This window comes from Erpetoichthys calabaricus, chromosome 14 (assembly GCF_900747795.2).
Source record: "Erpetoichthys calabaricus chromosome 14, fErpCal1.3, whole genome shotgun sequence".
Lineage (NCBI taxonomy): Eukaryota > Metazoa > Chordata > Cladistia > Polypteriformes > Polypteridae > Erpetoichthys > Erpetoichthys calabaricus.
Window position 1 is genome coordinate 17,263,322 of NC_041407.2, and position 144,179 is coordinate 17,407,500.

General features: G+C 42.7%; 3 protein-coding genes across 5 annotated transcripts; all 3 read left to right on the forward strand.

Moving 5' to 3' along the window:
* The first annotated feature begins 8,091 nt into the window (after positions 1–8,091).
* On the forward strand, positions 8,092–27,334 carry fads6 (fatty acid desaturase 6). The gene is made up of 6 exons (XM_028792886.2): positions 8,092–8,768; positions 9,072–9,238; positions 11,492–11,672; positions 15,719–15,906; positions 26,439–26,618; positions 26,720–27,334. The coding sequence occupies exons 1-6, from the start codon at positions 8,444–8,446 to the stop codon at positions 26,867–26,869; spliced, it is 1,191 nt and encodes a 396-aa protein (XP_028648719.1). The 5' UTR covers positions 8,092–8,443; the 3' UTR covers positions 26,870–27,334.
* Positions 27,335–29,585: 2,251 nt separating this feature from the next.
* On the forward strand, positions 29,586–49,954 carry trim16 (tripartite motif containing 16). Of its 2 annotated transcripts, XM_028792889.2 has the most exons (7): positions 29,587–29,847; positions 29,878–30,249; positions 35,142–35,237; positions 36,694–36,927; positions 38,277–38,448; positions 41,713–41,808; positions 46,157–49,954. In XM_028792889.2, exons 1-7 carry the CDS (start codon positions 29,638–29,640, stop codon positions 46,738–46,740), a joined length of 1,764 nt encoding a protein of 587 aa, XP_028648722.2. In that variant the 5' UTR covers positions 29,587–29,637; the 3' UTR covers positions 46,741–49,954. The 2 variants fall into 2 exon arrangements, with proteins under 2 accessions (XP_028648721.2, XP_028648722.2); XM_028792888.2 differs by having other exon boundaries at positions 29,586–30,249.
* Positions 49,955–65,014: 15,060 nt separating this feature from the next.
* On the forward strand, positions 65,015–88,914 carry tvp23b (trans-golgi network vesicle protein 23 homolog B (S. cerevisiae)). Of its 2 annotated transcripts, none has more exons than XM_028792887.2 (7): positions 65,015–65,257; positions 75,133–75,212; positions 77,301–77,445; positions 80,089–80,178; positions 80,393–80,524; positions 85,879–86,007; positions 88,774–88,914. In XM_028792887.2, the coding sequence occupies exons 1-7, from the start codon at positions 65,246–65,248 to the stop codon at positions 88,798–88,800; spliced, it is 615 nt and encodes a 204-aa protein (XP_028648720.1). In that variant the 5' UTR covers positions 65,015–65,245; the 3' UTR covers positions 88,801–88,914. The 2 variants fall into 2 exon arrangements, with proteins under 2 accessions (XP_028648720.1, XP_051774939.1); XM_051918979.1 differs by having other exon boundaries at positions 65,046–65,067.
* The last annotated feature ends 55,265 nt before the right edge of the window (positions 88,915–144,179 follow it).

Here is a 144,179-nt window from a genome sequence, read left to right on the forward strand (position 1 = left end):
AACTGTGCCTGTGGCCTTCCATTTCCTGATTCCATTCCTTACAGTTGAAACTGACAGTTTAAACATCTGAGAGAGCTTTTTGTAGCCTTCCCCTAAACCAGGAGACTCAACAATCTTTGTTTTCAGATCTTTTGAGAGTTGCTTTGAAGATCCCATGCTGTCACTCTTCAGAGGAGAGTCAAAGGGAAGGAAGCACAACTTGCAATTGACCACCTTAAATACCTTTATATCTCATGATGGGACACTCCTGTCTATGAAGTTCAAGGCGTAACAAGATAATCCAACCAATTTGGTGTTACAAGTAATTAGCATTGAGCAGTGACAGGCATTCAAATCAGCAAAATTACAAGAAGACCCACATTTTTGCACAGCCAGTTTTTCACATTTGATTTAATTTCATACAACTAAATTCCGCTTCACTAAAAATCTTTGTTCGGAAAACACCGCAGTACTCACACGTTCCTAGGAGATGAAAGACATACCACTGTTATCTTTTTTGTTGAAAGGAGAGTCAATTATTATGCAGGCTGAGAGGGGTTCCCAAACTTTTTCATATGACTGTATCAGCAAGGACACTGGCTGGAATTAAAACCCATAGCCACTGCAGCCCTCCAGGAATATCAAGAAGAAGAAAACTATTCGGACGTGAGCGTCAGTAGGCAACCCTAGGAACCAAGTTACTTGAACTCTTTTCTAACATCCATCCATCCATTATCCAACCGTTTATATTCTAACACAGGGTCACAGGGGTCTGCTGGAGCCAATCCCAGCCAACACAGGGCACAAGTCAGGAAACAAACCCTGGGCAGGGCACCAGCCCACCGCAGGGCGCACACACCCACACACACCAAGCACACACTAGGGACAATTTAGGATCGCCTAAACCTGCATGTCTTTGGACTGTGGGAGGAAACCCACACAGACACGGGGAGAACATGCAAACTCCACGCAGTGATAACCCGGAAAGCGAACCCGAGTCTCGTAACTGCGAGGCAGCAGTGCTACCCACTGTGCCACCATGCTGCCCCTTCTCCAACATTTCAATAATTATTTACCACCCTGATGCTGATCTTTCTGATCATAATTGACAATCACAATTGACAAATTCATAATGAATTGCTGAATGATGGTATTTGAGGGTTCCACTAGAGGGCCACTTTCTCTTTCACGACTTGGCTCAAAAACTAATTGGCCTAACAGGCTTAAGTTTCGAGTTTGGTATTTTTCCATCCAGCCATTTTAGCTCAAGACTGTGACACACACCCATCATTGAGATATCAATGTTTACGGCATCAGGGGACCCTAAAACATTGAAAACCGGAGATCGAAATTTTTTGTCAAATCTAACGCTTTTGTTCCTCCCCCATAAACAAGAGGTTATGGTGGGGGAGGCTGCAAACCAAAAACACACTGATGAGCTCAGTGATCGTAAAGAGACCGGTAGGCCAGCGAAGATGACCGAAGAATCCTCACTATGGGAAGGATAAACATCATCACTGCTTTTATAAATTCCATACCAAATGGCGCCTAACAGAGACATAGAAGCTGGACGAACACACAGATACACAGACCTTTTATTAAGGTGTGTAGAAAAGGCGCTATACAGGCACCTGACCCGGCACAGAAGGACACAGAGGCAAAAACCAAGCAGAGAATTTGCATACGCCAGGGTATGAGGTACCGTGGAAATGTGTGTGACTTTACGCCAAGTTTACGTTTTATACATTGTGATTTGAACGTGGAAACATTCTTACGCAACATTTTTGTGCGTACGCACTTATACATGAGGCCCTGGGTGTTCCTCTCTGGACTCTCATTTTATTTTTGGACCCTGATTTCATTTTTTCCTGCTTCTTTACCAGCTTATCACTTACGTGGTCCAAGCCTTTCCCAACCTCTTCTACCTAAGCTTTATTGGGTATAATATCAGCTGTCCCTTTGATGTCGTGTAGAGGAAGTTTTACTGGCAAAGTATATATGGAGATACCAGAATATTGCTGTCATCCTGATTTAGACCACTGTTGAAGAGACTGGCAGCAGTGAACGCTCTCCACCTCTGCAGCCCTCTGTCCCTGAGAAATGCCCAGCCCTGTGGTGGTCACATGTGGCTGGTGGGGGCAGACTAAACGTCCAGGCATTATGGGAGAGCAGTGGGAGTTCCACACCAGCCAGTGGTTGCCAAGTGCTACAGGAAAACATGAATTTCATTATATGGTCCTCTCGGCTTGGCTGTAGAACTTTATGAGTTGGCAGAGTTTCAACGAAACATGTGGGAACTTGAAAACAAAAAATAAGCTGAGGTTGCAGGATTTTCTTTTCTAAGGAACAGTTTGTCTTCAAGAAGGAGCTGAAAATGTGCATTTTTGAAAAATGGTGTATTATTTCATGGGTTTGGTTTGTTTTAATCTAGGTCACCATTCTGGTTTATAACTCTCAGATGCACAGTCCACTTCTCTTTCAAATGTAGAGACAGACAACATTTCTAGACAGAAGCCTCATAAATACAAACCTCCACCCAAACAGAAGTTTGGTCCATAAGGAGAGTGCCAGTCCCTTGTAGCCCAGTATCCCAGAATGACTTTTTGACCAGACCAAAATTCTAGAGAAAAACACCAAGTGTCCATCAGGCCAGAACTGAAAAACCTAAATTACATAAGTACCTTGTCACACATCCAACAGACCCCCATCTCCAGCAGACCAGAGCACCACCAGACCACAAAACCTTACAGAAGCGAAACCCACCTCCACCAGGCCAGAATGCAAGAGGACCAGACCATAGAGCTCAACATCAGACGCCCAACTCCCTTCTTAGGCAGGCCTGGAAGCCAAAAGAACTGCTGCCAGTCTACCTGGACGACAGGAAAATGGACCCCAGAATGGGCAGAAAGGTGGTCAGAATGGTGGACAAAAATCCAAGGACAACTGCCAAAGAGATACAAGCTGAACTCCAAGGTGAAGGTCCATCAGTGTCTGACTTTTTGAGTGATAGTGGGCTCAATGGAAGAAGACCCAGGAGGACTCCACATAAAAAAAAGGCCAGAGCAGAATTTGCTTAAATGCATATTGATGAGCCTCAATGCTTCTGGGAGAACAGCCTTAGGACAGATGAGACACAACTGGAGTTTTATGGCAAGTCACGTCAGCTTGATGTCCACCGATGAGAAAATGAAGCTTCCAAAGAAAAGAATACCAGAGTTACTGTGAAACATGGAGAAGGCTCGGTTATGTTTTGGGGCTGCTTTGGGTTCCATTGAGTCTGTGCGGGAAACAATGAAATCTCAAGACCATCAAGACATTCTGGAGCTAAACGTACAACCCTCTGTTTGTCACAGGTTATGGATCCTCTGACAGGATAAGGAGCCAAAACTCACAGCTAAAAGCACCCAAGAATAGCTAAGAACAAAACATGGGACTCTTCTGAAGTGGCCCTCTCTGAGTCCTGATTTGACTCCAAACCAACATCTATGGAAAGAACTGAAACACACAGTCTGGAGAAGGCAGGTCCCCCTTATTCATACAAATGATGCAGGTTGCTGAAGACAAATAGGCCAAACTACCTGTGGACGGGTGCAGATGTTTCATGGAGAGCTCCAGGAATTGCTTGTCTGCAGTGATGGCCTCTAAAGGTTGTGCAACAAAATATTAGGTTAAGGGTCCCATCAGTTTTGTCCATCCCATTTTCTACTGCGTTATTATCTGAAATATTCTGGTTGAATCAAAACTCAAAAACAAAATATGATTTGTGTTAAATATGCAATAAACGATGATGGCTGCCAGTTAACTTTGGTCAGTTTCAAGTTAGTTCAGAGACAATTGGGGGTTCTTCTTTTATCATGGAGGGGTACCAACAAATGTGCCCTCATATGAGTGGAAAAATATACAGTGCGACACTAGAGGGCACTGTCGCTCCTCTAACCCGACAGACAGACACTCAGGATACCAGGTCAAAGTACTAAGAAGTATTTTAATTCTTTTCTTCTTTTATAAATAGTGCCCCTAAGCACCACAGCCACCATACACAGGCGAGCAAATACAATGATCACACACAAATCTCTCTCTGTCTCCTCCACACCTCCCAGTAAGCGTTGCGTACTACCTCCCGACTCCGGCTCGCTTGCTGGGTTCACAGCAGTCCTTTATATAGACTTTGACCCGGAAGTGCTTCTGTCCTTCCATCCTATAGACCTTGACCCGGAAGTGCTTCTGTCCTTCCATCCTATAGACCTTGACCCGGAAGCGCTTCTGTCCTTCCATCCTATAGACCTTGACCCGGAAGTGCTTCTGTCCTTCCATCCACGTGACTTCAGATGAAGAACTTGAATTTTCTTCAGCCCAGAAGTACTCCGGGGCTTCTCATCCTCATGACTTGGGTGTGATATGACTCCTCTGATTCTCTTGCAGCATCCCCTGGTGGCACCCACAGTACCTAGCAGGGCTGTGTTGCCAAACTCCATGTCCCATAGTGCCCTCCGGGATTTGGAGCACCGATACACTGCAGGGAAGCTGCTATCCAACGTGTCTCAAAGAGGTTGCCTTCCACTCTGTGGGTGTCCCGGCCAAGTTGAGCTGCCGGCCTTCTATCGCAACAGGGTGAGTCAAAATTATGTTAACATTAATGGTACTGCTGTGTATATACAACCCCAATTCCAATGAAGTTGGGACGTTGTGTAAAACGTTTGCAAATCCTTTTCAACCTATATTCAATGGAATACACTACGAAGACAAGATATCGAATGTTCAAACTGATAAACTTTATTGTTGTTTTGCAAATCTTCACTCATTTTGAATTTGATGCCAGCAACACGTTCCAAAAAAGCTGGGACAGGGGCAGCATGTTTACCACTGTGTTATATCCATCCATCCATCCATTTTCCAACCCGCTGAATCCGAACACAGGGTCACGGGGGTCTGCTGGAGCCAATCCCAGCCAGCACAGGGCACAAGGCAGGAACCAATCCTGGGCAGGGTGCCAACCCACCGCAGTGTGTTATATCACCTTTCCTTTTAACAACACTCAATAAGCGTTTGGGAACTGAGGACACTAATGGTTGAAGCTGTGGAGGTGGAATTCTTTCCCATTCTTGCTTGATGTACAACTTCAGATGCTCAACAGTCCGGGGTCTCCGTTGTCGTATTTTGCGCTTCATAATGCGCCACACATTTTCAATGGGAGACAGGTGTGGACTGCAGGCAGGCCAGTCTAGTACCCGCACTCTTTTACTACGAAGCCACGCTGTTGTAACACATGCAGAATGTGGCTTCGCATTGTCCTGCTGAAATAAGCAGGGGCGTCGCTTGGATGGCAGCATATGTTGCTCCAAAACCTGTATGTACCTTTCAGCATTAATGGTGCCTTCACAGATGTGCAAGTTACCCATGCCATGGGCACTAACACACCCCCATACCATCACAGATGCTGGCTTTTGAACTTTGCGCTGATAACAATCTGGATGGTCCTTTTCCTCTTTGGCCCAGAGGTCACGACGTCCATGATTTCCAAAAACAATTTGAAATGTGGACTCGTCAGACCACAGCACACTTTTCCACTTTGCGTCAGTCCATCTCAGATGGGCAGCGTTTCTGGGTGTTGTTGATATTTGGCTTTTGCTTTGCATGGTAGAGTTTTAACTTGCACTTGTAGATGTAGCGACGAACTGTGTTAACTGACAATGGTTTTCTGAAGTATTCCTGAGCCCACGTGGTAATATCCTTTACAGAATGATGTCGGTTTTTAGTGCAGTGCCGCCTGAGGGATCGAAGGTCACGGGCATCCAGTGTTGGTATTCGGCCTTGCCGCTTACGTGCAGAGATTTCTCCAGATTCTCTGAATCTTTTGATGATATTATGGACAGTAGATGATGAAGTCTCTAGATTCCTTGCAATTGTACGTTGAGAAACGTTGTTCTTAAACTGCTGGACTATTTGCCCACACAGTTGTTCACAAAGTGGTGAACCTCGCCCCATCCTTGCTTGTGAACGACTGAGCCTTTTGGGGATGCTCCTTTTATACCCGATCATGACAAACACTTGTTTCCAATTAACCTGTTCACCTGTGGAATGTTCACAACAGGTGTTTTTTGAACATTCCTCAACTTTCCCAGTCTTTTGCTGCCCCTGTCCCAGCTTTTTTGGAACGTGTCGCAGGCATCAAATTCAAAATGAGTGAAGATTTGCAAAACAACAATAAAGTTTATCAGTTTGAACATTCGATATCTTGTCTCCGTAGTGTGTTCAATTGAATATAGGTTGAAAAGGATTTGCAGATCATTGTATTCTGTTTTTATTTACGTTTTACACAACGTCCCAACTTCATTGGAATTGGGGTTGCACTTACATACAATTTTTGTGGACAATTTATGTGCCACATATGGTTCATGTGTTGAACGTGATGGCGAACAGGTTGAGACATTCCTGTAAATCATCTTGCACTTATGACGTATGTTGTGTGAATAAATTGTTTCCGTCATTCAAATGTTAACGTCATTTTGACTCATCCTGTATTGGGCCAGAGTTGGAGCAGATTTGGAGATGATCATCTTAAAGAGCAGAATTCCATCCATCCATTTTCCAACCTGCTGAATCCAAACACAGGGTCATGGGGGTCTGCTGGAGCCAATCCCAGCCAACACAGGGCACAAGGCAGGAACCAATCCCGGGCAGGCAGGGCCGGATTTATATGAAAAGAGGCCCTAGGCTATTCCACTTATGAGGCCCTTTCACCTTCCATTTTTAAGTTTGTAAATTACATGAGAGATAATAAAATTTTGCTAACAATTTGAATGTAGGCCCCTCTTGATCTTGAGGCCCTAGGCTGAAGCCTAGTTAGCCTATAGGAAAATCCAGCCCTGCGGGCAGGGTGCCAACCCACCGCAGAACACACACAAACACACCAAGCACACACACTAGGGCCAATTTAGAATCGCCAATCCACCTAACCTGCATGTCTTTGGACTGTGGGAGGAAACCGGAGCGCCTGGAGGAAACCCACACAGACACGGGGAGAACATGCAGACTCCACGCAGGGTGGACCCGGGAAGCGAACCCAGCAGCACTACAAACTGCGCCACCATGCCGCCCATTATTATTATTATTATTATCATTATCATCTTTCCTTAAAGTCCGCTCGTATTAATGAAATGCGACAGATTCACATTTAACAGAGAGAGAGAGGAAGATTTTCCCACCTTCAAGTAAGAACTTGTTAGAAACCCTACCAGAAATTCCAGAGGAAACCCACACAGACACGGGGAGAACATGCAGACTCCACGCAGGGAGGACCCGGGAAGCGAACCCAGCAGCGCTACAAAATGCGCCACTGTGCCGCCCATTATTATTATTATTATTATTATCATTATCATCTTTCCTTAAAGTCCTGCTCGTATTAATGAAATGCGACAGATTCACATTTAACAGAGAGAGAGAGGAAGAATTTCCCACCTTCAAGTAAGAACTTGTTAGAAACCCTACCAGAAATTCCGTAATGGCGTCTCTAACAGACACCCAGAGGAAACCCACACAGACACGGGGAGAACATGCAAACTCCACGCAGGGAGGACCCGGGAAGCGAACCCAGGTCCCCAGGTCTCCTAACTGCGAGGCAGCATCGCTACCCACTGCGCCACCGTGCCACCCAAGAGCAGAATTGAGATGGAATAATTAAGAGTAAAAGAACCCGGAGACTCCAAAATGTCAAAGACCCCTAAAGTCTAAGCAGATTTGCCACTGCTGTAGCGTTTGCTCCCAGTCACGTAATAAAGCAATGAGAAGCATCGTCCTGGCAGGCTTCAGGACAGGCTCAGCACAGACACTGCTGTGACTTTGCAGTAAAATAGCAGAACCCCCACAGCCCCCCCCCCTCCTCTGGCCCCCAACAGTCATGTGACCCCCAGCTTGACATCCTCTCCATTTCCCCAAAGAGCCGTATTCATCCTAAGAATATGCAAGCCGTCCTTTCCTTTCTGTGCTACTAAAAGCTGAGTCGGCTGATCGAATGCCCTGCTCACTTTCTCATGCACACACACACACACACGCGCACACACACACACACACACACACACACACACACACACACGCACACACACGCGGAAGGAGAGTGGAGCATAAAAAGAGTGAGACCGCAGCAGGGCCAGCAGTGAGATGGAGGGGCTTATTTGCCAATAAGCTTTGGAGGCTGTGCCAGCTGGACAGCTGCTGGTCTGCTTTGTCACTTGTGAATTTTCCAGACTGGTCAATCAGATGTTTCTCAACCGGGCAGCTGACTAGAGTTAATTTAAAGATACGAGGAGGAGGGGGAGTAGAATAAGGAAAGCTTCAGTGTTAAGTTCAGCCAGGGACTGCCCAGAATCAGGTAGACACTAACTGTGCTCAAACAAGAAAACCTGCTCCTCCACTCTGCAGTGAGTTTCCAGGGACACGGTTGGCTCGTTCCCAGTCTGCCCACTTAATGACCGTCTCTGCCCACCTTGAACATATGACCTTGCAGTTCTCAGCCGACATGCAGAACCAGAAAGCGAACACTGCATCTGATATGGGAGTGCTGAAACAAAAGAGCAGGGATGGAGCAGGTAAGACCACCCAGATGGATCAGGCAGCACTCGGAGGGATGGTGTTCAGGAGAGCAAAGAGCATCAGAGCAGAGGAGAGTGACGAGAGGCTGATGATGGAGCTGACGGAGCTCGTCCAAAGAGCTGTGAAGGACAGCAGCTGGTGGGAGAAGCAAGGTATCGACTGTGCCATCGTAGCTGGCGCCTTCCTCTGTCTGCCAGCCGGTGAGTGACTATGATTGACCCTCATTTTAAATTAAGAAAGTGTCATCTAAAAAAAAAAGATGTGCATGCGTGAAGAGAATAATTTGGACCTTGGACAATCTGCCTTGTGAAGTCATTGATATAAATTGGTGTAGTCCGTACCTCTCTGCCTTGTGTGCGCCGTACGGAGTGTGCAAGGGGACGGCGCAGGCAGGCGGGAGCTGAGATTACCCAGATTAGATAACCCTAACAGGCAGAGGTAATCCAAAGTTGTCCTTAACAGTTCCGTTGATTTCTTCTCTGTCTGCACTAAAACTCCTCCAGGTTTCCTACTTTTGGGTACTGCCAGTCCCTTCTGTTTACTGACGGGTCTCTTGCTGATGGGAACCATCCATGCGATCATCACAGTGAAGGGGAGTCACCTTGCAAGTCACCGGGCCCTCAGCAATTCTAAGGCTTGGACTGAGTTCTGGAATATTTTCTTTACTGAGGTAGGTAATAATAATAATAATAATAATAAAAATTAAAGAATTAATGTAGAGGTGGAGATTAGTGGTTGTAAATGTTCAGTTCTGGGGATCTCCTGTGTTTGTCCCAACCCAGTTCTTCTCTTAATTGGACTCCTACCTTAACAATGTAAGCCATTATTTCCCAGGTTTCTATGTTTTTTGTAACCATCTGGAACTTGCAAACTGGTTCTGCTCTATTTTTACTGAATGAAACAGGAACTTCTAAGTGTTAGGCTGATAGGAATTAATTTTTTTTTCTTTTCAGATGTTCTGGTTATTTGGACCATTAATTACTGATAAGTACACCGAAGTAGCTGCTCCTTTCAGAGTCATGTGTGCTGGTATCTGCTGTGCTCGAAATTGTCGATATTCAGATACAATTAAGAAGAGGGTAGGGTAGGTTATGTAGGACATATGAGAACATGTGGGGACCATAAGAAGGATTTTAGGGAGTGTCACACATGCACGATTAGGGGATAACTAAAGGGTTTGAATAAACGTAATTCCACACCTGACCAGGGGGCAGCGAAGTGCACCGATTCTCTCTCTCAATTCCTTGCAGACCATTCTCGGGAAGTCCTGCCCGGTTCTGGGGCAACCAATCATGTCACTTCCGGTTCCGGTTCTGCCGACTACGCCACTGTCACAAGAACGACAAAGAGTCATTGGAAAGGTTTGGGGCAGCCACCCGTATAATATTTCCCGACTGCAAAATCGATCAAAAAGAACAGACATGTTCACACGACTGAGTCCAAAACAGAACTGACTGCTGCCTTTAAATGCAAGTAGAGGAAGTGATATCATCAGGGCAAGAACCGGAAGTGACATCGTCAGGCAGCACTGGAACTGGAAGTGACGATGACAGAAGAGACATTCTGTCTATCTTGACTTTCAAAAAGAATTTGATAAGGTGCCACACTAGAGGATGGGCATCAAACTAAAAGAAGTGGGAGTTCAGGGTGCAAATGGGTGTAGAATGGGCTCAGACACAGGAAGCACAGGGTGATGGTGTGAAGAGCCTCATTAAAATTGGCTGATGTTAAGAGTGGTGCCCAGCAGGGGTCAGTGTAGGGCCACTGTTATTTTTAATAAATGTTAATGATTTGGATAGGAGGGTCCTCCCTGTGTGGAGTTTGCATGTTCTCCCCGTGTCTGCGTGGGTTTCCTCCCACAGTCCAAAGACGTGCAGGTTAGGTGCATTGGCGATTCTAAATTGTCCCTAGTGTGTGCTTAGTGTGTGTGTGTGTGTATGTGTGTGCGTGCCCTGCGGTGGACTGGCGCCCTGCCCGGGGTTTGTTTCTTGCCTTGCGCCCTGTGTTGGCTGGGATTGACTCCAACAGACCCCCGTGACCCTGTGGTTAGGATATGGCGGGTTGGATAATGGATGGATGGATGGATTTGAATAGGAATATAAATAACAAGCTGGATGAGTTTGCAAATGTTACCAAGCTTGGTGGACTAGCAGATGATCTTGATTCCATTGAATCATTACAGAGGGGCCAGGGATGAATTCGTACAGGCTTGGGCAGATTTGTGGCAGGTGAAATTTAATGTCAATGTAAAGTATGGCACAAAATGTAAGATTTCATCTTAAGTGCCCACCCTAGATGGCATGGAGGTCAGAAGGAGGAGTAAACAAGTAAAGTCATAGAGAACATTTGTGAAAATAGAAGTGACCAGAGATATCTGGTGTAGTCCACATCTTGTGTAACAGGGTGTAAGTGATTAGAAAGACCACAATAAAGAGTTGGGGCAGCACCCAATGACCCCATATAATTGAAAACCAAAAACAATCAGCAATTGAAAAAGAAGGTCTTTGCGGACTGGAGTTCCACAGTGAACTCGTTTCAAAATGGCCGAACTTCCAGTCATAAGTCCTTCTGGCAGGGAGAGGCAGGTCCAGGTGGTTGGACACCAGCAGTGACTCCAGAGATGTTACAACTGTCAGCCATCTGGTTTGCAGAGAGAGGAAGAGAAAGGGCATCAGAATACAACACCACCACCCGGAGCGGTGGGTAATTACAATCACCAGATCCCTTAAACTGTCCCCTATGCACATGCGCGCAGTAGCGTAGCGTGGGTGTCAGCTACGCCACTGCATGCGCGTGACAAGGGACAGTCCATGTCTGACATTGCCCACGTGTTGCGTGTTGCTCAGACATGCAAATAAGAATTTCGCTCATTGTGTGCAAGTGGAAACAGACTTTAACATGAACTTCAATTCTTTCATCGCAGGTGTGTGGCTCGTTCTCCGCCAAAGCTGGAGTCGATGCTCACGTGAAGCTCCACCATGCTCACACCAACATTATCGGCCTCGGAGACTCCAGCACCTGGAAGCTGCCATTTCTTCCACGCTACATCTACCTGTTTATGGCTCCTCTTGCTGTCCCCATCATCACGCCAATTGTGGCAGTAGGTAAGGAAACTCACACTCTACCCGGCCTGACACCACACATTTGCTTGTAATAAGGTGTACACCCACTAGGTGGCTTTCTTATAGCGACACCCCCCCTCCCCAAGGAGTCACCTCATTTTTTAATCTGCTCTTTTACTTTCTCACCTTGCCAGTTTGACGCGGTTTTCTTAGTCACACACTTGCACACTTCCCGAGTCACTGAGTCCCAGCTTATGTTTGCTCATCCTTTTGCTCACCTTGCAGAAGTACACAGATATCCACATTTTCTCATATGTGAATGTCCTCAGTTCTCCTCCTTAGTTACACAGCATGGGTGCACAGGTGGTCTCCTTCATTTCACATACTCACGTGCCAACACAAATGTCCTTTTTACTCATAGAGATCTGGTGTAGGAACCCTATTCTGACTACCGAGTGCAAAATCATCACCTGAATCAGAAAGTCAGGCCCTCATGCACTGCTGAATCCCACTCATATACAAACACACCCCAACACTGCAATATTCGTTTACAGCACCCTCCATGTTTGGGGGAAAGAACGCACCACCTCCCCCTGTTCCACAGTTTAAAATTACAAACCAAGTCATTCAGACGTCGTGATTAAAGTGCACTTTGCAGACTTTCCATACATTTCAATCACACAACACTTTTTCTACAGGGTCCCCCCATGTCAGGACACAGCAATGGCAGGTCTATTAAAGCCATTGCCATATTTGGGACTTTGTCACATACCCCTCACTTGCGATGAATGCTTGAAGTCTGTGATTCATTGACATCACCAGGTTGCTGAAGGTCTTCTCTGGTGATGCTTTGCCAAGCCTCTAATGTAGCCATCTTCAGCTCCCGCTCATTTCGGGGGGCCTCTCCCCTTAAGTTTTCTCTTCAGTATATGGAAGGCCTGCTCAGTTGGATTGACATCGGGTGACTGGCTTGGCCATTCAAGAAATTTCCATTTCTTAGCTTTGAAAAACTCCTTTGATTCCTCAGTTGTGTGTTTGGGGTCTTCACTTTGTTGGAGGATGAAGCCTCGTCCAGTGAGTTTAGAGGCCTTTACTGGACCTTCAGCAGATGAGATGTTTCTACAGCACCTCAGAATTCATTGTGCAGCTGCTGTCAACAGTGAAGAGAAGTGTGCCAGTCACTGGGGCAACCAAGCCATAACATCCCCAGCAGCATGTTTAACAGATGAGGTGATCTACTTTGGATCTTGGGAAGTTCCTGTTTGTCTCCACACTTTGCTCTTACCATCACTCTGATCGGGTCCATCTTTGTCTCGTCTGCCCACAAGACCTTTTCCTAGAATTCTGCAGGCTCTTTGAAGTCCTTCTTTACAAACTGTAATCTGGTCATCCTATTTTAGTGGCCTCCATCTTACAGTGTGTCCACTGTGTTTCTGTTCATGAGGTCTTCCTCAGATAGTCATCTCTGACACACATCGGCCCCCTGAAGACTGTGTCTATCTGTTGGACAGGCGTGTGGGACTTTGTGTTTACCACAGTGAGGATTCGTCTGTCATCAGCAATGGAGGTCTTCCTTGGCCTACCAGCCACTTTGTGATTAATGAGCTCACCAGTGTGCTCTTTCTTCTTCATGAAAATCCAGACATTTGATTTTGGTCATCCTAAGGTCTTATTGATGTCTCAGATAGTTTTAGATAGATAGATAGATAGATAGATAGATAGATAGATAGATAGATAGATAGATAGATAGATAGATAGATAGATAGATAGATAGATAGATAGATAGATAGATAGATAGATAGATAGATAGATAGATAGATAGATAGATAGATAGATAGATAGATAGATAGATAGATAGATAGATAGATAGATACTTTTTTAATCCCAAGGGGAAATTCACATACTCCAGCAGCAGCATACTAATAAAAAAACAAAATTAAATTAAAGAGTGATAACAATGCAGGTATAACAGACAATAACTTTGTATGATGTTAACGTTTAACCCCCCGGATGGAACTGAAGAGTCACATAGTGTGGTGGAGGAACGATCTCCTCAGTCTGTCAGTGGAGCAGGACGGTGACAGCAGTCTGTCGCTGAAGCTGCTCCTCTGTCTGAAGATGATCCTGTTCAGTGGATGCAGTGGATTCTCCATGATTGATAGGAGTCTGCTCAGCGCCCATCGCTCTGCCACAGATGTCAAACTGTCCAGCTCTGTGCCTACAATAGAGCCTGCCTTCCTCACCAGTTTGTCCAGGCGTGAGGCGTCCCTCTTCTTTATGCTGCCTCCCCAGCACATCACTGCGTAGAAGAGGGCGCTTGCCACAACTGTGTGATAGAACATCTGCAGCATCTTATTACAGATGTTGAAGGACGCCAGCCTTCTAAGGAAGTATAGTCGGCTCTGTCCTCTCTTACACATAGCATCAGTATTGGAAGTCCAGTCCATTTTTTCATCCAGCTGCACTCCCAGGTATTTATAGGTCTGTACCCTCTGCACACAGTCACCTCTGATGATCACGGGGTCCATGAGGGGTCTGGGCCTCCTAAAATCCACCACCAGGTCCTTGGTTTTGCTGGTGTTCAGGTGTAGGTGGTTTCAGTCGCACCATTTAACAAAGTCCTTGATTAGGTCCCTATACTCCTCCTCCTCCTGCCCACTGCTGATGCAGCCCACGATCGAAGTGTCGTCAGTGAACTTTTGCACGTGGCAGGACTCCAAGTTGTATTGGAAGTCCGATGTATATAGGCTGAACAGGACCAGAGAAAGTACAGTTCCCTGTGGCGCTCCTGTGTTGCTGACCACAATGTCAGATCTGCAGTTCCCGAGACGCACATACTGAGGTCTGTCTGTAAGATAGTCCACGATCCATGCCACCAGGTATGAATCAACTCCCATCTCTGCCAGCTTGTCCCTAAGGAGCAGAGGTTGGATTGTATTGAAGGCGCTAGAAAAGTCCAGAAACATAATTCTTACAGCACCACTGCCTCTGTCCAAGTGGGAGAGTGATTGGTGTAGCATGTAGATGATGGCATCCTCCGCTCCCACCTTCTCCTGGTAAGCGAACTGTAGATGGTCGAGGGCGTGATGGACCTGTGGCCTCAGGTGGTGAAGCAGCAGCCGCTCCATGGTCTTCATCACATGTGAATATTTTAATAAATAATCACATGTTTATTCTTGCTTTTCATCCTCATAATGGCATATTTGACTTCCATGGGCAAAGCTCTTGTCATGATATTGAACAACGGCAACCGCAGACTCCAAAGCACAGAAGCAAGCTGAGGTCTCTTATGAAGCAATGAAACCCACCTGAGGAATCACAAACTCCTGTGACACCAAACATTACGGTGCCCTGAAATGAGGAGACCACAAATTCCATTCCTACACGGTGAAGTCGCAATGTATACAAACACCCGTAAAATGAAAGCCTGCAATTTGCTCTTTTATCACGGCGTCCGAATTGTTTGGTTTGTAATTTTAAACTGTGGAGCAGAGAGGGGAATAAAAAAAAAATGTATCTTTGTCCCAAACATTATGGAGGGCACTGTATATGACTCACCCAGAGCCTGGCAACAACCTCAAGTTGTGAAACCACCAGTTGAAACAGAAAGTCCTGCCATATGCACTATTGAATCACGTTGACTTACAGGCAAGCACATTCATGTAGTCAGCGACTGATAAGATAATAAAGTGTGCTTCACAGGTAACTTCCCAGTAGCCTGGCACCAACCACTAAATACAATGGAAAGAGAAAGTGAAGCTCTCGTGCCCAACTGAATGACGCTCACTTAAACACACACAATAATCCATGTTAGAGAGTCACACTCACTCAAACACTAACACATCAAAACTAACTTATATAGCGTGACTCACGCCGTGCCTTACAACAACATTGAATTATGAAACCACCCGCTGACGCAGAAGGTCAAGGCCAATGCACTCGGTTATTCAAGCTGCCCTCTGCACTCCAGCACATGAACACACACACAGGCACTGTCATAAACACACACACCCTACGCTCTTTCATTTGTTCATCTGTGCCAGTGCCATCTCTCCGTGCCCTGACTTTGAGATGCTCTGTCCTTGCAGGTCTCCTTAAGGATTACTCTCCGGGTCTGGCTCTGCGGACAATCTGCACAATTCTGCTTGGCCTCGGTGCTCACTACTGGCTGCTGGTCCACGTGTCGGGATTCCAGAGCGTCTCGTCCACGCTGCTCTGTATGATGTTGTGTCGGGCCGTCTTCTCCCTTCCGTACATACACGTCAACATCTTCCAGGTTAGAGCTGTTGCTTAACCCAAATTATCGGGATCGGAGGTGACGGCGTTAGGGGAGCGTCTGTTTCATAGGTTTTACAAATCAGTGGGCCTCAAGTGTCCCCTTACTTTGAGTTTTACATTGGATATGGACCATCTGTAACTAAAAGCCATCTCGGTGTCTGCTTTGGTCATGGAGCAGAGGTTGTGCAGATTCTTTTTCCTAGATTATATACAGGGTGACACAGAATAACGGGAATTTTTGAAATGCGTATTGGTAGCCATTAGCAGGTGGTAGCACTGCGGGTTAGTGACATTTAGCAAGTAAACACTCTGCCATTTTAGTAATCATGGATCAGTGGAACGGGCAACAGCGTGCCTTAGCCATAAAAATGTTTTATAAAAACAATGATAGTTTGGAAGCTGCGCAGAGGGAGTTTCGACGTTTTTATAATTTAGGACGTCATGGTGTCGTTCCGTCAAAACACGCGATAAAAGGTTGGATTAATAAGTTTGAAGAGACTGGATCTGCCCTAAAGAAAAAACCAACAGGACGACCAAGAAGTGCTCGTATGGTGTGATGTTTCATCACATGGGATTATCGGACCGCATTTTTTCGAAAATGAACAGGGAAACACAATAACTGTCAATGCGGATCGTTACGTGGAGATGTTACAAACTTTCGTTACACCTGAATTGAACAACTTTCCACACGTTCAAGAAACCTGGTTTCAACAGGATGGAGCGACATCACACACTGCACGGCAATCAATGGAAGCTGTGCGAGAATTGTTCGGTTAACCGTGTGATCTCAAGATTCGGTAACATTCCCTGGCCCCCTAGATCGCCAGATTTATCCGTTTGTGATTTTTTCTTGTGGGGCTACCTCAAGAGTAAAGTGTACACGACTCGACCAAGAACCCTGGATGAGTTAAAACAGAGAATTCGGGATGAAATTCACAGTATCCCAGCTGAGATGTTGCAGCGGTCAATGAAGAATCTCAACAGCAGATTTCAAGAATGTATTCGTACAGGAGGACGCCATCTAAAAGACGTAATTTTTAAAAAATGATAAATTCTATCAATTTTTCGTAAATGGCAAATTTTAAGGTTTCAATTACTATGAATAAAATTTATTTCTTTTATCACTTCAAGTTTTATTGGATTGTAAAAAAGTTCCCGTTTTTTTGTGTCACCCTGTAGTAGCTCTCATTCCACCATTTTGAAAATGCACTTATTCTAGTAGAGGGTTGCATCATGTGCAGCACAAGTTCCAACTCTTGGTGGTGGTGGTCCTTCACAAGGCCCACTCATACACACGTCCAACAACATAAGAGTGAGATGAGTACTTATGTGGATTCGTGGACAACATGCAGGCTCAACAGGGATGGTGACCAAGATGGAGTTTTAACCCGGAGCTGTGAGATGGCACCACTGTCACCCAATTTCTTTTCCAAAGTAGTTTGGAATTTTACATTACAAGATGCTTTATGGTAAGGTTTTCTGCGAAATTCACTATATAGTACTTACAAAAAGTATTCACCATCTTGGATGTAGTGACATCTTGTTGTTATAAAAAATTGAATCCAGAAAGAAAAGCAGAAATTAGATCTGTGCAAATGGGTCTAAATTAATTACAAATATAAAACACAGAATAATTGATCTCATAAACATTTAACTGCTTTAATATGACAACCCCCAAATTAACACCCCATTGGTGTTACAAGTCCCAGAATGAGTTCACTGGAGGTCACCTGTCTAGGGTTTCACTTGATTGTGTCCCCAAATGAGGACAGGCTAAACCACAAGGCGCCAGTGCTGGACCTGCCAATTCCGGTATTCTATGGCAAATGCCAATTAAGCTCTATGGTGCCCACTAGAGGACGTCGGGCCCTCAGGCCACCCTCATGAGGTCTGTTTCTGATTGTCTGGTCAGAGACATTTTGTAGGCTGTGGCAGTGCTCGTCCTGTTCCTCCTTGCCCAGAGGAGAAGATACCGGTCAGTCCTATTGATGGGTTAAGGACCATCTATGAGGGGCGCTGTCCAGCTCTCCTAGAGGAACTACCTGTCTGTCTCCTGGAATCTGCTCCATGCCCTGGAGACTGTGCTGGGAGACACAGCACACCTTCTGGCAATGGGAGGCATGTATTGATGTGCCATCCTGGAGACGCTGGTCTACCTGTGCCACCTCTGTATGGTCTAGGTATGGCCTCATGCTTCCAGTAGTGACACTGACCGCAGCCAAATGCAAAACGAGTGACAAAACAGATGAGGAGGGGAACATTTCAGTGGCCTCCACCTGTTAAACCATTTATTCCTGTTTTGGGGGTCGTCTCATTGTTGCCCCTCTAGTGCACCAAAGCAGCTGAAACTGATTAACAACCCCCTCTGCTACTTAACTGAGCAGATCAATAGCCCACAAGTTTCATTGACTTGATGCTATACTCTCATTCAAAAGTGGTCCTTTCATTTTTTTGATTTTATATACTGTGTATATATAGCATGTGAAAGATTCATAGTTCATAAGCTGGCTATTTCTAGGAGTGTAAAGCTTATTAAATACAGAGGACGCAGCAATGCACTGCATATTATTAATCTTCACTGCTGCCATTCGCACACATCTCTTTGGATGAAGTCCATGAAATATGAGAGCGTGTAAGCCGAACTCGAGGAGCTCGGTGTGCGTGCGGGACATGGTTCAACGCCCCACATCTTCTTTGGCTTCCGGTCTCACAGCGCTGTGATGGACGTGCGCAGGAGGCCCAGTCTGCCAGATCCATCTCGTTCTTTTTCTCAAAGGCTGAAAGGACCCACCTGTTTCGGCCTACATTCAGGCTTCAAGGCGGCCTGGGAATCTGCAGTCCAGAACCCCCTTAGAGGGCCCCATGCGGACCCTGACAAGCCCCTCTCTGTGAAGAGCCTTGTTCCTCACCGAGGCGTGTTTCATTTTATTGGCTTGACTTGTAGGCCCCTAAATGTATTGTCCCTTGGCGTGCACTCATTATTCACAAATGTCAACATCACAATCTGAAAGCATACTTATCCATAATTTAAAACAAAGATTTAAAAAATTAATTTCTGTTAACATTTCTCACAAACTTTTAAAACACCCAAGGTGATAAATATGGGCAAAGAATTTCTGTTAATATCCCATTCAAGCTTTTACAAATGCTTCATGTGAAAAGGAATTTCTGGTCATGTCTGTAACAAGCTTTCTAAAACGCAAATACAGGACTTTGTTAAGTGTGTCTGTTAGAGACGCCATTACGGAATTTCTGGTAGGGTTTCTGACAAGTTCTTACTTGAAGGTGGGAAATTCTTCCAGTCTCTCTCTCTTTCTCTCTGTTAAATGTGAATCTGTCACATTTCTTTAATACGAGCAGGACTTTAAGGAAAGATAATAATAATAATAATAATAATAATAATAATAATAATAATAATAATAATAATAATAATGGGCGGCACGGTGGCACAGTGGGTAGCGCTGCTGCCTTGCAGTTGGGAGACCTGGGTTCACTTCCCGGGCCCTCCCTGCGTGGAGTTTGCATGTTCTCCCCGTGTCTGCATGGGTTTCCTCCCACAGTCTATAGACATGCAGGTTAGGTGGATTGGCAATTCTACATTAGCCCTAGTGTGTGCTTGGTGTGTGGGTGTGTTTGTGTGTGTCCTGCGGTGGGTTGGCACCCTGCCTGGGATTGGTTCCTGCCTTGTGCCCTGTGCTGGCTGGGATTGGCTCCAGCAGACCCCCGTGACCCTGTGTTCGGATTCAGCGGGTTGGAAAATGGATGGATGGATAATAATAATAATAATAATAATAATGGGCGGCACGGTGGTGCAGTGGGTAGTGCTGCTGCCTCGCAGTTGGGAGATCTGGGGACCCAGGTTCACTTCCCGGGTCCTCCCTGCGTGGAGTTTGCATGTTCTCCCCGTGTCTGCGTGGGTTTCCTCCCACAGTCTATAGACATGCAGGTTAGGTGGATTGGCAATTCTACATTAGCCCTAGTGTGTGCTTGGTGTGTGGGTGTGTTTGTGTGTGTCCTGCGGTGGGTTGGCACCCTGCCTGGGATTGGTTCCTGCCTTGTGCCCTGTGCTGGCTGGGATTGGCTCCAGCAGACCCCCGTGACCCTGTGTTCAGATTCAGCGGGTTGGAAAATGGATGGATGGATAATAATAATAATAATAATAATAATGGGCGGCATGGTGGTGCAGTGGGTAGTGCTGCTGCCTCGCAGTTGGGAGACCTGGGTTCACTTCCCGGGTCCTCCCTGTGTGGAGTTTGCATGTTCTCCCCGTGTCTGCGTGGGTTTCCTCCGGGCGCTCCGGTTTCCTCCCACAGTCCAAAGACATGCAGATTAGGTGGATTGGCGATTCTAAATTGGCCCTAGTGTGTGCTTGGTGTGTGCTTGGTGTTTGTGTGTGTCCTGTGGTAGGTTGGCACCCTGCCCGAGATTGGTTCCTGCCTTGTGCCCTATGTTGGCTGGGATTGGCTCCAGCAGACCCCCATGACCCTGTGTTCGGATTCAGCGGGTTGGATAATGGATGGATGGATAATAATAATATACTCTTTTTTGAATTCTGACAATAAATAAAATTTCAGCAATAAATAAAAAAAATTGTACAATCACACACAATACAATCCGATCCAATCCAATCCAATCCAATCCAATCCAATCCAATACAATACAATAAAATGTATTTTTGTAAAGCCCAAAATTACTCAACAAGTGATGCAGTTGGCTTTAACAGGCCCTGCCTTTTGACAGCCCCCCAGCCTTGAGTCTCTAAGAAGACAAGGAAAAACTCCCAAAAAATCCCTTGTAGGGGAAAAAATTGAAGAAACCATTGGGAAAGGCAGTTCAAGAAGGGACCCCTTTCCAGGTATGTTGCAGTGGGTGTGAAAAAAATGGGGTAAATACAATACACAGAACAGAACACAAATAATCATCAATACAATATAATATAGAAATAGAAATATATAGCAATAGAAATATTACAAGTACAGAACAGAATTCAACAGTAGATGATATCACATGATACAATTTGGATTTGCTCAGAGTCCTGGAGACCTCGGCCATCAAGCTGCCTCTCCCTATTGGCCATTCCACAGCTGAATCAGCGCTGGGCCAGCCAATCCGATGAATGTTCCCCTCTACCTGATGATTCTTGCGATGCTTCATCAGAGATGACTTTACCTTAGGCAGGAAAAACAACTTGGCAGGTGGGCAGTGGCATCAAGTGCCACATTTGAGTACAGAGAAGAGAAACAGAATAGGTGAGGGCTAGTAACAACTAATTCTAACTATCATATTACTTATGTTTTAGTGCTAATGACCAACAACAGAGATATGCATTATGTACAGTTAATCAGCAGCTCTAGTAAGGGTGTGCTAAACTGAAGTAGTGAGTCTTCAGCCGGGATTTGAAAGCTGAGACTAAAGGGGCATCTCTTATAGTAGCAGGCAGACCACTTCACAGTTTAGGGGCCCTGTAACTAAAAGCTCAACCTCCCATTGTTGGTTTATTAATCTTTGAAATCATAAGCAGACCGGCATTTTGAGATCTCAATGTATGTTCTAGTTTGTGAGTCATGATAAGTTCAGATGAGTAAGCCGAACCTCAGCCATTTAAGATTTTATATGTTAATAGGAGGATTTTGAAATCTGCCCTAAACTTAACCGGGAGCCAGTGTAAGGACATGAGAACTGAAGTTATGTGCTTGTGTTTTCTTGTTCTTGTAACAATTGTTGCAGCAGCATTTTGGATTAACTGGAAGCTGTATAATACTACTACTACTACTACTACCACTAATAATAATAATAATAATAAAAATAATAGTAATAATCCTCTTTATTGAATTGTGACAATAAATACAATTTCATCAATAAATAGATAAAAACAAACCACCTTCACCTAGTGCACACAGTCTCCCACACATATATCATCAGTGAACTGAACTGAGATTCAATGTACCGCAAGTCTCTTGTCTGCAGTCCGTTCCTCGGTTCTGTATGTGAACGGATTCTTTCGGCGAATTAGTTCAGTGTAGTGTACTGTGAGTCTCTTGTCTGTAGTTCGTGAATGAACTTGCAGTGACTCTCCATACCAGTAGGGGGCATGCTGGTTCATTCAGTCAGTCACTGCGACGTACTGCGAAGGTCAGAGTCACTCAGTCAGAGCGAACCTATCAGTGTGGAGGTGCTTGGTGTCGTCTACCAAGTCAGTCATTGGCTAGTTGTCGTCTTGACAGTTTTGCTGAAACAGTTTACTGATAGGCTATTTCCCCAAGGACGTCAGCCATTTAAGTGAAGTTAAGATGATAGTGCCGGACAGTCATGGAATGCTATATTAAACGTAGCATGAACTGCGCATGCCTCGAAAAGAGTCGTTCTTTAATGTCATTGTAGCTGTACGTTCGTTCAGAGACCAAGACAAGTACAAAAGAGCTCAGTCGTTCGTTCATCAATCCGAGCTCCGAGTTGTGTCTTTTCACCTTCCCACTTCAGCACATTCACAAGCGTTTCCGGTTGGACTTTTCAGAAAAATGTGATGCCACTGCTAATTTGTTACTTGGTATGCAAAAAATTAAATTAAGTTAAAGATTAACTGCAACTTTCTGTGGAAAGCAATTGCAAAATGTAGGTATTTAATAGTGTATTACTTTGCTCCAGATGCATTTTGACCAAAAAACAGCATTCCGGGTTGACCAGGTTTTATGTTTTATTTAATACTATTGCCTAAGGTGAAAGGTCAGGATTCGGGTAGCTTTGTTTTGTCCAAATTGTCCGAGTTGTAATTCCGAGTTCTTTGAGCGCTCATTACTGTACTTGAGTATGTTCTGAGATTTTTTTTTAACTTTACCTGAGTTTGAAAGTTTCTGTTGTGGCCACCAGAGGGCACTCCAGCTCCCCAAACACCGGACACTACAGGCACAGCCACAAGACCAGAAACACACAAGGCTTTTATTGCGGTGTGGGAAACTGTTTCTCTTCGTTTTCCACACAGCACCAAAGCACTGTTAAATAAATGGCACTTTGTCTTCTTTCTTCGTTTCTCTGTCTGATGTCTGATTGCTGATGGCTCCATTTCTTAAGGAAAAGGCCAACTCCCAGTGTTATGGGAGATTCTAATCAGCTCCCTATAGGCATTTTCCCAACTCCAGCCCTTTTCTCAGGAACCATTTTAGAACCTCAGGAACTTGTGAAGAATTCCTACTGTAGGACCTTGGACCATTTGCACTTCCTGGTAGGTAGTTGCTGTTACTTTTTGTTAGCTCCAACTCCAGGGTGTGTATTTTTTTGGTCAACCAGGAACTATCATGGGGTGACAAATTGTGCTGATTGGTTGACCAGAAGCATGTCTGATGTTCACTCAGAGTGACGAGGGTAGACAGAATTCGGAATGAGTCTATTAGAGTGATAACACAGGTACAAAAGTATGGTGACCAAGTGGGAAAGGCTTGACTGAGATGGTAGTAGGCACATGTGGAGGAGAGATGAGGGGTACAACGCGAACAGAATGTTCAGGGTGGAACCGCAAGGCAAGAGGAAAAGAGGATGTGGTAAGGGAGGACATGAAGGTTGTGGAGACCCCTAAATAGGAGTAGCCAAAAGAAGAAGGTAGAAGAAGAAGACACCATTAAGCTTTATGGAGTGGTGGTAGTGATAACACCTTTAACCTTTTCATTGCAACGTCAGGTAGCCAAGTGTGTTAATAATAAACACCACTACACAGTCACTGTGGGGACCGCCACCATTGTGGAAGAAATTTAACGGGTGTCCCATATAAGCAGTAAACACAGGCAGGAGAAAGCGTTGACCATTCTTCTTTACTATCTAAGTCTTCCAAGAGGTAACACCTACAGCACATGCAACTTCTCAGCAAGTGTTACAAAGGAGGGGAGCGTGTCTAGCTCTGTTTTTAAACACTTCATTGATTAGATCACAATTCCAAGGAATTCATTCCATAATAAGAAAACTTTTAACATGATTGGTTGCCACCTGCATACCTATAAGTTATGCCATCAGACCATTAGATGGGCTTGTGTCACCCACAGCCTGCTGAACGACCAATCAGATCCTACAACAATCTGCCTTGACCCCTACTGATTCTGATCAAAAGTCGATCACGTGGAACTTCAAGTTTGCTTAATCTGATTTTTGCTGTTTCTATTTTTTTTTAATGGTGGGCTTGTATGTTTCTCTCCTTGTCCCATTCTGACACTCCCCTTGGTGATTATCTGCATGGTTACAGGGAGTTGGTTGGATTAAACCCTGACTTTGAGATCATTAACTGTATGCCACACTCATGGATGAACAGATTTAGAGTTAATCGGCTTTTAATAAGGGTCAGGTTAGGGTGGCTACACACATGAAGAGTATTATTGGCTGATTCAGGAGGTCAAGTGGATCCATTTCTGTGCTCCCGTCTCTCCGCTCCATTGATTGTTTGTTATCAGTTGACCACCTACAGAATTTACCCAGACAATAAATGTCTATTGAGACAACTGAGAACAAGTGTCCACCAGGTACCACCAGGGTGTGAAAACCATCCAGTCAGGCAAAAGATGAAGGAGCAGAGAGCAGTGCATTTTTATTGTCCAACATCTAGAGGTGAAGAGAGGGGAAGCACGGTAGTGTCATCTGTCCTTTTTTGATAAGGTGCCACATGAGAGGTTGGGCATCAAACTAAAAGAAGTGGGAGTTCATGGTGATGCTTTTAGATGGGTGCAGAATTGGCTCAGACACAGGAAGTAGATGGTGATGGTGCGAGGAACCTCCTCAGAATTGGTCCGATGTTAAGAGTGGTGATCAGCAGGGGTCAGTGTAGGGCCGCTGCTATTTTTAATATATAGAAATGATTTAGATAGGAATATAAGTAACAAGCTGGTTAAGTTTGCAGATGATACCAAGATTGGTGGGTTAGCAGATAGTTTAGAATCCGTTATATCGTTACAAAAGGACTTGGATAGCAGACAGGCTTGGGCAGATTTGTGGCAGATGAAATTTAATGTCTAGTAAATGTAAAGTATTACACATAGGAAGTAAAAATGTTTGGTTTGAATACACAATGGGCGGTCAGAAAAATCGAGAGTACGCCTTATAAGAAGGATTTAGGAGTCGTACTGGACTCTAAGCTATCGACTTCCAGAAAGTGAACATTAGAACACTAGAACACTCTAGACGAGAACAGGCCATTCAGCCCAACAAAGCTCGCCAGTCCTATCCACTAAAATAACATCAAGTCGAGTTTTGAAAGTCCCTAAAGTCCTACTGTCTACCACACTACTTGGTTGCTTATTTCAAGTGTTTATCGTTCTTTGTGTAAAGAGAAACTTCCTAATGTTTGTGCGAAATTTACCCTTAACAAGTTTCCAACTGCGCCCCCGTGTTCTTGATGAACTAATTTTAAAATAACAGTCTCGATCCACTGGACTAATTCCCTTCATAATTTTAAACACTTCAATCAGCTCTTTTAATCTTTCCTCATAATTCAACCCCTGTAGCCCTGGAATCAGCCTAGTCACTCTTGTCTGGACCTTTTCTAGTGCTGCTATGTCCTTTTTGTAGCCTGGAGACCAAAACTGCATGCAGTACTCAAGATGAGGCCTCACCAGTGTGTTATAAAGGTTGAGCAGAACCTCCTGTGACGTGTCCTCCACACATCAAGGCGCTATATAACCTGACATTCTGTTAGCCTTCTTAATGTCTTCTGAACACTGTCGGGAAGTCAATAGCTTAGAGTCCACTATGACTCCTAAATCCTTCTCATAAGGTGTACTCTCGATTTTCAGATGTTCAGAAGCCATTTAGAAGGCTAACAGAATATCAGGTTATATAGCGCCTTGATGTGTGGAGTACAAGTCCAAAGAGGCTCTTCTCAAGCTTTATAACACACTGGTGAGGCCTCATCTGGAGTCCTGTGTGCAGGTTTGGTCTCCAGGCTACAAAAAGGACATAGCAGCACTAGAAAAGGTCCAGAGAAGGGCGACTAGACTGATTAGAGGGCTACAGGGGAAGAGTTATGAGGAAAGATTAAAAGAGCTGAGCCTTCAGGAGATGAAGAGGAGACCTGACTGAAGTGTTTAAAATTATGAAGGAAATTAGTCCAGTGGATCGAGACTGTTATTTTAAAATGAGTTCATCAAGAACACTGGGACAGTGTTGAAAACTTGTTAAGGGTAAATTTCACACAAACATTAGGAAGTTTTTCTTTACACAAAGAAATGTGGTGGACAGGAGGACCTTAAGGACTTTCAAAACTTGACTTGATGTTTTTTTGGAAGAAATAAGTGGACAGGACTGGCGAGCTTTGTTGGGCTGAATGGCCTGTTCTCGTCCAGAGTGTTCTAATGTTCTAATGTTCTAATATCCCCGAGACCTCAAGACCTTCCTAGGGTCTTTTCCACCATTACACATATGTACATGTGGGTGTGTAAAGCACAAAGCCCTTCATCCATGTTGCATTCTAACTCTAGGCTTGTTCTTTTGAAGGTCCCATCCAGATGGTGCAGCGTGGCAGCTCAATCTAACTGCTTCTCATCTATGCCTTTTCAGCACATCGGTCTGGCCATGTTCTCCCCTCTGCAGCGACCAAAGAGAATATACCAGATGACCCATGGGGTGTTAAACCTGCCTAGAAACCCTGTGCTTAACTGGACATTTGGTCATTCACTGATCAGTTGCCACGTGGAGCATCACCTCTTCCCTTACCTGTCTGATCACATGTGTCTCAAGGTGGGTTGAGGCAGACATGTGTGTGTGTGTGTGTTGGGGTTGGGGGGGTGACATGGCCTTCCAAGCTTGCACTCACCATCGTCCCTCTTTCTCTTCTCCAGGTCAAGCCCATCGTTTCACGGTTCCTCAAAGACAATGGCCTGCCCTATCAGGAGGACGCCTATCTCTCACGCCTGCGGCTCTTCATTCAAAAGTATGAGGAGCTGATGGTGTTTGCTCCACCCATCACCGAGCTGGTGGGCATCCAGTGATGAGAGACAGAAGGAGAGAGAAATAGAGATTGACCAAATACCATTCTAACACCAAAAACGTTTTCAGTTAAGAGACTGCAGAGGTCAAGATGAGCGAAAGACTGGAGCGGACGAACAAGACGCTTGGATTTGTACTTTCACCTCACTTAGCTGTGAGGCTACTTCCACTCGGGCGCATGCAAAATCCTGGCTCAAGTGTTAATCCAGTTTGGAAATCACTTCTCTTATCTGAGATAGAGTGTAGTGGGAAGTCAAGCAAAATGACCCTTTTAATTGGCTAACTAAACAGAGTACAATATGGTCACATCTTGCCTGAAGTTTGCATATTGAAATCTTCGTAGTTAGCCAATAAATAGGGTCATTTTGCTTGACTTCTCACTACATTCATAATGGCTAACACGGTACAACACCCTCGTACTACTGAGATAGAGTGAAATGCACATGCCAGGACCGGACATACATTCAACTGGGACAATGCACAAGTAAGATTTAAGGCCAGTACTAAAAGTGCCAGAGAGTTGGCCGAATCTTGGCTATCAAACGAAAACGCCATTAACAGTGTGAGGGATGGCCGGCCAAATATTCCGGTCCACACCTCCAGGCCGCCAGATGGAGCCCTCCCAGCAGCATGGAAGGTCCCCAAATTCCAGCAGGGCATTATGGACATTGTAGTTGTTATAAACAACCTTGCTGGATACCATGGGGACCACCAGGAGCCGCTGTAGGGAGGCTTACATCTGGCGGCCTGGAGGTGTGGACCGAAATATTTGGCCGGCTATCCCTCACAACAGACATTTGAACATAAACCCAGCATATACAAACTTAAGAAGAACATGTTCATCATAAATAAAATTTATGACCAATAATCCTCCCAACCCCTACCTCACCCCCCCCCCCCCCACTCACACACTGACCTAAGACCACCCCCCCCACCACTTAATTTTGCTATATATCGCCATTGATTCTTGTATGTCTAAGCATTACCCTCTGATAACGGCTCCTGGCAGGGGCTGAAAGCTCAGGAATAAAAACTACTTTATGATACGTGATTCATCTTCTCCCTTTGTGGATCTCCAGCTGCATATATATATATATATATATATATATATATATATATATATATATATATATATATATAGTGTCGCAATAACGAGACATCACACAGATATCTATCTATCTATCTATCTAAAGGTTTGGGGCAGCCACCCGTATCATGAGGTATCCTGGCTGCAAAGTCGAAAATGCAAAATATAGAGCACTGATGTGCTTACAAGAGAGTCCACAACAAGACTGACACATAGGGGAAACGGTTAGACTTTTAAAGGGGAAGACAGGAAGTGAGGTCATATGGGTCTGGCTCAGGATCATCTGCCATTGGTTCAAGCCCGGAGGTGACATCACAGGGGCCGGAGCCGGTAAGGTCTTCTTCCATTGGCTCGGTCCCGGAAGTGATGTCATGAGAGCCAGGTGAGATCTCCCGGGAATGGCCTACAGGCAAGGGAAATTATATATATATGTGTGTGTGTGTGTGTGTGTGTTTGTGTGTGTATGTGTGCATGCCAGGGATGGGTTATTTTGCACCCTAGGCTAAGTTTATTAGTGCGCCAAGTGACTGTTGGGTAGCTAACCCATGTGGCTTGACCGCCCCTGCATGCCTCCCACCTCCCCTGAAAAGTTCAATACGTGCAGCAGGCAGCAGGTGGCACTCCCTAATTTCTCTCATATCCCAAGGAGGTTAGTTGGGGGGCTATGGGTATGTGATTGTGCCTTGAGCACACAGCTGGCACCACCCAGACTTCGATTTGGTGGGGATGACGACGTTATGTCATAAGCACAATGACAGAAATCAGTTTTTACTTTACATTGGTCCTTCAATGGAAACTTTACATAACATTTGATCAACCTTTATTTTTTTTTTTTATGGTGCATTTACAATACCCAGAATGCTCTGCTTTGCATGAAATGACTGCAGATCCACCAGAAGGAAACAGCCAGGCTAGTTTTGGATAAGAATTTAGATGAACATTAACATTGTATAGTTGAATATTCAGGTCTGGGGTCATCACCACTGACCATGAAGTGCAGTGAGGCTGTGGGACCACAAAAAAACAATCTGAGGAGTTAATGAGGTGTTGCGTGGTGGCGCAGTGGTTAGTGCAGCTTCTGAATCCAAACCAGCCACTGTCTCTGTGGAATCTGCATGTTCTCCCTGTGTGTGAGTGGGAACATCCCAAAGGTCGACAGCTGAGATCTGTTCTTCAATAGACTGGCATCCCAGCTGGCATCGACTTCTACCTTGTGTTCATTGTTGCCAGAATAGTCACCCAGTCCTGCAAAAGCCTGAACTGGGCACAGAAGATGGGCAAACTGGATGAATGCAGATTAAGCATTCGGCTCTTGGGACTGACACCAGAAGCGGCAAGAAAACCGGGATTACCTGCCCACGTTGTGCCCAGCTTGGTGTACTGACTGACCTCTCATGACACATTCAGTCCAGGTGAGAGGAGGAGAAGAAGGCAACTGCAGCTACTCGTGTGCCTGAGACAGAGGTGGGACCATTGAATTCTTAAGGTGAACTTTAAGCAAGTGACTCCATGACTGGTTTTGACTTCCACTCCTGGTTTTATACTCAGCCCACGACTACCTTGCACACCTCCTCCTCCTCCTCCTCTCACCAGCTCTGATAGGGCAACAGTCACATTCCAGAAGCCTCAAAGCCTCGGTGTTTAGGGTGTGGTGTTCTGGCCTGGTGCTTTGGCACAGGTGACATGGAGGAAATATCACCCGAAACAGCTGCCCTCCACTCTGAGGAATTTCCAGAGCTGCTGGCACCATTAGGTGACGACAACTCCTGCCATAATTCTGTGGCCGATGAAGCACAATGTCAAGAAGGATCCTTAATTCCACAAGAATCAGAGAAGATAGAACCTGAAGTGACAGAGGATGAAGACCTTCAGAAGGAGAAGGACCAGGAGCAGGTGCAGGAGCAGGAGCAGGAGCAGGAGCAGGAGCAGGAGAAGATTATTCCCATGACCAGTAACCCCACCTTCTCACAACAGAAGGATGAGATTCTGGGTCCGGAAACTGTGGCCTGTGACTTTTGCATCGAAACCCAGAGGAAAGCCCACAAATCCTGTCTCACCTGCCTGGTCTCCTATTGTGGTGACCACTTGCGGTCACATCTGGAAAAGAGCAAGTTCCAGAACCACAGGCTGGTGGAGCCACTCCAGGATATCGAGCAGCATGCCTGTGAGGGCCACAAGAGACCCCTGGAGCTCTTCTGCCTGAATGACAGCTGCTGCGTCTGCCAGGACTGCGTTGTTGAAGAGCACAGAGGACACAGGACGGCTACACTGGGGGACGCCAGAGGAGAAGTGGAGGTGAGTGAGGGGCTAGGTGGGGGCAGCAGACGAGGCTAGACGAGGGCGGGCTATACTCTGGGGTAACGTGTCTTTGCAGTGCTTGAAAAGTATACACCGTTGGCAGCCATGACAGCCTTGAGTCTGATTGCTCGGGGTATCTCTCTATCAGCTCTGCACGTCTGGGACCCTGACATTGTTCTCATTCACTCAGTCAGGCTGCATAGAGATGTTGAGTGATCAGCCTTTGTCAAGTCCAGCCACACGATTCGGACTCGGGACATTCACATTGTTGTTCTGAAGCCATTCCTGTTCAGATCAATTGGAAGTTCTCACATTTCTCACAAATCTCCCAGTGGATTTCATTTGGCCTTTTTTGACACTGAGCAGCAGAAAAAAGACTCTTTAATATCAAAGTGATGCCAGATCTCTGCCATCTGATCTGAATTAATCACAAATATCAAACACCACAGAACTGATTAACTGATATGGCACCCCTAAGTCATTGCTGGTTCAGCCAGCTGGTGTTAGACGTCCCAGAATTGGTTCAGTGGAGGTCACCTCCCTGGGGTTTCACTTGATTGTTGTCTAAATGCACCTGAATGAGGAAGGCATAACCTGGGGGGTTGGGTGTGGGGGAGGTCTAAACACAATGAAGAGTCAGAACAACTCCATGAAAAGCAACGGAGACAAGAAAATAGCCAAGTGAAATTCGATCAGTGATCAACCAATGAAATCTAATGGAGTGATCACACAAAATGAAGGCTGGTGAGGGGGGTCAACAAGAAACCTGGGAGAACTCTGAAGGAATTACAAGCTATGGTGGGTGAGATTAGAGAGAAAGTGCAGACAACAACTGTGCCTGGCTGCTTCACCAGCTTTATACGAGGAATTAAAATAAAAAAAACACATAGGGCGTCTCGGCAGAAGGCACATGAGGGACTCTGGAGTCAGCTGGAGGAAAGCTCTGTGATCTGATGAGACCAAATTTGAGCACTGTTTGAACACTGCATGCTATCTGTTTTGTCTTGGTGGAGTTCTCTATTACTCTGCTTTCCCCTTTTGTATTATTAATGTGTAGCCTCTGTCAGAACGCCTCAAATCTCACAGACTTACCACTCTTTATGAGGTATTGTACCATACAACTTCTCCCCACCTTCCCTTCTATATTTATAACCTCAGGCAATTAGGTGTAGTAAAAGACAAGCAGGAGTTAAGTTACAATTTAAAGAATATATTATTGATAATATTCATAAATAGCAACCATACAACCTGATAAATGTTGATGTGTAGTTTCAGGCGGCACACACATGTTAATTACTTAAAAATGTCTCTGGTTAAGGCATCATTGGTGGTCAGCTTTCTTCAGAACAGGCCTGTCTCAATATGGCTGCCTGCCGAGCTGTGCTCTTCATTGTATTGTCCTTTTCAGTTCATGGTGTGAGATGCTCCAACGAGAGGGGTAAAGTAGGCAAATTTATAGATTTTCTGTCCAACCCCTACAGCCAATAGGGCATCATGGTACTTAAAGGCTTTTGATACAAGCCAATTCCACAAATGCAATACTCCAAACCAATGGGGCAAAGAATACCTTCACACCTGCCCTCCAAAACCATTTGTTAAGGTGAAGCTTGCCAGCTAGGCAGTGTGGCTTTCCTGTGAGAGCTGATTGAGAGAAACTTGTTTGAGGCACTTCCCTTAACCCTGTCGTAAAATTCACTAATCTGACTTAGTCCTAGGGGGCAAACATGGATGCTTCTCACTAATGAAATACTAATATTACATTACTTGGCCTAAATTACAAATATTTATCAACTTGTATGCAAAATTTCACACCACAACACTATCTAAAACACACCATTCCCCTCCGTGAAGCATTGAGGTGGCAGCATCCATGGGGAATGCTCTGGAGGGCTTGTGAGAGAAAAAAAAGGAAAGTGAGGATCTGATCCCATCAGCAAAAAACCTGCACCTCTTGGGACAGCATTTCTCAACCTTTGAGACACGAGTTTTCATAACAGTTTTAATCGCGCCTCCCTAATACCTATTTGTTCTTTCTTAATTAATGATATATCATGCATGATTTATTATACCTACTTAACTTTTATCGACATTTATTTAACTCTATATTTATTTTTCTAGTATCAGAATGTAGTTTAAGTTAATTTGTTTTGGTTTCAATAGATGTATTTTTCATATTTTCGATTCTTGTTTTCTTTTTTTTTTCACATCTTCGCCCCCCCTTTTTGTTACTTCACGCCCCCCTAGGGGGGCCTCTCCCACAGTTTGAGAACCACTGTCTTGGGAGAAGATGTTAAGTCAATGACCTCAAGCATGACGCTGAAGCTACACTGGAATGGCCTCAAAATAGCAATATGAATGTCCTGGAGTTGGCCGAGTCTGAGTCCAGAACTCAATCCAATTGAGAATTATTGGTGGGTGGACTTGACAGAAGCACTTCAGTCACGATCATCAGAGCTGATGGAGTTGGGTAAAGCAGAACATGGAAGAGTGGCAGTGCCCAGATGTGCAAAGCAGACTCAAAGCTGTCCTGGCCAGGATCTTGAAAAGTTGCCCCCCACCACACCCTGCCTACATGTCGCCCCTGATACATTTTCATATGTCTTTTGTTAACCTTAAAATTCCAGGTATATTTTTAAGTTTAATTGCATTTCACGTATTTGGTTAATATTTTGGCAATTTTAACATGTGCATTTATTAAACCAAAATAAATTAGAAGATATTAAAAAAATTAGGTGCATTATTTACATTTCTGTAACCTATTCATTATGTTCTTCTTCTTTCAGCTACTACCGTTAGGGGTTGCCACAGGGGATCATCTTCTTCCATATCTTCCTGTCCTCTGCATCTTGTTCTGTTACACCCATCACCTGCATGTCTTCTCTCACCACATCCATAAACCTCCTCTTAGGCCTTCCACTTTTCCTCTTCCCTGGCAGATGTATCCTTAGCATCCTTCTCCAAATATACCCCTCATCTCTCCTCTGCACATGTCCAAACCATCGCAATCTCGCCTCTCTGACTTTGTCTCCCAACCGTCCAACTTGAGCTGACCCTCTAATGTCCTCATTTCTAATCCTGTCCATCCTCTTCACACCCAATGCAAATCTTACCATCTCTAACTCTGCTACCTCCAGCTCTGTCTCCTGCTTTCTGGTCAGTGCCATCGTTGTGGAAGGCGAAATGTGAGGGGCTAAGTGTGGGAGGCAAATTGTTGGAGGTGAAATGTGAGGGGCGACTTTTCTGTAAACCGTCATGGCCGCCAAATTATGGCCAGCACAAGCTGTAGCGTAGTGAGAGAAGAGTAATTAGTATGGGTATTTAGAGGGAGGAACAGAGGTCTTGTCATTGGCTTCTGGGATGCACATAAGCCCTTCCTCTTGGTTGAGCACTGGTGCAAAGTTCTGTCCATCAGTGTAAGTCATTCTGGATTTATGGTTCCATTTGGTACCTTAGACTAGGCTGTTACATGGTCTGGTATGGACCATCTTATCAGATTAGGCTGAAGATGCTGCATTGGGAAGGGAGGCCCATTGAGGCAAACAAGGAATTTTAGCTGGCGATGAGCGTGTCTGGCAGGATTTGGATTCTAACCTGGCAAAAATGAATGAATAATGACAGCCTGTCTTACACCACCATGTGTCTGCATTTTTATCCTTTCTAGAATTCCCTAACCCTAAACCTACCCCTAACCTAAATGAGACAGAAGTGGCAGAGTCCAACCCAGTGGCATCTCCTGTATCCTACCATGATTTAGTTAAAAGTGTAACCTAATGCCAAGTGTACTGAAAGCATGTTGAACTCAGAAGCAGATTGTGTGTTGCCTCAGGGTACATGTCTTGTCATTCCAGATTCAGAAAATGAATCCATTTTAGGAAAACAAAAATGAGCTTTAGCTTTCTGGGTGAAAAGTTGGAATTTTAAAACTGCTAGGTATGTCTGGGCATGCAAAGATGGCACTGCTCATGGAGCCGAGTGTGTCGCACCAACATTAGAGATGATCCACATCAGCAGTCGAGTATGTCATGTGTCTCTTTATTTATTTATTTCATTTTTAATTTCTCCAGTGAGGTTAATCACGTGCTTTGCCAGCAACTCAGATCAGGGTTGTGCCACACGTCTAAAACTGGTGTATGCAGTGCCACCATCACCACTGCCACTTCTCTATTCACAATTTTTAAAAGACTAGACAACCAGGAAACAAGCTAATGCTGCAGGACACGAGCGCCTGCCCATGGAGACCCTCGACTCATCTAGAAAGGTGATCAGAGATTGAGGCTGGTGGGTTGTCATTTCCACAGCACCCCCTGTGTAGTCCGTTACCTTCTTAGAAATTCATTTCTGTGGCACCACACACACTACTTCTATGAAGAGACACTCCTGCTATCAGTTTCACTTCTTCTCCCTGATTCTTTCCTAAGCCACTTGTCTCTCTAATGCCCATTTTTGTTCCCCAGTTTCCATTTGTGTTGGTGTAGAATTGCGCACGAGGGTCAAAGACAGGGTCTTCATTCTTGAGAATATTGTGTTGTGTGGTTCCAACTTCTATGAATTGCCACACATTTTGATCCTTCCGGCTGCCTATTTTCTGAGTCCCTCACTAAAAGTCAGGTATGCAGGGAGCCTCAGCCTGTCCCAGCAACATTCAACACAAGGTCAACTATTTAATAATAAAGAGAAGTCAACCATCATGGAGCAGGAAGTGCGAACCTTGCTGATGCAAATGAACCACAGCAGAAGGAATGTAACTGATAAAGTCAAACGTGTCTGAGCACCAGCCGACTCGTGCGGTTTAGTTTGCATTATTATAAACAGATACAAACAAAACAAAAAAAACAGGTTCTTTTGTAAAGAGGTGCCTTCATTTTAATGTAGTTTATTTATATTTCAAGACTGAACTGCAGAAGGTGAATGCAGACTTGGAAAAGAAACTGACAGCAGCAGAGAGTGCCATCGGCAAACCCCAGATCAACACCACCTCCATTGAGGTACGTAAGTGTGTCCTGAACACCGTAAACACCGTCAGTGGGATAGGTCTGGGATCAGCTGAACTCCGCTTATCTACATCACTCACGAGAGATGGTGGGCAGACAGATGTGCTGGGAGTCCTCATGGACTGTGAGAAGCTGATCTGAGGGCTGTGCTCAGTGCAGGGGGTCTGAAAGGCTGCCTTCTGTGAATAGATACATATGAAAGGTGATAGATAGATAGATAGATAGATAGATAGATAGATAGATAGATAGATAGATAGATAGATAGATAGATAGATAGATAGATAGATAGATAGATAGATAGATAGATAAGAATTTAGGGTAGTTGGCAGGATTAGATAGATAGATAGATAGATAGATAGATAGATAGATAGATAGATAGATAGATAGATAGATAGATAGATAGATAGATAGATAGATAGATAGATAAGAATTTAGGGTAGTTGGCAGGATTAGATAGATAGATAGATAGATAGATAGATAGATAGATAGATAGATAGATAGATAGATAGATAGATAGATAGATAGATAGATAAGAATTTAGGGTAGTTGGCAGGATTAGATAGATAGATAGATAGATAGATAGATAGATAGATAGATAGATAGATAGATAGATAGATAGATAGATAGATAGATAGATAAGAATTTAGGGTAGTTGGCAGGATTAGATAGATAGATAGATAGATAGATAGATAGATAGATAGATAGATAGATAGATAGATAGATAGATAGATAGATAGATAGATAGATAGATAAGAATTTAGGGTAGTTGGCAGGATTAGATAGATAGATAGATAGATAGATAGATAGATAGATAGATAGATAGATAGATAGATAGATAGATAGATAGATAGATAGATAAGAATTTAGGGTAGTTGGCAGGATTAGATAGATAGATAGATAGATAGATAGATAGATAGATAGATAGATAGATAGATAGATAGATAGATAGATAGATAGATAGATAGATAGATAGATAGATAGATAAGAATTTAGGGTAGTTGGCAGGATTAGATAGATAGATAGATAGATAGATAGATAGATAGATAGATAGATAGATAGATAGATAGATAGATAGATAGATAGATAGATAGATAGATAGATAGATAGATAGATAGATAAGAATTTAGGGTAGTTGGCAGGATTAGATAGATAGATAGATAGATATCTCTGATTGGTATTTTTAATATTTGTACAAGTCTTCTTTGGGCCTTTCTCCCCTCACAGTCTGTGTAATTTATCAAGGCTGATATCGGTTTATAGGCCTCAGAGAAGCCTAACTCTCGATTTTGTAGGCTCAGGCTCTATTAGCGGTTTGGAGCTTACCAGATTCGAAACACTAATAGTGACATTTGTAGGTAGCTTCAGAGCATAAAACCCTTCAGAGCTTCTGTTGAAGTAGAGATGCTGCCCAATGGCAAGTTGTCTGATAGCAGATTCCCTTTTTGTCCAGAACTCCGTCAAGGAGTCCAAGATGGCCATCGAGGAGCAGTTCTCAGATCTCCTGGAGGCCGTCAGAAAGGCAAAGAGGGATGTCTTTGATTTTCTGGAGGCTGAGGAGAATGCCGCTATGAACCAGGCCGATGGTATCAAGGCTCACCTGGAGCAGAAATGTGCAGAGCTGAAGAAGACCCAGAGCCAAATCAAGAATCTGGCCAAAATCAAGAACGATGTGCAATTCCTGCAGGTATCAAATGTGAACTGTCTGTGATTGTATGAAAATGAGAGAGAGATTGAGCTCCACAGCCTTTACCATGAGATAAGCTTCATATTAGTTTATTCACTCATATTCTAATTAGTCAAAGACAGGTACTAGAATAATTTTAATATATGTGCTATCTCTTGCTCTATGGGTACTTTCAGCGCTTTTCCACCACATTCATTTATATCTGAACATCTCTTCGCCGGAGCTCCATCTCTCTAGTGCTTCTCAGACTCTGTCATTATTTTAAAGTCGCCTCACTCTTTGAAGGAGACTCTCTCAGAGGGGCTCCTGTGCTGTTTCTCCTCCATGTGTCTAACACTCACCCTTCCTCGTGTAATCGCATCAACAATTCCAAACTGACCAATCAGATTGCTTTGAGGGTCTGGACTCACAGGCCTTAGCGTTTTATCATATAGTAGATGTACAATCATAGAAACAGGGAAAATGGCAGGAACCTTCCATGGTTGGTTCCTGCCTTGTGTGCAGTCACTGGCAAGAAACATCTCACCTCTGTTTCATGCTGTTACACAGGAAGGTGGGCCACAATCTAGGAGATGGATGAGGCAGGGCCTTGAGCAATGTGTTGCCAGTGGCTTGTGTCCATCAGAGGGTACCCCTACAAGCACATGAACAGTGTGCCAATGCAGAGTTGTAAGTCAGCCCATCTTGATTTGGACATTGGCAAAAAATCCCAGGGAGTATGTGTACTGTATGTTCCATATGGAGAGGACTTTGTACACAGGACTGTGTAGCAGTGAAGTGGCAGTGCTAAGCACCCTACCAAACTGGGCCACAGATCCCTAGCAATATGTGTAACACCACAGGGAGACTTAGTAGTTAGGGGAGCTACAAATGTATAAATTAAAACAGCATCCCTATGTTCTGCTGCAACTGATATTTAAAAATCCACAGGCCCAGGGTTTCACTGTGCAAAGCACTTTGTAAAGGTGGGCAGTTAGTGGGGCCCTCTAGTGGCCAAGCGACTGTAATGTTGCAAGTCCAAACCACCACTGGCTCCATATCAGAACTCAACCTGACATTGGTCATTAGGGGAATATGGAATCGGGTGGGCATTGGAATTCATTATGGAGAAACAAGACATATTGTGAGCGATGTAGAACAAGATATAAAGTTAATTCAACAGGCAGAATGGTCTTGGAAATTATAAGGACCCCATTTCAACCCCTTGTAATTGACTGCGAGTGTTCAATTTATACAAATTTGGCAAAAAACAAAGGGGAATTGTATGTCATTTTAAAAAAAAATCTGTAAATGTTAAATGAGGAAGGCAGATGTTTCTCTTTTCTCATGGCGCTTCCTGTAAATTTCAGGATTACGGGGAGTGGAAAAAGCACGCGTCTGACGACAGCCTGCCCAGCGTTTACATCGGCCTTAAGGACAGACTGAACAGCTACATGCAAGTTGTAACCGAATCTTCACAAAACATCCAAGGACTGCTGCACTCCAGCTACAAAGATAAAATCAAAGCGCTCAGCAAAGCAGGTGAGAGGAAGTGGGGTGGTCTGGAAAACACACGCGGTTTGTTATGATTTGTTCTCTAGTCAGCTAGAGACGGTCCATATTGTCACGTGTACAGAGAAATTCTTACTTGCAGCATGTCACCACTCTCCAGTGCCATGACTAGTGAGCAGACATGCCGCAAAACGTCTGTCCTCCTTACCTGAAAAATCTCAGAGCACATTTGTCATAACCTAGCAGCAACAAATTACTGTATATAACAAGTATGGCAATGCATTCTATTCTATCTGTTGATCTTCTATTCAGTTCTATCCTCACTCTGACACACCAATACTGAGGATTTCCAGACAATGAATCATTCAGAGGTGTGTTAAGAAACACAACGGGGGTTCCTTTATACCAGCAGTAATACGCCTGCCTCACTGGGACTGGGACTGTCAAGTCAAAAGTTTTCTTTTCTTTCTTTTTAAAATTTTCTTCCTCTTTTAGTAGTACTAGGGTGTTGTACCGTGTTAGCCATTATGAATGTAGAGAAAAGCCAAGCAAAATGACACCTTTTATTGGCTAACTAGAAAGATTACAATATGCAAGCTTTCGAGGCAACTCAGGCCCCTTCTTCAGGCAAGATGTAATCATGTTTACATCTTGCCTGAAGAAGGGGCCTGAGTTTCCTCGAAAGCTTGCATATTGTAATCTTTCTAGTTAGCCAATAAAAGGTGTCATTTTGCTTGGCTTTTCTCTACTTCCTCTTTTAGTAATTTTAGAGTGTATTCATACCATAGTGTGTGTGTTTGTGTGTGTATATATATATATATATAGTGAAAGATAGGGGGCGCTGTCGTGCCCTTGAACCCTCAGACTCCACGTCAGACACCAGATAAAAGTCCAAAGATGAATATTTATTATAATAATGTGCACAAAGCACCCTCCACTTCACAATCCTCAATAAACAATACAATTCTCAATAATCAATAATCCGATACACTATCCTCCACTCCCAGCAGCTCAGTCACCCTTCCTCCCAACTCGGCTCATTGCTGGTATCTCCCAGGGTCCTTTTATAGTCCCTGACCCGGAAGTGCTTCCGATCCCCCAGTCCATGTGATTCTTATCACTTCCGGGTCAGATTAAAAACTCTTTTCGTCAGCCCGGAAGTATTTTATCTCTCCGTCCTCGTGACTACGGAGTACTTCCGGGCTATATCGAACATACGAGTCCTTGATCCTCCCTGCAGCGTCCTCTGGTGGCCCCCATGGTATCCAGCAGGGCTGTGAAGGAAAACTCCAAGGTCCAAGATGCCCTGCTGGAATTTGGGGCCTCTCCACGTCACAGGGAGGGCTCCATCTGGTGGTGTGGGGGTATTGGCCGGGATAAATGGCCGGCCATATGCCACAATATATATATATATAGAATACACATCCATCCATTATCCCCGTGGTAGTCAACCTGGTCACTACCGCCCACTAGTGAGCTTTCCAGTTTTCATGGTTGGCGGTAGTGGAGCAACCAAACGGCGCTGCAATTACATACTAATTGACTAATTTAACTATAGAAAGTTATTTTATAAAGATTTATTCTGCCAAACTTAGCGAAAATCCGACATAAAGTACTTGGTAAGTAATTATTATTATTTGCTTTAACTTGCTGTAACTCTTGCTTTATAAATTTTATAAAGTATAGTTACTTCCCTACTTTATAAATCACCATTACTGTGGAACCAGTGGGCGGTTACAAAATTTTACTACTAACAGAGATACAAAAGTGGGTGGTAGGTATAAAAAGGTTGACTACCCCTGCATTATCCAACCCGTATATCCTAACTACAGGGTCACGGGGGTCTGCTGGAGGCAATCCCAACCAACACAGGGAGCAAGGCAGGAAACAAACCCCGGGCAGGGCGCCAGCCCACCGTAGTATAGAATACATATATATCCTGTAAATATATATATATATATATATATATATATATATATATATATATATATATATATATATATATAATATAAAATACATATATACATATAAATATAAAATACATATATATATATATATATATATATATATATATATATATATATATATATATATATATATATATATATATATATATATATATTGTGGCGGACAGCCAGGGTTCATGCTCAGCCTGGACGCCCCTTCGCTATATGTTAAGGGGGAGCAGTCATGGACTGTGCAATACCTCCCCCTGGACGCTAGATGGCCACCCCCTTGGGTTGGAGCGGTGCCTCGGTTTCCTGCAGGGCTTAATGGGAATTGGGAATTGGAGTTGGGTGCAGCCCTGTTGGGTCCCGCAGGTGCTGCCAGGGAATGCTGCAGCTGGGACTCCTGAGCCCGTATGGGCTGTATATTTGCCTCACCCAGAAGTGCAGCCGGAACTTGGCAGTCAACCACCTGGAGACACTTCTGGGTGGATTATAAAAGGGGCCAGCAGCCACCACTCAAGGAGCCTGAGTCGGGAGGAGGAGGATGAAGCTTGACAGAGAGGAGTGGTGGTGCCAGAGAAGAGTGCTTGTGCTTGTCTACTTGTGGGACTGTGTCATACCTGTGGGGATCATGGGGAAGACGTGCCCCACAGGTGAAGAAAAATAAAAAGTTTCTTTGTTTTATACATGCCTCCGGTGTAAGACTGTGTCAGGTCAGGTGCCTATATAGCGCCTTTTACAATATATACATATATAATATATAGATAATATATTATATATATATATATAATATATATGTTATAAATATAATATACACACAATTATTTAAAGAGCTGATTTTCTATCTATCTATCTATCTATCTATCTATCTATCTATCTATCTATCTATCTATCTATCGATAGTCATGATAGTCATTTCATTCATACAAATACAGAGAAATAAGATATTATACAATTACAGCAGATAGATAGATAGATAGATAGATAGATAGATAGATAGATAGATAGATAGATAGATAGATAGATAGATAGATAGATAGATATCTCTGATTGGTATTTTTAATATTTGTACAAGTCTTCTTTGGGCCATTCTCCCCTCACAGTCTGTGTAATTTATCAAGGCTGATATTGGTTTATAGGCCTCAGAGAAGCCTAACTCTCGATTTTGTAGGCTCAGGCTCTATTAGTGGTTTGGAGCCTACCAGATTATTCTGTACCTGGATGCTCAGGTGGTGAAGGTCATTGTAGACTTTTAACCACTTTAAGAGTGACTACGCTGTATGGTAGATGCTCAGGTGGTGAAGTTAAGGAAAAAAAAAATGTTTTCTTTGTTATTTGTCCTCAGAGAAATTTGGGATTAAAACCACAGTGGCTGCCATTGTGCCCCCAAAACACCACATAACAGCACCAGAACCGAAATGCAGAGAGGATTTTCTTCAGTGTGAGTATATATACTGTACTCTAAAATGTTTGCTTTGTGCAGTGCCTGTAAGAAACTTAACATCTGTTTTGAAATGACCTGCATGGCGCAGGTGCGTGAAGTCCTTTTTACAATCGTGATTTTATCAAAGGCGGCGAAGCTGCAGTTGTTTGTCTCATATTTCATGTAATGTATCTCCATCCACACATTAACTTTAGGACTCGCTTTTCCACTACACAAATATGCAAAGCATTTTATTACAAAAGTGATATTATCAAGTGTGGTTAATCTGAATGTTGTCTCCTGTTTCATGTAATGCACCTCCAGTCATCTGCTCCAGGAGCGTACTTTTCCTTCACAACCTCTTCCAGCAGTAACAAGCGCAAAGCTGGACGCAGTTCTAAACGGGAAGCCAAAGCACATGCCAAGACACCAGCTAATCTAACACAGACATCTGAGGGAACTTGAGCGCCGTTAGCTAAACCTTCATAACACCGAGGGCAGTGCTCTAGGCGAAGAGCAACAGGATGTCAATTAAACCCAGAGCTGTGAGGCAACAGCACTAACTACTATGCCTCCATTTTTAAAAAGACAAACCTTCTTTCAAAATAATAGGCATCTGAGCTGGCAGAGAGTAACATCGCAACAAGTTAGATAGATAGATAGATAGATAGATAGATAGATAGATAGATAGATAGATAGATAGATAGATAGATAGATAGATAGATAGATGTTTGGTTAATGTAATAGTCAGTCTTGTCCTGTTCACAAGATCTCCATTGTTTAGATGCATCAGGATGTTTGGCCTCATTCTTAAACTCCACTAAATTCTGTCGTAGCTAAAACACCACAGCAAGGATTAGCGTGCCTGGTGCCCTCTACCTGCCTAATCTCTAAACTGGACTTTGTATTATCGTGGGAATTCACCTGTTCATTATATCAGATCACCTACACCATATAGTTAGAGGGCTGCTGAAGGACACAGCTCCTGAAATTTATAATTAGTATTATTATACGAGAGATTAAAAATCATTCACTGTAATTTACGTCTATTAATAATACACAGTGGAATCAATGTATTTATAATTCTTCATGTTCTTCACACTTTGAAATGGATAAATGTGCCATTTTTTCCCATCAACCTACACTCAATAACCCACAATGAACAAATAAAAATACTTTTTCAGAAAGATTTGCTAATTAATTCTCACGTTCATATGTTAGTATTCAGACGCCTTTGGAGAAACCCCTTAGGCAGCAATTTCAGCTTCAGGTCTTCTTGGGTAAGGCTTTATAAGCTTTGCACACCTGGATTTAGGCAGTTTACCCCACTCTTCCTGGCAGGTCCTCTCATGCTTCGTTAGATTGGGTGGGAAGCTTCTGTAAACTGCCATCTTCAGGTCTCCCCACAGATGTTCCATGGAGTTTACATCTGGGCTTTGGTTGGGCCACTCAGAGAATTGTCCCTAAGCCACTCCAGCATTGTCATGGCTGTAAGCTTCAGGTTATTGTCATGCTGAAAGCTGAACCGTCATTCCAGTCTGAGGTCACGTGCACTCTGGTGCAGGTTTTGTTCAAAGTCCTCTCCGTATTTTGGCTGCATTAATCCTCCCCTCAACTCTGATTAGTCTCGCTATCCGTCTTGCTAAGAATCACCCCCATAGCACGGTGCTGCCACCACTGTACTTCACCTCAGGGATGGCATTAGGCTAGTGAAGAGCAGTGGCTAGAGTTCTTGGAGTTCTGCCCAAAATCTTTAACTTCTGTCCCATCAGACCAGACAACCATTACCTTCAAGCTCTCAGAATCCTCTAAACTGTCATATGCCTTTTCCTCAATAGTGGCTTCTGTCTATCCACTCTATCATAAATACGTGATTGAAGGAGTGCTGCTGAGATGGACCTTCTGACAGATTCCCCCATCTCAGTGGAGAACTTCTGACGCTCTGTTAGAATTACCACCAGGGCCGTCTTAACAGCATTACAGGCCCCCGGGCAAAGCAGTGAAGTGGGACCCCTACCTACACAACCACTCAGCAAATCACAACACACATAGATTAGCATGGGGCCCCGGGCAACTGTCCAGCTTGCCCATGCATTAAGACAGCCCTGATTACCACTTGGGTTTTTGATCACCCCCCCCCCCCCCCCATCCCCCAACCAAACACCTTACTCAGTTTTCTGGACAGCCAACTCTTCTCAGAATCCTGCTGGTTCCAAACATCTTTAAATTTCACAAGCATTGAATGGTGTGTGAGTGTGCTCTTCCCGGGATTTGTTCCTGCCTTGCGCCCTGTGCTGGCTGGGATTGGCTCCAGCAGACCCCCGTGACCCTGTGTTAGGATATAGCGGGTTGGAAAATGACTGCCTGACTGACTGAGACCACTGCTCTCCTGGGAACACTTAAAGCAATCCGATGGTAAACATGACTCACAATTCAAAGGGAAATCCAGGGAACAAAGTATGAAATCCAAAAAAAAAATTACCAGAGAGATGTTATAAAAAGAGTTCAATGATGGATTACCGAGATCCTCACTCTTGACTCAATAAATAGCCAGAGGGAGGTCCCAGCAGGTGTGATGTCATGGTGGCCACGCCTCCCGGACCTCCCCCCTCAAAGCACATGGAATGGCAGCACACAGCAGTGCGTAGTTAGCAAATAATAAATTAAACTAATAGAAATAACATGAAAACATGAATTATAATAATTCATCCCTAACAACAACATCAAAAAGACAAGAAATAATTATAAGCCAGATAAAAAAATAAACAAAACAAAAAAAAACAAAGAAAAAGTGGAGCCCATAAAGGAAACAGGCAGTGCACCTAAATATCTGTCTTATTATCAAAGGAAATCCTGAGACAAGACTTTTTCAAAGAGATAATTTCAAGTCCCGCGAGACGAGACTTTGGCCATGAGATGTTTTCAAGTGGGCAGCACGGTGGCGCAGTGGTAGCGCTGCTGCCTGGCAGTAAGGAGACCTGGGTTCGCTTCCCGGGTCCTCCCTGCGTGGAGTTTGCATGTGCTCCCCGTGTCTGTGTGGGTTTCCTCCCACAGTCCTAAGACATGCAGGTTAGGTGCGTTGGCGATTCTAAATTGTCCCGGGTGTGTGTGCCCTTCTGTGGGCTGGTGCCCTGCCCGGGGTTTGTTTCCTGCCTTGCGCCCTGTGTTGGCTGGGATTGGCTCCAGCAGACCCACGTGACCCTGTAGTTAGGATATAGCGGGTTGGATAATGGATGGATGGATGGATGTTTTCAAGTCCCGCCCTCCTCTCAAACATATTCGCCCACACCCATGGCCCTCTCATTCATGTCAATGCTTTTGACAGACACAGTTCCTGCACTCTCAACTCTTATAAATTTTAATGTTTTCCAAGCTTTAAGTTCCCAATAAAAGAAGACATATTATGTCCAAATCTTATTTGAAATTTCATCATGAAGGGTTATCAATCCTAGCACCGAGAAATGATAAAATCAAACGAATTAACGTGAAAATCGTCAATCGGTTACACGGCAAATTGGTTAAATGCGTATCAACAGACTATGCTGAAACAGTTGGTGTTGATCGTGCAGAAGATGAAAACATCAGCTTACAACATCACAAAGAATATCTACAACCGTTAACACCGTCCGGTCTTCCACAGCACAAATTACTGTAGAAAGGAGGATGTATCCAAGAAACATCCTCAGGGCATAACATTACACAACAAAAGAGATCTTGGTATGCCATTCATATTAAAATGTTAACAGTTTCCCGTTAGAATAGCTTTCGCAAAGACAATTAACAAATCACAGAGACAAACATTCGAAAAAGTCGGTTTATTTAATAGAGAGAAAGAAACAAAATGCAATCACGGGCAGTTATACGTTACGTTGTCATGATGAAAGTCCAAACACAGAATCAAAATTCAATGCGATATTGACGAAAAAAATGTAAAAAATTGTTTTTAGTGAAGTTTTACAGTTGGAAGTGAGGTGAGGGCAAGGCCCCCTAGTATTTATTAAAATAAAACCAGCCATTTATCAATTTTCAGAACCTCATTGTACCACTTTGAGGTCAATGGACACAGGGCAATTTGGCATGCCGGCCCACTGAAGGGTATAACGACACACAATTTTTGGGGAACAGACATAGACACCATATAAGCTTCCCACGCTCTACAGACAGCAGGTCGCCAAGATTTGAATGGAGGTCTCTAGTGTTGTCAGGCCACTTTGTCCATTTTGCCATCTGGTAAATTAGATAACAAAGCCAAGCGTGAGGACAACAGTATGTCAGAAATGATAACAGAAATCCTACTCTTGTTTTAGCACTGGTTCTGCTACAGTATCTGTCCTTTTTCGCACTGACGGTTCCATTTCCTCAGCAGATGCCTCCCTCGTGACGTTTGACCCTGACACGACTCACAAGTTCCTGCGGCTGACCGAAGACAATCGCAAAGTGACCAACACCAGCCCCTGGCAGCACCCGTATCCCGAGAGGCCCGAGCGATTTGAGCACTGGCGGCAATTGATGGGGGCCGAGAGCTTCTATCTGAGTCGCCACTACTTTGAGGTGGAACTTCGGGGAGAGGCTTCACACGTCGGCCTTACATACAAGAGCATCAACCGCAAGGGGACAGAGAGCAACAGCTGCATCACCGGCAATGACTTCTCCTGGTGTCTGGCGTGGACTGGCAAAGACTTCTCCTACTGGCATTGCGATGTGGAGAAGCCCCTCAACGTGGGAAATTTCTCCAGGATAGGCATCTACGTCGACTTTCCCCGAGGCTCCCTGGCTTTTTATGGCATCACTGAATCCATGAAGCTTCTTCACAAAGTGAATGCCAACTTCTCTGAGCCGCTCTATGTGGTCTGTTGGCTCCCCAGGAAAGAGAATACAGTGCTGCTGGTGAATCTCGGAGCTAAACCCTCACCGGGGAGCGAGCTGACGCAATTGCGAGAGGAGCCCTGAGGGGGCAGATGATTCCTGATTGACCATCTAAACAAAAAAAAAAAAAAATAACAGTGGTGCAAACTCAACTATTAAAGTGTTACCAGGAAGGGAGTGAAGCAGTAGGACAGAAAATGTAGAAAGGATAAGGAACACATAATCACTGAAAATTGAAAAGAGCAGTCAAACTGTTCATCTGCTTTCTAATCTGGACACCCACTTCAGGGTTGCAGGGAAACTCTGCTTATTCTGGTAGGACCATTTCACAAAATATTTTGATTCTGTGTATTGCAAAGTACTCAACATGACAGGCCCGTCCATCCCTCCCTGTTCTGAGCCTGCTTTGTTCATTACCAGACATTGGGTGCAAGGCAGGAACCGATCCTGGATGGGAGGCCAATCCAACACTGAGCACAATGGACACACTCGTGGTCCATTTTAAAAAGCCAACGACTCTAAAGGCCAGGTCATGTAGATGACTTGTCAGTCAGAACCTTCACTTACATAATCTTAGCAAGTTGGAGGCACTTGGCAGCACACTCCAGTCAAACCAGCAGCCTATTGTCACTGGGATGGTCTGGGCTGGCTCCTAAATTCATAAACACCAATAGTCATGAACTGTCCGAGATGAGCCAGGGCAAAGCAGGACACACACACACACAGTCAAGAGGTAGGTGAAAGTGCTTAGTGCAAGTATTCACATCAATCAGAAGTGCAATGCGCCATCAATAAATAGGTAATTCATACCACATGCACTTCACAACAGGTCACCCGCCTGAAGCTAAGCAGTTTCTGGACTTGGATGGGAGACCATCTAGGAAAAGATTGGGTTACTGCAGGAAGAGATGTTGGTGAGGTAAGCAGAGGGCACCTACCCTGTGGTCAGTGTGTGTAGTGATGGGGACACTGTGTTGAAAAAATGGCGTCCTTCCGATGAGACGTAAAACCGAGGTCCTGACTCTCTGTGGTCATAAAGATCCCTGGGCATCCTTTGTAAAGAGGCTAAATTGCCCACCATGACCTAGTCATTCAAACCCCCCCCCCCCCCAATCAACCCCTGTCTCTAATTGGCTATCTCTCTCACCACTTCACTACCTAACAGCTCCTGTGTGGTGAATGGACTGGCACAATAATGGCTGCCATTGCATCATCCAGGTGGGTGCTGTACATTAGTGGTGGTTGAAGTGGCTCCCCATTCGCTGAAGCACTTTGAGTAGTGAGAAAAGCACATTATAAATGTAAAGAATCATTACTATTATTAATCCAATAAAAAACAATGAGATTAAAATCTAATAATAATAAATTAGCGATAAACAATCCATTAACAGAAGGTTAAACCTCCATAGTGAGTAGTCACTACTATTAGACTTGAATGGCCTGTGTTGTTCCCTTTGCCATCTGGAGTGTTCGCCCCTTCAGTAGCACAAATGGTGCCCCTCTGTGTATATATCACAGACTTTAAGCAGCGCCTGCCCCTGGGTGCCCCTTTAACTTTCCCAAGTGGCGCCCAGTGAGTAACAGGGCCCACTCAGTATTATCAGAGTTTGGCAACCGGGTTGGGTCCAGTGTGCGTGCCCCTTAACATTCATAAATAGCGCCCCTCGCAGCCATCTGTGTCAACTGGTGGATTGACCGGCTCTGCATAGATGACCAGAGAATTGGAGGTGAGGGATACCGCCGCCACGTAATTGGGCTTCTGCTCTCCTTCTCATGGATAGAGACAGCATAGCCACGGAAACATGGCTAACATGAAAAGAAGAGCGGTGTGGGCCCGTAGTATTAACTGACAGGCAAAGAACTGCAGTGACATCTGCTGACAGTGAAGCACATTGCGCTGGATGACTGATCGTGTTCACTGTAAATGCAAGTCATATATTCTGAAGGCCAAAGACAGTTGTACACACCATTAAGGATGGCGGTAACCTCAACACAGTGACCTGAGGTGCTGTGTTATTCGTAAGAAATGCCCGAACCACCATTTTTTAAGGGGTCCAAGTGTTTCCTAGTAACAAGAAATCCTAGTTACCTTAATAATTTAAATGACAGATTTTTTTTATACACAAGATTAGAAGGTTTTGCACACACACGTGTGAATCACATAGAAAGTGTCTTTTTTAGTGCTCTTTCGTGCACCTCTTGGTTTATAATATGAGAGGCTCTGTCTAAAGCTAACTGGTTGAACTGTCCTGCAAGAAAAGAAAACCCAACAGTATCAGATCATCTCAGGTCCAATATGCCACCCCACTAGGAAAGGTGCCATTCAGATTACAGACTGACTAGTCTAGGAGAGACATCATTCTTTATTAGAAGACCTCAAGGTGTCAAAAACCAAGGTTTTAATTTGACAGTATTAAATTAAAGTGCTGTTCCCAGTGTCACAAGAGCAAGACCAAGAAGTCATAAAAAAGGTCTGGGGCAGCCACCTGTATATTCTCCCTGGCTCAGAGTCCCATACAGAACTGATTCTGTGGTTGTAAGATGGCAGCTTTAAAGGCCAAAACAGGATATGACATCATCAAAGGGGCCGGAACTGGAAGGATCTTCTTCCATAGGCTCAGACCTGGACGTGATGTCATCAAAAGGGCCAGAACTGGAAGGTCCCTCCTCCATGGGTTTGGGGCCGGAAGTGACATCATCAAAGGGGCAGGAACCAGAAGGATCTTCTTCCATAGGCTCAGACCCGGACGTGATGTCATCAAAATTCCAGAACTGGAAGGTCCCTCCTCCATGGGTTTGGGACCGGAAGTGAGTCATCAAAGAGGCCGGAACCTGGAAGTGAGGTTGTCAAAAGGGCTAGAAATGACATCATCAGGGCCAGGCAGAATTTCCCGTGAACAGTCTGCAGGAAAGTGAGAAAATGAGTCAGTGCACTCCACCGCCCTCAGGTCTGGCGTGGAATTACTCTCTTTCAGGCCCTTTAGCTGCCTCCCATGCGCACTTGTGTGACACCAGTCAGGGTTCAGCACCCAAGTAGACAATACCTCAGAATGGCGTGGACCTCTGTGAACTGTGGTGCTTTCACACATAAAACTGAGCTGCTGAACTCCATCAGGGTACCTGTGTGGGCAATGCACTGCGTCACTTTACCAAGACAAGTCGGGATGAGGGTTAGGGTTACAGTTAGAACATGGCTGGAGATTTCAGTATTTGCCTAACAGTTAATTCAATTTGAGGAACAACACGAATATAAGAGGAGAACTTGAATTTTGACAAATAAATGCATTCATGAAATGAACTGATGGGAGATGTATTCATTTGTATCGACAGCGGTTTACCCTTAATGCACAATGAAAGTTCCAGAAAAAGCCACTCAAATAAGGTTCATGTATATTACTGGAGCACCCTAGGGTTTGGTTCTTGGAGACACATGTTCCTCAGGTGGCCAGGGACACTCAGTGAATGGGTACCTGGAGAAACCAGCCATATAAGCAGACACAGTTGGCGCAGACACACCTTTATGTGACTCCCTGATACTAAAGTTCACCAGCCTGGGTGTGAGGCTGCTGGAGAGCCTTAGATTTGCACCTTGACATTGGGATGGCTCATGTAGTCAAGAAAAAAAAAAATGGGGTGGGCAGAGTGGGGCAAGGCTGGTGGTGAAGTAGCCACAGGAGAGCTGTGCAGCAGATGAAGATATTACTAGGTTCAGCCACTTTTTCAGTGCTAAATCCATTTGTCCATCTCTAGCACCACCAGGCTGTTACAATCCAATATTGCACAATAAAGTTAGGGGTTACCATCTGACTGACCAAGGGGCAGGTTAGTGAGACCATCTAACATCAGAGAAACATTTGCTGTTTGAATTTTTACAACGACACGCTTTGTGATAAATGAGCAAATGAAAGAGACAATTCAAACCAGAATGAGCTCCCTTCTCTCACCCAACATGCATTCCTCACATTGTAACTGAGGGATCTTCACATGCTGTTGCAACTCCTATGGTTCTTTTTACAGTAGATGAACCTAAATACATTCATTTTGAACCGTAATTGTTATTCACGTCACTCTTTGCTTCTGTTCTGGCATGCCATTCAACCCACTGGCACATCTATATAGAGAATGCCCTGTGAGCCAGACCTGCGGGTCACTGTCAGGTGTTTACGGGCCAATGGTAGCTGATGAGCATGAGAGTAGGAATCTAGCTGCTTGGGGGGAGCTGGGAAGCAAACGCTCATCTTTAAATATGTTTCCAAAGCAAAGATCAATTGATCAGCATGGCATGGGTCAGCTTATGGTTTTGGGTGTCACAAAAGCAGACCACAGACATCGTAAAGGTTTGGGGCAGCCACCCGCATATTGTGCCTTGGCTGCAAATGGGTTGACTTGGTTGTGATGTTCACAGGTTTGAGTCCAAAACAGAACTGATTGTAAAATGGAAAGATGGGGACTTTAAAGGCCAAGACAGGAAGTGACGTCATCGGGACCGGAACCAGAAGTGATGTCTTTATGGCCAGAAGTGACATCATCACTGGTGCTGGGACCGAAAGTGATGTCATCACTGGCGTTGGCACTTAGCAGGATTTCCCGTGGATGGTCTGCAGATGACTAAGAAAGAGAGTTAGTGCAGCTTGCCACTCCCTGGTCTGGCATGGTATTGCTATTCTTAAGGCCTTTCAGTTGTCTCCCAATCGCATGTGTGTGACAGGGTAAAAAGGGTAGACAAATCATCCTGTCACTGACTCACGGGGGCCTCATTTATAAAGTTGGCTTGAAATGTGTGTTTGCAACTTCCCATGCAAACCTCGGGATGAGGGAATATGCATATACAGTGGTGTGAAAAACTATTTGCCCCCTTCCTGATTTCTTATTCTTTTGCATGTTTGTCACACAAAATGTTTCTGATCATCAAACACATTTAACCATTAGTCAAATATAACACAAGTAAACACAAAATGCAGTTTATAAATGATGGTTTTTATTATTTAGGGAGAAAAAAAATCCAAACCTACATGGCCCTGTGTGAAAAAGTAATTGCCCCCTTGTTAAAAAATAACCTAACTGTGGTGTATCACACCTGAGTTCAATTTCCGTAGCCACCCCCAGGCCTGATTACTGCCACACCTGTTTCAATCAAGAAATCACTTAAATAGGAGCTGCCTGACACAGAGAAGTAGACCAAAAGCACCTCAAAAGCTAGACATCATGCCAAGATCCAAAGAAATTCAGGAACAAATGAGAACAGAAGTAATTGAGATCTATCAGTCTGGTAAAGGTTATAAAGCCATTTCTAAAGCTTTGGGACTCCAGCGAACCACAGTGAGAGCCATTATCCACAAATGGCAAAAACATGGAACAGTGGTGAACCTTCCCAGGAGTGGCCGGCCGACCAAAATTACCCCAAGAGCGCAGAGACGACTCATCCGAGAGGTCACAAAAGACCCCAGGACAACGTCTAAAGAACTGCAGGCCTCACTTGCCTCAATTAAGGTCAGTGTTCACGACTCCACCATAAGAAAGAGACTGGGCAAAAACGGCCTGCATGGCAGATTTCCAAGACGCAAACCACTGTTAAGCAAAAAGAACATTAGGGCTCATCTCAATTTTGCTAAGAAACATCTCAATGATTGCCAAGACTTTTGGGAAAATACCTTGTGGACTGATGAGTCAAAAGTTGAACTTTTGGAAGGCAAATGTCCCGTTACATCTGGCGTAAAAGGAACACAGCATTTCAGAAAAAGAACATCATACCAACAGTAAAATATGGTGGTGGTAGTGTGATGGTCTGGGGTTGTTTTGCTGCTTCAGGACCTGGAAGGCTTGCTGTGATAGATGGAACCATGAATTCTACTGTCTACCAAAAAATCCTGAAGGAGAATGTCCGGCCATCTGTTCGTCAACTCAAGCTGAAGCGATCTTGGGTGCTGCAACAGGACAATGACCCAAAACACACCAGCAAATCCACCTCTGAATGGCTGAAGAAAAACAAAATGAAGACTTTGGAGTGGCCTAGTCAAAGTCCTGACCTGAATCTAATTGAGATGCTATGGCATGACCTTAAAAAGGCGGTTCATGCTAGAAAACCCTCAAATAAAGCTGAATTACAACAATTTTGCAAAGATGAGTGGGCCAAAATTCCTCCAGAGCGCTGTAAAAGACTCATTGCAAGTTATCACAAACGCTTGATTGCAGTTATTGCTGCTAAGGGTGGCCCAACCAGTTATTAGGTTCAGGGGGCAATTACTTTTTCACACAGGGCCATGTAGGTTTGGATTTTTTTTTCTCCCTAAATAATAAAAACCACCATTTACAAACTGCATTTTGTGTTTACTTGTGTTATATTTGACTAATGGTTAAATGTGTTTGATGATCAGAAACATTTTGTGTGACAAACATGCAAAAGAATAAGAAATCAGGAAGGGGGCAAATAGTTTTTCACACCATTGTATTGTACTTACGGCAACTCTGACCCAAGTGTAGGTGGCATTTTGGAGAAACTGGGAAATGATGACACCTTTGGTCAAGCTGGGAAATGCAGGCAAACGTTGCTCAACACCAGGAAAGGGTTAATTTACCTCTGGGTTCAAGCTCTTTACAGTAAATGTGGCCATTAACTCTTAAACAAGACAGCATGTGAAGTGATCCCAAAGCCATACACTCCTAAATGGTCTCTTCCTGCTGGTGCAACGAGAGAGCCAGATATGTATCTTTGGGATCGCATGCATGCAGGGATGACTGGCTTCAAAATAAAACCAATCTCGTCATCCCCAGGGTTTTGTGGGCACTTCCAGTCTCCATAAAATAAAAACAGAATCTTGTGTTTCAAGTCTCACGGCAGTTATTGTTGTAGAGTCTTCAGAAAGGCAGACAGAGCACAGAGGAGAGATGCTATCATGCCATACATGATCTTTCGCTCTCAGTTGTGGAGTACAGCCAGATACTCTTGAATACAGAGGGCGGGGTCTTGATGTGTCAGGTAGGAGGTTCCTCTACCAGCCAATGAGTGTCTGCAGCATCATCATTGCACAAGAATGAGGTTGATTAGCATGCTCCAGATTTAGATGTTTCAGGGCACATTCACATACAAACATTATTTTGAGGGGGGGGGGGGGGGGGGGGAAGGTTTGTGGGGGTTATTTGGTACACTGTATTAATCCCAGAAGGGGAAATTGTCTTTTTGCAGGGCCTTTGGAGGTTAGAGGGCAGGGTCAGCCATTGTACAGCTTGTACAGCACCCGTGGATCAATTTTCAGGTTAAGGGCCCAATGGAGTAGGATCTCAAATTGGATGGGAACCAGTAACCTTCCAGATACCAGCGCAGATCCTTAGCCTCAGACCCACCACTCCACCTTACAAAGGATAAATTCTGTAGAAATGTGTAGACGCCAGGTTTTATAAATCACATTTGTTTTTGGCCTACGTATTGTCCTGTTCTTTTTTGGGTGGGTGTGCATATTTTCACAGTCAAATCCACACAAAGTCTTATAAATGGGGCCCCCATGGACAGCACGGTTATCATCCTTTAGGTAGGAAGGGAGACTTTCAACTGGCAGTCTCATATGATGGTCGAGGAAAGCTGAAATAGGAGTAGTGGGACAGTTGCATTCAGAAGCAGTAAAGGGTCCAGGATTGTCCAATTTGTGGATTTTGGGGCAAAAGTTAAACAGATACAGTGGTGTGAAAAACTATTTGCCCCCTTCCTGATTTCTTATTCTTTTGCATGTTTGTCACACAAAATGTTTCTGATCATCAAACACATTTAACCATTAGTCAAATATAACACAAGTAAACACAAAATGCAGTTTTTAAATGAGGGTTTTTATTATTTAGGGAGAAAAAAAATCCAAACCTACATGGCCCTGTGTGAAAAAGTAATTGCCCCCTTGTTAAAAAATAACCTAACTGTGGTGTATCACACCTGAGTTCAATTTCCGTAGCCAACCCCAGGCCTGATTACTGCCACACCTGTTTCAATCAAGAAATCACTTAAATAGGAGCTGCCTGACACAGAGAAGTAGACCAAAAGCACCTCAAAAGCTAGACATCATGCCAAGATCCAAAGAAATTCAGGAACAAATGAGAACAGAAGGAATTGAGATCTATCAGTCTGGTAAAGGTTATAAAGCCATTTGTAAAGCTTTGGGACTCCAGCGAACCACAGTGAGAGCCATTATCCACAAATGGCAAAAACATGGAACAGTGGTGAACCTTCCCAGGAGTGGCCGGCCGACCAAAATTACCCCAAGAGCGCAGAGACGACTCATCCGAGAGGTCACAAAAGACCCCAGGACAACGTCTAAAGAACTGCAGGCCTCACTTGCCTCAATTAAGGTCAGTGTTCACGACTCCACCATAAGAAAGAGACTGGGCAAAAACGGCCTGCATGGCAGATGTCCAAGACGCAAACCACTGTTAAGCAAAAAGAACATTAGGGCTCGTCTCAATTTTGCTAAGAAACATCTCAATGATTGCCAAGACTTTTGGGAAAATACCTTGTGGACTGATGAGACAAAAGTTGAACTTTTTGGAAGGCAAATGTCCCGTTACATCTGGCGTAAAAGGAACACAGCATTTCAGAAAAAGAACATCATACCAACAGTAAAATATGGTGGTGGTAGTGTGATGGTCTGGGGTTGTTTTGCTGCTTCAGGACCTGGAAGGCTTGCTGTGATAGATGGAACCATGAATTCTACTGTCTACCAAAAAATCCTGAAGGAGAATGTCCGGCCATCTGTTCGTCAACTCAAGCTGAAGCGATCTTGGGTGCTGCAACAGGACAATGACCCAAAACACACCAGCAAATCCACCTCTGAATGGCTGAAGAAAAACAAAATGAAGACTTTGGAGTGGCCTAGTCAAAGTCCTGACCTGAATCCAATTGAGATGCTATGGCATGACCTTAAAAAGGCGGTTCATGCTAGAAAACCCTCAAATAAAGCTGAATTACAACAATTTTGCAAAGATGAGTGGGCCAAAATTCCTCCAGAGCGCTGTAAAAAGACTCATTGCAAGTTATCACAAACGCTTGATTGCAGTTATTGCTGCTAAGGGTGGCCCAACCAGTTATTAGGTTCAGGGGGCAATTACTTTTTCACACAGGGCCATGTAGGTTTGGATTTTTTTTTCTCCCTAAATAATAAAAACCACCATTTACAAACTGCATTTTGTGTTTACTTGTGTTATATTTGACTAATGGTTAAATGTGTTTGATGATCAGAAACATTTTGTGTGACAAACATGCAAAAGAATAAGAAATCAGGAAGGGGGCAAATAGTTTTTCACACCATTGTATTGTACTTACGGCAACTCTGACCCAAGTGTAGGTGGCATTTTGGAGAAACTGGGAAATGATGACACCTTTGGTCAAGCTGGGAAATGCAGGCAAACGTTGCTCAACACCAGGAAAGGGTTAATTTACCTCTGGGTTCAAGCTCTTTACAGTAAATGTGGCCATTAACTCTTAAACAAGACAGCATGTGAAGTGATCCCAAAGCCATACACTCCTAAATGGTCTCTTCCTGCTGGTGCAACGAGAGAGCCAGATATGTATCTTTGGGATCGCATGCATGCAGGGATGACTGGCTTCAAAATAAAACCAATCTCGTCATCCCCAGGGTTTTGTGGGCACTTCCAGTCTCCATAAAATAAAAACAGAATCTTGTGTTTCAAGTCTCACGGCAGTTATTGTTGTAGAGTCTTCAGAAAGGCAGACAGAGCACAGAGGAGAGATGCTATCATGCCATACATGATCTTTCGCTCTCAGTTGTGGAGTACAGCCAGATACTCTTGAATACAGAGGGCGGGGTCTTGATGTGTCAGGTAGGAGGTTCCTCTACCAGCCAATGAGTGTCTGCAGCATCATCATTGCACAAGAATGAGGTTGATTAGCATGCTCCAGATTTAGATGTTTCAGGGCACATTCACATACAAACATTATTTTGAGGGGGGGGGGGGGGGGGGGGGGGGGGAAGGTTTGTGGGGGTTATTTGGTACACTGTATTAATCCCAGAAGGGGAAATTGTCTTTTTGCAGGGCCTTTGGAGGTTAGAGGGCAGGGTCAGCCATTGTACAGCTTGTACAGCACCCGTGGATCAATTTTCAGGTTAAGGGCCCAATGGAGTAGGATCTCAAATTGGATGGGAACCAGTAACCTTCCAGATACCAGCGCAGATCCTTAGCCTCAGACCCACCACTCCACCTTACAAAGGATAAATTCTGTAGAAATGTGTAGACGCCAGGTTTTATAAATCACATTTGTTTTTGGCCTACGTATTGTCCTGTTCTTTTTTGGGTGGGTGTGCATATTTTCACAGTCAAATCCACACAAAGTCTTATAAATGGGGCCCCCATGGACAGCACGGTTATCATCCTTTAGGTAGGAAGGGAGACTTTCAACTGGCAGTCTCATATGATGGTCGAGGAAAGCTGAAATAGGAGTAGTGGGACAGTTGCATTCAGAAGCAGTAAAGGGTCCAGGATTGTCCAATTTGTGGATTTTGGGGCAAAAGTTAAAACAGATACAGTGGTGTGAAAAACTATTTGCCCCCTTCCTGATTTCTTATTCTTTTGCATGTTTGTCACACAAAATGTTTCTGATCATCAAACACATTTAACCATTAGTCAAATATAACACAAGTAAACACAAAATGCAGTTTTTAAATGAGGGTTTTTATTATTTAGGGAGAAAAAAAATCCAAACCTACATGGCCCTGTGTGAAAAAGTAATTGCCCCCTTGTTAAAAAATAACCTAACTGTGGTGTATCACACCTGAGTTCAATTTCCGTAGCCAACCCCAGGCCTGATTACTGCCACACCTGTTTCAATCAAGAAATCACTTAAATAGGAGCTGCCTGACACAGAGAAGTAGACCAAAAGCACCTCAAAAGCTAGACATCATGCCAAGATCCAAAGAAATTCAGGAACAAATGAGAACAGAAGGAATTGAGATCTATCAGTCTGGTAAAGGTTATAAAGCCATTTGTAAAGCTTTGGGACTCCAGCGAACCACAGTGAGAGCCATTATCCACAAATGGCAAAAACATGGAACAGTGGTGAACCTTCCCAGGAGTGGCCAGCCGACCAAAATTACCCCAAGAGCGCAGAGACGACTCATCCGAGAGGTCACAAAAGACCCCAGGACAACGTCTAAAGAACTGCAGGCCTCACTTGCCTCAATTAAGGTCAGTGTTCACGACTCCACCATAAGAAAGAGACTGGGCAAAAACGGCCTGCATGGCAGATGTCCAAGACGCAAACCACTGTTAAGCAAAAAGAACATTAGGGCTCGTCTCAATTTTGCTAAGAAACATCTCAATGATTGCCAAGACTTTTGGGAAAATACCTTGTGGACTGATGAGACAAAAGTTGAACTTTTTGGAAGGCAAATGTCCCGTTACATCTGGCGTAAAAGGAACACAGCATTTCAGAAAAAGAACATCATACCAACAGTAAAATATGGTGGTGGTAGTGTGATGGTCTGGGGTTGTTTTGCTGCTTCAGGACCTGGAAGGCTTGCTGTGATAGATGGAACCATGAATTCTACTGTCTACCAAAAAATCCTGAAGGAGAATGTCCGGCCATCTGTTCGTCAACTCAAGCTGAAGCGATCTTGGGTGCTGCAACAGGACAATGACCCAAAACACACCAGCAAATCCACCTCTGAATGGCTGAAGAAAAACAAAATGAAGACTTTGGAGTGGCCTAGTCAAAGTCCTGACCTGAATCCAATTGAGATGCTATGGCATGACCTTAAAAAGGCGGTTCATGCTAGAAAACCCTCAAATAAAGCTGAATTACAACAATTTTGCAAAGATGAGTGGGCCAAAATTCCTCCAGAGCGCTGTAAAAGACTCATTGCAAGTTATCACAAACGCTTGATTGCAGTTATTGCTGCTAAGGGTGGCCCAACCAGTTATTAGGTTCAGGGGGCAATTACTTTTTCACACAGGGCCATGTAGGTTTGGATTTTTTTTTTCTCCCTAAATAATAAAAACCACCATTTACAAACTGCATTTTGTGTTTACTTGTGTTATATTTGACTAATGGTTAAATGTGTTTGATGATCAGAAACATTTTGTGTGACAAACATGCAAAAGAATAAGAAATCAGGAAGGGGGCAAATAGTTTTTCACACCACTGTACATCTGTGGGTTTTCAAGAATGAGTTGGTTAGTATCAGGAGGCAATTCCGTTCTGCTGATGAGAAAAGAAATTGAAGGAACGGTTTTAAAAATAAAGATGGTTAGTCAGAGAATGTAGTCTAGTGCCACTAAGCCTGTTTTACTGGGTGATGCTGAGTCCAGCCTTCAAATTGCAGAAATATGCTAACAATGTGTTGCCCCTGTAAAAAAAATGTTATTACTTATTATGGCAAGGCTCTGTATAACAAGCAAGTATGTCACTGTACTCTGCACACATGGCAATACTATTACTACTACTATATTGCATTCAGTTTAATTCCGTTTATTTTTTGTATGTCTCTCTACACTGAGTGCAGACTCACAGCAATGTAACAAGGTCACTGAGAAAATACTATTATTAGTTTTTTTTAAATTACCAATGACATAAAGCAGATATGATTACTAAAAACATACAGTAAAGCACTGCAATGACTTTCTCATTCTAAACTGGTGATTTGTTTAACTCTAGCGCCATCTGCTGGTTTCACCTTATATTACACATCTAATAGACACGGAGAAGATACCTGGGGATGTGAGGTCAAATTTATCTACACCAGGGGTGTCCAACTCCGGTTCTGGTGGGCCGTGGTGGCTGCAGGTTTTCATTCTAACCATCTTCTTAATTAGTGAGTTGATTAACTTGTTTTGCCTCAGTTTTAATTAACATGACTCAGACCCCCTCGTTGTTTCTGAGCAGACAAACAATAATGAGACACCAAACAAGCCACCACATGACCAGCTTACCTGAAAATAAAAAAGGGTGAAGGTCTTGGTAAGGTTGGTCTGCTCAGGTCACCAAAACATCTTGATGGCGGTCTTGGAAAAAACAAGTCCTGATATTCAGTAATGGCTTTAATTAATATCAAGACTCTCATTAAGAAACTGGTTGGAGTGAAATGGACTGGAGTTTGACGTCCCAGTTTAGCTGGACATCTGTTGGCTCATTTGACATCTCATTTCTGTTTGGCTGCCATTTAATGAAGAAACGAATCAATTCAGAGGATGGAATCCTTAAAAACAGGGCTATTAAAATGAAGGTGAAAGGAGTTAATTAGCAGTGAAAACTGGTCACTGATAAGGAAAAGGGTTAGAATGAAAACCTGCAGCCACTGAGGCCCACCAGGACACCCCTGTTATGAACATTTATCCACTTTTTCAGAACAAATACTTGGTTGCAGCTTACCCTGGCAGGAGTCAACTATGCCTATTGCTAGGCACACTCACTTATACAGGTTTGGTATTGAGAACTGCCAAGGAATCTAACCTTTGAGATGTGGGAGTAAAACAATATAAACACTGTCACACACGTGCAAGTTGGGGGCAGTCAAAGAGCCTAAAGGTGAGTGAAGTATCGCAAGACAGAGGGTCATCACGTGGTACTTACCTGAATCTCTTTCCCGCTACAGAAAATCAGAAGAAAAATAAAGATCTCCATTTCCGGGCTCAAAATGGCTGCCATGACGTCACTTCCGGTTCCCACAATCCTTCACTTCCGTCGACTTCTGATGACTGTGGTTCCGCTTCCTGTCTCCACTTGTCACATCCTGCCAACCATTTCCTGTCCCATCATTCCTTGTACTATTTAAAGGCCATTTTGTGTTCAGTAAAATGTTCTACGTCCTGAAAAAGTCTATAGAATCAGTTTCTTATTATTGTCTGACGACAATATACGGGAACGGTCCCCAAATCTTTATCTGCTTCGTTTGAAGTTATTTTCATCAAGACTGGTTTCTCACAACACCACACAAAATGTGTATACTCAGTTACAGTGGCTGTGCCCTAACCTTGAACTCAGTATTCTGGGTGTGTGTCCAGGGGCCTTTTCATCACTCACAATCTTCTCACTGTGTGCAAAATTAGCAAGGGTGATCCCACTCCTTCACTGTATGATGAAACAATCAACTGTCCGCACAACGAAATCTCCAAGATTGGGGGACCCTGCTTACCCACTCGATGAAACACTCAAATGTCTGTGTGTGCTGAAATCATCAAGGGGAGCCCATCCTCCCGAAAGTTTAAACAATTGAGTGTTCACACGATGGAATGATCAAAGGAGGACCTTCCTGCCCCTCTTCATCACCCAAGTCTCCATGTGCATTAAATGGCAGGGTGTCCATGTGCTGCATTGTTTAAAGTATGCTCAACTATCTCCTAAGGAGCTCTATTCACCAAGTCACCCAGGGGAACATGTGGGGGTCTTAATCCAGCTTTGAATTCAACAGAATTACACTTCCAAATCAAGTGTTCTGTACACATTTATAAACCCGAAATCAAAATGCTAAACAAATGAACAGCACACCAGTATATACAGTGGGTACGGAAAGTATTCAGACCCCCTTCAATTTTTCACTCTTTGTTATATTGCAGCCATTTGCTAAAATCATTTAAATTAATTTTTTTTCTTCATTAATGTACACACAGCACCCCATATTGACAGACAAAAAAAAGAATTTTTGAAATTGTTGCAGATTTCTTAAAAAAGAAAAACTGAAATATCACATGGTCCTAAGTATTCAGACCCTTTGCTCAGTATTTAGTAGAAGCACCCTTTTGAGCTAATACAGCCATGAGTCTTCTTGGGAAAGATGCAACAAGTTTTTCACACCTGGATTTGGGGATCCTCTGCCATTCCTCCTTGCAGATCCTCTCCAGTTCTGTCAGGTTGGATGGTAAACGTTGGTGGACAGCCATTTTTAGGTCTCTCCAGTGATGAGCAGTGCCTGGTTGTCTCCACACATATCTCAGTGCAAGACACATGACAGCCCGCATGGAGTTTGCTAAAAGACACCTGAAGGACTCTGAGATGGTGAGAAATAAGATTCTCTGGTCTGATGAGACCAAGATAGAACTTTTTGGCCTTAATTCTAAGTGGTATGTGTGGAGACAACCAGGCACTGCTCATCACTTGTCCAATACAGTCCCCACAGTGAAGCATGGCGGTGGCAGCATCATGCTGTGGGGGTGTTTTTCAGCTGCAGGGACAGGACGACTGGTTGCAATTGAGGGAAGATGAATGCGGCCAAGTACAGGGATATCCTAGACAAAAACCTTCTCCAGAGTGCTAAGGACCTCAGACTGGGCCGAAGGTTTACCTTCCAACAAGACAATGACCCTAAGCACACAGCTAAAATAACGAAGGAGTAGCTTCACAACAACTCTGTGACTGTTCTTGAATGGCCCAGCCAGAGCCCTGACTTAAACCCAACTGATCATCTCTGGAGAGACCTAAAAATGGCTGTCCACCAACGTTTACCATCCAACCTGACAGAACTGGAGAGGATCTGCAAGGAGGAATGGCAGAGGATCCCCAAATCCAGGTGTGAAAAACTTGTTGCATCTTTCCCAAGAAGACTCATGGCTGTATTAGCTCAAAAGGGTGCTTCTACTAAATACTGAGCAAAGGGTCTGAATACTTAGGACCATGTGATATTTCAGTTTTTCTTTTTTAAGAAATCTGCAACAATTTCAAAAATTCTTTTTTTTGTCCGTCAGTATGGGATGCTGTGTGTACATTAATGAGGGAAAAAAATTAATTTAAATGATTTTAGCAAATGGCTGCAATATAACAAAGAGTGAAAAATTGAAGGGGGTCTGAATACTTTCCGTACCCACTGTAATACAGGATCATGGAGGCTAGAGAATGTTCCAACACAAGTCGGCGTAAGGCCAGAACCTGCCTTTCTACCTGCAAGGGGGTCAGGTTGGAATCACCACATAAGCAAACAGGCAAGTCATTTGGGATTAAAACCTGACAATGATGTGTGAACTCTACACAGACCAAGGCAGAGTTGGGAACTGAACCTGGGATTCCGTATCTGGGAGACACCACTGGGTTATTGTGCCACCCCTGTTTTTGAATGACTTTAATTAAAAAAATACTAACAAAATAGCATGCGGTTTCTATTATCGATAGTTAAAGCCAAGTCCTCTGTTTCAGTCCTGTGGTGCTCAAAGTGAGCCCGACCTCCATTGAGAGTGTGTGGAGGAGTAGAGGAGCACTGTTTAGGTTTCCCTCACACAGGGATTGGCTTCACGTTTTCGGAAAGTTCATTTTCTTTCGATTTTCATTAATAACACTGAGCAACAAAATTAAACTTTTTTATCACAGGAATCAATGAAGCTTACTGTATTTTTTGCGCTGAATTCAAATATCGAATCTGACTTTCTCTAGCACGCAAGGAAAATTAAGTGTCATTTAATTTCGTTTCTTTCTCTCTATTAAATAAAACGACTTTTTCAAAAGTTTGGCACTGAGATCTGTTAATTGGCTTTGCAAAATCTATTCTAACCAGAAACTGTTAAAGTTTTAATACGAATGGCATATCAAGATCTCCTTTGTTGTGTAATGTTATCTGCGGAAAATGTACTACATTACCTTTCTTCGATACATCCTTCTTTCTACAGTAATTCATGCGGAGGAAGACTGAACGGTGTTAACGGTTGTAGATATTCTTCTAGATATTGTAAGTTGATGTTTTCATCTTCCGCACCATCACCACCAACTGTTTCAGCATAGTCTATTGATATGCATTTAAGCAATTTACCGTGTAACCAATCGACATTTTTGGACGCATTTAACCAATTTGTTGTGTAACCGATCGACATTTTAGTCGTTAATTCGTTTGACTTCCTCGTTTCTCGAATTACACGTGTACTCTTTTTTTTTTATCTTGATAACCCTTTGTGATGAAATTCTTCAGTAAGATTTGGACATAATATGTCTTCTTTAATTGGGAACTTAAAGTGAGGAAAACATTAAAATGTATAAGAGCTGAGAGTGCAGGAAGTGTGTCTGACAACAGCATTCACATGAATGAAAGTTGAGAGGACCGTGGTCTTGTTTGAAAATGGTGGCGAGGAGGGCGTGACTTGAAAAAATCTCAAGACAAAAGTGTCGTCTCGCAAGACTTGCACAAAATCTCTCTTCAAAAAAGACTTGTCGCATCAAAGGATTTTTTTATATAACAGAGAGACATACTGTATTTACATATGCTGGGCGTCTCATCTAAAAGGTAGAAGCGTATAATTTTCGGCTCTGGACTATCCCTCTTAAGGGTCCAGCAGCAGTCAGCACACATACTGGGTTTTCACTTGCCTTGGAGTCGCTTTTCCATCTATGCTCTTCGTTGCTTCCAGATTTCCTGGGAAAAGATCCAGATTGAAATCCATGAAATGAATTTTTAAAAGATGTTACATCCTGTGCCTTTGTGTGACTTCCAAAGATCATCCACTATTTCGGGGTGATTGCCTTATAATTCCCTCATGAGATTCTCCTAAAGGACTGCCATGCAGCTTTTTCAACTTGGTTCAACCGGCCCTTGAAATTCCCATCTTGAATTGATTCCCCAATATGAGGTCCTACAAAAATTCCTTCTTTGATCTTGGCATCACTAATCCTACAAAATGTCTTTCTTATATTTGTGAACCTGAGTTAATTTTGATCCACTGCCTTAACACAGTTCTTTGGAATTCTGAACGAAGGTTATAAAATGTTCACAAACACCAATAGATTTTTTAATCTTGAATTTAACTTTAAAAAACTCATGCACATTAATAAGAGGTTATATACTAAATATAAAGCCCTAAAAAGAAATAATTCGCAAACTATGGGTGATAGAAAAAGTACATTTCTGAAATCAGAATAAAGAAAGTAATTGTACTTCTACTGTGATAAAATCGTTATTGTTCAGTGTGATAAAATGTACTTAAAAATCTCTGTTACGAATATAATAATAAAGATATCTCCATTAACCTGGGGAAAGAAGGCCAAAGCTTTCCTCGGAAAGTCAACTTTTCCGGGTTACTTTTCGAAAACTCTTTAAGGAAACATCTGTTTTTATTTCTCTCCCATGTCCCCACGCTGGCTCCGTATTACGGAAATACCGTGTCCGTCTCTAAAGAGATATCCGCTTACCCGGATGCGAGTTCCGTTTACCACTCTAGCCTGCGACTCAGATTTGTGGTTATTGTGATGTAAGCAATTTCTCCAAAAGAAATACATCATCTTACCTAGAAGACCGTTTAAATGAGGCAGGGTTTGGCACCCCGATCCTAGAATGGACAAATCAGATCCGCAAATTCTAAGCAACAAATTATGAGTTTCAAATTACCTTTAAAATATGGCCGCCCAACATCACTGACCTATCTAGCCACGCTGTCGGGTCTGTGGCTCCGGGAAGGCTGTGACATTTCGTGGACATTCCTAGGTGGAACTGCAGTTTCAGTGGCGGAGTATGCTTATTTTCATTTCCGTAACTGCTACTTTTTTACGAGTGTTTATTGTAGTGCGCGATCTGAATTATGACATCGTTCTTCATTAAAAGAAGCCTTTATATTCGGGGTCCTTAAGGAGCGCGTCGGGCAGCTTTTTATTTCGATACACGTTGTCAGGAAGTGCGCCGACTTCGGGATGATGAGACAGGTAAACAGGACTGCTTATTCAGTCTGAACTCTTTAATATTTCGACTGTTTATTTTTTGGTATAATTGTAAGTTTTACCAATCATATGTCTCTTTTTCAAATGTTTCCATAGTTCTGTTTGCTTTCAAGACCACGGGGCAGAATAGCTTGACACTGGTATTCACAAGTCGTGTTTTTTTATTCACATTTGCATAGCGTTATGAAAGTGAAGCTTATCTACAGTATTTAAAGGTGCTACAATGTGTTGCATGTCTGCAATTACATACAGCATTTTTAAGTTTACATTTCTTACTTACTTCCTTCAATAAATAGTGTTATTTTCAACCAGTATATTTTTAGCAGAAGTGGGTGATTACGTTTTAATTGTATGCGAGTGAGCAGGATGCTAACACTCAGTCGTCACCACCGAAGACGGCAGCAGGAGTTAGTCGGGGCAGCCGTTAATGGGGAGTACAAATGGCAGAACAGCTCATACGGATTTTCGCATTCTAGTTTGTTTCCCATGCCTTTCTTTGTTTCGCTTTTTTCATTAAAGGCGGTGGAGTATGGGCATAACTTCATAAAGGCTGGGACGTAACTTAGTGTGATATCAAATTGCAAGAGCGATCTAATGCCAGTGCAGTGGCTTCCGACTTTACAAGACGTTCAGTCCTGGAAGAAGCCCCCGTATAGTTGCAATTAATTATGCAAGCTTTTACTACTGAGGTTTTTTTTTTGGTATCAATCCATACATTATCAACTAGTTATGATAATTGATTTTACTGAGCAAAGCAGTACTTTAGATGTGTATGTATGTACAGTATGTGTGTGTATGTATATAATATATATAGGGATATGTATGTATGTATGTTCTTTTCTATTTTCTGGTTATTTATGAAATTATTTTTAATAAGCTTACAAGCTTACCTTGATGTGTACTCAGCTTGACATTAATTATAAGTATTCAGATACAATTTAGAGAACAAACTTTACGGAAATGTGAATTAAAAAGAAATTTAGCTACTTGTACTTTTTCCATAGCTATAACATATCAAAATTTTGTATAAATTGAAACCAGTGTTCTTTTCTTAAAGCAAAATAAAAAGCACAGCTAATTTTTTTATTTTTTTTTAGCTATTTAAACGTTTTTATTTTAGAATCTTTTAATATTGAATCTAGCACAGTGTTTTACTCAGGGTTATTGTCTTTTGCTGTATTTAATGCCTTTGTATATCCTGTATCGGTTTTAATGTTCTATTCAGGAAACATCTGTATCCAACGTTACATATACCTGCTGTTTCTTTATGAGACTCTGTGAAATGCCTCGAGCCTGGAAAAGGCGCTATATAAAGAAGTTAATTTTTATTATTATTAGAAACAGGATGTTATAATTGCATAGTACTCAATCAAAAATAATAATATATCCAAAGTCTTTTTCTTCTTTCGGTTGCTCTGATTTAGAGGTTGCCACAAAGGGTCATCTGTCTCCATCTAGCCCTGTCTTTTACATTCTTTTCTGCCATACTGACCGCTTCTTGTCTTCCCTCACCACTTCAAAATCAATACAGAGAAGATTAAAAAAGTATAATAGAAATACAAGGCAAAAAAAATGCAAAACTAGATTTATCTAAGAGAAGATTGGGTGCAGAAAAACCCCATTCAGCTTTTTAAATATAATGGAATACATTAATAACATAAGAGAGCCAGTCATATGCCCAGCATACGTCTTGTCTAATAATAATAATGATTTCTTTTCTAATTTGACATAGTGTAGAAGTTCTTCTAGCCCCTGAGTTACAGAAGGTGGGTTTGGATTCTTCCAGTTAAATAGTATACAGTGGTGTGAAAAACTATTTGCCCCCTTCCTGATTTCTTATTCTTTTGCATGTTTGTCACACAAAATGTTTCTGATCATCAAACACATTTAACCATTAGTCAAATATAACACAAGTAAACACAAAATGCAGTTTGTAAATGGTGGTTTTTATTATTTAGGGAGAAAAAAAAATCCAAACCTACATGGCCCTGTGTGAAAAAGTAATTGCCCCCTGAACCTAATAACTGGTTGGGCCACCCTTAGCAGCAATAACTGCAATCAAGCGTTTGCGATAACTTGTAATGAGTCTTTTACAGCGCTCTGGAGGAATTTTGGCCCACTCATCTTTGCAAAATTGTTGTAATTCAGCTTTATTTGAGGGTTTTCTAGCATGAACCGCCTTTTTAAGGTCATGCCATAGCATCTCAATTGGATTCAGGTCAGGACTTTGACTAGGCCACTCCAAAGTCTTCAGTTTGTTTTTCTTCAGCCATTCAGAGGTGGATTTGCTGGTGTGTTTTGGGTCATTGTCCTGTTGCAGCACCCAAGATCGCTTCAGCTTGAGTTGACGAACAGATGGCCGGACATTCTCCTTCAGGATTTTTTGGTAGACAGTAGAATTCATGGTTCCATCTGTCACAGCAAGCCTTCCAGGTCCTGAAGCAGCAAAACAACCCCAGACCATCACACTACCACCACCATATTTTACTGTTGGTATTATGTTCTTCTTCTGAAATGCTGTGCTCCTTTTATGCCAGATGTAACGGGACATTTGCCTTCCAAAAAGTTCAACTTTTGGGAAAATACCTTGTGGACTGATGAGACAAAAGTCTTGGCAATCATTGAGATGTTTCTTACCAAAATTGAGACGAGCCCTAATGTTCTTTTTGCTTAACAGTGGTTTGCATCTTCGACATCTGCCATGCAGGCCGTTTTTGCCCAGTCTCTTTCTTATGGTGGAGTCGTGAACACTGTCCTTAATTGAGGCAAGTGAGGCCTGCAGTTCTTTAGATGTTGTCCTGGGGTCTTTTGTGACCTCTCGGATGAGTCGTCTCTGCGCTCTTGGGGTAATTTTGGTCGGCCGGCCACTCCTGGGAAGGTTCACCACTGTTCCATGTTTTTGCCATTTGTGGATAATGGCTCTCACTGTGGTTCGCTGGAGTCCCAAAGCTTTAGAAATGGCTTTATAACCTTTACCAGACTGATAGATCTCAATTACTGCTGTTCTCATTTGTTCCTGAATTTCTTTGGATCTTGGCATGATGTCTAGCTTTTGAGGTGCTTTTGGTCTACTTCTCTGTGTCAGGCAGCTCCTATTTAAGTGATTTCTTGATTGAAACAGGTGTGGCAGTAATCAGGCCTGGGGGTGGCTACGGAAATTGAACTCAGGTGTGATACACCACAGTTAGGTTATTTTTTAACAAGGGGGCAATTACTTTTTCACACAGGGCCATGTAGGTTTGGATTTTTTTTTCTCCCTAAATAATAAAAACCATCGTTTAAAAACTGCATTTTGTGTTTACTTGTGTTATATTTGACTAATGGTTAAATGTGTTTGATGATCAGAAACATTTTGTGTGACAAACATGCAAAAGAATAAGAAATCAGGAAGGGGGCAAATAGTTTTTCACACCACTGTATATCTGTGTTCTAGTAGAGTGGTATACGCTAAGAGTCTATTTATCCGTGTGTACTTTATCCCCATCTGGGAGTTGCAGTTAATGGATTCGGAGTGGTTGTGACACCAAGACTGTCTGAGAAATGTGTAAAAAATTTTTGTCCCAATTGATGTTAATTTAGTGCTTCCCAAAAATTATTGATCAGTTAAAAATAGAAACAACTCTCTGCTCGTGAAACTCATTGGAACAAATTAGGGTTGTGCACTATACCAAACCAAACTAGAAAAGTACTGGAAAACCCAAATTTAAAACTGTGCCATCATTTAGAGATTTTCTGTACAGAAAGTAAGCATGATCTTTCCTCTCAAACCAAATTCCCTCGACACTTAATATGGCAGTTGTACAAAACCGTCTGATTAGTCGACTTCACGAAACGCAGGTACAAAGGCAAAGCTATTGGAACTTCACAGAAACCCCCCTTATTACTTCAATGTAATAAGAACTTCAAGGCCCCAATCCATATTGCTTCATTGAGTTTGGGATTTTTACAGCTTTCAGAAGATAGTGTCGCAAAGCTCCAGGGTGGTGTGCAGTTGTGTGCTGCATCAGGGAGGCCGGACAAAGGGGGTTTTTGGTTTGTAGGGTTTGAAGTTAAACCTTATTTACTTCTGAACTTTTTTTGTTGCTGGTACTGTGGTCCAAAAGCTGTTATTGAATACAAAGTAAAAGTTTTAATATTGATCCAGACAGTTGAGAGTGTGTCCCATAACTGAGCCTTTAATTAGCTTGCTAATTCGTTGGGCCTCTCGAAATGATGTTACCTGCCCAGCACAAAACAGTGTAAAAAATAGTCTGCTTTGCCATATCTTCTAAGATTGAAAAAGAATAATTATATGCATGTCTTTTAATCAGGTGGCTCATGTCAACCGTACAACCCACAGGCTGAATTTGCACCTTAATAATAGGAAATGGTGCGTCTGCTTGAAAGAGTGAAATGCATCCGTTTCTGTTTTAGGTTTGACGCCATATGCTTTAAGAATGAACACGACAGGGCCAATTGTGTAAAGAAGTTGTATTAAAGAGGCACTTTACATAAATCTCTTTTGCCACAAGTTCCATTTCAGTGCTGAAAGTTAATGTTTTGGACGGTGGGTTTTGTGGTGTTCTTCACTAGTAGCGGTGCATGAAACTGACCCAGGTTTGACAAGTTTTTAAAACGGGGCCAACATTAGTGCTGGGCAGTATACTGGTTCATACCGAAAACAGTTTTTTATTTTTGTTATGATATGGATTTTTCTTATACCGCAACACTGGTTTAAATTGTCTAAACGTTCGGAATGTGGCGCAGTGGGAAATTGTTTAAGGGGGACCTTTTTCACTGCTACACCGCTAAACACGTGCAACGGAGTACATGCGGTAGTGGAGGTATTTCGGGGTGAAAATGGACAGAGAACATTCCGAAACTGAAGCTGTAGCAGACGATAAAGTTGAACATGATGACACAGAAGAACTTTTGCTGGAAAAAGGAGCAGTGTCTGTTGTCTGGAGATGCTTTGGATTTAAAAGGTTGGATTTGGACCATTATGTTCAAATGTGTGAATACTGTTTCTATACTACTGGATAATACTGCAAGCCAAGTTGTACTTGTTTTTTTTTTTTCAATACAGTGTAATGTACCTGGGTGCTGTGTAATAGTGTGACAACATGTTGACTTTATTCTTGCAATTTCCACTTTAATCTAAATGCTTATGACGAGAATAAAGTCGACATGTTGACTTTATTCTCAACATTCCTACTTTATTTTCGCCGTTTGTCTAGATTAAAGTCGACATGTCAACTTTATTCTCGTAATTTGTTATTAAGGTAGAACATTGTAAACTAAACTTCATCTTAAAATGAATATTTAATTTACTAGATTTTCTCAAACCCCGTCATAAGTTATGTAGCACTGTGGAGGATTGCCGGCTTCCCAGTCCGGCCCTCACCCCCAGGCCGCTAGGAGGAGCCCTCCGGACAGCATATTCGTGCCCCGAGTTCCAGCAGGGCCTCATGGACTATGTAGTTTTTATACACAGCCCTGCTGGATACCTTGGGGGCCACCAGGCATGCTGTAGGGGGGCTCGTAGGCTCGCATGTGCCCTATAACCCGAGAGTACGTCATGGTCATGTGACAGGAAGAAACGACGTGCTCCCGGATTGAAGAAAAGGACTGTTTACCCTGACCCGGAAGGGAAAAGGAACTGTGGACTGTTGAACGGGAACACCTCCGGGTCAGGGTGTATAAAAGGACTCTGGGAAGCCCAGTACACTGAGCTGAGCTGGGAGGTAGGGTGACAAGTGTCTGGGCGAGGAGGATTGGTGATTTATAGAAGAGTGTATTGGTTATATGAGTGTAATGTGGAGAGTGCTTGGTGCACTGTATAACAGAAAAATAAAATATTGTTGTACTTTTACCTCGTGTTCAGAGTGGTACCTGAGGGTTCAAGAGGTGGACAAAAGCCTTAACTGCTACAAGCACATTAAATGCTTTGTGTTAAGTGTTCCCGGAGCCATGTTAATCGCTACTGCTTCTTAAACGGACTTCCTCTTGCACTAAGAGGAGGCACTGGCAGCACACACAATACATTAATTTCATGATTTTCCTGCTCCCTGGACATTTAGAATGCCAAGATACTTTATATAATTAAGAAATGCATTAAAGCAGGTATTAATCATGTGGGGGCACGGTGGCGTGAAGGTTGTACTGCTACCTCGCAGCAGTGGGGTCCCGGGTGTTCCCTGCCTTGAATTTGCATGTTTTTCTGGTGGGTTTACTCGGTGCGCTTCAGTTTCTTTTCAAAGTCATGTAGGATGTGGGGTTTTGTTATGCTATATTGACCCTGCTAGTGTATGTATTTCTCGTATTCACCCTGAGATGTGCTGGTGCCTCGCTCAGGATTTGCTCCTGCCTCGCACACAATGCTTGCTGGGATGGGCGCAACCCTGAATGGACGGCATAATTAAACATGTATAATGATGCCATAAAGTTCCCTACACTGAACGTAGACCTGTGGACCCTTTACTGCGAAGGAGCAGCACTACCGCCACACTGCCGTGCATGTTTAATACCTGCTTTAATGCATTTCATCCTGAAAATGATATCAAGTATTTATCTTCGCATTCTAAATGTTCACAGAGCAGGAATATCATGAAGTGAATGGATTCTGTGCGCCGATCGCTGCTTGCGCCTCCTCTTAGTGTAGAGGAAGTCAGTTTAAGAAGCGCGTACAGCGATTAACAACTGGGTCGGGGAACACTTAACACAAAGTATTTGATGTGCTACATTAACTTATGACGGGGTTTGAGAAAATCTAGTAAATTAAACATTGATTTTAGGATGAAGTTTAGTTTACGACATTCTACTTTAATTACAAAATAAACTATGAGAATAAAGTCAACATGTCGACATATACTTTTTTTTTCTTCTTCACCGTGGCCCTAATACGATTCCGTAGGGCTATACCACAAATAGCATTATAAATGCAAGTTTCAGTTTTATTATTTATGTATATAGCTTAGCTTGAAGCAAGGTCCATATTAATGCAGTTTGCCTTAATGATGGCTCAGTTGGTAAACATGTCATCACCAAGTTGCACTTGTTTTATTTTATTTTATTTTTATTTGGTTAATACTGTACTGTGTAATGCACCTGGGCTTGAAGTAATAGTATTATTACTAGAAGTTGCACTATTATTTATTTTTATTGTTGTTCTTAGTTTAAATATTAGGCAATTTAAAGTTGGTAAAATTGTTTAAAAAGTCACTTTAACGTGTCAGTGGACAGAGATTGTTAACATTAACAGAAAGTGTAGTTGGTTTACAAAAAAATATTTACTCTTTATTCCTTTTCTAAGACATGGTCAGTGCAGTACAACTTTTGACAAGCACCTCTGGATATTTTACTAAGTCTAAATGCCTCTTTGGATGGTTGAAAATACTGTATGTTGTCAAAATTTTAGTTTAAGTTGTTTGCAAAATTTCTTCAATAAAAAGGCTCTATATTTTGACTGCAGCTGTCGTGCAATGTGATTCCTTCTTTTCATTAGTGCCACCCCCTTGAAAACTATCACTTTATGGGGCCATGCAAACCTGTATTAATACTTGTGTGCACATTAAAATGTTTTTTTGTACAATGTACAATTCTCATGATAGTGGAATAGGTTATTCATAGCCAGTAATTGCCGTGGAAAATGTGGTTAACATCCACTCATGCATGGGGAAAAAAAATACCGTCCAATACCGTGAAACCGGTATAATTTTGAAAAATACAGTGATATAGAATTGTGGTCATACCGCCCAGCACTAGTAGTAATGCATTTCATGTGTGATTGCCATTTTCGTGCCATTATCATTAGAATATAGTCCAAGTAGTACTTCAGAGGGTGTAGTAACAGTCTGTTCCAACTCTGCTTTAAGACGTGCAGAGAGTTTTTAATTAATCGGCAGAAGTTGGGACACCTGTGCAAATTGTTGGATTCAACTTGCAACGCTTCATTTACTTTAACTGCCGCAGAACATCTGTAGGCTGTAACCTATTATTTTGTTCCCTGAAGAAGGCCCATTTGTAATATTCTGAAATTTCCCATTTTTCAGTTTTCGCTAACCTAAACTTTAAATTTAAACCTCTGACAGTTTACTGCTTACCATTTCCACCATTTTAGGTCATACATTGCATTTCAACTGAATAAATTTGAAGAAAAGCTGGAAAAATTGAGGTGTTCCAAAACTTTTGACTGGTAGTATTACTTGCACATGGAGAAAATTTAAATCAGTGTAGACTTCTGTTGTTACTCTGTGAGGAATTTAAGCCTGAATGTTCTTCAGTTTTCTTTTTTTTGAAACCGTAGGCATTAAATTTGGCAATTAAATTAACATTCAAATATACTGTGTTTCCAGTAGATGGCACTGCAGACCCTGAAACCACAGACACAACGATGCAAACACACATCTTACGTTCCTAAGACCTTTTTTATTTATCACAGTATCTTTACAGGTTTTCCTCTACTGTTTCTTTCTCTTCTTTCCTCCACTCTCCTACAGGGAAAACTTGTACACCAATTTTCAACTCCCAGCTCATTCAAGAGAGGGCAGGTGGCTTCCTTTATGTCAGACCTAAGAGTTCTTCGAGAGACAAATCAGTACATCCAGGAAGCACTACTAGGTCAGGCAGAACTGCTGTGTCATATGGGAGTCTTTTTTTTTTCCCCAAGAAGCGCCCCCCGAGGAACACAATAAGGGTTCCATCCTGAACTACAAGTCTCGTGCAGCCCTGCGGGTGTACAAATTGGAGACAGACCAGAGGAGCATTGCCACCCATCATACTGGGGAAATGACTCTTTCTGGTAGGCAGCTACCCCATACATCTATTATTTTTTTTTTATCCCTGATTGTTAAAGAGAAAAGGACCCATCCCAGCTAGGATATGCTTCCATCCATGCTGTACTTCTATAGTGGCTTCCCGAACGGGTAAGAAAACACCCTTCATCCCAGCCAGGATGTCAGTCCATCAGTTAATGGCTATTACAGCTGTCAGTAACACTATAAATTATTGCGTTTTTTTTCTACAGTTTAGGTGGTATTAAGTAAAGGCAGAATACAAATTAAAAATTCAGTTGTCTCCTAGAAATCAATTTGATATATTGACGCATGTCCTGGCAAGTGGTAATGACTCCACGTGTCTGAAGGAGTATACTTCCTCTTTAAGCGGCAAATGTGGACAGCTATTGGCCATGGCACCAGACTGTAACCACAAGGACACTGACCTGTGATTTATTTTGTGACTCTGAGTCACTGATGCCTACTCTTGCATACTCTGCAGAAATCCAGAAATGTGCGTTCATCATATAGCCTAGGGGAACATGGGCAGTGAACCACAAGACTGCCAGTTGAGCTTCCACCTCTGACTTAATACGCAACTATAGACCAATCGTGTGATCTGCCAGAGCATACATTTTAGAAATCTGAAACCACTGCATTATTTACTCCTGTCTTTCAAACTACTGTACTTTAGTAGTAAATCATATTCATGTGAATTGAATCAGCCCTGCACCAGGGAGGCTTTACAGCCATCTTAACCACATGTGAGCTTGTTTGATTACAGCAGTCAATGAATCTGGAGTAATTAAACATTATAAGAATTTTCATGCAGACAGCTGGAGGTGGGGCCCTTTTATGGAGGAGAGTTTGTAGAGCCCCCCCAACCCCGCTTTTTTATCTAGGAGCGCCACATCCCTTTTAGGCTGCCAGTTTTACCCAAGCACTCGATTTTATTTTGTTACGAAGTGTCTTGAGATTATGAAAAATCATTCTGTACCAAGACACTCTCTTGTTCAGTGAATTTGGGCTTATGTAAACTATTCCACACTGGTTAGGCTTTTTACTTTGCCAAAAATAAAATGATCGTTCATTTCTGTGCCTTTTCAGATCTCGGATGACACTGAAGATGTGTCATTGTTTGATGCAGAAGATGAGGAGACGAGGAAGGTTAGGAAAAAGAAGATAAGGTAACAAGCACCCACTGTACTATTGCTGTTTTACCTTTTAAAGCAGGGACCCCCAACTCTGGTCCTGGAGGGCCCCAGTGGCTGCAGGTTTTCTTTCTAACCCTTTTCTTAATTAGTGACCTGTTATTATTATTATTTTTTTTTTTTTGCTAATTAATGTATTTTGAATTAATTTTATTTAACTTGCTCTTAAAGACTCGACCCCTTAATTGTTTCCTTTTCCTTAATTAGGAGCCAAACAGTAATGAGATACAAAATGAGCCAAAACTGTGTCCATCATGCAATATCTGAAAATAAAGAAAGGTGAAGAACTCAGGAATGTTGATCTGCTCAGGTCCCCGAAAAACATTTGAACAGAGTTCTTAGAAAAGAGAAAATCAATAATTTCGGAAATGTATGTCATGGCACAATGAGAGCAGCAGCAAGCTATGGCATTTAAAGAACGGGTTTAATTAACAACAAGAATCGGTGCCTAATGAAGCAACTGGTTGAAGTTTGAGGCCCAGACTTTGTTGGTCTTCTGTTGGCTCACTCCACATTTCATTTCTGTTTGGGTGCCATTTAAGGAAAGAAATGAAGCAATTTGGAGGAATGATGAAGAAAGCCAGGGGAACAAATTCTCAAAAACAAGTCCATTAAAATGAAAGGAAAAGGAATTAATTGGCTGCAAAAACCGGCAACTAATTAAGAAAAGGGTTGGAATGAAAACCTGCAGCCACTGTGGCCCTCCAGGACTGGAGTTGGGGACCCCTGTTTTAAAGTTTATCTAATTTTAAACATTTTCTCTCCACTAGTCGTGTACTGTTTGTCACTTGAAAATGGCCATGTAGTCGAGTTACTGAAAAAGCTGTAATCGCCAGGTCATGGGTTTTGAATAACCAATCCGAACCACTTTATTAGAGGTGCTTAAGCTGTTCTCGCTCTATACGTGTATTTGATGTTGCTACAATGAAGCTATGCATTTTTATAACATTCTTGTTTATCATGTGAGTGGTGATAATGTTGCATGTTGGTGGGACATAAAAGTAAGAATTTTACTGTAGTCTACACACCTGGTGGTACTACTACTGTTTATATATTTGAAGTATTTGAATAATAGGAAATCAGTGCAGTTCTGAACCCACCCACCATCGTGGCTTAAGCATTCTAAGCCCCAGGTTTGCTGGCTTAATTCTCCATTTCTGACACCTTTTGTGGCTTTGAGCAATTCCCCTTTTCTGAAGAACTTCAGAAGCAATTCACTGCACCACACTGGCACGTGGTGCATTTGTGAGTTCACATGTCAATTCTCCTACTGACATTGTGTGACCACTAGCAAATTACTTCACCTTCCTGTGCTACGACTGGGGAAAAGGTGGGGTGTATTGGAGAAAATGTAAACAATTATATCTCTCAAGATGTTGTAGCATTGTGCAGTATGCCAGCACTAGAAAAGTACCAAAAATCCCAATTTACTTCAAGGGGGATGCACTCTGATGGTGCAGAGCACCAGGGATGCTTCAGTAAGACTGGGTAGTTTTGGAGTTATTTGTTTCAGGACCGTTTTGGTACTGGTTCTGAGGTCTGAGTACTGGTATCGATACCAAAGTCAAAATGTTAGTACCAATTCAACACTATAAAATGTTGTAGGTTGCCTTTGGATAAAAGCATCAGCCAAATAATAAGCAATAACATTTCAGCTGTTGAAGTGTGAAAATGGAGGTGCTTTACATGTCAAAGACTTTGACTCTGGTCTTAAGCCTTTTAACTGTAAGACTCCAAGTCTGTCCACCACTGACTTTGTCTGCCCTCCCTGATTGTCTTGAGATATACCTCTATAAGTGGTATGGTGATAGTAGTTACTTTGGAATGATGTTACATATATAAATATGTAGCCAAGTGGCTAAGGTCTTGACCTTTCCTCTGTGTGTGTGTGTGTGTGTGTGTGTGTGTGTGTGTGTGTGTGTGTGTTATCCTGCCTGTGCTGTAACCGTAGATGTATCGAGACAATTGTGAAGTTCAGAACAGCAGCCACTGTGGAAATACTTGATCTAAAGTATTATTTACCTCATGACACCGATAATGCTTATCTTTTTTTTCTTTTTTAAGGCATCCACTGGCCTCTTTCTTCCATCTTTTTTTTCGAGTTAGTGCTATCTTGGTTTATTTGCTATGTGGCATTTTCAGCAGCAGCTTCATTGCCTGCATGGTAGCCATAATCCTCCTCCTCTCCTGTGACTTCTGGACAGTAAAGGTTAGTGTCTTATTTATAGATGTTTTAGGAAGACAGAATGTACATGTGATGGTATTTACATGACTAGTATTCTGCAAGGCCTTTGAATGAATTGTGTGTTTTAAAATTAGATTTTTAGATTACCACCCAATTTAAAATAATTATCTATGTAGTTACATAAAGGGAATTTGTTAGCGGGTTTGTTTTTTTTTTTGTTTTTTTTTAAGCACGATTCATCTAACTCTACTCTATCCACACATATTTATCACCCATATACAAGGTTTTAAAGAGACTAGGGGGCTCTGCCCCTGCTCGCTTCACTCACCAACCCCAGGGCCTGCGCTATGCGCTAGCCTCTTTGCGGTTCTGCCACTCGTGTATGGGGAAGCGGTTGTACAATTTAAACAGATTTTTATTTCCATGGGAATTGTTACATATCCATAATAGAACTATTTTACATTACAGTGAGTAATTAACCATATTAAAAAAGAGTAAAACGTAATAATTTGAAAGTAAATTATGTCTCATGTTGCATTAGTTATTCGTGGTGTAATAATATTTAGTACTGTTTGGCTTTGAAATTTACACGCAAATACATTTTAAACTTAGATTTTTTTTTTTTTTTTACTGTAAAACTTAATTGAAAATCCATCCATCTATTTTCCAACCCGCTGAATCCGAACACAGGGTCACGGGGGGGGGGGGGGGTCTGCTGGAGCCAATCCCAGCCAACACAGGGCACAAGGCAGGAACCAATCCCGGGCAGGGTGCCAACCCACCGCAGTAATTGAAAATAGTTTTTTGAATTAAACTTTCGTCAATATCACATTGAATTTTGATTCTGTGTTTGGACTTTCATTGTGACAACGCAACGTATAACTGCCTGTGATTTGAATTTCATTTCTTTCTCTCTATTAAAGAAAACGACTTTTTTTGAATGCTTGGCTCTGATTTGTTAATTGTTTTTGCAAAAGCTATTCTAATGGGAAACTGTTAACCTTTTAATACGAATGTCACATCAAGATCTCCTTTGTTGTGTAATGTTATCCGCAGATGTACTACATTACTTTTCTTGGGTACATCCTTCTTTCTATAGTAATTCGTGCGGAGGAAGACTGGACAGTGTTAACGGTTGTAGATATTCTTCGGAATGTTGTAAGTTGATGTTTTCACCTTCCGCACAATCACCAACCAACTGTTTCAGCATAGTCTATTGATACGCATTTAACCAATTTGCTGTGTAATCGATCGACATTTTTGGCGTTAATTCATTTGCCTTCATCGTTTCTTGCTGCTAGGATTGCCCGTGTACTCATCTTTTCTGTGATGAAATTCTTCAATAAGATTTGGACATAATACGTCTTCTTTAATTGGGAACTTAATGTGAGGAAAACATAAAAATTTATAAGAGCTGAGGGAGCAGAAAATGTGTGTCAAAAGCATTCTCACGAAGGACCGTGTTTGTTGCAAATGGTTGAGAGGAGGGCAGGACTTGAAAAAAATGTCATTGGCCAATGTCTCAACTCACGGGACTTGAAAAAATCTTCCAAAAAGACTCATCTCGTTGCAGGATTATTTTATTATAATAGAGAGATATTTGAGTCTAGACCTGTTCTTACTACTCCCTGTAAGTAGCTGATGATAAAGTGCTGCTTAGTACCATTTTGCTGTTTTTATTGTACAGTATGTAATACAATTGTTTTTTATGTCAAGCATTTAGAATCTAAGAATGTAAGACACATATGAGAAAAACAACACACTTGTTTTTTTGCTACAAAACTAAGCCGTTCCTGTGTAGCAGAGGCATAAGTTGACATATGGTGCTTTAATACATACTTTCACATTGTAAAGATAAGCAGTTCAGAGTTTGTTTATTCTTATTTGCTGATGGGATAGCCTGTGTCTCTCCGCAGAAATGAAAGGTATTAAGGGACGGGTGAAGGAGTTGATGCTACTCTCCTATACTAGCAAACACTGCTTTACAATATAATGCCATATTAGTTTTCTGGAGTTTTCATTGCTTCAGAGCTTCATTCACTTGCAAATAATACTTCCTTAGAGCCATTCTATACATTAAGTTGGTTATTTATTTATTTTTTTGGAGCATATCATTGTAGCAATAGGAGATTTTTGAACTGATACTACTACATTCAAAAAGTTTCCGCACTTTTTATTTAAACTCTATGTAATAAGAATTTCAAAAACAACTTGCATCACTTTTCTATATAGTCACCTTCCTTTGCAATGCAATTTTCCCAGCAAAGTACCCACTTTTTAATGCCTAATTACTACTGCTCAGGCCTTAACGGTTTCCAACGAAAATACAAATGTGCGCAAACTTTTTGAACGTTCCTCGTATTTCACCAGTGCTGTCTTGCATGGACAGTAATTTATTTCAGTGATTAATATTAGAGTACCCACTCAAGGTCTCAGTAGCCAGCTAACGTAGGTTGACAGAATATTTTATTTTGATGCCTTGATTTTTAGAAAGCAACACTCCCTGACCAAGATTCAATCCTTATTGTGGGCACCATAAAAAAAATACTGATTTTTACCATACAAATTAACTGGGATCATGGATTCTCATACTTATGGTCCTTTGTGATTAGTTGTGCTAGCTTCATATGATTCTGATTTCTGAAGCATGTTTTCTTTTTTTAATAGAATATAACTGGACGGTTAATGGTTGGATTACGATGGTGGAACCAAGTTGACGATGATGGAAAAAGCCACTGGGTATTCGAAGCACGTCAGGTGAGAATTTTTTGAGGTGATTGCAATGTGTTAAAGATGCTCTGATTGTTTATTAAAAAAATAATAAAAATTAATGTTCTCCATTATAACAAACTAATTTAATTCAGATTTTTATTTTTGATTATCCTGGAATGATTAAATGAGCATCATAGCAAAACTACCTTCTCTCTCGTCCCTTAATTTCTCCATTTTGTATTTTTTTTTTCCTTTTCAGAGCTCTGCTAAAGGTGCAAAAGTAGCTTCCAGCGCAGAGTCACGGATCTTCTGGCTTGGTCTGGTAGTTTGTCCCATCATTTGGGTTGTCTTTGCTTTCAGCACTCTCTTCTCCTTCAACATAAAATGGCTGGTGAGTATTATTTCGTTCAGATTCAATGTATTAAAAATGAACAGAATGCAGACTTAAATGGCTTTCGACTCTGAAAATTAAATGGTGTTAAAGGGAAACCGATATGAACATTGGGAATACATGAAAAATACTCAGATGACAGCTTTTAAAAGAAGTCAAGATCTGGCCACTGCTAGATGACAGCGTTTTTTGGCTATTATTCAGCAGAACCCCCTCTTGTAGTGCTGTTACATTTTTATTTTAGCATTTATTTGCATATATTCCATTGTGCATTACGGTTTGTAATTTTCCATGTTGTAATTCAAAGTCTCTAGTTAAAGCTGCGTAATTTTGTATTTTGCTGTATTACATTGCATGCTTTTACAGATTGTCCTCTTGGATAACTGAGTGTTATCAATAAACCTAACAAACTTCTGCTGGAGAAAAAGTAATCTTTTCTATTTCAAATACGGTATCGACTGTCAAGCCTTCTTTTCAGTGGAAGGAGCCATGCAATGCGTGGATCTCCACTTCCTAAATGTCTAGTGATGGGTGTGCTTTATGGCTTCTTCTTTAAGTGTCCGATTCGACATGCTCACATTATTAAAGAGAAAGGAGAGTTTTGTGTACTCTTGTGTCTCATTCTCTCTGTAAAATGTGGTTGTGCTATGGGAGTTTTGCACAGGGTAGTCGATTGTGATTGATTAAACACAATACACACAGTGACAACTGCTTTTGCACTGTCAAAGACTAGAACTATGACACTGACAGTCCATCTTTCCATTATCGAACCAATATAATTCTGAATTCGGTTCAAGTCAGCTCACAGAAAGCCTTGACTACTTCTGGCAGCAGTAGGCTCAAGGCAGGAGCATTTTCTATAAACCAGAGTACTGCGTGTCTTTACAGGTTTCATAAGTGAAATGCAGTTAGAGAGAGCCTGCCCTTATCTACAAGAGAAATATTCAGCAAAACCTCCGCCTTCGACACAATCCTTCTCACTGTCATTTTTCAGGTGCTTTCTTTTCTGAGTGGCTCAGCAGTAATCGTGTCTCACTTGTACTGTCTTCCATTTACCCTTCCTTCAGTACTTTAAACTATTTTTAGATTTTTAGCTTCCTGAACGACATTTTAAAAAATTTGTTCTTAGTTATGACTTTTATGGATTTCTTTAGCTAACCATATTCCCCTCTTTATGCTGCCATTCAGATTGTTTCTCCATCCCTTGTATGTAGTTCGTTTTTTTAGTCTTGTTATCTGCTGTATTCTGCTTTTGTTTTTTAAATTTCCAAGGATGTACTTGGTGTTTTTCCTATAGTGCAGTAACGGCACGTAACACAGTATCCTTGGGGAGGTCACAATGAGAACGAGTGTTTTCTGACCTTCACCTTCTCCAATTGTAAAGAGCGAGCCCAATATTATACTCGAGGGTTAGCTCATAGAGCCTGTCCCATGATTTTTATTATGAATTTTACGAATAAGCAAAGTTCATTTTAACTCCGCGAAGGTCTATGTGAGAAGGAGGAACCTTTTTTGGACCATTTCTATTGTAAACAGTCCCTCAGTTTAATTATTAGTTGCTTAAATTGCAGTATATCAAGGTATGCAATTCAAGGGCCATGTGAACTACAAGACGCACTAGCTGTGTTACCCGACATCGCCTAGTAAATTTCCTTAGCCAGAGCATTGGTCATAGTGCTGTGGATCAGGAGTTCTGTATTACTAACTGTGTACTTTATTGTATATATTTATTTTTAACCATTACTAGTTTGCCGGAGCTCCTTACTCTTGAACATGCTGTATTCATTTGCCCAGGAGCAAAGCATTTGTGCCACAGATCAGTTCTTGCTTTTCCTATTGGCTGGTCTTGGCTTTTGTTGATGGTCATTGGAAAAAATACAATTTTACAAGACACTGTAATATTTTGATTTCAAACGATTAGCTAGTAAGAATAATACAGATTTGGGGTAAAAATATCACATCCTGTGAATAAGGTAGCATCAGAATTGAATGTAATGCTTTGATAATTAACCTTGTACCAACAATATAAATTCAATCATGGTTTACTTATTACAGACAGCATTGACTTTTATAGACTGAACATTCATGTGGGACATGCAATGAATTGAACGTTTAGAAACAATATTGTGAAATATATACAGTGTCCCAGTGCTTGAAGTGAAAGCAAATCACTGGCGGAACTCTGGTTAGTCTGTTTCTTGCTCCTTCTTGCCATTCATTAATAATTTCACATAACTGATTGGTAGTACGGGAATAGGGGGGTTGAGGTTGGAGCTCTGCTGTACACCAACATTTGATCAGTTTTGAGTTATGGGTACACTGGCAGCAGCCCCCTAAAAAGCAGTGCAGTGTCCACGTTCTGTGTGTTATGTTCATGGGGAACTCTCTTGCTGAGCACGTGTGTAAACATACCAAGGCATGCTGTCACTCCTGACTAGTTTTGTACCCAGGGCTTCAAGTGAGCTGGTACACTGTTATGGCCATTGTTTCTGTTTTGTGAACCAGAGCAGAACAGCTCAATGAGATCTAACTTAGAAGGGGGCACCCTAGTTCTCCATATTATCACGTTTTTTTTTTTTTTTTACTGCCAAGTACCTGTCGTCTTATACCTCATTAGTCAAAGAATATATACTTCATATTAGCATAATCAACCACCCATGGGGGATATAGCCCCACTTCATATTTTGTGTATCTTTTATACCATATTGTAAGGAGTAAGAAGATACTTTTAGATTAGGGAGTACTGCGTGTACTGTGTCTGCCCAAAGAAACAGCTTGTTAAGCACATGTACATTAAGCTCCACAGAACTTTTGTTCTTCCCGTTTGGTTCTGGTAGTGGCCTTCATTTGCATAAAGATGCAAGCCCACACTCTGCGATTCCATCCTTCCCTAAGAAGCGCACAGCAGGAAAAAGGATACGCCCCCTAAGAGTATCCCACTCGTAAAGCATTATTACTGACCGATATGGACAAATAAAGACTATGAAGAAATATTTTTTTGGGGTAAATCAAACCCGTCAATATGGTTTTTAGTTTTTGGGGTATTTAGGGTTTTTTTTTTTTTTTCTGTTTTCCTTTTTTAACATTGATATATCAAAATGCCCTTTCTTAGCAGATACCTTCTTGGCTAGATGTACTGTCCTGCCAAATTTCAGCTTTTTAACTAAACAGGAAATCAAATTTTAGTTGAGTGAGTGAGCGATTCAGTCAAGTTTGCTGGGGGGGGCCAATCCCAGCCAACACAGGGCGCAAGGCAGGAAAAAATTCTGGGCATGGCGCCAGCCCACTGCAGGACACACGCACACACTAGGGACAATTTAGGATCGCCAATGCACCTAACCTGCATGTCTTTGGACTGTGGGAGGAAACTGGAGCACCCGGAGGAAACCCACGCACACATGGGGAGAACATGCAAACTCCACACAGGGAGGACCCGGGAAGCGAACCCGGGTCTCCTAACTGCGTGGCAGCAGCGCTACCCACTGCTCCACCGTGCCACCCAACAATAAGTTAATCCTCTTTAATAAAACCCTTGTGTGCGTCCAGTGTCCATGTGTGTGTGTCTTCTGGTGAAGTGCGCATGTGCGGGGCACGGTGCGGTGTTTTGATTAGATACTTCAAAGGCCGCCTGACGCGTCACACAAGACGGAGAGGGCGGGACCTGTAAAATATCGCTCGGTCGATCCAATCGGATTTCTGTAAATGAGGTAAGACTTCAAACAAAAGGCACGAAAAATCCAAACGGGTACTGAGACGCAGAGACCAGCTTCCCCAAAGAGGCGGGATTAGTGTTTGTTGTTGTGCAAGTGTTCACTCTGAGGATGTCAGATTTGCGATTAAGAAGCCTGGCACGGTAAAGTGTAAAGTGTCAGTCGTTGGAGGGGTTTTCCTAAATATACGAATTTTCATGATATTACAATAAGATGACTTTTAAAAGTAGATTTATTTTCGCGCACATAAAATCCGTTGCTGGGGAGACGCCACACATACAATAATCGGCTGCAAGCCAGCACGGATTAAAATACTTGGCTGGGGAAGTGCACAATACTTGCTGGAGAGACGCCACAATCACAATTATCAACTGCACGCCATACATTACATCAGTTGCTGGGGAGAATCTGCTGATTGCCCACTGTTGTGACAGAAAATTAAACGCATGCTTATTATGATATCAAAGCCAGTATTACTGTCAGAGAAAATTACAGTAATCCCTCCTCCATCACGGGGGTTGCGTTCCAGAGCCACCCGCGAAATAGGAAAATCCGCGAAGTAGAAACCATATGTTTATATGGTTATTTTTAGAATGTCATGCTTGGGTCACAGATTGAGGTTGTAGAGAGACAGGAACGTTATTCAAACACTGCAAACAAACATTTGTCTCTTTTTCAAAAGTTTAAACTGTGAGAACAAAGCAAGCAGTCAAAAAAAAAATCAATAGGGCTTTTTGGCTTTTAAGTATGCGAAGCACCGCCGGTACAAAGCTGTTGAAGGCGGCAGCTCACACCCCCTCCGTCAGGAGCAGGGAGAGAGAGAGAGCCACAGAAAAACAAAGTCAAAAATCAATACGTGCCCTTTGAGCTTTTAAGTATGCGAAGCACCGTGCAGCATGTCCTTCAGGAAGCAGCTGCACAACAGCCCCCCTGCTCACACCCCCCTACGTCCGTGCAAGAGAGAGAGAGAGAGAGAGAAAGTAAGTTGTGTAGCTTTTCAGCCATCTGCCAATAGCGTCCCTTGTATGAAATCAACTGGGCAAACCAACTGAGTAAGCATGTACCAGAAATTAAAAGACCCATTGTCCGCAGAAACCCGCGAAGCAGCGAAAAATCCGCGATATATATTTAAATATGTTTACATATAAAATCCGCGATGGAGTGAAGCCGCGAAAGGCGAAGCGCGATATAGCGAGGGAACACTGTACACGCATTTTACGGAAATACAAACCAGTATTACTGTGAGAGAAAATTAAAGGCACACAATACAGTGACGCATATTACAGCCACATACAAGCCAGTATTACTGTAACAGAAAATATTATGGACGTACAAGCCTATATTACTATCTACTAACAATATGCCACCTAAAAAAGAAGAAAGAAAATGAGCGTAAAAAAAAATTATCAAAGAGAATGCACTACTGTTCTAGCACCCGTTATTGTAACGGGCTTAATGTCTAGTATAGTATAATATTTTTGTGCATGTTTTGTGTGTGCGCTTTTTTTTTTCCCCAATAACATATTACTGATTTCTTCTTTTGGCTGCTACCGTTAGGGGTTGCCACAGCGGATCATCTTCTTCCATAAATGACGTATTATTGACTGTTTTTATAATTTGTTTTGTTTCATTTTTTTTTTTCAGGCAGTAGTTGTTATGGGTGTTGTTTTACAAGGAGCAAACCTTTATGGCTATGTCAGATGCAAAGTGGGCAATAAAACAAATTTAAAAAGTATGGCCACCAACTACCTGGGACGTCAGCTTTTCCGACAGGTATGTATTTTTCTTGTACGATCTAATAAATAATGTGTGTGGAGTTTATTTTTAATTTTTTTTGTAATTTTTTTTTTTTTTTTTTTTTTTTTAAATATGCTTTATACAGTAGATTTCATTGTGATGCTTGATTATCTTTATGATTACAACAAAACTAACAGTTGAATGCAATCTCAAAGCCTGTATAGCCACCAAAAGTTATAAACAAATATGCAGGTGCACGGGTGCAGTGTAAACGCTTAAAACGCCCTGCTTATTTTCTCACAGTAAGTCAGTAGTTAAATTAGAACCTACAGTTTTATAGTTTCAAATCCTGCTCATTTGTAACTTATCCATACTGTATGGCCTGTGTGTAGCCAAGTGTGTAAATGGTATGTAGAAAAAAAAATCAGTTTTTTCCTTAAATAAGCTTTTCATAGAAATTAAATTAGGAAGCACAAGCTTTAATACTTCTGTTACGTTGTAGTTAAAAGTGAGTTTGGCAATGTAAAATCTCCATTTTCCTCTGAAACCCACTTGATCCTCTTCAGGATTGTGTAACCCGGAGCGTACCCTGGCAGTAATGGGCCCTTGATAGGGTACCACACCTTCACGGCTGGAATTCGTTTTTCTTTGAAAACCTGCCCTCTCTTCCTTCCTGCCTCAGTATCATGAAGATAGGAACGTTTTAAGAACTGGTTTAAGATAACTTTTTGTCCATCCCCAGAAACACTCATGCAAGGACATCCTGTATAACTACAAGGCCAGTAGCTTGCAGCCATCTCCCAGTGTCCCCACAGGAACTACACTGTCAAGCCCTTCTTTGTTTAATGGAGTACTTTTAAAAAAGTAACTGTTAAAGCAAAGAAAGGCAAACTGCAAGAAAGCTGACCTCACCAGTCCATGCCCTAGTCATTCAGTATACTTAAATTTAGCATGTTTATATCTTTGTTTTTTTAGGAAGAGTTGCTGGCTTGATTTCACCTAATGTACATTTATGCATTTTAATCAAGATCTTCTACTTTGCTAAGTTGCAAAAAACTATCTTGATATGACTGATTGTAAAGATTAATGCTTCCAAAAATATGTACAAATGTATAGCCTTCATATTTCAATGAAGATCAGTTGAGCGATGTATTATTTGAAAATAAAGGCTTTGATACTGCCACCGATTTATTAAAATGGTAAGGTATTTAACATAAATACTGTATATTTTACTTGCAAATTTAAGACTGGTATAGCAGCGTTTTTAGTGCTACTGCTTCCCAGCTTCAGAGTCCTGGCCGGGGTGCGCTCACTGTGGGCACTGATCACTTTTCACTGTGTCTGCAGGAGTTGTTTTTGTTTTGTGTTTTGTTTTTTCTACTGGAATTCCTGTTTTAATCCCACATTACAAAGACATGTCCTTAGTTTTTTGGGGACTTGAAGTATATCTGATTTGTGTGAGTGGGTGCCGTGATGAAAAGTTGTCCCCATTTAAGGAAAGATTTCACTTCCATTGCTGCTGGAGTAGGTGCTCACTCTACATAATCCTAAACAGTCAGTCAATTTCCAACCTGTTATATCCTAACTACAGGGTCACGGGGGGGGGGGGGGTCTGCTGGAGCCAATGCCAGCCAGCACAGGGCGTAAGGCAGGAATAAACCCCTGGCAGAGCGTATACACACACAGTCACACACTAGGGACAATTTCGGATTGCCAGTGCACCTAACCTGTATGTCTTTGGACTGTGGGAGGAAACCCACATAGACACGGGGAGAACATGCAAACTCCACTCAGGGTGGACTCTGGACGTGAACCCAGGTCTCCTTACTGCCAGACAGCAGCGCTACCACTGCGCCACCGTGCCGCCCTAAACCTAAACAGGATACACAAATTTGAGAATGAGTGACTGAGGTAAAGCTTCGATAGATTTAAATAGTTTCAGGTGTCATTTACTACAAGGTCTTATATTATTTGTTTTTTTTTTAATACTTTTATATTAAAGAGATGGTAGCTTTTTAATTGTCATATACTGTGTTTCACACCTGGAGCAGTTCTTCCTTTTTCATTACAAACTGAAAAAACTCCTTATATCCATCTTAACTTCATGCTTAATGTGACTTGGTACTTTTAAGTTTGTGCTTTGGCCTGTATGTTTAATATATGACCTACAGTTGAGCATTAACTTATTTGATTTTTAAAATTGCTTTTAAATGGCACATTTGAATAGATCTGAATAATGTTACATTTCATTGGCCTAATTCTATGCTTCACTCATTTTTTTATTTGGAAGAGTTGAACACCAGTTAAGACAAATTTGTGGAGTTATTTGTTTGTTTCATCTATCTAAACAATAAAATTCTTGGACACAACTATACTTATGGTTTGTTTCAGTGTTCTATTGGATTAAAGTATGTACCAAAAATAATGTCTGCAAAATGGTTGACTGCAGTGAATGCAACTCTGGCCTACTTGTGTACTGCTTCAGTAAGACAATATGCGGCCAGGAATTTTTAAACCCTTGTTTTCTTGTTAGAATTCAAAAGTCCAGTTAAAGGAGCAGTTGAGTAATAGAATTCAATGCCTTTCTAAGAGGCTGCCTTCACTGGATTGTCAGTCACAGCTCACCTACTGCATTTTTAAGCTGAGCAGTGTGGGCCCTTGACTGTTCTGTATGTGGAGCATTTGCACTGAAGGCTGTGGGCAGTTTTTATTTTCTAGTCTACAGCACATTGTTACATTCAACATGAAATCTCTTCAGTGTCTGTCTAAATAACCATGTTTTTCTTTCTGTGTCTTTAACAGGCAGCTTCAACTGAAAACGAGTCCTGAGGAAAGCCTGTGGTTTAACTGGTGTTTGCAGATACAAGAACTGTAATATAAATGTAACAAATGATATTTTCTTAAGAGAATCTCTTTAAGACATATTTTGATGAAAGTTTTTTTTTTTTTTGATAAAGCTCTCTGAATTGAAATGTTTTGTCAGGATTTGTGAATAGGGGTGCTTGGTATTTTTTAATAGTCACACATATATATATATATATATATATATATATATAATGAAATGGATATAAGCTACCGGTCACTTCTTTAAACTTCTGCAATTGTCAATTCCTTACTGTCAAATTTTGGGACTTTACCTGATTTGCTGTTTGTTGCCCTTACAATCATGGTTTCTTTCATTTTTCTCTCAATTTTTATTTTTTCTTTCTCATAGTATCTTTTTCATATAATTAAAGACAAATATAGGTTAGGTAGGCAGTTGATTAACATTTAGTGTATATTTGTGTGGACAATTTACAAAGACATTTTAATATTGCAGATTTTTACTGTAAGTGTTATGTTTTGGATTTGCAGATGAGACTTTTAAAAACTTTAATTAACAGAGTTAAGAGTTTCTATGAATGGATTGATCTCGGGAGACAGCAGTTTTCAAATAGAATTTAGATCATCAAACACTACATCATTTTGAAATAATGTGACCAGAGAACACCAGTTTCTAGCACTTATTTCTGCTTTATTTACTGTCTAATATCAAGCCCGTATTTGATGTTTGAGGCGTACTGTATTAGATTTTCAGTATGTCTCAGACAATAGTAATTACTTTGTTTTAGTGAAAAATATAAAGAGAGAAGAGAGTGTTAATTTTTATAAGTTTTAAATTTGAACGCTTTCACAATGTATGAGGTGTGGGTAAATGCTCATGACTAAGCATCCGCATTTATTCTCTCTTTGGCAGTTTGCAAGTAATACAATTTTTTTTTTTCTAATTTCTATATTGTGGATAAAATCAATGTGTAAATATTTATTTATTAAAAAAAATTCTCTACATTTGTTTCTGTGTTTTCTTCCTGACCAAACTATATTTTAATATTAGGAAGCTTTGAGTATGTTGATTTTTTCCCAACCTTACACATTTTGCGGTAAGGAGGGTAAGGTTTCTAGGAATATATATAGTAGTTACTGGATGGAGTTTTGGGGGGTCTAAAACTATAATCTGAAACATGGTAAACCCTTAGACAGAACTATATGAATTTTCTAGCGATTTTTCAGTTGTTGCCTTCTTTTACATAATCTTGGAGTTAAAGGAAGTTGGCGGCTCACTGCCATGAATCCAGTCACGGGCATTCCCAAGCCAGCCAAGAGATACAATCCCTCCAGAGTGTCCTGGGTCTGCTACAGGTATCTCCATCCAGTGGGATGTGCCTGAAAAAGCTCGGGGATATTGCTTCCCTGGGGGCATTCTTAAGGCATGCCCAGACCACCTCAACTGGCTCTTCCTGGATCCAGAGAAGCCGCTACTCTACTCTGAGCCTTCACGAGTCACTGAGCTTCTCCTCCTATCACAAAGTGTCAGCCCAGCCACCCTGGGAAGAAACCACTCTTGAACATGCTGCTTACAATTTCCCATGAGTAAAACATTCCTGCTGTAGATCGCTTCCTGCTTTTCTTTGTGACTTGGCTTTTGTTGATTGTCATTGCAAAATGCAATTTTATAGGGAAATGTACAGTTTTGAATTCATATAGGTAATTGGTAGGAATCCTGGGTGTTTTGAGTATAAATATCATTTCACCCTGAAGTGGTAGCTTCAGTTAGGTTTTAATATAATGCTTTGATCTGTAATCTTGTACCAGTACAAAGTTTTGTATGGTTTAGATCGAAAGCAATAAACACTAAATTGTGGTTTCTTATTACATACAGCATTGACATTAACAGGCTGCACATTTACGTTCCATGGAATGGACTGGACATTATCAATTTACAGATTAGAAATGGGTTAAAAGAAATAATAGTTGACAATATGTACATCTCCTCTGTGTTCTGTCCGGGTGAGACCCCTTGAGTGAGACTGAACAAAACTGACCAAGGCATGCGGTCGCCCCTGGCTTGTGTTGTACCTGAGGCTAGAAGTGGGCTGGTACGCTGTACCGGTTGTTTTCTGTTTCAGCTCTGTCAACCAAAGCATAATGCCTCATTAGTTTTAGAAATCTGGGGGAGCCATAGTTCTTCACAATCTTGCATGTATATTATCACCAAGCCAACCCTCCCAACAACCCCTATTTTTTGAGGTTTATGAATATAAGAATGTTCGATAATCCATTCTGACTTGAATTTGAACGTATTTTAAATCCCATTGTGAGAAGTACAAAAAAGCTGACAGACTAGGGAGTACTGCATGTATCCATGGCGCGGCCATTTGCCAACTACGTGTTCTTCCAAGTTTGGCCTAACTGTTCTTCATCCACTTCACTTCTCATTTTTCCTATGCAGGGCAGCTGCCCTTTTTCATTCGCTGCCAGCCGCATTTCTCTGCGCGATTGCAGCCTCTGCTTGCACCGTTGATTCTCATCGACTGCACGCTCCATTGCTCTGTGCGATCACAGCAGAGGCAACAAAAGGACGCGCTGTCTAAGAATACCCAACTTGGTACAGCTTTATTACCAACATCGAGTAGTATTGAGGAAAAAAAAAAAACATGGGTCAGATCAGTTTTTCTTACGTTGCCACCTAATTTCAATCAAGTCAAGTGGGGGGTATTCATTGTATTTTGTTGTGTGTGTTAGGTGGAGGGGTGTCCTTTCTTAGTGGGTACCTTCTGGCCTAGATGTCTTATCCTGCCAAATGTCAGCACATTAACTAAACTAGAAATGAGTGAGTCACTCAGTCAGCTTTGCATTTTATATCGATAGACAGATTCTGCAAGTATACTGCACTGGGATGGCAAAGATAAAGTTTCTTTGCAACATCTGCAGATTTTCTTTTACTTTGGGGAAGTAAAAATGTGCTGTGACTGGCTGTGATATTTCACAGATAATGAGGGTTTCGTAATGGCTGGATGGTCCCTTTGCCAAAAATTTTTCTTCCTAATTAAAATAATATTTATGGACTTAGATGTTCTTTAATATAAATCTGAGTGATGGAAGAAGGACTTTCTGGCTATCTTGACATTCACTTAAGAGGCATAACATTAATGTTTAAAGACTCTGCTGCTTTTATAGGAAACTGGGTGTGGAAGCCGCTTTTAACTGTTTCGGGAATAGCAGAAGCATTATTCATGGTGGGTGGATCTCCAGGATCCTGGTCTCCATCCAGTCTGCTTTGCTCATCGTGTATTCCCAAATGTCATTGTGGCTGCCAGTCGCAGTCCGTCCTTGTATATTTGTGACAGTAATGACAACATTTAAGATGCCTCAAAAAATGCTTTTGCATTACAGATTATTAAATGTGAATCATTCAGTATAAACAGTTATGTTGGCCAACATTAAATATGATTTCAGTGAATTAAAAGCAAAAATAAACGAGATCTTTCCTTTGTACTAAGATATAAGCCTGCCATAGATTGCTCTATCTGTGTATTTTCTTCATGAATTTGCTTTCTCAGGGGAGTTGACGATGAACTGAAGACTACCACAGTTAGGAGCGTGTCGGTGACGGAGACGTTCACAGACGTTGGCCTGTTTATAGAGTCTTCTGGTCAAACCAACAACCCTTCTGACAACATGTGAGTAAAGTTTTGTGCATTTGGGGGTAGAGGGGAGGGGGGGGGGGGCATGGAAGTTGAATAAAAAAGGCGCACTAGGAATCAAACTGGACTCTAAGCACAGTGGCGCACGCACATACTTTTTAAATCTGAGGCACCACACCTTCTCTTTTTGTCATCCCAGAATTTTGTAGCGACTTTTATTATCATAACTTTATTTTGTCTTTCCCTGAATATGCCTGTGTAGATATGAAATTTATAGGAGAAAATAGGTGATGAAGTTAACATTCTAGCTGTTAAATTTAAAATGGATTAACACATTTTAGACGCCCCATAACTCGATTTGATTGATATGCAGGACAGTGAACATGATCAGTTAAAGCACAGTGTGAATTAATTTTAATATTATTGTTATTACCAGTAACGGTACACTGCACAATAACGTGCAGTGAATACACTTGACTTGAGCATTCCTAGTTTTCATCCTGTTTCTCTGTACGTTTAGCATTCGTTTGCTCAGAGGTTGATGCGTTTGCTGCTTCCTGAGCAGCTCTTCTTCTTTTCTCCACCCTAGCGGCCCGCTTCTTCTCTTTGTTCATTGGCCTCTTTTCACGTTAAAACACATTAAGTCGGTGTGTTGCAATTACTTTGTATGGTTTTCTTAATTTTTCACGTAATCTGACACTTAAGACACTTAGACTCTGCGGTCGCGTGTTCTTTGGAGTAATGAAATGCACTTCACTAGCTGGCAGTCTGACGGACCAGGCTGGGTCTTGCAGTTGCCAGGAGAATGCCATGTCCCCCAAACTATGCGACTCTTTAATTCCACCAGGGGGGGTAAACGTTAATATTTAACATTATACATAGTTATTGTCTGTTTTTTTCACCTGTATTATTATCATTCTTTAATTTAATATTATTTATTGTATCAGTATGCTGCTGCTGAAGAATGTGAATTTCCCATTGGGATTAATAAAGTATCTATCTATCTATCTATCTATCTATCTATCTATCTATCTATCTATCTATCTATCTATCTATCTATCTATCTATTATACAGTGTCTTCATATCTATCTATCTATCTATCTATCTATCTATCTATCTATCTATCTATCTATCTATCTATCTATCTATTATACAGTGTCTTCATATCTATCTATCTATCTATCTATCTATCTATCTATCTATCTATCTATCTATCACTGATCACTCCCTATCTATCTATCTATCTATCTATCTATCTATCTATCTATCTATCTATCTATCTATCTATCTATCTATCACTGATCACTCCCTATCTATCTATCTATCTATCTATCTATCTATCTATCTATCTATCTATCTATCTATCTATCTATCTATCTATTATACAGTGTCTTCATATCTATCTATCTATCTATCTATCTATCTATCTATCTATCTATCTATCTATCTATCACTGATCACTCCCTATCTATCTATCTATCTATCGATCTATCTATCTATCTATCTATCTATCTATCTATCTATCTATCTATCTATCTATCTATCTCTCTTTCTCTTCTCTCTTTCTCTCTCTCTCTCTTTCTTTCTTTCTTTCTTTCTTTCTTTCTTTCTTTCTTTCTTTCTTTCTTTCTTTCTTTCTTTCTTTCTTTCTTTCTTTCTTTCTTTCTTTCTTTCTTTCTTTCTTTCTTTCAGGCTTAATAGTGCCTGCTGTAAAGTTTGCTAGCGTTAACTACAAATCTACGCCGTAATATTAACAACTGAACCTAAGGGGACCACTCCAAACCCTGAAACCGTCCCCAGACCATTATTCTTCCTCCACCAAACTCTTCAGTAGGTACTATGCAGCATGAAAGGTAGTATTCTCCTGGCATCCGCCAAGCCCAGAGTGGTCCATCAGCCTGCCAGATAGGGAAGTGCACTCCATAGAACCCGTTTCCACTGCTTCAAAGTCATATGGCGGTGTGCTTTACGACACTCCAGCCTACACTTGGTGCTGCATGTAGTGATGTTGGGAACCCTTTTCATGACGCTCTTGACGCACAGTTCTTGTGCTGAGGTTGCTTCCAGGGGCAGTTTGGAACTCTGCTATGGGGGATGCAGCACAGGATTGGCAATTTGTACTTGCTCTGTACTATCGGCCTGCTTAGTGCGTTTCATGGCCGTTCCAGGACTCTTTCACTTCACAATAATAGCCCTTACTGTTGGCAGAGGCCGATTCAGCAGAAATTTCACCTACTTCTGTGGCAAATTAGCATCTGTGACAGTGCCACGCTTAAGTCACAGCTCTACTGCCATTGCCTGTCAATGGAGGTTGCTTGAATAGTATGCTTCATGTTATGGATGCAGCTCAGAAATGCCTAATAATTTGAAGGGGTGGCCGTAGAGTGCATGTGGGCAATGATGGGACACACTGGCCCTGTGTGACTGTGCGTGTATGTGTGTGTTAATGGAGGGTTCTGAAGGACTCGGCTCCAGAAATACTGCTGAACTGGATTATGGGTAAAATCCTGGAATCCTGATGGCAAAAGGGAAGAGAAGAAGGCCAAGGAACACATGGCGGTGAGACATGGAGGCAGACCCCATGAGCATGGACCTCATTTGGACCAAACTGGCAATAAAGGCAGAGGACAGAGACGAGTGGAGGACGCTTACTGGTGGCCTATGCCAGACACAAGTTGGTGTAATAAGGCTGTCGTGTGTCCTCAACCATAAAAAGGAGTGCCAAACCAAGCTTAAACCACACAAATACGGACGGTGGGCACATGTGTATGGCTGAAGCTGCTTCCTTTCCTCTGTCCAGCGGGTGCGTTCGTGAAGAATTTTAATTTGTGCATGGCTGTGTTAGAAGGGCCAAAGGAAGCTTTTGTGGAAAACGGAAAACAAGGACAGTTTTCTAAAATGAGCGTGGTGACAAACTGGAATCGTCTCCTCTGATGACACAGATGTACTGCCTAACTGACTCACGAGGGGCTGCCACAGGAAACCTCAAGTTAAAAGTTAAAGAAAGAAATCAAACGCATCCGGAAACAGACAGAGCAGAGGGGGTCACCCCGTATGCTTCATCACTGCTTTCATGGAAAACGAGATCATTTGAAAAATGTCCCAAGTTAAAGAAAGATAAGTGATTTACATTACGTTAAGGGTGGGACAAATGCCAGTCCATTGAAGGCCACTTTAGCTAGTAAATAAATAACAGCGAACTGTGCCATTTTACAACATCAAGACACAGCAGGAGTTGTGTCACACATGATTCTCGCACAATCTGCACCGTAAACAAGTTGTCCCCAGTCTTTCCTCAAAAGAAGGAAGGGTCTCACTCAAGTAAGACTGAATCGGCTTCTGTGTGCCTTGTAGTCCCGGGGTCTCGAGCTGCATGTTTAGCGAGGAGAGACTGATGAATGAATTGGGAGTGATGATCAACAAAAGCAGTAAAATAAGTGAAACATGGCATCGTAGGAAGGAATTGTGTTAATGGACCTTTAGATGAAGCTGTTTAAATGTGGTCTTTGAGTCTCTTTACAGTTTGTTGCCACTAGGGGGCGGCCCACTGCTTTATTTGTGTCTGTAGGGAACTGAGGAGGGGGAAAGAAAAAAAATATCTGGAATACATTACCCTACCTGCCCTCCCAATGCTCATTAGGAGCCAAAATGCAACTGTCATGTCCTGGATTGATACGGGTGGAGGGTCCTAGAATGCATTTTTGCTTTAAGTGACCCTGTAATTCTTCTGGGCGGTAAATTGCCCCTCCAGCCGCTCCCCATATGTGAGCGATAAAGAAACTATAAATCACAGCACAGCGTGCACGACTGCTCACCACGTTGCCTGGCACCGCCGGCGGCAGTAAATGGAATCGGCAAGACAGCCAAACCACCCCAGTCCGCTCCTCCAAAAAGAAAAAAAATCCTGTAAATATTTAGGGAAGAGGGATCTTCAGGTCCACTTAGAATGCGACGCTAGCTGCTCCATTTACAGCTATGCAAGGAATTTTGAAACTTTTCAAAGAAAGGCAGAGCATCTTGGCATTTTTATAATCCCACATCTCAAAAATGTGCTGCCGGGGTCAAATGGCCCCACGAGAGTGTAGGCCATGGTGTATAAAGGGGGGGGGGGGGGGGGGGGTATGGGCGCTGAAGGACTCTACACCCAGAAATTTAGATTAAAAAAAAAAAAAATCTCTAAGTCTATTATTAATATACAGCGAATTTAGAAAGGAATCGGACCCCTTCACTTTCTGCAGTTTATTGTGTTCTTCATTTCCTTTTCAATTCTTAAATTTACCATTTCTGCCCACCAATCTACACTCGGTAATGAGAAAGTGAACCTAAACAAAACTTTGAAATCTCTTGAAGCAGACCCTTATTTCACTACTTTCTAAAAGTCCCTTTGGCAGCCATTCCAGCGTCAAGTCTTCTTGGCAAGTCCCTACAAGCTTTGCCCACCTGGACTTGGGTAGTCTATCCCACTTTTCCTAAGCTTTGTCAAATTTGATGTGAAGCTTCTCCGAACTGCTATCTTCCAGTTGCTCCACAATGGGGGCTTTAAGTCAAGCATAGACACTGCCGTGCCATCTTGGTTTTGGAGGTGCTGTTCTTTGACCAAGTCCACCGCCAAGCCCTTCATATGCAGTGGGGTTGATTTTTGTCTCATCCCTAATGCTCTCCGGAAAGGTGGCATGCTTGACAGCCAATAATCATCTCCTTCGTCTTGTCCATGTTAAGAGATGGGTTGTTGCTGTTGGCACCAGGCTGCCAAGCGTTGCATCTCCATTCATCTCCCATTGCTGATGAGACCCACCACTGTGGTGTCATCTGGTCTTTGGTTGGGCCACTCCAGGGCAGTCACTGACTTTTCCCGATGCCACTCCATCCTTGCCTTGGCTCTATTCTTCAATTAATTGTCATGCATTGAGGCGGTGGTCACTCCAGTTTCTTCAAGGACATCTCAGTTTGGTTGCTTTGGTCCTTCCTTCAATTCCAACCAGTCTCCCTGTGTCCACCCTTGAGAAGCGGACTCCACCTTGCTTCACCGTAGGGATGGTATTAAGCAAGGGTGCTTGGAGTTCTACCCAGAAGGGTCAATGTTTGTCTCATCAGACAAGAGAACCTTCTCCCCTGTGCTCTCAAACTGAAGTAACGCAGAAGTGATGGAGAGCTGCTGAGATGGTCTGTTTTCCATGTCGGCCGAGAACTTATGAAGCTCTGCTACAGTAAGGAATAAATGGACATAACATACAAAGTAACCCAACCCACCACTTAAAAAACAAAAAAAGGTAAGGAGTTGCAAGTTGAGAATTACACAATCGAGCCTCAGCAGACCAGGAATCAATGACATTACTAGAAGCTCACATTAATCTGAGCTGCAGACAACTCCAAATGTATTAAGTTGTAGAAGGAGGACTGCCAGTTGTTGACAGTGACACATTCAGGTGTCTGCCAGCGGAAGGCAATTACTGGTTTGGCTGTCAGGCTACCCAGACAGAGGAACTTGCATTCAGAGAGTTTGAGCGGAAGCCTAGAACTGTTAAGTTCTTGATCCCCTCCCTGACCGAGACCCTTCCTGCCCGGTTACTCGATTTTGGCCAGAGATGGACAACTCCAGGATGAGTCCTGCTGGCTCCAACAATTATTGAGGCAACTGTGCTATTGGGAACACTCGGCGCTTTAAAAATAGTTTGATCCCCTGTCACTGATCTGGACCACCCCACCATTTGATCACGGGGGGAACTACACCGAGTTCTTTGAACATTTTGGCATGCAGTGTGAATTGTGGGACCTCTTATACCCGGGTACGTGTGCACCTTTCTACATAATGTTTACTCAATTCGGTTTGCCACAGGTGGACTCCATTCAGGTTCTAGAAACATCTCGGGGAGAAGTCAAGCAGACAAGGATGGACCTTGGATGGATGGATGGATGTGTGTGTGTGTGTTGTCACATCAAAGGGTCTGAATACTTCTAGGGAAATATGAGAGATTTCAGTTTTGATATTTAATAAATTTGGAAGCCGTTGTGAAAATGTGTTGTCATTATGGGTTGTTGACTATTGGCTGATGGGCAACAACACCAGATGCGTCCATTTAGAATGAAGTCTCCAACACAAAAAGGGGTAGAGGAAGTGACCTTATGGATCCGCTGTATGATAAATGCATATCCTAATACATAAACGGATAAAAGTAGGGACGGAACCTCTCCCAACTTTTACATCGCCTACAGATGGTGCAGAATGCTGCGGCCCGTTGTTTTAACTCGCACTCACCAACTTGACCACACTTCTCCAGTACCCTTCTCTCTTCACTGGCTTCCAGTTCGTTTTTGAATTGATTTTGAAATGTTGCTATTGGTTTTAAAATTCCTAAACGGACTGGCGCCTTCCTACCTCTCGGCTCTTTTAAAAATGTACACCCCAAGGAGAGTGCATAGGTTGTCTAGCCAGATACTCCTAGTGGTCCCTACATCACGGTATAAGCGGGGAGGCGACTGGGCCTTTTCGGTAGCTGCTCCCTCTCTCATCAGAACGGCCCTGTCTTTAGTCACATTTAAGTCATTACTGAGGACGTATATTCTTCTCGCTGGCTTTTGAGTTAATGATGTAAGTGAGTCTTATTGTTAACTTGCTGCTGCTATTTTCATTTATTTTGAATTCTGTGTGACCAATTTTTATGTGATTCATTTTATTTTTGATTGTGCAGCACTTTGGTCAGCGTCGGCTGTTTCGTAAATGTGCTTTATAAATACACTTTTGTTGTTGTTTTAGTGGGACAATTTTTGTTTGTTCTGTTGAAGGAGATCATTTTGGTTTTTGTGATATTATGTGGAATTATCCATTTTTCTTCTGCATATATTTTTGTGTAGGAGAACAGAGAGCTGAATGTGGAGGTCAGAAGTCGACTCCAGTGGTGAAACCACAGCAGCAACCATCAGCGGCAAAATGTTAGCACCCAGAAGGTACAAACTGGTGATCTTGATCCTTCTCTACATTCATGTTGTACAGCTTTATTGTACAAATATTGCATATCTAATACAAGTAATGTCCTCCTGCTGTTTAGCCGCTTAACGGAAAGCAACAGCGCAATCCCAAATGCTGCAATCCAAACAGACTGGCAATTGCCACTGATAATGGGTGGCTTATGCAAATCTACCGACATTTTGTAAGAACGCTTTGTGATTTAATGACGGATATGCTTGGAGATTCTTCAGGTAGGAGGGATTGAACGTTAGGGGTACGAGAATTCTACTCATGAATTATGGAGGTGGAGTGTAGTGACGGGTTGCCTGTTGGTTAATATGAATGTTGCTGGTCTCGGCACACTTGACCCCATAAACCTACAGAATGACGTACAGGCAGGACTTGCCATGGCGCCGACTTTAAGTTACATCTGCTGCCATGTGCGCCATTCTACGCAGCACCAAGATCTTCTTTTGCAAATATTAAAATAAAAGAGTCTTCATTTTCTCCAATTTTATTTCTCACTATTACCATATATGCTCACGTATAAGTTGGGTCTTGAAACCTGAAAAATCTGTTCAAAAATGTGTCACTTAAATTTATTTATTTATTTTTTTTACATCTTCTTGCCTCCAATCTCACATCAGTTTCTCAGACGCATTGAATTTTGTTGCAGCATCACAGTTACCAATTTCTTTCTCTATTTCAATGACATTTAATTTAAAACCAGCTTCATATTTTCTTCTGATCGGACGCTCCATCGTAGATAAGGGATGCTCTTACGATAAAGATGTATGAGGGTGTGAGATACAAAAAACACAAATCAGTGCAAACGTCGCTTTGGGTATTACTGTGTGGTTGCGGCACGGTGGTGCAGTGGTAGCGCTGCTGCCTCGCAGTTAGGAGACCCGGGTTTGCTTCCCGGGTCCTCCCTGCGTGGAGTTTCCATGTTCTCCCCGTGTCTGCGTGGGTTTCCTCCCACAGTCCAAAGACATGCAGGTTAGGTGGATTGGCAATTCTAAATTGGCTCGTGTGTGTGTGCTTGGTGTGTGGGTGTGTTTGTGTGTGTCCTGCGGTGGGTTGGCACCCTGCCCGGGATTGGTTCCTGCCTTGTGCCCTGTATTAGCTGGGATTGGCTCCAGCAGACCCCCGTGACCCTGTGTTCGGATTCAGTGGGTTGGAAAATGGATGGATTTTGGTGGTCATGCAGGCACAATACATAGAAAACAAAAGGCTGTGTCCTCCATGGTTACTCTCTCAGGTGGACGTTAGCATATCATAATCTCTTAGACCAATAAAGTTTTCTGCATTCACTTTATATGACCGACATTATAAAATACCAGAAATTATACTGTAAAATCAACTCCTGACTTATCCGTGGAGAACTTATCCGTGGGTGTATATGTTAAATGCAGTTTTCGGTCAGGTTTTTCTTTTTTTTTTTTTTCTTTTTTTTTTCACCTGCATTATTATCATTCTTTAATATTATTTATTGTATCAGTATGCTGCTGCTGGAAAATGTGAATTTCCCATTGGGATTAATAAACAACAACAACAACAACAACAACATTTATTTATATAGCACATTTTCATACAAAAAGTAGCTCAAAGTGCTTTACATAATGAAGAAAAGAAGAATAAAAGACAAATAAGAAATTAAAATAAGACAACCTTAGTTAACATAAGAAGGAGTAAGGTCCGATGGCCAGAGTGGACAGAAAAAACAAAAAAAAACTCCAGAAGGCTGGAGAAAAAAATAAAATCTGTAGGGGTTCCAGGCCACGAGACCGCCCAGTCCCCTTTGGGCATTCTACCTAACATAAATGAAATAGTCCTCTTTGTAGTTAGGGTTCTCACGGAGTCACTTGATGCTGATGGTTATACAGACTTCTGGCTTTTAATCCATCCATCATTGTTGGAACATCATGGTGCTTTGGGTAGATGGTGGTGGCACAAGCCACCACCAATAGGACACCGGAAAAGGAAACAGAAGAGAGAGTAGGGGTTAGTACAGATTTTGAATGGTTATTATAATGAATTGGATATACAGAGTGTCAGGATTAAATTACAGTGAAGTTATGAGAAGGCCATGTTAAAGTAATGTGTTTTCAGTAGTTTTTTAAAGTGCTCCACTGTATTAGCCTGGCGAATTCCTACTGGCAGGCTATTCCAGATTTTAGGTGCATAACAGCAGAAGGCCGCCCGCCTCACCACTTCTTTTAAGTTTTGCTCTTGGAATTCTAAGGAGACACTCAGTTGAGGATCTGAGGTTGCGATTTGGAATATAAGGTGTCAGACATTCCGATATATAAGACGGGGCGAGATTATTTAAAGCTTTAAAAACCATAAGCAGAATTTTAAAGTCAATTCTGAATGACACAGGTAACCAGTGTAGTGACATCAAAACTGGAGAAATGTGTTCGGATTTTCTTTTCCTGGTAAGGATTCTAGCAGCTGCATTCTGCACTAACTGCAAACGATTGATGTCTTTTTTGGGTAGTCCTGAGAGGAGTGCATTACAGTAATCTAGTCGACTAAAGACAAACGCATGAACTAATTTCTCTGCATCTTTCGATGATATAAGAGGTCTAACTTTTGCTATGTTCCTTAGGTGAAAAAATGCTGTCCTAGTGATTTTATTAATATGCGATTTAAAATTCAGATTACAATCAACGGTTACCCCTAAGCTTTTTACCTCCGATTTGACTTTTAATCCTAATGCATCCAGTTTATTTCTAATAGCCTCACTGTATCCATTATTGCCAATCACTAAGATTTCGGTTTTTTCTTTATTTAATTTGAGAAAGTTACTATTCATCCATTCTGAGATACAGGTTAGACATTGTGTTAGCGAATCAAGAGATTTAGGGTCATCAGGTGCTATTGATACATACAGCTGTGTGTCATCAGCATAGCTGTGGTAGCTCACGTTATGTCCCGAGATAATCTGACCTAATGGAAGCATGTAGATTGAGAAGAGCAGCGGACCCAGGATAGAGCCTTGTGGAACACCATATAGAATATCATGTGTCTTTGAGTTATAATTACCACAACTAACAAAGAATTTTCTCCCTGCCAGGTAGGATTCAAACCAGTTTAAGACACTGCCAGAGAGGCCCACCCATTGACTAAGGCGATTCTTAAGAATATTATGATCAATAGTGTCAAATGCGGCACTCAAATCTAAGAGGATGAGAACAGATAAATGGCCTCTGTCTGCATTTACCCGCAAGTCATTTACTACTTTAACGAGTGCAGTTTCTGTGCTGTGATTTGTTCTAAAACCTGACTGAAATTTATCAAGAATAGCATGTTTATTGAGGTGCTCATTTAACTGCATAATGGCTGCCTTCTCTAGAATTTTACTTAAGAAAGGCAGGTTAGAGATGGGTCTATAATTTTCAAGAGAAGAGGGGTCGAGATTATTTTTCTTAAGTAGGGGTTTAACTACCGCAGTCTTAAGACAGTCTGGGAAGACCCCCGTATCTAATGACGAATTTACTATGTCAAGAACATTATCAATAAGCACACCCGATACTTCTTTGAAAAAATTTGTTGGTATTGGGTCAAGGGCACAGGTGGATGGTTTCATTTGAGAAATTATTTTATGCAAATCAGGTAAATCTATCCTAGTGAAAGACTCTAATTTATTTATTATGGAGTACTGGGGTTTCGGGGGATCCTTAGTGTTGGGGAGATATACTATGTTATTTCTAATATCATTAATTTTTTGATTGAAAAATACAGCGATAGCCTCACAGGTTTTACTGGAAGTACTTAGGAGGCATTCCTTTGAGTTACCTGGGTTTAACAGATGATCAATTGTCGAAAATAAGACTCTGGGATTACTAGCATTGTTATTTATAAGCTTAGAGAAATAGCAGCGCCTCTCAAGACGGACTGTGTTATTGTATTCTGTTATTTTAACTTTTAATATCTCATAGTCAATAGTTAGTTTAGTCTTCCTCCATTTACGCTCAGCTCTACGGCATGTTCTCTTTAAATCAGACACTCTTTGGGTCTTCCAAGGTATAACAATGCTAGAAGATTTTTTAACTGTCTTTTCAGGTGCAACTATGTCAACAGCAGCCCTCACTTTAGTATTAAATCTTTCCACCTTACTATTTACATTCTCCTCGCTATTATAGTTGGCACTATAAACGGACTGATTGGTTAGAATGTTTGTAAGTTTTAAAGTTGCTGATGAGTCAAAGAAGCGTTTTTTAACAATATGCTTCTCATGAGTGTTTTCTATCATTATTTCTATATTAAAAAGTAGAAGAAAATGGTCTGAAAGACCCGTATCAATGACCTGCTTTATATCAACTTTTAGTCCTTTAGTAATTACTAAGTCTAACGTATGACCTGCTTTATGTGTAGGCTGATTAACGAGCTGTCTCAAATCAAAAGAGTCCAGGAGGTTCATAAATTCTTTTACTTTTTGGTCACATTGATTATCTACATGAAAATTAAAGTCGCCGACTATTAAGAGTGCGTCATAGTTCGTAATTAAGATTGACATCAAGTCAGAGAATTCCTCAAAGAAAGACGCGTTGAATTTAGGAGGTCTATACACGGATAATACTAGAACGTGAGAAACTCCCTGAATAACAATGGCGAGATACTCAAAAGACTTGAACTTACCAAAACTGATATTTTTACATTTTAACCGGCTAGAGTAAATGTTTGCTAGCCCTCCACCTCTCTTTCCTTGGCGATCAGCACGAGTAAAACTGTAATCCGGAGGCGCAGATTCGATTAAAACAGCTGCGCCATCTGAGCTAAGCCACGTTTCACTTAGTGCAATAAAATCTATTTTTTTTTCACTAATAATGTCGTTGATAAAAAACGTCTTGTTAGTTAAAGCTCTAATATTTAATAGTGCCATATTCAATGTTTCGGAGGAGCAGAGATGAATACTATGTGCGTTATTGATATAGGGAACAGGAATTAAGTTATTTTTATTAGCGCCGCTCTGTGTGTATTTTTTATTTAATCTATGATCTGTTTTTACAGTTTTAATACATTGTTCATCTAAAGTAGTAACTTTAATTAAATTATTGGCGTTTATGCCGTATTGCCTAGATTTTCTATGTGCATTAAGATTGGTTATTACAGTATTTATGTTGCGCACTTTTATGGAAGATTTTTTTAAACAATTATCATGACCAAACACAGGAGTGGCATTTCGGAAGGGGTTAAAAGCAGAGATAGATAGTCAAGATAAACGAATTACCTTCGATATGTTTTCGGAGAGGACCCGGGCGCCGAAGCTGTTCGGATGCAGGCCATCTCGCTTGAAGAAACGCGGTCTTTCCCAAAAGAGGTCCCAGTTGTTAATGAACCCGATGTCTTGATTCTTGCAGAAGCCCTGCAGCCAGTTGTTTAAACCAAGCAGACGACTGTAATACTCGTTTGATCGTCTGACGAGAGGGAGTGGACCCGAGATGAAGATCTTTGCCGATGGGGTCCTCTCCTTTGTGTCTTTAATTAATGCAGTGAAGTCTGCCTTGATCCAAGGCCTGCCTCCCAAACATTGTACTTTTGCACTGACGTGACACTAAGCCACATACCACCATCTGACGCTTTTCAGGGTGAAACATGACATCCAATTCCCCACCCACACCTGAGATTTTGACTTTCAATAATGAGAAGCCCAACCAGTACATCTATCTATCTATCTATCTATCTATCTATCTATCTATCTATCTATCTATCTATCTATCTATCTATCTATCTATCTATCTATCTATCTATCTATCTATCTATCTATCTATCTATCTATCTATCTATCTATCTATCTAGGTTGGGTTTTTGTCTCCCTTCTAATGCAAATTGATTTTCCTTAGCTTGTCTGCAAATGCACTGTGTCACATGCATGCACTTGGGAAACGAGTTAAGAGCTTTACACACAAACATGGTATGATACTGTTCATGCCAAGCAAAATTATATTCTAAAAGTTGAGTGTTTTCTATGCATTATTTAAAAATATACGATGGAGGCAATGGGGCACTGAAGCCTTAGCACTTACCGAACGCGTCCATTCATCAAGCCGAGACAGTTGTTCGAGAATTGATCTTTAATGTGCGATTACACACACACACATTGTAAAAGAGTTCACACAAGTCAACCCACCAATATTACAAGATTCGGCCATTTTTAAAGAAGACTGGCACTTGTCTTCTTCTGCAATAACGTTCCGCCCCAACAGACCAAATCACAGTAAACCTTTCAGGCCAGGTAGTCGGCTTTGTTTTGAATTCCTGTAAAATCTCGTGTAAAAATTTTTACTCATTTCTGTTTGCAAAAAAGGGGGGTGTGGATTATCGGTGAGACTTCATTTTAAAGCAATAATTTCTTACATAAATCAACATAAAATGTTGCTTTGCTCCCACGCAGTGTGCCATCATTGTGTTTCAGGAGCCTCTGGCTGCAGTTGCACGGCGGAGGCGTCGAGTGGCTGTTTTCTCAACAGTACACCAATCAATCGCTTCACACATAAATCAGTATATAAAATGTCTGTTTCTGGTTCTGTGGCCCCACTTACTGCGTGTTCACCATATTTGGCTACAGCGGGGACGGTGGCGGAGGTCACAGTGTGATGCAATCTGCTTTGTACTGCTCACCATTGAACGTTGTTGTTGTTGTTGGCGCATTAGCTATCAATTGGCTCACCTGCAACAAATTTGGAGTCCAAATCGAAATAATAAAAAATATATGCAAAACATCATCCACTGAGTAACTCTGACTTATCCAGATCTTTCACAAAGTTCGTCAAGCTTTCTGCTTGAACTCCATGTTCTCGGTAGTTTGTTTCAGATTCCCACAATTCTCTTTGAGTAAAGAAGTGTTTGCTGGCTTCAGTTCTAAATGCACTGATGTTCGAGGTAGGGGTGTTCACCTCCGGTTGGGGTCGGCCTGGTTTAGCTCTTTCCAACAGGTTGTGTTCCCACCGGTCTCTTTCATAAAAGAACGTAAGAAATAGGACAAATAAGAAGAGACCATGCAGTCCATCAGGCCCGTTTGTTTAGCTAATAGCTAAGCCAACCCCACGTCTCACCCAGATCCTTCTTAAAGGTTCTCAAGGTTTCTGCTTCAACTCCATGTCTTGGTAGTTTGTTCCACATTTCCACAACTCTTTCCATAATGACATACTTTGCTGCTTCAGTCCTAAGTGAAATGGTGTTCTAGGTAGGGAAGCCTCGTTCGGCTTTTTCCAATAGGCTGTATTCCCACCAGTCTCTTTCACATTAGTAGTGAAAGCTATCAGGTAAAAAAACAAGCTTCATGGACTGCATGGTCTCCTCACATTTGCCACATTTCTTGTGTTCTTGTGTGAAAGATGCCGGCGGAAATGCAACCTACTAAAATGAGCCAAACCAGGCCTCCCTATCTAGGACACCATTTCACTTAGGACTGAAACAAGAAAGCACTTCCCTACGGAAAGAGTTGTGAGAATTTGCAACAATCTACCAAGACATGGAGTTGAAGGAGAAACCTTGAGAACGTTCTAGAAGTACCATCTTGGGACAGCTTAGCTATCAGCTAAACTAACGAGCTTGATGGACTCAATGAAATTTCTCGTTTCCCACACTTCTAAAGTGAAAGAGGCTGGCGGGAATGCAATCTATTGGAAAGAGCCAAACCAGGGCCCCCTACCTAGGACACCAGTTTACTTAGAACTGAAACAAGAAAGTAGTTCTCTATGGAAGGAGTTGTGAGACTTATAGCTGGAGAAGAAACCTTGAGAACCTTTTAAGAAGGATCCAGATGAGAAGTTGGGTCAGTTTAATTATTAGCGAAACCAATGAGCCTGATGGACTGCATGGTCTCTTCTCATTTGTCCCATTTCTTACGTTCTAACCTTCCAAATGGTAGTGGACACCCATACCTCAGACATCAGTGCATTTAGTACTGAAACCACGGAGGCACTTCTTTACTTAAAGATAGTCGTGAGAACATGGAACAAACTAATAAAACATTTAGCTGAAACAGATATCTTGAGAACCTTTAAGTAGGATCTGCATGAGATGTTGGCCCACTTAGCTATTCGCTAAACAAACATGCTTGATGGACACGTTTTCCCACATTTCTTATGTGAAAGAGGCTGGCTGGAATGCAGCCAATTGGAATAAGCCAAACAAGGTCTCCCTACCTAGGACACCAGTTCACTTAGGACTGAAACAAGAAAGTAGTTCTCTATGGAAGGAGTTGTGAAAATGTGGAACAAACTGCCAAGACTGGTAGCTGTAGAAGAAACCTTGAGAACCTTTAAGAAGGATCCAGATGAGAAGTTGGGACAGTTTAACTATTAGCTAAACCAATAAGTCTGATGAACTGCATGGTCTCTACTCATTTGTCCCATTTATTACGTTTTTATGTGAAAGAGGCTGATGGGAGCACAACCGATTGGAAAGAGCTAAACCAGGCTGACCACAAATGGAGGTGGACACCCATACCTTGGACATCAGTGCATATAGTACTGAAACCAAGATAGTCGTGAGAATGTGGAACAAACTAGCAAAACATTTAGCTGTAGCAGACACCTTGAGGACCTTTAAGAAGGATCTGCATGAGATGTTGGCACAACTTAGCTATCAGCTAAACAAACAAGCTTTATGGACTCGTTTCCCACATTTCTTATGTGAAAGTGGCTGGCGGGAATGCAGCCAATTTGAACGAGCCAAAGAAGGCCTCCCTGCCCAGGACACCAGTTCATTTAGGACTGAAACAAGAAAGCACTTCCTTAGGGAAAGAGTTGTGAGAATTTGCAACAATCTACCAAGACATAGAGTTGAAAGACAAACCTTGAGAATCTTTAAAAAGGATCCAGATGAGATGTTGGGACTGCTTAGCTATTAGCGAAACAAATGAGCCTGATGGACTGCATTGTCTCTTCTCTTTTGTCCCATTTCTTACATTCTTACCTTCCAAATAGAGGTGGACTCCCATACCTTGGACATCAGTGCATTCAGAACTGAAACCAGGAAACACTTCCTTACTCAAAGATAGTCGTTTGGACTTGGAACAAACTACCGAAACATTTAGCTGAAGCAGAAACCTTGAGAACCTTTAAGAAGGATCTGCATGAGATGTTGGCATAGCATTAGCTATCAGATAAACAAATGAGCTTGATGGACTTGTTTCCCACTTAGGTGAAAGAGGCTGGTGGGAATACATCCTAATGGGAAGAGGCAAACCAGGCTTCCCTACCTAGGACACCAGCTCATTTAGGATCAAAGCAAGAATGCAGTTCTCAATGGAAGGAGTTGTGAAAATGTGGAACAAACCACCGAGACATGTAGCTGGAGCAGAAATCTTGAGAACCTTTAAGAAGAATCTGGTTGAGATAGTGGAATACCTTAGCTCTTAATTATAGAGACAAATGAACGGTCACCCCTTGTTTGCCACATTTCTTATGTTTTTATATGAGGCGGGCAACCTGTTGGAAAGAGCCGAAACCAAGCCAACCCCATCTGGAGGAGAACCCTCTTACTTAGGACAGAAACCAGGAAGCATTTCATTTCAAAGAGTTGTGGGACTCTGAAACAAACTACCAAGACATGGAGTTGAAGCAGAAACCTTGAAAACCTTCAAGAAGGATCTGAATCTGCTTCAGATGTTGGGATACCTTAGCTCTTAATGAAACAGATGAGCATTGGTGGAATGAAGGGTCACCCCTTATATGCAATATTTCTTAGGTTCTTATGGGGCACGCTGGTGGCTCTGATGCTAAGGATCTGTGATGGTATCTGGAAGGTTGCCAGATTGAAACCTGATCACTGCCAAATGAGATCCTGCTCTGCTGGGCCTTTAACCTTCAATTGCTCCAGGGGTTCTGTACAATGAATGACTCTGCGCTCTGACTCCAACGGGTATGCGAAACTAACAAATTCCTAATGCATGAAATTATATAAGGCGAAATGAAGAACCAAAAACAACCTGTTGGAAAGAACCAAACCAGGCCGAGTCCAACTGGAGGTGAAACCTTCAGAAGTATCTTCTTGAGATAGCGTGATACCTTAGAAGTTGCAGCATGCAAATGCAGCGTTAGATACTTGAGAAGGGGGGTCTAAATCTACCACCATGGAGTGCACCCTCCAACGTTTGTGTGGACGGTAAGAACTTTTGTTTCAATTTTGCACTTTCCTGCTCTGCTCCTGTTTCTACAATGGATCCCTTCTTCAACCTCCGCCCATCTCCAGTGTAGCAGCAGATTGTGGTCACTGCACACGTGTCTCGTCTAAACTCACTTTGATGGGGAGCCTACAGTACGTCTGGTCAAGGCAGTCCGACAAGTCCGTCTGATCAGTGCTGACAGGCTGCCTGCTGTTAATTGATCTTCAGGGCTAAGTGGTTATTGTGGATCGCTGGCTGAAATCCGGGCCTCTGAAACGCAATCCGGCAACATCAGATTTGAATCTGAACCGTTTTTTTTTCACAGAAGTGCCTGTAAGAAAATAAATTGGGGAAACATAACGCAGAATTCAACCAAACAGGTGGCTGTCGGATGGGTGGTGGTCCGATTTGACTTGAGCAAAAGTGGTCCTCGGTCCAAAACACTTTGACTACCCCTGGCCGTGGAGGGCATTTCAGGCAGCTTGCTGCGGGTGGATGTGCAGGATGAGGCTCCCAGAATGGCCGCTCTCACATTCTTAAACTTTTTTTAAGGCCTTGGCAAGCAGGAGCCTGGAGTGAAGTGGTTGGGGGGGGGGGATGTGGGGAAGTGGGGAGGGGAGGGGATCATGGGCCGCAGCTGCACTAAATTCCACAGCCCTTCTCCTCCCCCTTACGGTGCTCCTTTGACCCCTTCTGACCAGCGCTCCTTCTCCCATGCCATACACAGGCACTTTCTGATCTTTTTTTTTTTAGTTGTTGTAGGTGGACCTTACTACTCAGTTATCAGGACCACTTAAATTTACACTAGCCCCTCGGATGATTACTCTATTGTGTGTATATATATATATATAATATATTTTGTATTCGTTTTATTGCTTTGCTCCATCAATGAGGTTGGTATGTAACATGAAATCAATAATCGAAAGGCAAAACAAATCCCAGCTGCCCCTTAGCTTTCCAGTCCTGAACTGAACGAGACGCTCCTCTCAGCTCCGCTCTCGCTCCCCTCTATCAGACCAGGCAGGGAGCGGCTATTTATACTCGAGCTATAAATACCAGGACAGCCCCAGAGGCAGGGAATGCCTTACAAAGCGGAGGAGCGCCTGAGAGCAGTGCATGCTGGTCATTCCATGGCAGCCCTGAACTTTGAGCTGTTTTTTTTTTTTTTTGAAGCAAGAGTAGCTCATGCAGTGCATTGTGGGAGCTCAAGTGTCTCGCGCTGGAGTCACCTGCTGCCCTACAGTGAGGGTGGGCTCATGCCATCCTGCCGGTTCATTAAAGTGGCATGCCTGACTATCCCTGTAATTTGGGATCCAAAGTTCAACCATCAGTTAGCGGGGAGATATTGTTGCCTTCCATTTATGATTAGCAGTTTCTAATTTTTCTGTTTGTTTATAATTCTGTGTACTAATTTAGTAATTAGTATAAATATGTATTTGCATTTTATCTGAGAACTCGTCACTATGCCTGGACTCAGTGGTGCCATCTGTCACCTCTTCAGCCTGTCCCTAAGGCTCCACAAAGTGACCCTGCTGTGGAAAACATCCTGATCCAAAGAAGGCGGGCACCTTGTCACCTCAGGACTACAGACCAGCGTGCTTACGTCTCACATCATGAAGTCCTTTGAGAGGCTTGGCCTGTTGTGGTAGACCACCTGGACCCTCTGCAGTTTGTCTATCGAACAAAGATTAGAGTGTAGGATGCAATGATCTGTCTGCTCCACCAGGCTGGATAAAGCTGGCAGCACTCTGAGGATTATGTGTTTTGAGTTCTCCAGTGCCGTCAACACCATCCAGCCATCTCTGTTAAGGGGTCAACTCAGAGACATGCAGGTGGGTGAGCCGATGGTGTCCAGCAGTTGGTGAGACTCAAGGAGTGTCTGTCTGATGTGGATGTGAGCAACTGGAGCACCACAAGGAGCAGGACTGTCACAATCTCTCTTCACTCTGTGCACCTCTGACTAGAAATATAACAGCAGGTCATGTCACTTGTGGAAATCCTCAGAAGAGTCTGCACTTATGGGATCTATCAATAAGGGGGATGAGACAGAGGAGAGGAGTCAGGTGAAGAACTTTGTTTCCTGGGCCAGAAAGAATTGTCTGCAGCTTAGTGTCAGCAAAACCAAGGAACTGCTTATTGACTTTCACCGCACCAAAGAGCCTCTGTGTCCGGTCACTATTCAGGGAATAGATGTATAGGTGGTCCACAATGATAACAGGTTGGACTGGTCTCTGAACACACAGGAACTATAGAAGAAAGTGCAGAGCAGACTGTTTTACCTTAAGAGACGGTGTTCCTTCAATGCGAGAAGTGACATTCTTCACATCTTCTACAACTCTGTGATGGCCAGTGGGATTCACTATGCTGTGGTGTGCTGGGCTGGTAACATCACATCAAGAGAGACCACCGACTCAACAAGTTATTTAAAAGGGCAGGCTCAATTATAGGACACTATCTAAACCCACTGGAGGTAGTAGTGGAACAGAGAATGAAAACAAAACTGAGTGCCATTATGAACAGTGCTGCACATCCTCTCTGTGACACATCAACACTGAGGACTTTCAGAAAATGCATTACTCAGCAGAAGTGTGACAAGAAATGCGATGGGGGCTCCTTAATACCGACGGCAATACGTCTGCATAACTGGGACTGCCAAGTCAGAAGTTTTCCATCCATTCATTATCCAACCCGCCATATCCTAGCTACAGGGTCATGGTGGTCTGCTGGAGCCAGTCCCAGCCAACACAGGGTGCAAGGCAGGAAACAAACCCCGGGCAGGGCGCCAGCCCACCGCAGCAGAAGTTTTCTTTCATTTTAAATTTTCCTCATTTTTTAGTCTTCCTGGTGTGTGTGTGTGTGTGTGTTCAGACCATAATGTGTTTATCTATCTATCTATCTATCTATCTATCTATCTATCTATCTATCTATCTATCTATCTATCTATCTATCTATCTATCTATCTATCTATCTATCTATCTATCTATCTATCTATCTATCACCTGAATTGAACTCCCTGTTCGTATGGCTCGTGCGTCATGCCTGTCAACTTATTAAGGTTGTCACATATAAAGCTTTTCAATAATTTCATTCATTCATTCATCCATCATTTCTTGACCTGCTAGTTGTGGACACCAGGGGGCACTCCAGCTCCCCAAACACCCAACACAAACAGACATGCACACACATTAAAAGCCCAAAGAGTCTTTTACCGGGGAAAACTTTTCTCAACAAGCGTTTCCCACCACTCTGACCACAAGTATGTATAGCACAATAAACACACACTTTGTCTTCTTTCACTTGGTCTCTCACTGCTGCCTCCTCCTCCTCCTCTACTCCATCCTGATCCTCCTCCTCCTCCTCCTCTTCTGCTCCTTTCTCCTCCTCCTCCTCTTCTGCTCCTTTCTCCTCCTCCTCCTCCTCCTTCCACCCGACACGTGACTCTCCTGAATGAAGGCAGGCGGCTCCATTTATGCTGCACCTCGGAGTACTCCATGTGGCTCGTTAGTAAGGTCCAGAAGCACTTCCAGGTATGGCAGAAGCCTCACAAAATAGGGCTCTGCAGCTCCCCCTAGTGGCCCCCATGGAACCCAAAAGGGCTGTGCCAAACTCCAACTCCCATGGAGCCCTGTGGGAATCTGAGGTATTGCTGCAACCCGGGTTGTGCTGCCATCTAGCAGTCTGGGGGAAGCAGTGCCCTGTGCATATCTGCTTCCCCAGTCTGTCCCATCACATAGTCCATTGCAGGGTTTCAGGGCACCTGGAAACTGTCCCAGCAATCATTTAGATACAAATCAGGATCAACACCTGGACAAAGAGTGCTAGTCCATCATAGGGTGAACATACACGTTAATATTGTGACCAATTCAACTAACCTGCATGTCTTTTGACTGTGAGAGGAAACTTGAGCCCCCAGAGGAATCCCATGGAATCACAGGAATAACATGCAAGCTGAAAGCCAGGAGTGCCCTCAGGACTTGAACCTCGGTGTTCTTGTTGCAAGGCAGCACTGTGCCACCTTGCAATAATACCAAGTACTGTATGCCATATAGCGCCTTTCATATCCATAGCAGAACTGTGGCTCACAGATCCTTGGTCACGGTCACTTTGGAATTGGCACACTTGTCCTTTGTGGATTTTTTCTGAAGATGCCTTAGGGATGTGAGGCAGCAGCCTCCGCCCCTGCGCCACCTTTCAGTGATGACCTTACCCTTCTAACAAAGGGGCAGCGATTCAAAGTAAGCAAAGCCAGCAAGTTGTACATGAAAGAGAGAAAAGTAACAAAAAAAAAAAGAGAGAAGTGGGGAACGGAAACGAGTGCCGAGGAGCGCAGCGTAACCACTGAAACACCGCAGCTGGCCATTAGTGGGAAAGACGGAAATCTTTTCCTGAATATAAGAGTCAGGTTCCACCTAAATTATTTTGCTGGGTGGTCTCTGCTTCCTTTTTGTCTACTTTAGCACGTCCGCTGTGTTTTTCTTTTCTTCGCTCTGTTTTGTCTGCTCGATGTGTGTCTCCGTCTGTCTGCTGGTACCCCTTCACCCGCTGTGCTGCATTGCCTGCATTAGGGAATTATTATTATTATTTTTTGAATTCATAACAAACCGCCTTCATTATTAGTTTTATTTCAGTTCTGTTATTTCAGAATGTTGTATTAAAAAGAAAGCCTCCTCACTGGGCGTCTTCTTGAAGCTGTGAAGGCAGAAGGAGGTGATGATATTCGCAATGCCGCCCCCTCTCATCCCGGAGTGGTATTGCATACTTCTGATGAGCCTGGAAGGTGATCCTGGGACACCAGGCATGGAGTTTGAACTTGTAATGCTGTCCTGCCCGATCTGCATTTCAGATATCTCAGAATGATACAGCTGTTATTTCAAGGCAGTGTGAAATGTCTTAAAATAGGGGGCACAACAGCGCAGTGGTGGCACTGATGCCTTGCCGTAAGGAGACCAGTGTTCACATCCCAGGTCCTCTCTGCATGGAGCATGTTATCCCTGTGTCTGTGTCTGTGTGGGTTTCCTCGGGGTGATCTGGTTTCGTCCCATCATTTTGTGTGCCAGTATGCTCACCACACATTACCTATTAGGTAGTGAACGGGTGAGAGAGATAGATAGTAAGGGACAAGGGATGATTAGGGGGCCGGAGTGACCAGGTCATGGTGGGCAATTTAGGATATCAGAATAGATACACCCTACTCTTTGTGAAATACTGTATGCCCAGGGATCTTTAATGACTGCAGAGAGTCAGGACCTCACTGAAAGCTTGCGCCATTTTCACAGAACAGGGTCTCTATAATGTCACTGGGGCATTAGGATCCACACACAGACCACTGGGTAGGTGCCCCCTGCTGGCCTCACCAGCACCTCTTCCAACAACGACCCAAACTTCTCCAAGATGGTGTCCTATCCAAGTACTGGCTGGGCCCAAACATGCTTAGCTTCAGCTGTATGACCTCTTCTGAACTTCAGTTGCAATGGCTGCTGGCATGAGATTCAGATTTCTCCAGTTGATTTATTGATATTGGGTGGCATGTGGCACAGTGGTAGCGCTACTGCCTTGAAACAAGGAGATTGGGGTCCAAATACTGGGTGCTCCCTGTCTGGAGTTTGCATGTTGTGTCCAAAGACCTTCATATTAGGTGGATTGGTGAGGCTACCAATCCCCCCCACCCTAAAAGGGACTGTTCCTGATGCATGCTGGGATTAGATTCATCTTCCCCAGGATCCAGCTCTGGATTAGTGGGTTTAGAAGATGGTCTGATGAGTGATATTACTTAAACTTTACAAGTGACGCAGTATGAAGTGGACAGATATATGCCATGAGCCATATGAACAGATAAAAGATAGACAGATTGATAATTTAGCATAGTTGGCAGGAATACATAGATAGATAGATTTTAATTTTAGCATAGTAGGCAGGAATATATAGATAACTTAGCGTAGTTGGCAGGACTAGATAGATAGATAACTTAGCGTAGTTGGCAGGAATAGATAGATAACAGCGTAGTTGGCGAAGGAATAGATAGATAACAGCGTAGTTGGCAGGAATAGATAGATAGATAGATAGATAGATAATTTAGAATAGTTGTCAGGAATACATAGATAATTTAGCGTAGTTGTCAGGAATACTGTACATAGATAGACAAATAGATTTTAATTTTAGCATAGTAGGCAGGATAAGAGAGATAGCTAGATAGATAGATAATTTAATTTACTCTGAATGGTTGGTTGGCTTACACCCAAATAACTTATCTAATTAAATTTAGATTCTGTTGTATTCTGTTATACTCTTCTCTTTATACAAGGGGCATTCAAAATGTTTCTGCACTTTTATATCTTTGTTGGAGATGGTGCAGGCGGGAGGAGTAGTAATTGGTCGTGTCTGAAAGTGTCATGTGACTGGAAAAATTGCATCTCAAATGAAGGTGACTAAGTAGAAAAGTGATGTAATTTGTTTTTGAAATTCTTAATAAATAGAGTTAAAAAATAGTGCGGAAACTTTTTGAATGTCCCTCGTATGTTCAGCTATCACCCTTGAAATGTCGGGGTGTGTGTGACAGCTGTCCCGTCTGGTGGTTTACAGGATTTCAACTGATCTCATAATCGTCTCCTGGTTCTTTTTGTGTGTTGCATCAGCCGTTCTTCTGGTACATTCTTGTCTTTTATTTACTCGACTGTTTCAGTCATTCTCTTCAAGGATTTTTCTAACCCAAATGCTTATATATTTCAATATGCACTGTAGACCAAAACACTTAACTATTGTCACCTCCAAATGATTCTGTCACAGCAGACACGTGCAAACATTTCATCTGGACGTTGGAGAACATAATTATGGATAACGCTGACTGCTAATTCAAAAGCCACCCAGGACGACATCCACCCCTGATACTTGGTAAGCTTTACTAAGACTGTTTATGTCCAGACTTTTTCATTCGATTTTATATTTTCTTCTATTTGGTATTATTATACTTTAGTTGCTTTTAAATTTTCTATATTTTGTCTTTTATCCAGAGTGATCAAAATAACATAAGGGTGTGGTTAGATTGCCACTTTCTTGTCCACAGGGTTTATTAAGGCTATGGAGGTCGCTCCTTGATAATTTGAACAACTGTGGTGAAAGTAAGCCATTGTTTAATTAGTAAGTGGCATGTAACCAAAAGAGTGACACTTTGATGTCACCCGCGTGTTTGATAGCGCTGGTGTTAGTGGGTCCTGTATTGAATATTGAGGAGTGAATGGCAACTGGCACCTGTCAAGATCTGTGGACGTGTGTGTGTGTGTGAAGGGAATCCTATGTGGAATATTGTGAGGTGACAGTCAATTGATGCCACCCAAGTCTTTGTCGGGCTAGGATCTCTCTATGTGTGTGTGTGTGTGTGTGTGTGTGTGTGTGTGTGTGTGTTATTTTTAATATAGAGGTGCTAGAGTAGACCAAACTGAGTAGGAAGCCCATCAAGTCTCACCAATTCTATCCCATGTTAGCTGTCATTCTGTTGCCCCTTTGTGTTCGTGTCACAGGGTGGGGTCGCCAGGAACACTGTCACATGCTGTCCAGTCTGAAGTGGCAGGAAGAGTCGATTTCCTGACGCTCTGTGAGCGGGACCCCTTTTTAGCAATGCCCAGCGTGCTAAGGCACACCTTTCCGATGGCGTTCCATTCATCCGCAGCTCCTTGCTCGACACGGCTCTTCCTTCCTGACCTCTTCCAATGCTGGCCAGTGATGTTTACATGACTTGAGGCGCCTGTCATTTGCACACCAGAAATTCCCTTTTGCACTGAGCAGCCTGGCCCTACGCTTGCAGATTGTGTTGCAGGGGTAAATCCGCCCAGAAAAGGAAGGAAACCGAGTGAAAATCCTCGTAAACATTATTTGAGAAAACACTGCGGTGTGCCAGGGGGCCGTCAAGAACTCCATCTGTCTTAGTCCATAGGCAGGGATGCCGCCCAACGGGTCGCCTGTACACCTTAGAGGGAGCTTTTTGGCAGAAACTTGTTAACCCCACGCCAGCTTTGACTCTGAGGTGCCCGACCTTTGTGGAAACTGTGAGCCATCAGCCACTCAGGTAAACAGCTATCTCCTAAAGAGCAAGAGGCACAAAGCTGTATACTTCACCCTAACAACGTTCACTTGTTTACTTTCTGAGCTCAAGTATTCTATTACAGTGGCACAGGGGCCAGATCCTATTGGCGAAATAGGCAAGAACAAGCAAAGGGTTGGGTGCCCACACTCTGCTAGCATTGAACAATAAGTAAGCGACACAACGCCCAGACATTAGCGGCATCAGATAGTAAGAAGGAACAAATCCTGTACAGGACACCCACCCACATTGGGTAATGGGCATCAACAAATAATGAAGACGATGCCCACACTTTGACAGCAACAGATAATAGGCAAGAACAATTACTGGAATGGAGGCTCACACACCATAAGAGTTGGGCAATAAGCAAGAATAAACATTGGAGTTTGTGCCCACACTTCAGTAGCATTGGGCAAAACACAAGAACAAACTTTGGGTAGAATGCCCAGACTCTGGCACCACCTGACAATAGGCAAGAACAAACACTGGACAGGGTGTCCACACTTTGGTATCAATTGGAAATAGGCACAAACAAACTCTGTAAAGAATTCCCACATGGCATTGGGTGATAAGCAGGAACAAACAATGGATGAGGTGCCAACACCCTGGTAGCACTTGGTCATTATTTAGAACATATCCTGCATGGAACGCCAACCCTCGGGCAGAATCAGATTATAGACAGGAACAAATCTTGGATAAGGCACCCATATTCTGGTACCATTGGGCAACAGGCATAAGCAAACACTGGATGGGGTGCGCACCATACAGTAGCATGCAGCAATAAGCAAAAACAAAGACTACGTGTGATGCCCAGATTCTGGGAGCATCAGGTAATAGACAGGAATGGGCATCTACACTACAATAGTATTGGGCAGTAGGCATTAAAAAACACTAGGTGGGATTGCCCACACTTTGGTTATCATACATCAATACACAAAAACAAACACTGGTCAGGGTGCCCACATTCTGGCATTATAAGATAATAGACAAGAACAAACGCTGGTCAGGATGCCCACATGCTGGCATTATAAGATAACAGACAAGAACAAACACTGGTCAGGATGCCCACATTCTGGCATTACAAGATAACAGATAAGAACAAATGCTGGTCAGGATACCCACATACAGGCATTATAAGATAACAGACAAGAAAAAACACTGGTCAGGGTGCCCACATACTGGCATTATAAGCTAATAGACAAGAACAAACACTGGTCAGGATGCCCACATTCTGGCATTATAAGATAGTAGACAAAACTTCAGATAATATGTAGGTACAAATCTTGGAATGGGCATGTACACTATGGCAGCACTGGGCAATAGGCATTAACAAACGCTGGATGTGGTGCCCATAAGAACATACCCTGGACAGAATGCTCACATTTTGATACCACTTAAGAGGGTAACTACACTCTGGTAGCACTTGGATGCCATTTGCCTAGGACACTTTGAACTCTGGGTAAAAGGCACAAACAAGTACGAATAGGATGCCCACACTTTAGTGGCATTAGGCAATAGGCAAGAGAAAACAGCAGATGAGATGCCATCACCCTGGTAGCATTGGGCATTAAATAGAAATACATTCTGGACAGGATGCCCACACTCTGACAGTATCAAATAATTGGTAGGAACAAATTCTGAGAGAAGCATTCCTGGTAGGATGGACTACTAAGCAAGAAGATGCGCCAGACATGGTGTCAACGCCCAGGTTGCACTGGGCATAGCAAGAAAAAAATATTGTATGGGCTGTTCACACTCCAGGAGCATCAGACAATAAGCAAGAACAAACCTTCACACCCACCCACCCACACCAGGTGAATCTTCAGTCACAAGTCAAATCTAACCTGAGTGTTTTTGGGATGTTGGAGGAAACCCATGTTACGGAGAAACACAAACTCCACTGCCACAAAGCAGGTAGGAGGAGCGGCATGGCCGGCCTGAATATTGTGCGCTGACCCTGAGTGGAGTGCATCACAACACGCTTCCTTTGCCCGTTTGTTGTTTTGTATATTTGCATGTATGTTTATTCCATGATTTAAATTGTTTTAATAGACGGGTGACAGTGGCATTGCTGTCACTCCAGGCTTCACGTTCTCTGTTGGGATGTCCTCTGTGTCTGCCGTGTATTCATTTTGGGTTTCCCATGGGGGTCCCATTTCTTCTCCAGTTTACCAACAAGCCTGAATTGACCTGATGTGAGAGGGTGTGTGAGTCAGGGAGGTGATCCTGTCTTGCAGCCATTGTTACCCCACATGACCGGATGAATGGTGTAGATGCCACATAGGCTGGAAGAGGGGGTGATTCCTTACCTGGACGGGAGGGTCCTAACGGGCAGATAGGTATCCCAGCCAGGGAGGATAAGGGGATCAGACTCAGAAGGAAAGACCAGAAGGGTAAAGGGAAGATCTCACTCCAGCACGCTAGATGGCAGCAGCCCCGGATATCAGTGCCCAGTAGGAAGCCAGCAGGGCAGATCTAGTCCGGCAGTGTAGCTCTGCTGGGATTCTCTGGGTACCACAAGTGGGTGCTGTCGGGAGATGTGCTCCCTAAAATGGGACTTCCGTATGAGCCAGAAGTACTTCCATCAGACAGTACACCCAGGTCCTTAATAAAAGGGACCGCACTCCCTAGTCCCTGGACCCGGGACTCGTGTGATCGTGTTTGGGGGGTTTGCGGCTCATTGACACCCCAGTTTCCATCACAATGGACAGATGTTTGCATTTAAACCCTGGTTTGCTACTGGCCAGAGGTGCCTTTGTCACTTAATGTTTTGTCAAATTGCCAGGCTCCCTAAATGTTCATGTTCAAACTCAGCTTTTTTCTTTCAGGCTGTACTTGCGTTTCTTCTGTTTACCGTTATTGAGCGCTTTGAGCATGGGAAAGGCACTATATAAATACAATGTATTATTATTAGTAGTATTCAGGTGACACCAACAACCCTACCAACCAATTGTTTCTGACTCCTGTGCATCTTCAATGGAGCACTGCTGGCTCATGGAGTTCAAATTCCACACCTTATCTATTGTCTGTGTGTGGTTTTCATGTTCTCCTCATGTCTGGATTCACCTTTACACACATTCCCTGTGTGTTAATCTGTGCTCATGTAGGTGCGTGGGGTTTTTTGGTGGATTGTAGGATTGTACACCCAATTCTTCTAAGATAAGCCCTGGTCACTTGTAACCCAAACTGGATTGAGCAGGCTTGGAGATGTTATGTTGTGCATCTAGAAGTGGTGCTTGTTGTACAGGCCATCAGGCCTCTCTCTACAGGACCTTTCATAGGGAGGTGGGAGAGTGGCACACCATCCATCCATCCATCCATCCATCCATCCATCCATCCATCCATCCATCCATCCATCCATCTTCCAAACCCACTGAGCAGGTTTGCAGGGCAGCAGGAACCTTACCAGCAAACACTGGGGTGTGAAGCAGGTACAATCCCTGGACAGGGTGCCAGTCCATCATATCTAGAGTCTTGGATTCAAATTCTGCACTCCATGCTTTGTCTCTACTGAGTTTACATCTTCTCCCCATGTCTGTGTGGGTTTTTCTCCAGTTGCTGTACTTTACCTCCCACATCCTCAAAGAGAATATTCTGTAATTTGTCATGAAATTACAACATTTTTCTGAAGTCTTCTCATGTGAAGAAGTGGATAACCTCCCATTGGTAACAGGGACCACTATGGAGGTACTGAAATTGTAGAAAGTGGTTGTTGTGCTGGCTGGAATTGGCTCCAGCAGACCCCCATGACCCTGTGTTAGGATATAGCGGGTTGGACAATGACTGACTGACTATAAATAACCAGGTAGTTATGTTTGCAGATGATACCAAAAGAGGTGGACTGGCAGATAAATCTCAGATCTGTTGAGTCATCACAGAGGGACTTGGACACAATTTCATAACATAACTGGACTTGACGTGACTAATAGGAAACGTATTGTCTCCCAATGGGAAATTATTTGGATGTGCGCATGGCCTAGCACCAGAGCACCTTGGCTTCTTCTCTGCCTCATCTTACCTCTGCCTTTTGGGAATTAAAGGTTTAAAGACAATGTGTTCTCAATAGTACCACATTTAGTGGAGAATTAAATCCTACGTGAAGGGATCCTTATTAAATATAGTGAACTCTTTAGCAAGACGGAAGTTGCAGCATCATGAAGGTGTCATCCAATTTCCACAAAATGATGACCCTTATACTGTACATGTGACAAATGATTTCTTCCTGGATTCTCTGGCACGGCTTTTAATAGGCGTATTGTACAATATGTCTGCACACTTGACAAAGATGTGAATGTTGTATTGATTGTCATCTCTAAATTGTCCTTGTATTTGTCTTTTGTGTGACCCCTAAACTGGATCCACTAAGTCTGAAAATATTCTGTAATTTTTCATGAAATTACAACATTTTTCCGAAGTCTTCTCATGCGAGGAAGTGGATAACCTCCCATTGGTAACAGGGACTACTAAGGAGATACTGTAATTGTAGAGAGTGATGTGCTGCTTTGATTAAACAGGCTGAAATCTAACAAATCACCAGAACCCAACACCATTCAGCCTCAAGTGATAAAGGTGGTTAATGAGTACAAATATAAATCCTTGATGCATATTTTTAGGAAGTCATTCCGCGCCGGGGAAATTACGAAAGGCCTGGAAAATGGCAAATAACCCGGGTAACCAGGCAGATCCAAGTAACTACTGGCCCGTAAACTTAACGTGCATCACAGGAGAATTAATGGAAGGAATTGTTAACGATAAGATTGAGCAGCACGTGGGAAGAAGGGGAGTTTCAGGGTTCAGACGAGGGAGTTTGTGTTTTACCAACACGCTGGAATTCTATGATGGAAGCAACCAGAGTGTTGGATATGATTTTTATTTATCTGCACTTTCAGAAAGCATCGCCACATGAGAGGTTGGGCATCAAACTAAAAGAAGTGGGAGTTGAGGGTGCAAATGGATGCAGAAGTGGCTCAGACACAGAAAAGCAGAGGGTGATGGTGTGAGGGACCTTATTAAAATTAGTTGACATTCAGAGTGGTGTCCAGCAGGGGTCAGTGTAGGGCTGCTGCTATTTTTAATATATGTAAATGATTTAGATAGGAATATAAATAACCAGGTGGTGATGTTTGCAGATGATACCAAAAGAGGTGGACTGGCAGATAATCTCAGATCGGATGAGTCATCACAGAGGGACACAATTTCATAACATAACTTGACTTGACGTGACTAATAGGAAACGTATTGTCTCCCGATTGGAAATTATTTGGATGTGCTCATGGCATAGCACCTTGGCTTCTTCTCTGCCTCATCTTCCCTCTGCCTTTTGGGAATTAAAGGTTTAAAGACAAAGTGTTCTCAATAGCACAACATTTAGTGGAGAAAGAAATCCTACGTGAAGGGATCCTTATTAAATAAAGTGAACTCTTTAGCAAGACGGAGGTTGCAGCACCATGAAGGTGTCGTCCAATTTCCACAAAATGACGACCCTTTGACTGTACATGTAGCAAATGATTTCATTCTGGATGCCCCGACACGGCTTTTAATAGCCGTATTGTATACTGCTCAAAAAAATAAAAGGACCACTTTTTAATCCTAGTATAGCATCAAGTCAATGAAACTTGTGGGCTATTGATCTGCTCAGTTAAGTAGCAGAGGGGCTTGTTAATCAGTTTCAGCTGCGTTGGTGTTAATGAAATTAACAACAAGGGCACTAGAGGGGCAACAATGAGATGACCCCCAAAACAGGAATGAATGGTTTAACAGGTGGAGGCCACTGACATTTTTCCCTCCTCATCTGTTTTTTCACTCGTTTTGCTACATTTGGCTACGGTCAGTGTCACTACTGGTAGCATGAGGCCATACCTGGACCCTACAGAGGTGGCACAGGTAGTCCAACTTCTCCAGGATGGCAGACACATTAATACGTGCCACTGCCAGAAGGTTTGTTGTGTCTCCCAGCACAGTCTCAAGGGCATGGAGGAGATTCCAGAAGACAGACAGGTTCCTCTAGGAGAGCTGGACAGGGCCCCTCATAGAAGATCCTTAAACAATCAGCAGGACTGACCGCTATCTGCTCTTTGGGCAAGGAGAACAGGACGAGCACTGCCAGAGCCTACAAAATGACCTCCAGCAGGCAGGCCACTGGTGTGAATGTCTCTGACCAGACAATCAGAAACAGACTTCATGAGGGCGGCCTGAGGGTCCGATGTCCTCTAGTGGGCCCTGTGCTCACTGCCCACGTGGCACCATGGAGCTCGATTGGCATTTGCCATAGAATGCCAGAATTGGCATGTTCACCATTGTCGCCCTGTGCTTTTCACAGATGAGAGCAGGTTCACCCTGAGCACATGTGATAGACGTGAAAGGGTCGGGAGAAGCCATGGAGAACGTTATGCTGCCTGTAACATCGTTCAGCATGGACACTTTGGTGGGGGGGTCAGTGATGGTCTGGGGAGGCATATCCATGGAGGGATGCACAGACCTCTACAGGCTAGACAACGGCACCTTGGCTGCCTTTAGGTATCGGGATGAAATCCTTGGACCCATTGTCAGACCCTATGCTGGTGCAGTGGCTCCTGGGTTCCTCCTCGTGCATGACAATCCCCGGCTTCATGTGGCGAGAGTATGCAGGCAGTTCCTGGAGGACGAAGGAATTAATGCCATTGACTGGCCCCCACACTCACTCGCCTGATCTCAATCCAATAGAACACCTCTGGGTGGGACATTTTGTTTTGGTCCATCCGACACCTCAGCCTGTCCAGGAGCTCAGTAGTGCCCTGGTCCAGATCTGAGAGGAGATCCCCCAGGACACCATCCGTAATCTCATTAGGACGTTGTCAGCCATGCATCCAATCACGTGAGGGGGCCATACAAACTACTGAGTACGATTTGGAGTTGCTGCAATGAAATTTCGGCCAAATGGTCTCGCCTGCCGAATCATTATTTCACTTTGATATTGTAGGTTGATCGTTTTCATTTCCATCAAATGAGGTGGTGTCCTTTTGTTCCTAACACATTACCATAGCAGTCCAGATCAGTAGAGATAGCCAGCAGGATTTTTTTTCCCCCATTGAGATCCGATGTGTTTTCAAAGTGTTCCTTTCATTGTTTTGAGCAGTTTCCAGTATGTCTGTACACTTGAGAAGGCCGTTGACAATTAGGGGATGGCCCAAGCTTGTCAGAAGACGTCACAGCTTCCAAAACTTCACTTCTCGTAGCGATTCGAGTGGCTGCCCCTTTCCAATAGAAACAAGATCTTCAAAAGTGGGGAGGGGAGATGACAGCGCATGGCCGCTGGGGCCGCCTAATCCTTGCCTGATGTTGAGTGTAGCTGGACGTCTTTAATCTGCAGCCCCACGCCGCACTCAGTCCCTTGATAATTACCCTCATTTGAAATGCAGACCGTGCACATTTTTGTCAAGCGCGGCCCAGACCTTTGTTATCAAAAGGTGCCTATCTGATTGCCGAAACACATCGGCTCTGTAATTGCCATTTCACCTCCCCCCCAAGCCCGACACATGATTTCTATTACCGTGCGGTCAATTTTGATAATTGGCCACAGAGGGAAGTGCCTGAGTTTCGACAAGCTCGTCTGCAGCTGGGTTCTTCTGAAGGTGTTCAGAATGTTGGAACGATGTTTTCCCCGAGTCTGTGAATTCAACTGAAATTTTTTCAGACGAAAATGAATAAAACCTTCACACACACGTTGCCCGCCACGTTCTCCAAATCTGTCCCCACCAACTGAAATGTCACATCCATGCAAAAACGGATCTAGCTTGGCTTAAACTACACCCTACAAGGGTTGTGGTGACCTCTAGAAGATGTGTAAAACTCCCCAGAGATAATAATAATTTATTACTTGGGGATTTTGCCCCCTGCTTGCTTCGCTCGATTTTTTTTATTATAATAGAGAGACATTAATACAGCATTTTTCTAACGTAGCTCCAACACTCTTCATAAGCGGTGGGGAGAGCCACTTCAACCACCACCAATGTTTCACATCCAACCAGATGACACGGTGGTAGCCATTTTGTGCCAGTAGGCTCCCCACACATTACTTAGTAGGCTGTGAGAAAGATAGTTAGCTAATTAAGGGACAGGGAATGATTAGGGGGCCCACCAGGTCATGATGGGCAATTTAGCCAGGGACACCCAACTCTTTTCCAAAGATGCCTAGGGATAGATAGATAGATTAGCGTAGTTGGCAGGATTAGATAGATAGATTAGAGATAATTTAGTGTAGTTGGCAGAGATAGATAGATAGATTAGCGTAGTTGGCAGGATTAGATAGATAGATATATAGATAGATTAGCGTAGTTGGCAGGATTAGATAGATAGATATATAGATAGATAGATTAGCGTAGTTGGCAGGATTAGATAGATAGATAGATATATAGATAGATAGATTAGCGTAGTTGGCAGGATTAGATAGATAGATAGATTAGCGTAGTTGGCAGGATTAGATAGATAGATAGATAGATAGATAGATAGATAGATAGATAGATAGATAGATATGAAAAGCACTATATCATGGATAGATAGATAGATAGATACGAAAGGCACTATTAGATAGATAGATAGATAGATAGATAGATAGATAGATAGATAGATAGATAGATAGATAGATAGATAGATTAGCGTAGTTGGCAGGATTAGATAGATAGATAGATATATAGATAGATTACCGTAGTTGGCAGGATTAGATAGATAGATAGATTAGCGTAGTTGGCAGGATTAGATAGATAGATAGAGATAATTTATTGTAGTTGGCAGAGATAGATAGATAGATAGATAGATAGATAGATAGATAGATAGATAGATAGATAGATAGATAGATAGATAGATAGATAGATAGATATGAAAGGCACTATTAGATAGATAGATAGATAGATAGATAGATAGATAGATAGCTAGATAGATAGATAGATATATAGATAGATAGATAGATTAGCGTAGTTGGCAGGATTAGATAGATAGATAGAGATAATTTAGTGTAGTTGGCAGAGATAAATGGATAGATAGATGTGAAGGGAACTACATGATAAATAGATACATTTTAATATTAGCATAGTAGGCAGGATAAGACAGATAGATATGAAAGCACTATATAACAGATAGATAGATAGATAGATAGTGCCTTTCATATCTATCTACATATCTATGAGGTAGATAGATAATTTAGCGTAGTTGGCAGGATCAGATAGATAGATAGATAGATAGATAGATAGATAGATAGATAGATAGATAGATAGATAGATAGATAGATAGATAGATAGATTTATGACCACAGAGAGTCAGGACCTTGGTTTAAACATCTCATCTGAAGGACAGCACTGATCTTTGCTGCACTATGCTGGGGCATCTGGATCCACATTGAGACCACTGGGTAAGCACCCCCTGCTGGCCACTCCAGCACCTCTTCCAGCAGCAAGCCCTGGCTGGTCTCCCCTCCAAGTACTGGCCAAGTTATGAAGTGCAGGTGAGATGGTATCCAAGTCTGAGTTAAGGGGACATGGGGGCCCGAGGGGCACACAGCCAAAGTATTCTAAGCTCCTTGCTCTTTTTCTGGAAGCGACTTGTGTGTGTCACACATTTTATCAGCCCTGCTCTATGGAAAAAGACAAGTGACTTCAAATTGCAATAAGACGTCCCCTCCTTTTTTTACTTTAAACATTCTTTCCAAGTCATTTCAGTTAAAGTTTCGGTGCTGAGCAATAGTTCCGGTTTGCACAATGAGGAGGAAATTTTATTGCACTGGATAATTTCCTCTCAAATCAGAATAGGAAATAAATCATACCGATGAATAAAAAGGAGGCTGTGGAATTGATTGGATGACACCGGGTGTGAGCGCAGCCTGGTGCCCGTGTTGTGCCACGTTGTGTTCAAACATCATCTGGGATGTCTCTTATCATCCCACATTTCTGAGCGAGTGTCCTCTGTGTGTTGCCAGCCCTGCCAGTTACAGAGTTTCACCGGGTGTTCAGTTTTGCACAAATCATTGACGAGTGAACACGGCAGAGTTTACATTGTCTTGCCATTCGAGAGATTGCAGGGAATTTTGTCAAACTGAGAGCAATGCATTGATGTCAGTAGGGAAGCGCAGCTACTTGGTGGGTTGCGGCATCTGTTTCTAAGGGGATTTCCCATCAGGCAATGGGGTCATGCCGCTTGTAGTGTCATCGATGCGATGATGTAACGATCACTTGGATTGGACGAAATTCAGCGAACTGCTCTCTTTGAACTTTGATGACTGATGTTTTTTAAACAACACTCGGTTCTGGTTTCTCGGTTTGGCTTTGACGTTTCCCTCTTTTGGACTTTCGTTTTCCCTTTGACTCTGATTTTTCTGCCGATTGTCACTCTTTAATTTTTTGCACTGACTGTCCTTTTAACAGTCAGCACAGCTATGAAAGTAAATAGCGTGTACTGAAAAGTAATCGTAATCCATCAAGCGTTAAGTTTCACTTTTTCACCTGGGATGCCAGGCCCCAGTAGACAGAATCAGGTCAGGTCAGGTTGGGGAGAATGCACTGGCACAGCTTACAACGAAACAGCTCAGCAACCCCCCCAGTCACAAACGCGGTCCAGTCCCACCCTACAGATATGACTGTATATCTGCCACAGCCAGGTGTCACGTGGGCATCCCGTTGTCCTGGTCCTCAACAATGATGGTCCTGTGAGCCGGATCACCATTGGGTAATTGAACCACATGGCCGTAGTGCCATAACTGACGCTCCCATCGCAATTCAGGTGCCTCATTCGGGACTCAATGAGCAACACAAAGTCAAACCAGCGGTACCCCAGGATTCTCTGAAGAGACACACGTCTCGCAACTATGTCAAGCACCAGGGCTCTAAAGACTTGGACCTTCGTCCTTGTGCAGAGATATTAGGAGCACCACACACCCCTCTTTCCAGCGACCTCATGACCCCCCATGCTCTCCCAATCCGTTTACTGACTTCATAGGAAGAGTCACCAGAGACATGAATGTCACTGCCGAGGTAAGTAAACCCCTCGATGAGGTCGACACTCTCCCCACAAACAGACATACTGCTGATGGCCGTGCCCAAGAGGTCATTAAAGGCCTGGATCTCGATTTTGATCAGGACACTCAGTCTCTCGAGCCTCCATTGATTCTGCGAACATCTCAGCATCATCAACAAAGTCAAGATCAGTGAATTTCTCTTCACCAACAGATGCCCCACAGTCGCTGGACCCTTCCACCCTGCCCAACATCCAGTCCATGCACGTGTCTGGCATTGTTAACTGCTCTGTGCCATGGGCATGGCTCCAGGACCCTCCATTAAGAAAAGCCCAGTGGGCCATAATTCACAATCTCTGTAGTCAGTGACCGTCTGGATGCCCTCGCTGAATCTGTCCTCGCAGGCTCTGCTTGATGCGCTCTTGCTAACCGACTGTCTTGTTTTTACAGTGTTTTCCTCGTTTCTTCTCATAACAGACTGCTGCTCAGAGCACCACCAAAGTAAACAGCCTGCCGTCCGATGTCACATTTCCTTCACAAATTAAATTTCTTTAGCCTGGGCTCAGACGCTCATAAAAAGTGGCCCAGGGATTCATCCAAGGCTCTAGGGTTTGTTTTGTGTCAAATGTAAGGAGAGCTTTTATCTGAAACACAAATGTTACACTTGACCTTGAGGAGCTCGTGCACCAGAAGAAAAAAAAAAGAAATTAGATTATAAAGTCGAAAAACATTTCTTTTTTTTTTTTTTTTTTGTGATCCACTTGAAAAATAAATACATATATGCATAAATAAATAAATAAATAAATAAATGTCAGTTGAACTTCTCACATTAATTCAAAGTCAGTTGTGACATAAGAACTGAATGAGGTCGAGTTAGATGGTGAAGCTGGCCAAAAAAACAGAAGGGCACTTTGTAAGCAACCAATCCTGGAACATCAAGACAGTGGAAAAGGATCAAGTCTGGGGGGTGAAAATCAGACGAGGTGGTCAACAGCTCACTGCCAGCTTTCCTGTGGCCCAAGGTCCATGTTTTGAAATGGCTTAGAGAATTAATGAAAGGCCCAGAAGGGCCGCGCATTGCAGGCCACCTTTCACGGACAGATGAGTGCAGCCACCTTGTCTAAGTGGGAATGGGCCGCCTCTGCAACATGAACCGCAGGAACACACCCCAAAGGTGGGAGCCACTGACCTCAGGGTAATTATGGTAGAACATTCCTGGCTGATGACTGAGGGGTCCCAGTGTTTATTTGAACAGACTTCCCAGTGTTTCAAGGCACCGAGTGCTAAGTTGTTCCAGATTTCTGGCTGGGCTACGTCACTGGGATGCTGGTCTGGTATTTGGGAGGACGGTCATCCAACCTTCACGTTGTAACCAACACCCGCCAGCTGTTGAGACTCGGTGGGTTTGTATAAACATTGGTGTGGCACTGGGGGGGATGCGGGGAGACGTCAAGAAGGTTAGGAAGGGACAAGAGATGATACTGATGTGTCTGTAGACTGGTTAGAGATTCACATCTATCTATCTATCTATCTATCTATCTATCTATCTATCTATCTATCTATCTATCTATCTATCTATCTATCTATCTATCTATCTATCTATCTATCTATCTATCAGATAGATAGACAGATAATTTAGCGTAGTTGGCAGGATTAGAAGATAGATAGATAGATAGATAGATAGATAGATAGATAGATAGATAGATAGATAGATAGATAGATAGATAGATAGATAGATAGATTATCTATCTATCTATCTATCTATCTATCTATCTATCTATCTATCTATCTATCTATCTATCTATCTATCTATCTTCTAATCCTGCCAACTACGCTAAATTATCTATCTATCTATCTATCTGATAGATAGATAGATAGATAGATAGATAGATAGATAGATAGATAGATAGATAGATTATCTATCTATCTATCTATCTATCTATCTATCTATCTATCTATCTATCTATCTATCTATTATATAGTGCTTTTCACATCTATCTATCTATCTATCTATCTATCTATCTATCTATCTATCTATCTATCTATCTATCTATCTATCTATCTATCTATCTATCTATCTATCTATCTATCTATGTAATCCTGCCAACTATGCTAAATTATCTATCTATCTATCTATCTATCTATCTATCTATCTATCTATCTATCTATCTATCTATCTATCTATCTATCTATCTATCTATCTATCTATCTATCTATCTATCTTATAGTTGCCTTTCATATCCATCTTTATGTGACGTTAATTTCATATTTCACACGATCATCTCTATTACATTACAGCCTGAGATTTGTGACTGATTTTAATCCTTGCATTGCTAAGGGTGTCATCTGACTGTAAATAAAATTGCTAAAAAGTGAGAGTAGTGAACCCCTAGAAGAATTCAAGAGTGAGGCGAACTTACTCCTGGTGACATGATAGAAAATCTTTTCAGTCTCAATAAAGATCTTTAAAAATTCAAATTTTAAATAACTGAGGATAGTCCTCACAGTGTTCCAGGTCTGGAGGGTCATTATTCAGCTGTCCATCTTTTTGTCATCTCTGCTGCCTTCTTCCCCTACAGCCCGACAACCTCCTTCCTCCCCTGAAGATGATCCCATGCCCAGCTCCCCCCATGCATCAAGCAGCAGCAGCAGACTTCTGAGATGAACACCCCCTGTGCCGTCCCTCAATCCATCAGACAGAAGCCCTCCTTGACTGTGATGTCTTTCCCAGAGACTCCACTTGGACCCACTGCATTCTCCACATTCTTTCTCGTAAATCCATTTGCTGCAGATTACCCCACGAAAGTGCGCTCAGCAGGCCTCCACATTTCCTCACTTGGGCAGCAAGGCTCCCGCTCACTACCTCTGTCGGGCAGCACCATCAATATTTGAGGATGAGTTCATTCCCAAAACACTGAGGTGAATGGCTCTGAATTTTGCCCTTGAAGGAATGTCAATCATTTATCAGGGGCACAAACTGCCTAGCGTGTTGTGGATTGGTGGCTGGGTGCTTCATGGGTTCATTTCTGGCAGGTGGGTGCCTTCTATTTGGTGGTTTCAGGCTTTCCATGTTTACATTAGAATTCCCAATACCACGCAGTGTTTGTGTGCTGCTGAAAAGGCGCTATAAAATAGACATATGATATATACAGACTGATCATAAGCAGTCAGATCTTCAGGAGCACTAGCACTTGTCTTCAGGTCACTAAAGGGATGACACATCAATCTATGAATATTGTATATACATATACATATACATATATATATATATATATATATATATATATATATATATATACAGTGGAACCTCGGTTTGCGAGCATAATTCGTTCCGGAAACGTGATTGTAGTCCAAAGCACGCGTATATCAAAGTGAATTTCCCTAAGAAATAATGGAAACTCAGATGATTTGTTCCACAACCCAAAACTATTCATATAAAAATGATTAATATAAAATATAAAGTAAAAATACATAAAACAAATTAGCCTGCACTTTACCTTTGAAAAGAAACATGGCTGGTGTGAGTGAGTTTCTAAACTCTTGTGGGATTCCACCCAACGGGACGACATGCAGAAGAGTGTCCCAAAGCAATCGCAGTCTCCCAGCGCTGTAGCAGTTCGTCATAAAAGCGAATCCGAAAAGATCGCGGATATGATATAAGCGCCTGCCGTCGATGGGTGATACAAGGAACAAGGAACATTATAAATGCGCAGGGCACAGTACTACTTGGCCACGACCTTGCCTGACTGCTGTGTCTGTGTATAGGAGAGCGGCAGATCCCGCTACAATAAATAACCGCGCTGTTGCTGTTTCAAGCTGAATAAAGCTGGCGTAGCTAAAGTACTGAGACTCAGCTTTGTGCTTTAGGGTGCAAGACGGGGACTCGCACGTCACAGCGCGCACACACACACGCACGTGAGCACACACACATACACGCGCATGCGCGAGCACACACATACACGAGCGTGCACGTGCACACACACATACACACAAGCGAGCTCACACACACGCACGCGCACACACAGTCACAATGCTAATACTGTAGTAAACGGTATACGCTCGCACGGATGTTGACTATATGAGTGAGGCACGCCGACTCAGACGGAGAATAGTAGATGATTGCCCACAATCCCGCAGCAAGAGAGAGAGAAGAACCATCAGCTCAGTTGTGATCACATGACGCTCAGCAGACAAAGCGTATACATACTACTCGTACTGCAAGACCTCACTCGTTTATCAAGTCAAAATTTATTAAAAATTTTTGCTCGTCTTGCAAAACACTCGTAAACCAAGTTACTCGCAAACCGAGGTTCTACTATATATATATATATATATATATATATATATATATATATATATATATATATATATATATACATACTGCTCACTTTGTTTGTCAACTCCTCGGCGTGCGCTACACCCCAGCCACTTCACTTCTCTGCCACTCGCGTATATGGATTTCACTTTCACCAAGCAACAAATTTTTAATTCTCGTGGATACTCCCCTTCATTGGGAAGAAACACTACTTTTCCCTGATGGCAACACAAATTAGACGTTCTGCAAGTCTCCGATTTAAAGTTTAAATCCGAATAATATCTTTAATCTCTTTTCGCTGTTCCGTTATTTCACCGAGTAATAATTTCCGTTTGTTTGCGCTAATGCGATCTTTACTATCTTTTTTTTGAGATTTTCGAATTGTAGTACTTCCATTATCTCTAACCTGCTCTGCATGTGTATTGCACCAATGTTTTTGAATTCTTCACGACGTTCTACTTTGTCATCTACTCTTTGTGTTTTATTTCCGGCCCCGGGCGTGGTTAAATCTCTTGGCACAAAGTCTCGTCTCGCAGGACATGAAAGTATCTCTCTGAGAAAATAACGTCTCGTCCCATATATATATATATATATATTTTGAAGCCCAGGGCATGTACAGCTACCCTAACCCCTACACAGACAGACACGGCACAGGTTTAGCACACAACACGTGCTTTATTTACAGAGTTTGCCTTCCACAACACACAAGGCAAGCACCAACACAGTCCCTTCTCCCAGCCATTCCTTCCACCTCCACTCCTCCTCACGAGCTTTGTCCATTTCCTCCAGACTATGGCCATTGAATGGCTCCTTTTATTCCTGCTGTGGTGGAAGTGCTGCCAAATATTGCCCTGCAAATGTCCAGATGGGTCCCAGCAGGGTTGAGCTCCCATGCTCATAACTCATGCCCCACTGAAAGCCAAGGGGGCTTATCTCTGTCAGTCTGGGGGGGAAACAGTCTTGAAAATACTTTCTCCCCAGGTCCTTCCATGGTTGGGGCGTCCTTCCTGGGTAAGGGCCCCAGCCATCTGCCACAATATATATATATATATATATATATATATATATATATATATATATATATATATATATATATATATATATATATATACAGTGATCCCTCGCTATATCGCGCTTCGTCTTTCGCGGCTTCACTCCATCGCGGATTTTAAATGTAAGCATATGTGAATATATATCGCGGATTTTTCACTGCTTTGCGGATGTCTGCGGCCTACAGTACGTGTGCTTCCTCAGTTGATTTGCCCATTTGAATTCAAACAAGGGACGCATTTGAATTCAAACAAGGGACGCTATTGGCGGATGGCTGAGAACCTACCCAATCAGAACCTTCGGTTAAGTTCCTGTGTGCTGCTGATTGGCTCAGCGACGGAGTGCTGCATTAACCAGGAAGTCTAATCTCACTCATTCAGCATTAACGCACGTTACTGCTACTGCTGCAGGATCCGTGTCCAAGCGCCAATAGAAGATGCAAATGATTGCAGAAAAGGTAAAAGTTTTGGATATGTTGAAGGAAGGGAACAGCTACACCGCTGCAGGACACCATTACAGCATCAATGAGTCCACGATTCTTTTTATTTAAAAAGGAGGAAAAGCATATAAGATCTACGGCCGCAGTGTCCTTTAATCAGGGTGCAAAACGAGTTGCAAGTGGACGTGATAAGGCAGTAGTCTGGATGGAATCTGCTTTAGGGATTTGGATTGAAGAGTGCTGGAAGAAGAACAACGGCGGTGCTACACAGTCGCCTGAAGAGGCTCCTTTAGAAGAGCTGTAACGCTATCCTTTGTTGTGCAGTAAAATTAAACTCATCGTTATCGGACAAGTCGTCGTGTCATTGTTGGTGAGTAACCATAATTAATTATTTACGTACAGTACTTATTACATGTACATAGTTTAGTGTCACTGTATACAATTTTTCTTGCATTGTACGCATTTATTGCTGGTGGCCTGTCTGTCGTAATGGCTGTAACATATGTGATATCGGAGACGCTCGATATCTTTAAAATAATATTTAGTTTTTACTGTATGTAAACTGAGTTTACATACATAATTTCAACAAATCTTACCTAATATCTAAGAGAATACAAAGGGTTTATGCTGTATAATTGTGCATGAAATGTTTATAATAGTGTGGGAGAGTTTATAAGGGCTTAAAATATATAAAAATAACCATATAAACATATGATTTCTACTTCGTGGATTTTCTTATTTCGTGGGTGGCTCTGGAATGCAACCCCCGCGATGGAGGAGGGATTACTGTATATATGGTTGAAATAGTTTACTGTCAAATAATGCAGAGTATGCGACACGTGTTTCGCACTAATTCTGGGCTCATCAGGCGTACACACTCATTGCACTCCCTTACGGGAATCGAACCTTGAACGTCAGCGCCAGAGGCGAAGCCCCTAACGTTGCGCAACGGCGTGTGGTTCGTTTATTTGACAGCATGTAGATCGGGGTAATTACATTCACGGCATTCGTAGTCTGAATCACAATCTGATTGTATGGGTGGTTACCTACCAGCTGACGTCCGAGGTTCGATTCCCGTAAGGGAGTGCAGTGAGTGTGTACGCCTGATGAGCCCAGAATTAGGGCCAAACACGTGTTGCATACTCTTTGCATTATTTGACAGTAAACTATTTCAACCATTCTATGATCTGCTTCTCACAACTGAGGGCATCGTGGCGGATGTTAGCCAACTTGCTGACCAACCACAAGCGTTACCTGGTAGGTAACCACCCATACAATCAGATTGTGATTCAGTCCAAGTGTTGGGGTACCCATAGGCAAACCCCGTGTAACTGAAATTGATTTAAATCAAAATAAAGCACAAGAAAATGCAAAATCGAGTCTTCTCAGACCAGAGTCCTATTCTGACTGCACAAGATGGCTGGTCTTCTGGTTATATGGCAGCTGGGCAGGAAGAGGCGGGTCCAAGTGGGTGGGCACCGGAAGTGATATTGGTGGAGGGCAGCTGTCAATCTTCTTGGTCTGCAGAGGGAGAAGAAGAGAGAACGTTATCACACAGTGCCACCCCCTGGATTGGTGGAGAACTACCATCACCTGAGCCCTTAAACTCTCTACCAAGCACACGGACGTGACAATGTAAAACATCCATCCATCCATCCATTTTCCAACCCGCTGAATCCGAACACAGGGTCACGGGGTTCTGCTGGAGCCAATCCCAGCCAACACAGGGCACAAGGCAGGAACCAATCCTGGGCAGGGTGCCAACCCACCGCAGAATGTAAAACATAAATACATAAATATTAAAACAAGCAGAGAAACAGAAGAACTACTAAAAATACAGAAAACTTCTGACTAGGGGGGGTCACAGTCCTGGTCATGCACTATAAAGGTGTATTGCTGTTGGTGTGAAGGACCTCCATCACATTTCTTGACACACTTTTAATGAATAATTTGCACTTTTGATGTGTCACAGAGAAGAAGTGCAATATTGTTTATGATGGTCCTCCACTTCTACCTCCAGGGGGGTCCAGAGTGTGTCCAGTAACTGAGTCTGCCCTTTTCAATGAGCTTGTTGATTGGGTGGGCTGCTCTTGAAGTGACATTACCAGTCCAGCACACCACACTGCCCACCACAGAGTTGTGGAATATGTAAAGAAGTGTTTCTCATCCTTTCTGGTGTTGCCCCCCCACTTTTCCCCATGTGTGGGTCTTTATGAACCTTCAGAGTGGGGTGAGGAGTGGGGTATTCCCTCTTGGTGAAACCAAGGTTATCATCAGAGTAGAGGGGCTTCACCCTTAGTGAATCAAATGCCATCATGAGAACGGATGTGGGAGTTGAGTAACCCAACGTGATCGTCAAAGTGGAGGGGGGGTCAGTGCACAAGTAGTATTGTCAGAGCGGTGACCCACTTGTGACCTTCTGCAACCCACTTCATGACCCTCTACCATCATCAACAATAGTGATGTGATGTGATGTTGCCAGCCCAGCACACCACACGGCCCATCACAGCGTTGTAGATCATGTGATGAAGTGTTTCTCAGCCTTTCTGGTGTGGCGCCCCCACTTGTATGGGTCTTCATGAACCTTCAGAGTAGGGTTGGGGGGAGGTCAAAGTTTGTCAGAGTTTGGGGGGTGTTACCCTTAGCGAATCAAATGTGATTGTCAGAGCGGAGGGGGAGGGGTTAATCAAACATGATCGTCAAAGCAGGGTAGGGACGAGTGAGAATGTCAGAGCGGCGACCCACTTGTGACTTTCTGCAACCCAGTTCATGATCCTCTACCATCATCGACCATAGCAACTCACGATCCACCAGCGGCAGCCCGCAATCTGACCCAGTGGTCGAGAGACGCCATTGTGGAACACACACTGAGATAAAGATGTCTGCTCTACCCTTCCATCTACTGTTCCTCTGAGTTATGAGGCTTGAGAACACCAAGTAGAGGGCGTGTGCAATTCATACTTGGAACAGCATTAGAACAATCTAAACCAGAACAGGCCATTTAGCCCAACAAAGCTTGCCGTTCCTATCCACTTCATTCTAAAATAACCTCAAGTCGAGTTTTGAAAGTCCCTAAAGTCCTCCTGTCCACCACACTACTTGGTCACTTGTTCCACATGTCTGTGGTTCTTTTTGTGAAGATAAACTTCCTAATGTTTGTGTGAAGTTTACCCTTCACAAGTTTCCAACTGTGCCCCCATGTTCTTGATGAACTCATCTTAAAGTCACCATCTTGATTCACTGGACTGACTCCCTTCATCATTACAAACACTTCAGTCGGGTCTCCTCTTAATCTCCTGAAAACTGAGCTCTTTTTATCTCTCCTCATAATTCATCCCCTGTAGCCCTGGAATCAGCCTTGTTGCTCTTCTCTGGACATTTTCTTGTGCTGTTATGTCCTTTTTCTAGCCTGGAGACCCAAACTGTACAGAGTACTCCAGATGAGGCTTCACCAGTGTGTTATAAAGACTTGAGCAGAGCCTCCTGTGACTTGTACTCCACACATCAAGGCGCTATATAACCTGACATTCTGTTAGCCTCCTTAATGGCTTCTGAACACTGTCTGGCAGTTGAGTCCACTACGACTCCTAAATCCTTCTCATAAGGTGTACTCTCGATTGTCAGACCGCCCATTGTGTATTCCAACCTGACATTTTTACTTCCTATGTGTAATACTTTACATTTACTGACATTAAATTTCATCTGCCCAAGCCTGTCCAAGTCCTTCTGTAATACTATAACAGATTCCAAATTATCTGCCAATCCACCAATCTTGGTATCATCTGCAAACTTAACCAGCTTGTTACTTATATTATTATCCAAGTCATTTATATATATTAAAAATATCAGCGGGCCCAGCACTGACCTCTGCTGGTCACCACTCTTAACATCACCCAATTCTGATGAGGTTCCTCGAACCATCACCCTCTCCTTCCTGTGTCGGAGCCAATTCTGCACACCACACCCTGAACTGCCACTTCTTTTAGTTTGATGCCCACCCTCTCATCAAACGTTTTCTGAAAGTCCCGATAAATCACATCATGGACTCCACTTTGATTGTATCCTTTTGTTGCTTCCTCATAGAATTCCAGCACGTTAGTAAAACATGACCTCCCTCTTCTGAACCCATGCTGACTCTTCAGTAAAACTCTGCTACTTGCCATGTGCTGCTCAATCTCCTCCTTAGTAATTCCTTCCATTAATTTTCATGTGATGCGCGTTAAGCTTACTGGCCTATACTTGCTTAGATCTGCCTGATCACCCTTTTTATATAACATCATAATATTTGGCATTTTCCTGTCCATCTGAATCTCCTCAGTGTGTAGTGACTTCCTAAAAATATGTGTCAAGGGTTTATATACAGTATGTACTCTCTAGCCTCCTTAAGAACTCGAGGGTAAATATGATCTGGTCCTGGTAGTTTGTTTCATTTCAGCCTATTTAATCTGAGCAGCTCTTCTCCCTCTACAATTTCTAAATCACTCAGAGCCTCCTTAGTAGTCCCTGTTACTGCTGCGAGGTTATTCACTTCCTCACTTGTGAAGACCTCAGTAAAATGCTTCTTTAGGGCATCCGCTATTTCAATGTTTGTATTTTTTAATTACCTTTTACTATTTCTGATGCACGTCACCTCCTCCTAATTGAAATTTAATGTCAGTAAATGTAAAGTATTACACATAGGAAGTAAAAATGTTAGGTTTGAATACGCAATGGGTGGGCAGAAAATCGAGAGAACGCCTTATGAGAAGGATTTAGTAGTCGTAGTGGACTCTAAGCTATTGACTTCCCGACAGTGTTCAGAAGCTATTAAGAAGGCTAACAGAATGTCAGGTTATATAGCGCCTTGATGTGTGGAGGATACGTCACAGGAGGTTCTGCTCAACCTTTATAACACACTGGTGAGGCTTCATCTGGAGTCCTGTGTGCTGTTTTGGTCTCCAGGCTACAAAAAGGACATAACAGCACTAGAAAAGGTCCAGAGAAGAGTGACAAGGCTGATTTCAGGGATACAGGGGATGAATTATGAGGAAAGATTAAAAGAGCTGAGCCTTTACAGTTCAACCAAAAGAAGATTAAGAGGTGACCTGATTGAAGTGTTTAAAATTATGAAGGGAATTAGTCCAGTGGATCGACTGTTATTTTAAAATGAGTTCATCGAGAACACGGGGACACAGTTGGAAACTTGTTAAGGGTAAATTTCACACAAACATTAGGAAGTTTTTCTTTACTCAAAGAACGATAGACACTTGGAATAACCTACCAAGTAGTGTAGTGGACAGTAAGACATTGGGGACTTTCAAAACACGACTTGATGTTTTTTTGGAAGAAATAAGTGGATAGGACTGGCGAGCTTTGTTAGGCTGAATGGCCTGTTCTCGTCCAGAGTGTTCTAATGTTCATGCAGCGGCCCATCACAGACATGTCCTCCGTCATGACTGTTAGACAATTTAAGTGCAGCAGTCTATTTTCTTACCTTCAGTCTTAGTCCAGGGGTGTGATGAGCTGGCATTAGATTCAAGCAGTGATCAGTCGTGAAGTGGGCGCTGGTGTATCATAGGGCTCACTTACACAAACTGAACCAATGGGCATCATCTATATTTTTGGGGGTTGTGAATGGAAATCAGAAGCACAGAAGCACAAGGAGAACATACAAGCTCCACACAGACGGTGACCAGGCATGGCATTCTGAACTCAGGACTCCACACCTCAATCCCTCTTTGTCGATGCTAACCGTTTTTTGGAAAGCCAACTCAGACGGTAACACGAGAACTCATATCCGGTGTTCTCCATGCTAAATGAAACTGAGGTGGCTTTAATAAGATTTGCAGGTAGCCAGGAGAAGCCAAGGGAACAAGAAAGTAAGAAAGAGCAGTGGGGGTCAGCACTGTGGATTAAGTTACAGTTGAAAACGAGAGCTAAGGAGGGGGCTCGGGGGGGCATTTTCATGGAGGGTGAATTTAACCCTTGAACACCTGGGAGCTGGAAGGATAAAGCATCTTGGTGGTTTATTATAACTGAGGAATTATGGGACCAGTATGGTCAATGACGTCTTATTGTCAGTTTAGGACCACCAGTTTATGATCAAACAAACAGTGCATTGCTGTCCACATTTTACATTTTCCTCCAGATATTAAATATATAAAGTGCATGTTTTAAAAACGTGTGCATATATTAAAACGTGATGGAGGATTCACTTATCTGAATGGGGGACCCTCCCCCTGTGGTGCCAACCCTGAGTGACAGCCTGGTTTTTATAGGCTGTTTTCTGGTGGGCAACCTGGAAGTAGGCATCTACAGTGGATTCATAAAGCCCTCAGACCCCCTTCACTTTTAACACATTTTGTTAAGTTGCAGATTAACCCATTTAAATACCACCTCTCCCCCCCCAAATCAAGCAACACTCAGTACCCCCAGAATGACAAAATGCAAACAGGAGTTAGAAAATTTTTTAACAAATTTCTGAAAAATAAAAAAATAAAATATCCCATTGACACAAGTACTCTGTACTTCCTTGAAGCCCCTTCAGTAGCCTGGAATCTTCTTGGGTTTGACGCACCAAGCTTTGCACTCCTGGATTCTTCTCTGCAGATCCTTTCAAGTCTCTGTCAGGTTGAATGGAGACCACTGGTGAACAGGTGACTCCAGAAATGACTGAGATCAAGTCCAGGCTCTGGCTGGTCAGCTCAAGAGCATTAACAGAGTTGACCATCCTGTGTTGTTTTCACGTTATGCTTAGGGCCATTGTCCTGCTGTAGGGTGAACTTGAGGTCCACAGCACTCTGGAGCAGGTTTTCATTAAGGATGCCTCCATAACTTTGCTCAATTCAGCTTTCCCTCAACCCTGTCTCGTCTCCCGGTCCCTAGCGCTACGAAAACAATCCCACAGTATGATGCTCACACCGCCACGCTTTACTGTTGGATTGGTACTGCACAGGTGATGAGCAGGGCCTGGTCTCCTCCAGTCATGGTGCTAATCTTGCTTTCATCTGACCAGAGAATTGTGTTTCTCATGGTCTGCTAGTCTTTTCGGTGTCATTTTGTAAACTCTGCCTGAGCTTCCAGGTGTCCCTCATGCTCTCCTACGCCCTACGATTCACTTTAGAGTTAGTAGTCTTATAGCCTTATACAGCTCAGCTCATATTATAAATAACCATGTGGTGGCCCATCATCAGACATGTCCTCCATCATGACTCTTAGAAAATTTAAGCCAGCCATCCGTTTTCTCATCCATTTATTCATCCGGTAAGAACATAAGGAGGACACCTAGAATACAGAATTGGAATGAGAACCTGCTAGGACTCCTCAGCTTTGCCCAAAAAACGATAAAAATTTCGGGTTTGGGGGGGGGGCACACGGACACATTTAGAGCCAAAGCTAGAGTAGAAGTAGGCAGGTTTTCAGATTTCACAAGGTTCTAAACGGCGTCTCCCAGGCCTCTCACGCTCTCCCTTACATTGCATCATTCTGGCAGGCTTGGCCGTGTTGGAATTTCACAGAATGATCTGCGCCAATGCAAGACCTGTTTCCTGTTCTCAACAAGCAGCCCTGGAAAGAGCACTGAGGTCAGTGTGTGCGAAGATTATGAACGCGACCGGCCAGCGGCCTTCCTCAGATTTTTATTTGTTTGGCCAGCCTCGGCCCACTTTGAGGCCAGCCACTGATCGCCCGAGAAGGCCATCGGCTCACTCATTAGTGCCTGCCTGAGCAGCCAATCAGGGGCTCAGACTGAAGTATGGAGTCAGTTATTATTGCAAACATCTGGCCAGACTTGAGGCCCAGGAGTTCACAGCCCCAGCAGAGATTCCTATCGAGTTTCAGGAATAGCGCATGGAGCAGGCCGGCCCGACGGGTTGAGATCCAAACAGCTCATAGGCTCAGAGCCTCGTGAACACCCGGCAGCTGATGTTCAGTCATACATTGCTTGCACAAGGCAGGTTTAACAAAAATTATCATATTTTTGTGGTTCACCATTTATTTGAAAATTGCCCACAATTCACAACTCCATCCAAGCTTATCTTTCTGCTCTTCATCAGCCCTGTTAGATGTAAAACTGGCCAGTGTGGTAACTTTAACCAGGATGGAAGAAGGAGACGCTCATTAGCATGTAGCTGCCAAAGATTTTGATCATGCCATTCATTCCTAAAGAGACTTACAGGATTGGCATGTGCCACATAATATAGCCTGGGCCCACTCGGATACATGCGACTTCTGTGTGCCTTATGGGGGACAAATTGGAATGGAGGGGGAGAAAGGGGTTGCACCAACTCTGCACTAACATTTCCACTTTGCTCCTCAATCCCGATCTCAAGCTCCGCCCAATGATGAATGACATCAACTCTGCTCCTCCCAGTCTCCACCCCTTTATGCTGCCTAAACTATAAACACGCCCCAGGCCAAGACGTCTAGCATCATTTGACCAACATCCTCTAAAGACAACACTTGTACTCTAAGCACTTCAGCGTCATGTCTTCCATTTTATCCTCTTCATTGTATTCCAGATTTCGTTAATCGGGTATTACCTAGCTGGAACCCCAACTCTCTCTCAAGTTTCCATGTCCTTGTCTTTGCAAGACTTCAGGAATGCTGCACCTCCATGACCTGTTAGACAGTGCCACACATGCGCACCAGAGGGTCACCTTTCAGACTCACCTAAGGTATGTAGTACCACCCCGGGATGAAAGGGGGCAATGTTGCTAAAACTCTTGTCTCCATTCTTTCATCACTGGCATTGAGGCCAGAGAAACCTCAAGATGTTCTTGGAAGATGACATCTCATTTGGACCTGGGTGCCTGACAGTCAGAGATGACTCTGGACTTGTAAATAGCAGAGAACACCAGTAGAGGGCGGTAAAAGGCTACTGCCTGTATTGCCTTGATAGTGTCATTGTGTGTCTATAAAGTTTATTTTTTTATTGAATATATTAGGCAGGTTTTGCCCAGTTGGCACTCTGACTATTTTGAGACTCTCTCTGCCTTTACACTTCCCCTCCTACAGAAGCCCCTTGCTTAGTCTGGCTGTGTAGATTGCAAGAGTGACCCCTCATCGTGTCTGCTCGCCCCTCAGCTCCCACTGAGATCCACTTAACCAGCATTTTGATGTTTCTGCCATTATTACTATTCAGAAGTACGCATTATACTCATAAAGGGGAAAGGCAGAGCAAACCGAAAGAGCATGTTCACCCAAAAAAGGGGGACTGTAAATGGCATCTTGGTGCTTTCGACTGATGGACAGATAAACAAACATGGAATCATGAAATGGTGTCTCAGCACCACTGAGATGAAGAAAAACAAAGAGAGAAGGGCAAAATAATTAGCCAGAAACAGAAATCGATCTATCTATTATATAGTGCCTTTCACATCTACCTATCTATCTATCTATCTATCTATCTATCTATCTATCTATCTATCTATCTATCTATCTATCTATCTATCTATCTATCTATCTATCTATCTATCTATCTATCTATCTATCTATCTATCTATCTATCTATCTATATTATATAGTGCCTTACACATCTATCTATCTATCTATCTATCTATCTATCTATCTATCTATCTATCTATCTATCTATCTATCTATCTATCTATCTATCTATTATATAGTGCGTCACACATCTATCTATCTATCTATCTATCTATCTATCTATCTATCTATCTATCTATCTATCTATCTATCTATCTATCTATCTGTATTATATAGTGCCTTACACATCTATCTATCTATCTATCTATCTATCTATCTATCTATCTATCTATCTATCTATCTATCTATCTATCTATCTATCTATCTATCTATCTATCTATCTATCTATCTATCTATCT

What these genes read in the sequence shown, in the direction of transcription:
- fads6 (XM_028792886.2), top strand. Translation starts at nt 8,444, where the DNA reads ATGACCGTCTCTGCCCACCTTGAACATATGACCTTGCAGTTCTCAGCC. An exon ending in CTTCCTCTGTCTGCCAGCCG is followed by an intron (nt 8,769 to 9,071) that starts GTGAGTGACTAT and finishes AAACTCCTCCAG; the next exon opens with GTTTCCTACTTTTGGGTACT. An exon ending in CTGATCACATGTGTCTCAAG is followed by an intron (nt 26,619 to 26,719) that starts GTGGGTTGAGGC and finishes TCTCTTCTCCAG; the next exon opens with GTCAAGCCCATCGTTTCACG.
- trim16 (XM_028792888.2), top strand. Translation starts at nt 29,638, where the DNA reads ATGGAGGAAATATCACCCGAAACAGCTGCCCTCCACTCTGAGGAATTT. An exon ending in ACGATGTGCAATTCCTGCAG is followed by an intron (nt 36,928 to 38,276) that starts GTATCAAATGTG and finishes TGTAAATTTCAG; the next exon opens with GATTACGGGGAGTGGAAAAA. An exon ending in CAAAGCGCTCAGCAAAGCAG is followed by an intron (nt 38,449 to 41,712) that starts GTGAGAGGAAGT and finishes ATTTGTCCTCAG; the next exon opens with AGAAATTTGGGATTAAAACC.
- tvp23b (XM_028792887.2), top strand. An exon ending in GTTAGGAAAAAGAAGATAAG is followed by an intron (nt 75,213 to 77,300) that starts GTAACAAGCACC and finishes TTCTTTTTTAAG; the next exon opens with GCATCCACTGGCCTCTTTCT. An exon ending in GACGTCAGCTTTTCCGACAG is followed by an intron (nt 86,008 to 88,773) that starts GTATGTATTTTT and finishes TGTCTTTAACAG; the next exon opens with GCAGCTTCAACTGAAAACGA.